General features: G+C 45.0%; 1 protein-coding gene across 1 annotated transcript; it reads right to left on the minus strand.

Annotated features, from left to right (window-relative positions):
* Positions 1-17,997: 17,997 nt before the first annotated feature.
* Positions 17,998-111,474, minus strand: LOC115458693. The gene is made up of 10 exons (XM_030188521.1): positions 111,444-111,474; positions 108,722-108,802; positions 93,335-93,413; positions 88,803-88,861; positions 66,420-66,487; positions 47,495-47,557; positions 47,145-47,198; positions 27,536-27,619; positions 26,628-26,683; positions 17,998-18,121 (listed from the first exon to the last, which is right to left on the minus strand). The coding sequence occupies exons 1-10, from the start codon at positions 111,472-111,474 to the stop codon at positions 17,998-18,000; spliced, it is 699 nt and encodes a 232-aa protein (XP_030044381.1).
* Positions 111,475-144,179: the final 32,705 nt, after the last annotated feature.

The raw sequence follows: 144,179 nt of genomic DNA on the forward strand, positions 1-144,179 counted from the left end.
GCAATGTCACTCACAAATATATTAAACAGAATCGGCCCCAGCACCGATCCCTGAGGCACTCCACTACTCACCTTTCCCTCCTCTGAGCGAACTCCATTCACCACCACCCTCTGGCGCCTGTCCGTCAACCAGTTCCTAATCCAGTTCACCACTTTGGGTCCTATCTTCAGCCCATCCAGTTTATTTAAGAGCCTCCTGTGGGGAACCGTGTCAAAAGCCTTGCTGAAATCTAAGTAGATTACGTCTATAGCACGTCCACGGTTCAATTCTCCGGTCACCAGCAGAAGAAAGAAGGTGTTGATGCCGCTGAACAAGTTGTTGGTGAGGCCCCACTTGGATGTAAAAAGACTTGAAGTGGTTCAGAGAAAAGTGACGAAAATGGTATGGGGTTTACATAGCAAGACATACATGGAGAGACTTGCTGACCTAAACATGTATACCTTGCAGGAAAGGAGAATGATACAGATATTCAAATATTTGAAACGTATTAATCTGCAAACAAATATTTTCCAGAGAAGGGAAGGTGGTAGAACTAGAGGACATGAATTGAAGTTGAAAGGGGGCCAACTCAGGAATAATGCAGGAAGTATTTTTTCACGGAGGGGGTTGTAGATACCTGGAATGCCCTCCTGCGGGAGGTGGTAGAGATGCAAACAGTAACGGAATTCAAAAATGTGTGGGACAAGCACAAAGGAATCCTGTTTAGAAGAAATGGATCCAAAGAAGCTTAGTGGAGAATAGGTAGGAAAGCCGGTGTGGTCTGTGCCCTGATCGAGGCTGAATAGATTTGGATGGGCTGGAGTGGAGCTTTTCAGGGGCTTTGACAACTTCAGAAATTTTAGAACAAGGCCAGTGCCGGGCAGACTTCTACAGTCTATTCCCTAAACATGGCAAGGATAAATCAAGATCAGGTGTACGCATGATGTATCACATCATACCATATGAAATGAGTTTATCTGTTGGGCAGTCTAGATGGACCGTATAGGTCTTTATCTGCCGTCATCTACTGTGTTATGCTACTATGTTATGTTAAGATCACAAGGAGCAGCAGCAGGATTTGAACTTAGCTTCCCTGGTTGTCAGCCAGGTCCTGCATGTAGGCCAAATTCAAGGAACCACAAGCTTATGCTTTTACCAACAGGGATAATGAGCAGTTTTCAAATAACTTATTTACCTGGTTGAATGGCTTATGGAAATTGCCCTTGAGGGAGCTAATTTGATAACAGGGCGCCTGTGTTTGGACTAGGGCCAACACAAGGCTATCTGACACTGTAGACCAGAGGTGTCCAACCTTGGTCCTTGAGGGCCACAACCCAGTTGGGTTTTCAGGATTTCCCTAATGAATATGCATGATAACTGTTTGCATGCACTGCCTCCCTTGTATGCAAATACTTAGTGTACCTGAATGTAACTCATCTTGAGCTGCTACTGAAAAGGGTGTGAGAAAATTCTAAATAAATAATCTCAAACATATTCATTGATCCTGAAACCTGACTAGGTTCTGGCCTCAAGGGCTGAGGATGGATGCTGTGCTCTAAACTGATCTTCAGCCATGCACCTTCACTACCACAAAGGGGTGGCTTAAAGCCCTCTCACCACCATGACCAGCATCTTTCTCCTTCCCTTCTTTCCCCCTCATGGTGTCTGACATGGCTCTCTCCTCCTCCCTGCAAATGTCCAGCATCTCTCCACCTCTATCCGCTTCTCCTCCCCCCCCCTGATGTGTCCAGCAACTCTCCCCCCCCCCCCCCCCCCCCCCCCCGAACAATGTTCCTCAGCTTCCCTTCCCTTTCTTACTCCCTCTGGGACAGCACTCATGAGTCTATAGAAGACTTATTGTGGTTGTGCAGGGCCTTGAAAATAGCCAGACAATGACAGATTTTAACTGCATGATGCTAGAGTCAAAATGAAAGTTTCAACTGAAGCAGAATCAAGGTTCTTAGAACAGATATTGTTGCTCATTCTTTGTTCAGTGGAAACTAGCCACCTGGCAAGGTTTCATTTTATGCGTAGTGTATTTCCAATATTCTGATACAATTGTTACAGATGGATCATTTTTACTTACGTCCCTTTAAGACTCCTGATGCAGGTCTACTTGGCTAAAACACGGCCCATGTTTAGTCTTGGATGTTAATAAACAGTTGATATCTCTCATTGTCTGTTTTCTAGTCACCTTCGTTCTATTTATGTTTGTCTGATTGACTGCGAGGGTTTGTTCTTCTGTTTTACATCAGCTTGTACAGGGCCTTGATCATGTTTAAGGTCTCATCTGATCTCCCTGCTTCAAAACAGGAAGTTCAAAGAGGACAGTTCCTGGCAGGCCTTGAGCTCAGGGCCCCATGCAAATCACCATGAGTGATGCATAGACATGCTGGTTGCCACCCCCAAAGCGTGCCACCCTAGGCAGACTCCTATTCCTCGTAAGTATTTTGGGCCAGACGTGGTATGGATGCATGTTATAAGTGTTGTTTTTACATAGTGCAACTTGAGGGGGTGCACTTTGCAAAATTGGATTAAACTGCCCACCAGGACGTAGAGTCACAGACAGCTCTGGTGACAAATATGACATCTCTAAGCTTGTGTGTGATCTGTGTCCATCTCATGCTCAAGGTTAATTGAGCCTGTCATATTTTGAGATGTTCTAGGGGAGTTGTGTGTGCCATTGAAGCCATGCAGTCCAGCATCCTCAACATGTTCCATGCTGAGGTCTTTCTTTGGATATCTTCAACTATGGACACTTGCTCAGTGATCTTTTATTGTGGCAGATAATTACAGATAATAAGATATATAAAGAAAAAGATCAATTTCAAGGCTACAATATGGGGATAAATGCTACCTAAATGCCACTTAATTAGACCATAAAAGTGATGACAGGATAAATTCATTTAAAGATTCCCTACATCCTTATCAGCTAGAAACATCAAAAAATTCTAAATTCTCAATTAGTTTGCATACCAGTTTTATTCTAAAGAAACTTATCCAAATGAATTGATTCTAAAAATAGATATTCCCAAAAGTTGCCAAGCATTTACAAGTGTTAAACTATAATCTTGGTGCTTGTCTGAGTTTGAACATACAAATCACTAAATAGAACAAGCGAACTATCTCTGTTACCTAGATAACCTTTTAATTAGTGGAGGAAAAGACTTCAGAAACTCTACAACAGCTGATCCAACGTATAACAGGACTGCTGATTGCTCTGTTCTGCATGGCCAATTATTCGACTCACGCTGGCGAGAATCCTCATCAGTCCAAATCCTCTCTCACTAGCACTAGTAGTAATATATTTTTTTCACATTTTTTAAAATTTTTATACATGCTGTGCAGTGTAAAAAAGAACAAATACTTAGCTGGCTGGTGACTTGTGAAAGTGCTGTGAAAACATGTAAAGTCCGGCCCCTTAGAAGCATTCAGCGAAACAGGAGCTCACATTCGCTACCATTCCAGCACAGCCACAGCTAAGTATTTGTTCTTTTTTACACTGCACAGCATGTATAAACATTTTTTAAAATGTGAAAAAAATATATTACTGCTAGTGCTAGTGAGAGAGGATTTGGACAGATGAGGATTCTCGCCAGCGTGAGTCGAATAATTGGCCACGCAGAGCAGAGCAATCAGCAGTCCTGTTATAAGTTGGATCAGCTGTTGTAGAGTTTCTGAAGTCTTTTCCTCCACTAATTAAAAGGTTATCTAGGTAACAGAGATTGTTCGCTTGTTCTATTTAGTGATTTGTATGTTCAAGCATTTACAAGGAAATCTAAGAAAAAACATCCCTACTGCTTCGATTAAAATGTTTTAATCAGAATTAATCAAACAATTAAAGATATTTTATTTATTCCCCACTGCAGCTCCTTGTGATTCTGGGCAAGTCACTAACTTTCCATTGCTCCACATACAAAATAAAGTACCAGTATATAAAGTAAACCCCCTGGTGGCAGAGCAAGGTATTACAAGGATGGTACCAAATATGTCACAGTGTTTCCCCGAAATGACTCAACACCAACCAGGGAGTTTAACAATAAAAAGAAAATATTTTTTTATTAGTGAATTATATTTAAATGCTAATGAAATTTTATCAACTTGCAAATTTAACATATGTATTCCAATTACAGGTTAGCAACACAAATCAGTTTAGTCTCTAGAAACATTGAGAGCATCCTCAGATAAGTATAAATATTAGTTACACAAATCATTTAAGTACATTCAATTCCACAAAACACCAGACTCTTCAAAGTCTCCCATCTCCTGTCCCTCAGACCCCTGGAGACCCCCAAGGATCCCAACATGTAAGTTTTCCTCTACTCTTTTTTTCTTCTTTTAGTTATCTCTCACTTATTGTTCAGGTTTCCTTTACTTTTTTCTCTTATGTGCACTTTTTTAAATAGTTTCAGTCACTTAGCTGCTCTCTTTGTTTTCTCTCTCTGGCTCTCTTGAACGGTGGGCGCCTTTTCTTTCAGGTGATGATCTCCAGCATCAACTTTCTTCCAGTCTTTCCCTAGTAACATGTTCTCACCAATAGAGCTCTCTCCCAACTGCCAGCCTGAGCTGTTTGTCACTCTCCTGAGAGTTCCATCAGCATGCGGAACACTCAGCGCATGCACACAGATCACTCAGTTTCACTGCACTGCTCACTGTCTCCACACCAGATCCAGAATGAGCCAGGAAATCTTTTAACATTTAACCCATAGGGTTACATTCGGGCTGACAAAATAAAAAAAAAAATGTATATAATACATTTATTTCCAAACACCACCCCAAAACCAACACCCCTTAGACAATCCATATATATACACACCATATATATATACACACACACTATTCCATCTACATTTGTCTAATGAATACATCTTCAATTATCCCCAACATTACAATTTCCATGCACTTTACCCACATATACATTTAATTTTTACATGCCACCCTTTTTAACTTCAGGTTTTTTTCACAATTTTTTAATGTGGTGAATATGTTTCAATATACTTTCCTTTTACCACAAGCACAATAATTAATTACTTGTTTCCTCATGTTTGCACAGTCTCTAGCATAAACTGACAAGGTTGTTTCTGGGTAACCCCCAGTCCTTCTCTCAGATCAGAGTCACCTCTCAGTCACAAAATGTCTCTTCTTTTTCCTCTTCTTGAAATCATAGGTCTTTCTTTCCTTGGGTCTTCTTACATGCTTCTCCGCCTTACACTTTTTGGCTGGATCTCTCTGACTGAAGTCCAATTCTCCATCTGTACCTTTTCGTCTCACAGGCCAGGAAAACAGTTGCAGTTCTTGCCCCGCAACAGACTCTAGCTGCATCTCTGTCCATTTATTCTGGCCCCTTTCTTCTCTTTGCTTTATTTCTTTAGTGTCTTTCTTGATCACAATTTTCTTCAATTTGTTCTTGTATTTATTTCCAGATTCTGGTAACTTTTTCTTCAGTACCATTTCTTTTCTTACTGAACTGACTGTCCATTCAATCTCTTCTGAATTTGCTGATTCATTTATTTCCGACCTTACTAAATTTTCAGGACAATCGCTCTCAGGATTTTTTTTCTTTACCTTATCAACATCTTCCTGGAGTTCTCTGTTTTCCACAAGGGGTTCCAAAATTTCCTGGAGCTCCAACATCTCCTCCTCCAGAGAATTCTCCACCTGGAGCTCTTCCTCTTGCACAGGTTCCTTGTGTGGTTGTATAACTGGAGGATCCTCATTTACCACTTCTCCTTCTGGCAGCTCGACTTCTTCAGAGTGAGAGAACAATATTGCATTAGGAAGTGATTCCACTAACTCAGGAACTGAGGCTTCTTCATTTCCATTCCCCTCTGCCACTGACCGCTCTTCTTCAAACACCAGAACTTGTGACTCCATGTCCTGCTGAACACCCGAATTTTCTACAACTTCCTCTTTTTTCCTTCTTTCTTCCTCAACCAACTTTTCAAACGCCCTCTCAATCTTATCTGATTTCTCTTCCATTAGTTCTAGTAGCTGAGCTTTCTTCTGTCTTTGAACCAACTCCTCAGACGAGAGGGTCAGGACCTCAGTGGTCTGATAGACCTGGTACCACTGTGTTGGACTAGACCGGGTTGCTGGACCCTTTCAACTTCAGGGCTTGACTCATATTCCCACAGGCCTAGGTTGCTGCTTCTGGTTGCCATGGACCTCTGCATCCTGTCATGATGGAGGTCTTCCACTGCCCACTCAGCTCGGCAGTGTCGCCAGACATGACCTGCTTGACCACACTTGTGACATATGAGAGGCCTCCGGTCCCTGCTTCTGGTTGCCATGGACCTCGGCATCCTCTCATGATGAAGGTCTTCCACTGCCCACTCAGCTCGGCAGTGTTGCCAGACATGACCTGCTTGACCACACTTGTGACATATGAGAGGCCTCCGGTCCTCTTGAAATGAGAACCTCCCAGCATTCTCACACCTCTGTCCATGATGCCAACCTGCATTTTTTCTACAGTATTCTTCTTCTTCCCAGTAATCTTCTCTATTATAATCTGCTCCTCGATCCCAAAATCTTCTCTGTTTCTCCATTCTGTGGCCGGGAGTGAACTCAGACCCTCGGGGGGACCTAAACATTAGCCAGAAAGAACCCACTGATACACATTCCACAATACATTTTAAATTTACAGGCAAGGTCACCCCCAGGCCTGTCCGTGACACCAATTGTAAACCCCCTGGTGGCAGAGCAAGGTATTACAATGATGGTACCAAATATGTCACAGTGTTTCCCCGAAATGACTCAACACCAACCAGGGAGTTTAACAATAAAAAGAAAATATTTGTTATTAGTGAATTATATTTAAATGATAATGAAATTTTATCAACTTGCAAATTTAACATATGTATTCCAATTACAGGTTAGCAACACAAATCAGTTTAGTCTCTAGAAACATCGAGAGCATCCTCAGATAAGTATAAATATTAGTTACATAAATCATTTAGGTACATTCAATTCCGCAAAACACCAGACTCTTCAAGGTCTCCCCTCTCCTGTCCCTCAGATCCCCCGGAGACCCCCAAGAATCCCAACATGTAAGTTTTCCTCTACTCTTTTTTTCTTCTTTCAGTTATCTCTCACGTATTGTTCAGGTTTCCTTTACTATTTTCTCTTATGTGCACTTTTTTAAATAGTTTCAGTCACTTAGCTGCTCTCTTTGTTTTCTCTCTCTGGCTCTCTTGAACGGTGGGCGCCTTTTCTTTCAGGTGATGATCTCCAGCATCAACTTTCTTCCAGTCTTTCCCTAGTAACATGTTCTCACCAATAGAGCTCTCTCCCAACTGCCAGCCTGAGCTGTTTGTCACTCTCCTGAGAGTTCCATCAGCATGCGGAACACTCAGCGCATGCACACAGATCACTCAGTTTCACTGCACTGCTCACTGTCTCCACACCAGATCCAGAATGAGCCAGGAAATCTTTTAACATTTAACCCATAGGGTTACAATAATATGTAAACTTCTTTGATTGTAACCACAGAAAGGCGGTATATCAAATCCCATCTCCTTTCTTTTCCCTAAAGAACTGATAATCACCCTGCCTCCCATCCCCAAATCCAGCATCTCTCCCTTTCTCTTCCTTCCAGGTCCATCATCTCTCTCTCTTCCCTTCCTCTTTCCCTCCCCTCCACCCCTTGAGCAGCAGCACAAACTTGGTGGCGAGCAAGACCAAGCTCTTCTCATGGCTGCTGGAGCTTACCACCTCAGGCATAGCTTCCACCAGTGGCCCCTCCAGTTCTGCTTGTGGGTCTGCAGCTCACTCCCCTTCACCCACCCAAGGTTTGGCATCTTCCCTCTTGATCCCCCCACCCTGCCGGTCTACCTTAAAGGTGGTCTTCTGTTGGTCCCCAGCAGCAGCAGCAGCTTTGCACACCCGCAGCCTTCTTCAAAGCATTCCCTCTGGTCCTTCCCACCTTCTCTGACATCACTTTCTGTGTCTGCATGGGCGGGTCTGGTCTGATGGAAAGCTTTAGAGGAGGCTGAAAGCAGCATATGTGCAACACTTGCTGCCAGGAGACAGCAGAAAGCCAACTGGGGGGGGGGGGTGTTGATGTTGAATTGCGGGGGGGGGGGGGAGATGCCAGATCACGCTGAGAATGGGGGTTGGGAGTGGAATTGAGCAGAAGAAATGTCTGGAAGAGACAGAAGATGCTGCAATATGATTTTTACATTTGTGATTAAGAATTAAAACAATCACAAAGTTAACTTGCAGCCCTAATAAAATGGTACTAAAAATCAAACAGTGATAGTGATGTCTTAAAAAAACATTAAACATCAAAAATACAGATTTTTCCAGACTTTTCCAAGGATACCCAGAGAAGAAGAAAAGTTTTCCTGTTGTTAAAAGAAAGAGTTCTCCGTTTAGGTGGAACCTTTCAATTGAGGTTTCCCTGTAAATGTCTTATTAACATTAATTCCATATCATATATTTTCTTTGACCCAGAAAAATTACAAGAATTTATTTCCTCTAAAGAATAATGTTGTAATAGGCACTGTATTAGGCGCTATTCGGCTGCAATTTACCGTCACCTCTCTCTGTTCACTTAAATTGACTACTCTTTGATTTTACAGTTATTTTCCTAGATCTTGGATCATAATTTGTGGTCGATATAATGTTGGATAATTTCCGCTTTGAACTGAATTTTTTTTTTCTACTTTTGTCTTGATCGATTTATGTTGTATTGCATAAATGTAAATTTGAATAAAGCATAAATAAAAAAAAAAAAAAAAAAAACATTAAACAGGTTTGTTGCGGTCATGAACACAGGTATGAACACTGTCAGCAAATGGCATACGAAAAAACATCAGCCATGCTCCTGGTGTGGTCGTGAGCCCTTGTATAAAAAGTGTCAGCAAAGTGTGACCATAATATGCTGTTTACTGATTTTTTTACGACATCATGACCACTGTTTGACTGATTTTTTTAGTATCATTTAATTCAGATCCCTGATGCAGGCTCTGGCCAAAACACGGTCCATGTTGGGTCACTATTTTAATATAAGTGGTGAGAAATCTTCCATCTGAATCCTGTGGTCTTTTCCCTTGGTATCCTGTGGCCAACTCCTTGTTTATTCCCTGTGATCTTTCTCTTGGTGTTTTCTTCTCTATTTGGATTGGCTATTCTGGTAAGCAAATCGTTCCTGAAGTAGGGGGTATAAATCCTGGCTATTTAAAAATAGTAATTCCATTTCAAGTAAGGGGCAATTATTGACATTACCTTCAACGTAAGGCAGGACTTGCTAGGCAAAGCAACCAGTTCTCTGGGCTCACTCAATGATGTGGCTGCTATGGATTAAATCATTTAATTGAAAGAGTAGTTCTCAAATTGTTTCCACCAATACTACCTCCAGGCTGTGAGCAACATCTTTGCTCATGAGCCCCACTTTTCAGTCTCACTGATTTACATGGGAAGATTTGATTGTGGGGTGCTGAACAATGTGGTTCCAACAATAGGATATTTATGATGGAGCGGAGTGTGTGTGTATGGGTGGATAATTGAGTGGTGTTCAGGAGGGTTGAAGGTGGAATTATAGAATGGGGTGTTGGTGGTACTGATACTGATACACTCTTGTATTCCACAGCTACCTTACAGTTCAGTACAGATAACATATAGTAAAAGAGTTCAGACGGTATCTGAAGATTCAAACATCAATCCTAAAATGAATGCGATTTTCTAACGTCTTGCTACTGAATAATATCATTCTGCCCAGCTACAAAACATTTGTTAAAATGATATGTTTTTAATAAAAAAAAAAACATATTACCTGAAATTATTTGAATTCTGACTGGAAGAGAATTCCATATTTATGCTGAACACAATCCTCTGGGGCTAGGAAATAGCAACAGTATAGGATTTCTGGTAGTGGTATTCTTGAGTGTGACAAAAGGCTAATAAAATCTTTCATATATATGGGAGCCTTACCATAAAGTATTTTAAAAACAAAGGTACACAATTTAAAATGATGTTGAGCTTCCACTGGTAGCCAATGAATCCTAATTAGCAATGGTGAAACCCTATCAAATTTATGGGCTGAGAATATAAGGCGAGCAGCAGTATTCTGGATCGTTTGAATCCTTTTCAGCAAAGAGCAGCCCAGATAGATGCTATCACAATAGTCTATCTGACCTATTATAAAACTTTGCACAATTAGCTTAAAAGCTAATCAAATCAAATTAATTTCTTACCCTTCTTAACTTTTTCCATTACATATATATTTTTTAACCAAGGCTTGAACCTGTAAATCTGGATTTACTAGTAGTACTAGTCAGGATTCACTCCTAATATTTTCAGACTAGATTTGAATTTGAATTGAGTATTAGCTACTCTTAAAATATGGTCATTCCATAAGTTTGACCTATTAGAAGAATTTTGGTTTTATCTTTTTTTTTTTTTTCTTCACTTTAAACGTTTTTATTGAGGAAGCTTGAAAACAGTTACACCACAATGTATGTGAAACAACATCTGCTCATAATTTGACACAATACAAACCAATCTGTTCTATATTATATCACCAACATTACAACAATAGAAAACTAGGCGAGCAAATTTGAGTCCCCATGTACTCTGTGCACTGGAAAGGGCAATCCTCCCCCCCTCCCTTTCCAGATAAGACCCCCATCCATACCTTTACTGCCCCTTATACCCCTCCCCTCCCTTTCCTCCCTATCCTACCCCCCTCCCTCCCTCCCTCCCCCTCCCAAATCCTATTATGACCGTATTGTCTCCACCCACTTTTGTAGCTGAGCCCAACCCCTCCTACGCTAGGGTTACCATACGTCCGGATTTCCCCGGACATGTCCTCTTTTTGAGGGCATGTCCGGGGCGTCCGGCGGATTTTGCCCGCGCCCACGTTTGTCCGGATTTCTGGACAAACGTGGGCGCGGGTGCGGGCAGGCGCGTGCGTGCGGTGGGCGCGCGATCGGCGCCGTGGGTCGTGACCTGGTCTCCCATCCCCTCCCCTTCCTTACCATGTTCCCTGGTGGTCTAGTGACGTCTTCGGGGCAGGAAAGAGCCCCCTCTTTCCTGCCCGGAGCGCTGCCTCCCCTGTCTATCATCCTTCTCGGTCTGGCTGGGGATTCAAAATGGCCGCCGAGATTTGAACTCTCGCGAGGCCGCTTCAACTCTCGGTGGCCATTTTGAATCCCCAGCCATACCGAGGCGGATGCAGCAGGCAAGGGCAGGCAGCGCTCCGGGCAGGAAAGAGGGGGCTCTTTCCTGCCCCGAAGAGAAGACGCTACTAGACCACCAGGGCTAGATAGTAAGTGAGGGGGGGGGGTATGTGATGGGGGGGAGGGGACTATGTGACGGGGGGGGCATGGCGGAACCCGACCTGAAGGGGGCGTGGCATGAGGCGTGGCGGGGGCGGGGTAGGGGGCGTGACATGTGTCCTCTTTTTCAGAGGACACAAAATGGTAACCCTATCCTACGCCTCAGCTCTCCATCTCTGCGATATGCCGTGAGTCTCTCCAGCATTATGAGTTGTTCAAGTTTCCCCCTCCACTCGCCCATGGACGGGGGATTGATGTCTCTCCACTTCTGAGCTACCAAGCACTTTGCCGCAGCCAGGCCCCAACGTAATAATTTACTCCGTTCCCAAGACTCTCTTTCATTATGCATCCCAAGCAAACACACCTGCGGGCTACACACCATAGAGTCCCCAGTCATTTTTACCATCGCTGTTATCACCGCTATCCAGAAGGGCTGCAGTCTTGAGCAGGACCACCAAATGTGTATAAAGGTACCCCTATCCTGTCCACACCTCCAGCACCGGTCAGAAGCAGTAGGGTACATATTCTTGATCCTCTCAGGAGTGTAATACCACCGTGAGAGTATCTTATATGCATTTTCCTGCACTAAGGCACATGTGGATGCCTTCTGGACCTCGCTACATATCTTTTCCCATTCCTGATCATTGAATTTACAATTTAAATCTGATTCCCACGCACCCTTAAAGCGAAATGGAGTTGGATCACTACCTCTAATAAATCTATAAAGCACTGAAATGGACCTGGGTACCCTCTGTAGTATTCCCCACAAATTCTCCAAGCTCTCCTTTTCTTGTATCCCACTCCCCCTCCAACCCATTGCACCCATAAATAACTTTACCTGAGCATAGGAAAAAAAATCTCCCTCCGGGAGACCATACTGTTGCCTCAATTCTTCGAAGTTTTTAATCTGGTCCCCCTGAAGCAGGTCCCGAAAGCTCGAGAGACCCAAGCGGTCCCACCTCCGAAAGACTCCATTGTCTTTCCCTGCTCCAAATCTCGGCTCCCAGCAAATACCCGCTCTAGTAGAGACCCCCTCTCCCTGTCCCCATTTTCCCCTAAACTCTTCCCAGACCTGCAGCAGATGCCTAAAGAATGGGTTATCTACCCCCGCTAACCTATCCCCCATTCCCTCTGTAGTCCATAGTAGCGATTTTAACCGCCGCCCTGGAAAGCTCTCCTGTTCCACCTGGCCCGCTGGCTTTAAGTGTTCCCGTTCCCACTCCAAAATCATTTTAACCTGCGCCGCCTGATAGTACCATTCCAACCGCGGTACTGCTCTTCCCCCTCTTTCCACTTCCCCCCATAATACTTTCCCTGCTAACCGGGGATGCTTACCCTCCCAAACAAATTGGAGAATCTGATGTTGTAGCCGACGCAGTATCCCCTTGGGCACCGCCACCGGCAGGCACTGGAACAAAAACAATAGCCTAGGTAGGGTATTCATTTTAATGACCGCCATCCTCCCCCACCAGGACAACCACATTCCCTTCCATTGAGACAATTCCATCTGAATGCGGTCTACTATTTTCCCATAATTAAGAACAAAAAGTTGATTCAAATCTTTGGGAATAAGAACCCCCAAGTATCTAATGGAATTCTTGGACCATTTAAAAGCAAACCTACTTTTCAAACTAGTTTCCTCTTCCTGTGAAACTGAAATGCCCAGAACTTCACATTTATCCATATTGACTAGCAAACCAGCATACCTTCCAAACTCCCTCAATGTCTCCTCCACCACCTCAAGCGTCTTTCCTGGGTGAGTCACATAAAGTAGCAGATCATCTGCATACAGAGCCAAGCGATGTTCCTTCTTTCCCACTCGAATGCCCCTGAACTCGGGATGTCTACGTATCATCTCAGCCAAAGGCTCTATATAAATGGCAAATAATAGTGGAGACAGGGGGCAACCCTGCCTGGTTCCCCTTCCTATCTTGAAAAATGGTGTATACCGGCCATTGATCTGCACACAGGCTGCTGGGGCTCTATAGAGAGCTGTTATCCACCTACTAAAGTTTTCTCCAATACCCATGCGCCGCATCACCTCCCTCAGAAACTCCCATTCCACCCTATCAAACGCCTTTTCAGCGTCTATCGCCAGCATCAGGGCTCCCGGGAGCCGCTGTTGTGCTTCCCACTGTAAATGCAGGGTACGGCGTACATTATCCCCCACCTGTCGGCCTGGGATAAACCCCGACTGATCCTCCCCTATGAGACCCGGCAAAACCCGCCCCAACCTGTTTGCTAATACTTTGGCCACAATCTTTACGTCCACATTCAGTAAGGAAATAGGACGATATGATCCACAATTAGTGGGGTCCTTACCTGGTTTCAATATCAGAGAGATCCCTGCCTCCATCATTGAGTTCGCCAACTCCTTTCCCTCCAATACTCCATTCCCCAGGCGAACCAGCTGTGGCCCTAGTTCTTCAGCATAACACTTAAAGAACCGCGCGGTGAAGCCATCCAGCCCCGGAGCCTTCCCATTAGGGAGATTCTTAATTACCCCCTTCACCTCCCCCCATCGGATCGGCTCCCCCAATCGCGCTTGTTCCGCTACATCAAGATGGCGCAACTGCATCCGGTCGAGAAAGAGCCCCATCCCTTCCCTATCTATTTCCCTCCCAGCCATATATAATTGTTCGTAATACAGCCTGAAGCTTTCTGCTATATCTGTATCTTCATAATGCCAACCCCCTTTACCGTCTTTTAATTTTTGGATAAGTGTCTTAACCCTCCTAGCCCGTAACCTGCGCGCCAGAAGTGCACTAGATTTATTTGCAAATTCAAAGGTTCTCTGTTTCAACTTAGTTTGCATATACTCAATATCTATCATTTGCAGCTGTGCCAGTGCCCCCCGCACCTGTTTGAGCTCCTCCCCCAGCTTATTGGAGGGTTGTCTTTTGTGTTGTTTCTCCAACTGCCCCAGGCGTGTAAGTAACTCCATGGATTTTCGCCCCCTCTCTCTTTTTTTCCGAGCCCCCCATTTAATAAAGACTCCCCTCACCACAGCTTTCATAGCGTCCCATAGGCACCCATCTGCAACCTCACCATTATCATTAAACCGGTAAAATTCCTTTATAGCCCCCCGGACCTCTTCTCTCACTGTTTCATCTCCCAGTAGTGTTTCATTTAGTTTCCAGAGCCCCCCCCCCCCTCCTTCTACCTTCCAGCCCCTTAAGCCTTATCCAAACCGCCGCATGATCAGAAACCTGGCATGGCTCTATCTCCGCCTCTTCTAACAGATGCCAGTTATTGCGATGTACCCATATACTATCTAATCGAGCATATGACTGGGCGGCGTGTGAGTAATGTGTATAATTTCTTTGAGCCCCATGCAGCAATCTCCATCCATCCACCACTTCACACCCCTTCAAGAAAGACAACAATGCCTTGCGCCCCGATCCCCCTGCACCACTTCTCCCCTTGGAGTGATCCAAATCCGCATCCGGGGCTATGTTAAAGTCACCCCCTATTATCACTTGACCTTTGAGGAAGCCTTGAATTTCTCCCTTCAACAAATCAAAAAACTGCTTCTGACCGTCATTTGGAGCATAAATATTGAGAACTGTAATTTCTTTATCTTGTAGTAGCCCCCTAAAACCCAGACAGCGACCACTCGAATCTCGAAACTCCTCCTGTATGCGCAGCCCACAGGTGTGCCGCACCAAAATAGCCACTCCCCCAGCCCTTCTAGGTTCCCGTCCCTGGTGCGTCAGAACGCTCCGATAGGACCTATGTCGCAGCAAGTGCACATCCCTCGGTCTCAGATGCGTCTCTTGCAACATTGTCACATCCCATTTTAGCCTATTCAGTTCTTTGAATACTCGGCATCGCTTCCCTTGATGGTTGAGACCATTTACATTCCACGACCCCACTACTAACCCTGCCCTCTCCCGACCCACCCTCCCTTCCCCCCCTCCCATTGCTGATCCCTGAGTCGAAAGACCAGCCACGGTAGGAAATTGAACGTACTAAATCAGAGCTTCGGTCTCCAATATCCTTCCAAAACTCCCCCCTCTCCCCATCCCTCCCGGGTCACACACACTCCCTCCAACCCCCCCAACCCCCCAAATCCTCATCTTGCCCTGCCCCACTCCTAAAGGAAGAGGCACCCTTCTACCCTCCCAACTACTGCCCTCTTCTTTACAACAACATTAAACATTTTATAAGGTCTTTAACCCAGCCTGGACCTCCATCAGAGCTTGATGGCCTTCTCTTTTCCAGTCCACGCCTTCTGCCTTGATACACCAGTTCTCCCGCAGCCACCTCTCCGACCACCACTCTGTCATTGGGTCCAGTTCTAATCTTTAACAGTTAACCCAGGGATTGATCTGATGATACATCTCCGTCTCCACCACAGATTTACCAATCCTCATATGTCAAATATCCAAACTGGCTTCTCAGCCCCATACAGCAAACCAGAATTTCCCAGGCGATCATGAGGTCTGCAGCAATGGCCATTTTAGGACGCCTGTTTATCCTTATTCTTTCCTCTCCCGACCGCTACCTGCCAGGCAGAATCCCGCCTAGGAGCAGCCGGAGTCCGCAGGTCCTGATTCTGTAATGGGACGTCTTTGCAGCCCAAGGCCCTCAACGCCAACCACGCTTCCTCAGGCGTTATGACCTTTCGTGACTTCCCATCCACTGTAATCCACACCGCGAAGGGAAACAACCATCTATACCGAATCTCCTTGGAGCGCATAAACCTGGTCACATCCTTAAATGTTCCACGTTTCAGCAATGTAGCGCGAGCCAAATCTTGGAAGACTTCTATTTTATAGTTTTTCCAGGTGATCTCCTTGCTCGCTCTGGCCTGACGCAGGATCTGTTCCTTTATAGGGAAATCAAGGAAGCATGCAACCATATCTCGGGGCTGAAGGTCTCTGCGTGGTCCCAGCGCTCTGTGCGCGCGTTGTAGATGTATTTCAGGGGGGTGGGCTTCCGAACCAAGCATCAGGATATGCTGACAGAGCTCCTTTATTACAGCTTCACAGTTGGCAAAAATGTCCAGCTCAGGAATGCCTTTAAATCTGAGGTTGTTACGCCTAGACCTATTTTCCAGGTCTTCAACTTGGTCCCTGAGCTGGCTCAGTTCCCCATGATCCTCAGTCCCTTTCCTCCTCATAGTGTCCACCTCGGACTGCAGGGCCACCAACCCCTCCTCCACTTCTCCCACGCGTGATCCTAACTCATGAATCTCTGCTCTTATTTCTTTAAGAGCATTCTGCACGTCCAGTCTAATCCCAGCAAAGTCCGCTTTTAAGTCTTGCAATATCCCCGCTACATCAGATTGCAGCATGCTAGCAGCCACAGCCTCCTCTTCGCCCCTTACCGCTGATTCTGGCAGGGCGCGATCAGCCGCCATCTTAGCTCCTCGCAGCTCCGGTCCCGCTTTAACTTCGCTCGCTTTTTCGCGGCGCTCCGGAGTGAAGCGGAAGCGCTCCAGCGTCTTTTTAGGTGGCATAACCCAGGGAGACGCCCTCCCTCACTCCCGATCTGCCTCTCGGTGCCGGGGTAAGTTTTTAAGCGCCGTTTCTTATCAGCTCCGGCGGAGCTCCTCAATTAGACCTCCACTTTGGTGCGTGACGTCATTTCCTCTCAGAATTTTGGTTTTATCTTTGTTCATTTTTAGAAGAGGAGAAGAAATCCATTCCTCCAAAAGACGAATACAAATCTTGTATGAAATATCTGTTTCTTTCAAACAGCTTGGAATAAGCACCGTGATGTCATCTGCATATATGTATAATTCGAAACCTGCTTGACTTAAAACGGAACCCAAAGAAATGCAAAACATATTAAACAATAAAGATGACAACGGTGAGCCTTGAGGGATGCCACAGATGGGATTCCATTCATCTGATTCCTGATTTTGGGCCCAGGATGGGGCTGGGGATGTGAGTGAGGGAGATTGAAGGTATAGTGGTGGAGTGATTTGCTTGCATTATGAAAATGCATTATGACGTTATGAAAATGCATGGTTTGTTATTGATAAAAGTGAAAAAAGTTTTTTTGTTTTTTAAAGAGAACAACTGAAGGAGGGGGGGGGGGGGGTAGATGGTGAAGAGAACAAGAGAGAGAGAGAGAGACTGGTGGGGTTCCAGACCATGATGACAGGTGAAGCAAAGAGGCGAGTGCTTTTTTGCTTCACCTATTAAGGTGGAAGGGAGACTGTTGGCTTGGGCTAATGATTGCAGAAGCACTTTAACAGACTGATTTATTAAAGTTTCTTTGCCCATACACATACAGAATAGGAAAAAAAGCATTAGTAATCAGTTTTTAGAAGAGCTGCTGCTAATCTCAGAGGAAGGGGTGTGTGGGGGGAACGAGAAAGGTCTGAGTCACTGGCTCCTAAGTTTTTGGGCTGGGTCCTACACATAATGAAAAAATTTCAGGCCTTCACTAGTGTATACTGCTTGACTTCACCCCCTTTGCTCTATTAGGCATCAGGAGTTATGCTACTGTAGGACTTTTGCCTGTTCCAAGCTTAAGGAATGGGAGCCTATGTCAAAATATTGAACCCTAGTTGCTTGCATGGTGGTGGGGTTGAGAGTAAACTTTCATATTTAACCATGCTTCCTATTTGTCCTTGCATGTGTAGAGAGGAGCTGTGGGAACTGCAGAGGAGACGTTTCCTAGTGACGGGTGCCCTCAGCATTAAAATAACCATATGTATTTCACATTGTGATGGCATTATCAGCAAAGAGACTAAGAATCACAGAGCCTGAATACTAAAATCCCCTTTTCACCTTTTACATTGCTCCCTCCAAAGCAGGGAGCTTTCATCAGGAGTGGTTTGCTGTTCCTGCTCTGTACAGAAATCAAAGAGTCCAGCATCCTGTGTTGTCACTCTGACCATTTCAGCAAGGCTACAGTCACCAGAAATGTTAGAGACATTACAAAAAACCATACAACCTTTATTAGAGACTAATGTAAATTACAAAGGAAAATTTATTGTAATTTTTATTACTTTTAAACTTGATTGAAGAAGATTAGCATCTGAAATAGAAAAAGAGAAGAGAATATGTTAGAGACCGGTGCTATCTGCTTGCTGCCCTGCTCTCCAGAGTACATTCAACATGTTAGCTGGACTGTTACACTGTTCACCCCTTTTCATACCTGATCCAGATTAATGTTAGTCTCAAGGTCAGTCTAGCAAACCTTGGCAGGGGAAGCTCAGCTATGGGCACTGTGATGGCCACATTGATTTTGTTTTCATCACTGGGGAATAAAGCCTGCAAATCAATCTCTGTTAGTGTTTGGCCTCCCCTATTGCTCATTCTATATAATTGCTCATAAAGCACTCCAATCATTTCTTAGTTCAGGTCCAGTATATCCAGACTCAAGGAAACATCCTTTCATCTGCCATGTCAGAGCCGTGTTTTCTCTTCATGCGTCGGATTAACCTGGACCACAGGAAACATGACCTAAAATAGCCACTAGTGATTCAATGGTTCTCATTTCCAACAGTCCTCTGATTTCTACTCTGTTCAAAAGAGCCACCATTGTTTTTAGGACTTTGGTTCACCTATAATTTCCCAAGGTTTCCCTCTAATTCATTGTTCAACTCATTTTCTCATTTGCCCACTGTCTAACTCATTAAAACAGCAATTTTAGGGAAGAAAACTGAGATACTGCTGTTCAGTAATTTCAGAGCTTCTGTTTAGCTGTCACACCATTCTGAATAGGAAGGTGAGAATGTCTTTAAATGAAGTTTGTTGAACAAAATGCCAACGATAGGAAGTCACCAATCTGAATGAACAAACCTCCTTTAAAGACAAACTGGTCAGAATTAGGCCTCGATATTCAATACCAAGCCATGTCTGGGGCCATACAGGCCATGTGCTGACCACCAGATTTTATGTGGATCCCAGCATAAGGAAAGCAGTTGCCCTCGCTCTCTCCAAATCTCCCCTCCCTCCCCCTTATTCTAATCTAAAAGATAAGAAGTCCCTGACCAGGCCCCCACCGCTCAACCCCACCATCTGTTGGACTCCACATGCCTATGTTTGCTAGCCCTGATAGTCTAGGGGGCCCAATCGCTCCTGCCCTTCACAGCTCTGGCCCCAAATGCCCACCATGACCTCTAACGAAAGTCTTGTGGTACTGATGTTAAAAGTTATGGCAGACATTTTGAGGCTAGAACCGCAATGGAAAGGAGTGGGCATTGCTCCTGTCCTTAGGACTCCCTACTAGGGGATATCAAAGGATGGCCCAGGGTGGCCTACAGAGGGTGGAGGGGTGGGGGCCTGGTTGGGTGTGTTGTCTTCAGGGGGGAGAGGGGAGGTGGGCGCCAGAAACCCTTTATGCCACTACCCGGAAATTAACCAGCACCAATCCATATTCAGACCAGTGCCAGGTTAGCTCAGTGGCTACAGTTAGGACAGTCTTTTTGCTGTCCCAATTTTAGCCTCTTACTTATCTGGTTTTGTAAGTACCAGCTCTGCTCAGGCACTACCCACGTTCCACCCATAGACCGCCTGACACTAACCATGCAGTTAGTACTTATATTCAGCGGCATTTGTCTGGTTAGGTGAATATTGGGCCAAATGTTCAATGATGACAAAATCTGTCGTGGATCCACTGGAAAACCACTGTGAACTCAATATTCAAAATATTTATGTGGTTCAAATCAATTTTTAATTACAGAAATCAATATAAATGGTTATATCACCTGTGTCCACACAAGTGGCTGTCCTAAATCTAACTGTGCAAATTTGTGTGATTATAATGGGGTGCCTATTTAATAAACATATGTGCCTATGTGCCTGTATAAAATAAGCCCCCAGAACCAGCAGGTGTAAATGTGTACGTGGACTCCTGTGTTTTATAAAATATGCAGGGATGTGGCAACCGTGCCCCTGCTGTGTCCAGACTATAATTGCTGGAATATCTAATATAATAATTTGCTCCTCCAACGTTCCAATGTGTCTCACTGGGATCGTAACCATCTCCTGTCATCAGCCAGCCAGCGTTCCATTCCCCCTCACTGCCCCACCCTCCCGTCAAAATGCAATGACGTCAGAGGGCGGGGCAATGAGAAGGAAGGGAACGCTGGAGGCTGGCTGACTTGAGGAGATGTTACGAACGGAAGCCAGCCAGAGCTTTCAGGTACAAATCAGCAAGTTGACTCCCGCTTCCTCCTCCCAGGCATTTTGCTGTCAAGAGCTGCCTTACCCCGTGCCGCAGTCCACCACACAAGCTGGCAGCCTACCCACCATCGTAGCCGTGTCCTCCTTCTCCTGCCAGCAGAACACGACAAACGCACACAATGAGACTGCGGAAGGCATTCCCCCCTTTCCCAGCAACAGCGCTATCTAACCATTCAAAGGCGGAACCGCAGCCTTGGAGCTCTCCCGGCCTGCCAAATTTCCACTTCCGCGCCGACACACAAGGCGGAGGAAGAGAGAGGGAGGACCGAAGGACAAGCTGGCCACGCACTTGCTCCCCGCCCAAAGCAATCGACGGCCGCTATCACCTGTCAATCACGCCATGCCTCAGCGAACTCCGCCCCTTCCCTGCACAGCTGAGTGAGCTGCGCCGCTACTAGAGGAGTGGAGGAGGGAAGAAAAAGGTTTACTGGTTTAATGACTGCGTGGTGCGCGAGCCATGAGAGGATGAGATTTGTTTAAAGACTTATTTTATCATTACTCTCTCTCTGACACACAAACACTCTCTTTTTCTGACTCACTCACACACACACTCTGTCTCTTACACAGACTGTTTCTCTCACACACACAGACACTGTCTCTCTCAAACACACACACAGATTGTGTCTCTCTTTCACACACACAAACAATGTGTCTTGGTCTCACACACTGTCTAAGGGGAGGTCATCCCCGATTCCCTCCAGTGGTCATCTGGTCATTTAGGGCACATTTTTGTGGCTTGGTCATAAGGAAAAAAGGACCAGGTAAAGTCATTCAAGAGTTCATCAGGGATGCCCTTCTTTTTTCCATTATCAGTCAAGGACGCCCAGGGCCGTGCCTAGGGTCTCTGGCGCCCCCCTGCAGACTATCAGTTGGCGCCCCCCCCCCCTGTGAAAATGATCCCCCCCCCCCCCCCCCCCCGGTGAAAATGATCGCTCACCACTTGCCACACTGACAGGAATTGTCAGCAATATTCTTAGAAACAAATTGCTATACATTGCAAAATAAGATAGCAGATGTAAATTCTCAAAGTGGACATATTCCAAACGCTAAAATGAAAATAAAATGATTTTTTTCTACCTTTGTTGTCTGGTGACTTTCTTTTTCCGATCATGCTGGCCCAGTATCTGAGTCTGCTGCTATCTGTCCTCTTAACTCCATTTCCAGGGCTTCCTTTCCATTTATTTCTTTACTTTCCTCCTTTCTTCTTCATTTCTTGCTCTATATTCATTTCCAGCAATTTCTTCTCTCTCCCTGGGTCCCGACCTCCCATCCATGTCCATCCTTGTCCCTCTCTGCCCTTCCCTCCTCCATCCATAGCCAGCAATCCTCCTCTCTCCCCTCCCCTTCCAGCAATTTGTCCTCTCCCTGGGCCCTGCTGCTGCCCTCCCATCCATGCCTCTCTGCCCTCCCATCCATGCCTGTCTCTCTGCCCTCCCATCCATGCCTCCATAGGCGGTCGGTGGCCCAACTGTTTGGGGAGGCTAAAGGGGGCGGGGTTAGGGGTGGGCCAGGGGCGGAGCTTACCTCCATAAGTGTTTGACAACACACAGAAAAAAAATAAGTAAAAATAAAAGTCACAGTTAATACCTTTTATTAAATTTAGATATTAGATATGTATCATATGTCAAAGAATAAAGTGGTTGCTCAAAGCATATACTAAACACAATCGCTCAACTGCAAAACACTATGCACAACTTTGTGCAAAAACACACTCAGAACCTTACTGTACCATAAATATTACACTGGAAAGACCCTAATACACCAATATACCACCATACGGAACATGCAGACCGTCAACAATATGAAACAAGGGATCATAATATCATGATACGTGTAGAGCCAAAAAGCACCCTTTTAGGGTGGCTAGTGTTCACAATGTAGATCTTTCAAGAGGTAGTGTGTCATGATTTACGCTGTACACCCTTTCTGGTGTTTTGGTGCCACCTCAGTAAGGCCAACACACAATCTCTCCACTGCAAAACACTAAATACAAACTTGTGCAAAACACACTCATTGCCTTACCAAACCATAACAGCACTAATTCCAAGGACAGGACGAGCTACAACCTTTATGTGTGGAAAGGCAGCACTATAATTACACCGGGCTCTAAAACACCAGTACACAACCTAGTGAAACCAAAATAAAACAAAAAGGGCTGCAAATACTTTACGCTAGCAGAATACTGCATCTTGATCACACATGAAAAACACATGGCTTAACAGATATGAAGGCAAAATACAAGAAGTCGGACTCAGCATGCAGCAATACTAGAAACATTGAAACTTACAAGCAAAATATCACAGATGTACATTTCCAAAAGCTGACATATTCCAATTAATAAATTTTGAATAAAAAATGTTTTCTACCTTTGCTGTCAGAGCATTTAGTTTTTCTATTAGCTTTGGTCCCAGTGTCTTCTTTCCATTTGATATTTTTTTCTCTCACCATGTCCACCATCTTTCTGTGTCCTTATGCGTCCTGTCTACCACCCTATCCTTTCTCCAGTTTCAACATCTGCCCTCAAAGTGTTCCAATCCAGCCTTTAAATTCAGCAATTTTCCCTCCATCCATATAAAGCATTTCTCCTCACTCCCCTCCCCTCCATCCATGTGCATCTACAACCTTTGTCTTCTCTCCCCTCCATCCATGTCCAGCATTTCTCCTCTCTCCCGTCCACTCCATCCGTGTGCATCTCCTTCCTTTATATTTCCTTCCCCCCCCCATCCTTGTCCAACATTTCTCCTCTCTTCCCTGCCCTCCACTCCATCCATGTCCAGCATTTCTCCTCTCTTCCCTCCCCTCCATCCATGTGCATCTCCTTCCTGACGTCCCTCCCCTCCATCCATCCATGTCCAACAACTCTCCATTCTCCCCTTCCCTCTCCTCCATCCATCCACCCATATCCTGCAAATTTCCTCTCTCCCCTGTCCCCATTCATCCATCCATGTCCAGAATTCTCCTCTCTCCCTTGCCCTCCCCTCCATCTATCCATCCATGTCCAGGAACTCTCCGTTCTCCCCTGCCCTCTCCTCCATCCATCTCCAGAAAATTTCCTCTCTCCCCTGTCCCCATTCATCCATCCATGTCCAGAATTCTCCTCTCTCCCTTGCCCTCCCCTCCATCCATCCATCCATGTCCAGGAACTCTCCGTTCTCCCCTGCCCTCTCCTCCATCTATCTCCAGATAATTTCCTCTCTCCCCTGTCCCCTCGATCTATGCCCAGCAATTCTCCTCTCTTCCCTGCCCTCCCCTCCATCCATGTCAGCAATTCTCTCCCCTGCTCTGCCCTCTCCCCTCCTGTCCAGTGATTTCTTCTCTCTCCCTGCCCTGCATCCATACATGGCCAACAATTCTCCTCTCCCCTGCCCTCCCCCCTACATGTGGCAGGCTGCAGCGTTTTTGCGAGGCAGCTCTGGCTCTCCCTCCTTCCTTCCTTGGTTCCCGCTCTGGCTCCCCGATCAGCAGCCCCCCCCCCCCCCCGCGTGTTTTAACCTTTACTCTCCGACGTGGCAGCGATGTCAATCAATGAAGAACGCACAACAGACTCGCTTCCAGCTTCTCTCTTCACACAGTGTCCCGCCCTCGCGGGAACAGGAAATGTATCATCGCTGACCCTGTGAGAAGGACGCCCATCATGCGATGTGTGTCGAAAGATGGGCGCCCTTCTCTTTCGAAAACAAGACTGACAATCAAACAGTTACACAAATTATAGATCACTACAGAATCCTGAGAAGAGGAGATTATCAGGCTCATTTTCAAAAGAGAAAAATGTCCAAAAAGTGGACATTTTTCTCACAAAAATGTCCAAATCAGCATTTTCATAACCTATTTTTAGACGTTTTTCTCTGAAGTCCATCAGAAGTGCATCCAAATCTCAAGGGGAGTGCCGGGGCGTGTTCAGGGCGGAACTTGGGCATTCTTAAGACTTAGATGTTTTTCAGTCATAATGGAACAAAACAAAAACGTCCAGGACTAAGATGTTCTGAGCTAGACCTGTTTTTATAATAAATAAGGCACAAAAAGGTGCCCTAAATAACCAGATGACCACTGGAGGGAATCAGGAATGACCTCCCCTTATTCCCCAAGTGGTCACTAACCCCCTCCCACCCCCAAAAAAGTGATGAAAAACATTACTTGACAGCCTCTGTGCCACCCTCAGATGTTATACTCAGGTCCATCAGAATAGCATGCAGATCTCTGAAGTAGTCTAGTGGTGGGTGCAGTGCACTGCAGGCAGGTGGACCCAGGCTCCTACCTCCCCTTACCTGTTACACTTGTGGAGGAAACTGTGAGCCCTCCAAAACTCACCAGAAACCCACTGTACCCGTAAGGGCTATGATAGTGGTGTACAGTTGGGGGTAGTGGGTTTTGGGGGGGCTTAGCAGACAAGGTAAGGGAGCAATGGTCAGATGTGTACCTGGGAGCATTTTATGAAGTCCAGTACCCCCCTAGGATGCCCTATTGCTTTCCTGGGATGTCACTTTTCCATTATTCTACCTGATGCCATACAGGAGCCCAGTGAAATTTCCACCCCCAAGGTGAAGGTTGACCTGGGCAACATCTACAACCAAACCAGGACCCCCAGGGTGCACCATTTCCAGCGCTACAAAAATATTTTCTATTTTTGTAATGCCGGTGCTTAGTTGGCAGTAATTGAGCAGTGCCGCACGCTGCCTGGTTACGGCCGGATCCCTTATTGCAGTAAGTGCTCCCCCCCCCCCCCTAAAATGGTCGTGTGGCAAGTGGTTCACTTCCTGCATGGCCATTTCTTTTTGAGAAAAAAAGACAGCATTTTACCCGCTGGGGTAAAAGGGGGCCTCAGTGTGTGTCAACAACGTGCTGATGTTAGCACAGGCCCCCCTATTTACCACAGTTTAGTAAAAGGATCCCTTAGTGCTCCTTTTAGAAAGCTATGCTACCAATTAGTGGCACACTAAATGCGAAGAAGCCTATTTGAATTCAGCGCACTGCTAATGGTAGTGCAGCTTTGTAAAAGGAGCCTTTTAGAATCTATTTACTACACTGCAATAACACATTTGCACACGGTAAATGCGGATTTAGGAGTTTTAACCTGCTTTAAGAACACATTGTTACAATGCTATTAAGGAATGATTTGTGAAGTTTGCAGTTATTGTAAATGTTCGCCCATCAATCCCTTCCACAAACACAATTCAGGCTGAATGCAGGCATGGTAATTAGCTGTGCTGCATGCAAAGCAGCTTTCTACCATGCAACCCAACGATACAGCTCTTGAAAGCTCTACACACTGTGCTACTCTGGAAAAAGTGAACTAAACGTCAAGAGATGTACCTAATGTTACCCTGAAAGCATCAGCAGGCTAAGGTGCCTGATTCTAAGAGGCCGCAATCCCCTATGGCATCTCCTCCACTCCAGAATATTCCTGGTGGCCCATGGTGCCACTGAATTGGCCTAGTTCCTCTTCTACCGACCCAGCACATGCCCTCCCCCAAAGTATACTCTCCCGCATTCTCAAAATTCCACTCCCAGTCTTAACTTAGACCGAAGCCTCCTCCCAGGTTGTCCCAGTTGACCTCAGGCTCCCCTTTGCCTCATCCCAGCCTGGGGTCATGCAGCACCATTTTGGAGTTGTAACTGCAGCTTAGTAATATAGGGTCCTTAATCATCTAAATCTAGGCAAATGAATTGCAAACCTACATTTAGGAAACAAAGTTTGACAGAAAATTTCTTAAATTTAGATGCCTAAAACTTAAGATATTCAGTTAAGCATGTAGAATCTTTTGAAAACTGACCCCTAAATATATTTCTCTGGTGCCCTTTGCACACTTTTTGGGTTATTACATCTTCATTGTGTATTTTCACTCGTTATACTTTTTCAGAACATTTTCAAAGCCATTTAACTGGGTAAAAGTGGCTTAGCTGAAAATTACCCTCTGCTAAAAGTATACGTGGCTATCTCTAGGGTTCGTAATTCAAGTAAGGTTGAAAAGAGGCAAGAGCAAGGGTGTGTTCAGGTCATGAGAAGAAAATGTGGGATTCTCAAAGGTACTCTTTGCTTGGGCTCCCCGCACAAATAGCAAAATAGCAGGTGAGCACTTTTAACTTGTGTACCCTGTGGCTGCTAATTTTGAAAGGGAAACAATGCATGTAGTTTCCCTTTAAAAATCTAATGCATCACACATGTGATCTCAAACTGCCCTGTATATTGCAAACCACCTGGAGATATCCAGAATTTCATACCCACCTCTCTCTTTGTGAGATCATCCCCTCTTCTTCTTCTTCTTCTGATATCTCTTCTACCTGCAATCCCATCCCAAATGTTTACAAAATTAATTTTCTTTTCACAGGGACAAAACATTATTTTTTTTCTGCGTTCATATTCCTTTCTGCTTTCCTCATATTTCCCGATTCTATATAAAGTGACCAAAATTGCGAACGCAAATCCGGTTGTATTCTGGATTTGCGCATGCAATTTAATTACTTAGCAAACCAATCAGCACTAATAATTGCCACTTAAGCAATTATTGATATTAATTGGCATTAATTAGAATTTACGCCCACAACTTGCAAGGTGCATTCTGTAAAGTGGTGCACATAAATCCTAGTGCATGCTGCCAAAAAGGGGTGAGGCCATGAGCACGGAATGGGCAGACCATGGGCATTCCAAAAATCTACGCGCACAGTTATAGAATATGTCTGCTCTGCACCTAACTTAGGTGCCGGCATTTACACCCAAGTTTTACTTGGTGTAAATGGATGCGCCTAGAGTTAGGTGCAGGCATGGCCACTAACTAGGTGTAGTCTATAAACTGGCTAGACGTATTCTATAAACCAGGTGACATATATAGAATCTAGCCCATTATGGGTATTCTTACTTTCAGGTTCTTTTGTTTGTGTCCTGTATAACATTTCTAGAAGATTCCTAGAGAACTGAGATATCCACCTATGGTAGCAGCTGAAAATGGTATTTAGAAGTCACAAATTCTGACATTTTTAAGACTTTCCTTGACTTCCTTTGGAGCAGGAAGATTGGCAAGAGAGTTACAATTGACAATGTAGGGCAGGCATTACATACTTTGGCAGCCATGCAATATGGAGCAAATCAAGTCATTTATTGGTGTGTATAATGCTCTTTGTGTAACTTCTGCCAACCTGGCTTCCTTCAGGAGAACTGGATGGCTCAGGGAACTGGCACAGCCTTTCACCTTCAGGACACTGGTCCAAATCTGGATCAAACTAGTAGAAACCAAATTCATTATCATCTGAAAGTTATTCAGTGGCTTCTGTGAAATACTTGGTAACTTCAATCCAGTTCCTAGTGGACTGGTGCATACCTTACTCAAAAAAACTGTCATACCAATTTGGCATGAATGGCTACCCTCACTGGCATTCTGAGCAATGAGGACAGAGACTGAATTCTTTTCTTGCTCTTATAACTTTTCCTTCCAGAAAAGAGCCAGGACACATTAGTATGACTCTCTGAGGAAACGTTTATCTCTCATAGTATACTTGTTCTGACTAGATAGAGGCATAACATTTTTAATGTTGTTAATATAGCACTTTCACAGCACTAAAATTCAGGGGGTGGGAAAGATAAATACAAACTATAGCTACTTACAGAAAACACTCTTGACAAATTCAAATACATAACCAGATGTACTAAGAGGTTTCACATATTTTATGTCTATATGTCTACGAGAAAAATGCTTAGTGCATCTGGGTGGAAAACAAAAACAAATTTGTGTGACTCCTGTCCCCTATGGAGATTCCAGCTCAGTCAGAACTGGCCTCAGTTGGATTATAACAACAAAGGTTGCCCCCCACCCACTTGTCAACCTTAACATTCCTCATATTTTTAGCCCAGTTATGGCTGAACCTCTGGGAGCAGCTTTGCTGGTATGAGAGTCAGACGTTACCCCATAGTCACTTGGATCTGACTGACTGTGATGTTCCAAATGACACAGTGCACGAACCACAGAATGCATTCCATAATAAGTCATCTGTATCACTGTTGTGAACATAGCTGCTCCCAGGGGCTACAACAGAAGGCAGGAAAAGAAAACCCTATGAAGTATCCAAAAAAATGCCAGGAAGAGGAGTAGGGAGTGACTCAATGACTTCCGCACCTTTGGCAGCAGTGTTTTGTTTGGTTTCAGCTGTTCGCTGAGAAAGTCTTGTAATCAACACAATCTGCATTATAATCAGCACCATAAAGTTTGTATGAGCAACAGTCTTCTGAAGTTTATTGCACCATTGCTGTTACACTGGTACTCTATACATTGTTTTTGACCCCTGAGGCAGGTAGTTTTATCTGCTGAAACACAGTCCAGTGTCAGGTCCCTTGTTGGTGCTTGCTTAATAAAGACTGTATTTGACATTGTAAGAAAAAAAGACAAGAACAAAGACAAGAAACAGACCTTGATGAAGAAAATGCAGTCTTTAATAAATTGTGTTGACGCTCCTAGGGTTCACACTCAAAAAATGCTCGATATGGCCATGTTTCGCCAAGAGTACAGGCTGCGTCAGGGGCATAAAGTACCAGTTGGTGGAAACCTAAACACTCCACTAACATAGGTCAATGTTTATCTTCCTGGGTCTGTTTTTCTGTTACTGTTCCAAAAGGTGAAACATGACCATGTCGGCCATTTGAGTGTGACCCCTGGGAGCATCAATACAATGTATTAAAGACTGCATTTTCTTCATCAAGGTCTGCTTCTTGTCTTTTGTGTTTGACATTGTACTGCCCACTGGAAATCATTGTCACTCCCTACTCCTCTTCTTGCTCCCAGGGGCTCACATGAATTGCAGGGAAGCAGTTTAAGGAACTTCAGAAACAGCAGACCTGCCAAGTCTCCCGCATTTAGAGGGAGACTCCCGCTTTGGCGGGTCATCTCCCGCACTCCCGCCAAAGCGGGAAAGTCTTGCGCTGTGACACCATGGCGGTAAAACAACTCCTGCCTCCTGCTTGGCTCCCCCTTCCACCTGGTATTCATTTCCTGGCCGCTGCTGCCCAACGGCTGTGACAAAAAACAAACGAAAGCAAGCACGGGGCCGCAGCAGCCTTCAGGCATGCGCTGTCGGCTCTGCTGCTCCTCTCCTCTCTCTACCCCTGGAGCAGGAAGTTGATGTCTTCCTGCTCCGGGGGCGGAGAGATAAGCAGCAGAGCCGACAGCCCATACCTGAAGGCTGCTGCGGCCCCGTGCTTGCTTTTTTTGTTTTTTGCGGCCGCTGCTGCCCAACAGGAGAAGCAGCAGTGACCAGGAAATGGATATCGGGTGGAAGGTGCAATAGGAGGCAGCAGGAGGTTGAATGGAGAGAGTGGAAAGATGGGGAGCAGAGAGGACACGAAAAAGGGCTGGAGAGAAGGATGGGGAGAAAGGTTGGATCCTGGCTGAGAGCATAAAAAGGGAACATGCTGGAAGGAAGGGTAGGGAGAGAAACAGGAGTGACATTGAAGGATGGGGAAAGAGAGATGACATGATGAATGGAAAAGGGTAGAGAGAGAGAGAGACAGTGGATGGAAAGAAGGGGATAGAGAGAGACACTGGATAGGGATCAAGAGGGGGTAGGCGTTGGATGGAAGGATTGGGAGAGGGGGTAAACAGATGGAAGGATGGGGAGAGAAAGAGGGAAAACAGATGGAAGGAAGGATACGGAAAGAAAGAGGGAAGATGCTGGATAGAAGGATAGGGAGAGAAAGAGGGGAGATGGATGAAAGGATGCAGAGAGAAATGGGGAGAGACTGGAAGGATGTGGAGAGAGAGAGGGGACACTGACAGAAAAGAGTAGAGCGATAGAGAGACACTGGGTAGAAGGAGGGGGAGACAGAGAGACACTAGCTGGATCAGGAGAGAGGGTAGATGGTGGAAGGATAGGGATAGAAAGAGGGAAGACGCTGGATGGAAGGGTAGGGAGAAAAAGAAACACTGGATGGAAGAATGCAGAAAGAAAGAGGGGAGACACTGGAAGGATGGGGAGAGAGAGGGGAGCTGCTGGATGGAAAGGGGGAGAGGACAGAGTAGTGAAAGACTGGAGAATAAGAGGAAGGGGCATGGGGAGAACAAGGGTGAGGAAAAGATGAAAAGCCATAGGTACATGAAGTAAAAAGAAGGAAATTAAAGAATGGGTAGTAAGAATGAATTAAATTTGGACAGAGAGAGAGGCAGAAAAAAATTGAAGAAAACAAAGAAAAAGGAGAGAAAATGACAAATGGACAGAAACCCTGGCAAGAGAGTTAAGAGATGACAAAGGAAAGCAGAATTAAGAGACTGGGAGCAATGCAATTAGAAACAGTAAATGGCTAGACAACAAAGGTACAGAAAACAATTTTATTTTTAATTTAGTATAAAGTAATGTCGTAGCTGTATTAATAAAGGTTAATAAATGCAAATAAAACACAAAATAGAAAATAAGGTGATACCTTCACTAATTTTAAAACATTTTTGATTAGCTTTCAGAGACTTGCACTTCCTTCCTCAGGTCAGGAGGAGATACCATAACACCATTATACTGACCTGACCTGAGGTTGCCCTTCTTCATCAGATCGGAAATAAGCAAATGTTGGTAGATGACAGTATATATAAGTGAAATATCGAAGCATTTCAGTGACAGTCTAACAGGATGGGGGTGGATAGGTGAGAGACAGGAAGAGTTGGGTGGATGAGGGACAGGGAGATATGCATGGAGATAGGAGGGTGACAAAGCAGTACAAATTTTATGGTTTATAAATGAATGCTTTGATGTTTCACTTATATATACTGTCATCTACCAACATTTGGTTATTTCTGATCTGACGAAGAAGGGCAACCTTCGAAAGCTAATCAAGAAATGTATTAAGTTATGTCCAATAAAAAAGGTATCATCTAATTTTCTTTTCCATGTTTTATTTTGTTTTATTTCTATTGATTACCTTTAAAAGTGGACTAACACGGCTACCACACCTCTCTACTCATTTTTCCAGATATTACCCGACCTCTCATCCCCTGTTATCTACATTCTGTCGGGTAAGTTCTTGGATATGGACTTTGAGAGCACAACTGTTGGTTGGATTTTTGCTCTTTCTTCTTCTTTTAAAGCCTCTTCTCGACCATTTTCTACCAGCAATAAAGCTCATAATCCCTCGCATCATAAGGGTCTCTTCCTTTTATGGCACCAAATGTGCCATGCAGAACACATTTGCCATAAACAATGGCGTTCCTACCCTCGATGACACCTGGGGCGGATCGCTGATGCGCCTCCCCCGCGGGTGTAGCGCCCCCCCCCCCCCCCGTGAAATGACACCCCCCCGGGTGCACGTCGCTGGGGGGGGGGTGCTGTGGCGCGCGCCTGTGGGCTCCGAGTTCGCTACGCTAACTTCGCTGGTTCGCAGCAGCTCCCTCTGCCCTGGAACAGGAAGTAACCTGTTCCGGGGCAGAGGGAGGGAGCTGCAGCGAACCAGCGAAGTTAGCGTAGCGAACTCGGAACCCACAGGCACGCACCATGGCACCCCCCAGCGGCGTGCACCCGGGGTGGACCGCCCCCACCGCGGTACGCCACTGGCCATAAATTTCATCCTCCCCCCCCCCCCCCAATCTCTGACAGTGTATAAGTCCGCTTGTTCCTATTATTCATCTCAAGTTAAACCTGCAAAAAAATCATACTTCTCCAAGCAACTGGTCAAATTTAATAACTGTACTAGGTCTTTGTTTTCTATTGTGTCACGACTTACTAGCTCTGGTTCTCCAGCACAGTCCTTGACTTCGTCTGATGCAGACCGATTAGCCTCTTATTTTTCTGATAAAGTTTCCACCCTTTGGGCCTCAACTCTCTCAGCCTCTAATTTCTGTCTCTTCGCATTGCTCCCCTTGTGTACCCGTAACCAATACCTGGTCTTTCTTCTCTCACTACTACTACAAATCATTTCTATAGTGCTACCAGTCGTACGCAGCGCTTCTCAACTGAACATGAAGAAAAGACAGTCCCTGCTCAAAAGAGCTTACAATCTAAATCAGGACAGACAGACAGGACAAATAAGGGATAAGGGTAGGACAGACAGATAGGACACATAGGGAAAAGGGACTATTGAAGAGAGGAAGACAAGAAAGGTTACGAGCAGGTGACAAGTTAGGAATTAAAAGCAGCATCAAACAAGTAGGCCTTTAGCCCGGATTTGAAGGCGGCCAGGGATGGAGCTTGGCATAATGGCTCAGGAAGTCTATTTCAGGCATAAGATGCGGCGAGATAAAAGGAACGGAGTCTGGAGTTAGCGATGGAGGAGAAGGGTGCAATTAGGAGAGATTTGCCTAGTGAACGGAGTTCCTGGGAAGGAGTGTAGGGAGAGATGAGGGTGGAGAGGTAGTGAGGGGCAGCAGAGTGAATGCACTTATAGGTTAATAAGAGCAGCTTGAACTGTATACGGAAACGGATAGGGAGCTATGCATCTTACCACTTCTCTACTTGATCCTTTTCCATCGTCTTGGATTAAGATCGATTAGGCATGGCCTTCTTCTGCTGATCTTACATTTGGTTAACCTTAGTTTTTCTTCTGGTCTGGTCTATTCACTGTGCAAAAAAGCAGTTGTTAAGCCTATCCTAAAAATTCTACACTTGATCCTTCACTTCCTGAACACTACAACCTATTTCTAACAGTAATGTTCTTTCTAAAATCACAGAGATAGTGGTTTTTACTCTGTTGCTACAGTTTACCGATCAGCATTGGGTTCTTCATCCCAGACAGACAGAGTTCCATGCTAAACGAAGCACTGAAACCATAGTAATAGCTTTGAATAGTGAGCTCCACTCATTTCCGGATACTGGGATGGTTGTCCTTCTAGTATCTCTTGATTTTTCTGTGACATTCGATCTTGTGGATCATTCTCTTCTTTTGTCTCAGCCGAGAAGAGGACTTTGGCTGGCGGGGATTGGGGTCCCCCACCAGCACAGGTACGCGACGGTGGCAGGGGAGGGTTGGCGGCGGGAAGGGGGGCTCGAGAGGGTCGTGGCAGGGGGGTCCAGGGATCAGGAACTCCAAGGGGGGGTCTGAAAATCGGATGGAGGGGGGTCTTTGCAAATCGGAGGGAGAGAGGGAGTTGGGTTCTTGAACTGGCAGCTGCGGGTGGCAAGGGGGTTGATGTGCTTGGGGGGGAGGGGCTTGGGTGGTGCCCGGGGGGGGGTATTGATGTGTTGGGGGAGGGGCTTGGGTGATGCGCCGAGGGGGGGGGGTTGTCTGTGGTGCCGCACTTGTGTCGCAGGGAGCGGCGCACTCACAGCTGATTCCCAGGCAGGGGGAGGAGTAGGGAAACACGCTACTCCTCCCCCTGCCTGGGAATCAGCTGTGAGTGACGTCAGCCTGGCTACTGAGCCTAGCTCAGGAGCCACGGACACAGGCAGCTACTTTAGAACATTGATGGTGAGAATTATTATATAGGAATTTTCTCTGGCTTTTCTTATCAAGATCAGAATGTCAAATTTTTCATATATACAGATGATATTCTTTTGATCTTTCCTGCTTGCCTCTTCACCTGACTTATCTCATTTGCAATCCTATCTTTTTGTTCTCTCCAATTGGCTTTCTCTTCACAAGATGGTCCTTAATCCCACAAAGACAACGGTATGGGTGGGCACTATATACTGTATATATCAAACTTGATCAGATATGTCTACTATAATGGCAAATATGTCAACACACATAGCAGTATAATTACAGCAATGGCATATATTTTGCTTATAACAAATGTAAATGCCAGATTAAGCAAAACAGGAAGAAAACCTTTCAAGACTTTTCCCCTTCCTTTGGCTCTACTGCTTTCTCTCTATTCTGATGCTGACAAAATAAAATTGCCACAGTTTGGCACATATCCTTCAACTTTGCTTTATAAGAAACTTATATCAAAGGACAGAACGAATCACAGATGAAGAACAAACCAAAATACTTTACTGAAAATGATCCAACACGTTTCGCCGGAAGGCTATGTCAGGGGCATTTGTAAAAAAAAAAAAAAAAGTTTAAAATAAAAACAAGAACAAAGCCATCTCTTACTTATCAAATGTAGGAAGTGCAGGTGTGGTTACATGCACTCAAGAATTGTAACTATTTAAAAAGAACAGTGCAGTGTGCTTTAATACAAAAACAGTAAGTGCATAATATGGAATGCATATTGTGTTGTGGGACAAAACACATTTTTTACATTTGTGTTTGGTGTAGTGAGACAAAGAAAAAAAATCAAATACAGTTTAAATAAAGAGCACATGTCTAATAGGGATTGACAAAAGGTACCGTATTTTTCGGACTATAAGACGCACTTTTTTCCCCCAAAATTTGGGAGGAAAATGGGGGGTGCGTCTTATAGTCCGAAGGTAGCGTTTTTGGACCGCCGTCCCGTACTTACATGATTCCATGTGCCCTGGTGGTCTAGTGACGTCGGGGCAGGAAAGAGCCCCCTCTTTCCTGCCCATCGCGCTGCTCTCCGTGCTCCTCAATGCTTTCTGACGGTCTCGGCGAGATTCAAAATGGCCGCCGAGATTCTCGGCGGCCATTTTGAATCTCGCCGAGACCGTCAGAAAGCATTGAGGAGCACGGAGAGCAGCGCGATGGGCAGGAAAGAGGGGGCTCTTTCCTGCCCCGACGTCACTAGACCACCAGGGCACATGGAATCGTGTAAGTACGGGACGGAGGTCCAAAACTCGGACAAGACGCACCGGAGCACCTAGGTTTTAGAGGAGGGAAAAAGGAAAATTTTTTTTTTCCTATTTCCCTCCTCTAAAACCTAGGTGCGTCTTATGGTCCGGTGCGTCTTATAGTCCGAAAAATACGGTATATCCTCTATAGTCAGCTAGGCTTTCTCAAAGGCTAAGAGCCTCTCTGTATATAGGCTTATAAAAGTACCTCGAGGGCAGCACTAGTGATGTTTTAGATAAAGTAAATTGGAATTTGGCGCTAATGTACAATTCCAAAGCTGTATAATAGTATCTAGCAAATTAAGTTGAGAAACTATGCTCACTAAAGAATGAGGTTTTGGTGTTGAATATATCAATAATTCTGTCATAGTCCAATGAATCATACAGTTCTCTTTCAAATGATAACAGTGACAGATTATGGAGGCGACTGGTGAGCATTGAGGCTCTTGATGCCGTTTTGATCCTGTTTACAGTTGAAAACAATCGTTCCACAGTGCAAGTTGACATCAGCAGAGTGATAAGTACTCTTAAAAGTGCATTGACATTTGGGAAAATGTCCACATTGCAGTTGGTCTAGTACTTCGATTAAAGATGGAAAATGTATACCTTCTGCTACTTTGCGTTTTAGATACTGAACACTGTTAATTCAGCTTCCTCTATGGTAATGCCACATAAAGTGCACGGGGGCAGTAGACTCTCTCTTCGGCCAAAGGCCTCAGATGTTGGCATACAGGCAGCAGAAGCAGTCATCATTCCATAAGCATCATCTTGAAAACGATTATTCAGTTCACTTAGCTGGCAGTCAATTATCTCATTCTACAGATGTCTCAAATCTTCATTGCTTTGAATAGAAGAAGATTTACCCAAAGTGGAAAAAAACAATGAATCACCAAACTTTATAGGTATCTTTGTCTTTCGCGAGGAAGAAACATCCCACTTTTCAATAGCATATTTCTCCATGAGATCCTCTGTTAACTTGAGAACTTTATCAAAGTCATTTGATATGTTCTCCCTAAACTGAACAAAAGCTTCTTTTAGACACTCTATAAGATTAATGCAATCTGTAACAGACAACATGGCACTCTGCAGTTCTTTCGTTGCAAAATCACTTCTTTCAAATAATTTCCCAAATGTAACTGCCAGCAATAAGAATTTCTTTGTCTCTATCTGATGTAGAAGAGATAGGGAATCTAGTTTTGTCTGTCCAGCAGCATTTGAAAATGCAGCAAGTACTTCAAGAATAACATAAAAAAGTGAAGTGCTTACCCCACCCAGAATCCCACCATCACCAGCCAGCATTTTGAGTACAAAAAAATAAAAAAACCTAAATGATGATGTTAAAAAAAGAAAACGTATTTCAAATTTTATTACCTGCAGTGCTGGGCAGCTGCTTGCAGTAAAGTTGCAACTACCACGTGGTGCAGGACACCCTGGCTCCTGTAGCTGACTCAGGCAGAGTGTGTTGTGGCCCACCGTGGGGCACTACTGGGACGCTGGGGAATGCTACTGCACTAAGGCACAATGTAAGAGAGCTAAGAAACCGCGCCTGTTGCTACCCACCCAGGCGGCACCAGGCTTTCCATCTGTGGTCCGGGCCCGGGGGGGGGGGGGGGAGGAGCAGTCAGTGCTGCATGGTCCCAATTCCCGGCGCCTGCATCTGAGCATGCAGCTATCTTTTAGCCTGTTGAGAAGATGACGAGCCGTGAGAACGAGGTTGAGCGTGCAGCGTGGGATGGAACATGAGTCATCAGCACACAGGGGGCTGAGAAGGAAGAGGACGGTAAGCATGCTGTAGGTCACCACGAAGTCAAGAGATGCGACCATATTTATTCAGTGTGGTTGACTCACTGCCGTGCCAAGTCTGCCCAAAAGGTAGGTGGGACTGGGAGATCAGCTGAGTAAGCAGCAGTGCGACAACAGTAGATATGAATTAGTGGAAGGTTGCTGCTTTGGCTTTGCTCTGTGTGTTTTAATTCAACCACGCTTAAAACTAGGTGGGCAGGCCTGGGCCCGCCCGTAGCTATGCCCCTGTTTCTCAGATTATCAAAAAATGTTTTTACTGGCTTTATCGAATTTGCTCAATTAGAAGGTTTCTTGACTTCCCTGCACTTCATACACTTATTCACACTTTTGTCATTACCCATGTAGACTACTGTAATACTGTTTATTGTGGGATACATCCTTACCTTCTTCACCGTCTTCAGACCCTTCACAATTCGGCTGCTAGTTTTCTCTGTCATGCTAAACATTTGGATCACCCTTCCCCACTTCTTATTCAATTACACTAGTTGCCTATCCATTACAGATGTTGGTTTAAGGTTCTATGCTTGGCTCACAGATTGGTGCATTTGGGTTCCCCTCTATATCTTTGTTCTGTCACCATTCCTTACACTCCCTCGCATTCACTGCATTCCTTAGATTCCCATTGCCTGGTACTTCCATCTCCTAGGAAGCTACTCACAGTTCAGCTTATTTCTTTTTAGCTCTCTTTCTCTGTGATCAGAATTATCTTTTCCTAAATTTAAATCTGTCCTTAAAGCCCACTTGTTTGAATTGGCATTGGGATTCAATTAAACACATCCACAGCAAGGCCAGTTGGGTCTCCATTGCCTCAGCAGTCAAGAGAATGTAGGATTTAGTCCTTAGCTCTTGTTTTAGTTTTAGCCTTAGAATATGTGTTGTATGGTTGTGTACTCTGTCTTATTTATTATGGCGTTCCTTTCTTTTACATTGTTTTTATTGGATCGTAAACCACTGAAACTTGTTTCAGAATTGGTGGGTTATCAAATATCTGTCACACACACACACTCACACATTCACTCTCTTTCTCACACAGTCACTCTCACACACACTCTCTCAAACATACACAGGGCCGCCGAGAGACTGGGCCAGGCCCGGGACAAGGCCCCCCCGGGCCCCCCCAAGGTAGCCACCGCTCCCCCACCACCCCTCCCCCCTCCGCGCACCAGCGGGCCCCTGCATTGAAATCACAGTGCCTCTCACCTCCATGTGAAGGCACTGCAGGCAGCAGCAGATTGCCTCCCTCCTTCGGGCCTCCTTCCCTCCCTGTGTCCCGCCCTCATCTGATGTAACTTCCGTGAGGGCGGGACACAGTGAGGGAAGGAAGCCCGAAGGGAGGCGATCTGCTGCTGCCTGCAGCGCTTTCACACGGAGGTGAGAGGCGCTGTGATTTCAGTGCAGGGGGCCCGGCCTGGTGGCAGACGGTCGACGACGGACAGGGCCAGTCTTAGCAACTGCAGGGAGCTGTGCAGACCAGTTCTCAGAGCCACTCACCCCTCCCCAGTATACCCAAAATGACAGAAACCAAATTAGCATACAGATTCTGCATGCCGCACAATACCAGAAAAACAGAACATTGCTATACATTGCAAAATAAGACAGCAGATGTAAATTCTCAAATTGGACATATTCCAAACACTAAAATGAAAATAAAATGATTTTTTTCTACCTTTGTTGTCTTGTGACTGTATTTCAGATCATGTTGGTCCCAGTCTCTGATTCTGTTGCTATCTGCTCCCTTAACTCCACTTCCAGGGTTTCCATTCCATTTATTTCTTTACTTTCTTCCTTTCTTCTTCATTTCTTGCCCTACATCCATAGGTAAAAGCTGGGTCCTCCGCGGACTTGACTGGAAGAGGTATAGAGTGGATCCAGCTTTTGCCTATTTTCTCCAGCCATGTGCAGTTTTTCTCCTCTTTTCCCTTTCCCTCATCTCCGTCAGGATGCATCTCCTTCCTCTCTCTTCCCTCTCCTCCATCCATGTCCAGCATTTATCCTCTCTCGCCTCCCCTCTATCCATGTTCATCTCATGTCCTCTCTTCCCTCCCCTGCATCCATATCCAGCATTTCAATTCTCCCCTCTCCTCCATCCATATCCAGAATTTCTCCTCTCCCCTCCATCCATGTGCATCTCCTTCCTGTCTTCCCTCACTTCCATGTCCAGCATTTCTCCTCCCCTCCCCTCCATCCATCGCAACTCTCCTTGCTCCCCTGCCCTCCCTACTCATCCCCAGTGATTCTCCTTTGCTCCCTGTCCTCCCTCCCTTCCCCTCCATGTCCAGTGACTTGCCCCAACTTACCCCCCTTTTCACCCCCCCTCCCCCAAGTTTCAGTTCCCAGCCCCAGCTGTGCCCTCAGGTTTCCAGCACATAAGTGTCATAAGTAAATAAATAAGCAGATAAAAACTCTTAAGTGTTGAGCACCTGAATCTCATAAATGATGTCTGTTTTAGTGACCCTTTACCAGGAGAAAAAAAATGCCTGCACGAATACAACACCTAGAGAGTCCCTATAAACAGCCCCTCCAAATGACACATTACTACAAAAAGTTGTTCCGTTATTATACTTCCTCTGTATACATTCCTATGCTGCACAAGCCGGCACGTTTGAAAATATAAGTGAGAATAAATAAAAATGCTACCCACAAATGAAGACAACGAAGGACAGCCCTTCCTTCCTTCCAGGCCAGCCGCCCTGCATTTAAAAAGGTGCAGCGGCGGCAAAAACACAGGCTCGCCTCTTCTTTAAGCCCTTCCCCTTCTCTCTCAGCGTGCACTGTGCCGCCTTCGCGGAAACCGGAAATTGCATCAGTGCATGCTGAAAGAGAAGGGGAAGGGCTTAAAGAAGAGGCGAGCCTGCGTTTTCGCCGCTGCAACTTGTTACATGCAGGGCGGCTGGGAAAAATGAAGATGAGAGCGTCGCAACGAGGAAGGGAGCGCCAGGAAGCGCCGCAGGGCCCCAGGAGGTGCGAGGTCCTGATGACAGAGGGCGGAGTGGGACTCCGGGGCCGGGCCCCCCTGGAGGCCCGGGCCCGGGGAATTTTGTCCCCCCTGTCCCCCCCTCTCGGCGGCCCTCAACATACACACTCCGAGGAAAACCTTGTTAGCGCCCATTTCATAGGTTTCAGAAACGGGCCTTTTTGACTAGTAAACATATAAAGGAAAGTAAGCACCTGCTTTCATTGGCGTATTTATTCCAGATGCGTATGTTGCATACACATCCCTGCCCGTAACTTAAAATCATCTTCCCCCAGTCTTTGCCCAGGCAGCGGCACTCATAGGCTGCCTATGGCTTGCACCGGGATTTTCTCTGTGAACGGTCCCGCCCCTTCTGGCATAACTTCCTGTTTTGTGAAGGGCAGGACAGTTCACAGAGAAAGCCCAAGTGCAGGCTGCAGGCAGTCTATGAGTGCCACTGCTGCTGCCCGGGTGGAGTGGAGCGAGGTGATTTTAAGGTACCCCCTTAAACTTTTCTGCCTATGCTACTTTCCTTTATAGAATAGTCATCTAAATATAGGCACGCTGTTATAGAACAGCTCTCTATATGGGTTTATTGTTCACATAAAACTGCCACCACAGAGGGCTGGTTCTGAATTTAGTCATCCTATTCCCTATCAACCCAAAAAAAGCCAATATTCTAATTTGCCTAGCTATGATATACCATATCTGCAACGTTCATCACTTCATTTATTTTCACTGTAGGCTTTCTGCAGACAGGGTCCCTTCCTCCAGTTATACCATTTTAAGAATGATCAGCCTGCCAGGGCCAGCTACTCTGCACCCAAATCACACAGGGCCTGGGTTAGATAACGCCCACCAAACTGGAAATTGATTGAAATGGAATCCGAGTAATATGACTAGTTGAAAAAAAAAAAAGCAACAGAGAAGATGAAAGTACACAGCACCAGTAGTCTAAAAAGAAGCACAGAGGGCTCTCAAGAATGGAACAAGTACTCTTTTATTGATGACCTGACAGGGGCCGTGTTTCAGCATAACTTAACTCCTGCCTCAGAGGTCAATTCAACAAAGCAATGCTAAAACTTGAGTAGTTGCTCACATTGCAGTAAATCATCAAATTAATAATCCAAACTTACTGAAAGCGGAAACAATTCCTAGTGCAAAGCTGGACACCAAGAAAACATGCCAAAAGTATTTAGTGTTGCTCTGTTGCATTGATCCATAAGGCAAGCATTAGGTTACGCCGAAATACGGCCCATGTTGGGTCATCAATAAAAGAGTACTTGTTCCATTCTTGAGAGCCCTTTGTGTTTCTTTTTGGACTAGTTGAAAAGAAATGAAAATTTATGACAACAACAGTATTTTAAGCACGTGTCAGAATTCAGTAGCCATGGTAAAATTATGTATCATACCTGATAATTTTCTTTCCATTAATCATAGCTGATCAATCCATAGACTGGTGGGTTGTGTCCATTTACCACCAGGTAGAGATAGAGAGCAATCCTTTTGCCTCCCTATATGTGGTCATGTGCTGCCGGAAACTCCTCAGTATGTCGATATCAAAGCTCCATCCGCAGGACTCAGCACTTAGAGAATTACACCCACAAAGGGACACTCTGCCCAGCTCACCACCGCCGAAACGGGGGAGGGGAATCAACCCAGCTCATCCCCACACAAGTGGGGGAGGGGAATCCGTCCAGCTCATCCCCGCGGAGCGGGGGAGGGACACCACACCCGCCGATGCGGGGGGATCTGGCTTATCCTGCAACCGCAACCGCGGGAGGAGCTGACTGACCCTAACACCGCCGAAGCGGGAGGGGTACAAAGCTGCCCTACAGCCACACGAAGCGGAAGGGAGCGCCGGCAGAATTTAGGTCTCAATCCAGCCCCGTAAAACGGAGGGGAGAGGAATGCAGCAGCTCACTGTAACACAAAATCGTCTCAACTCCTGAAGAATCCAATTGAAAAAAACTTGAACACAAAGTCCTCCTGAACAGGAACTGAAGACTAAACTTGAACCTGAAATGCAACCAGAATATAAACAGTACAGATATCTGGGAGGGGCTATGGATTGATCAGCTATGATTAATGGAAAGAAAATTATCAGGTATGATACATAAGTTTACCTTCCATATCATCATGCTGATCAATCCATAGATTGGTGGGATGTACCGAAGCAGTACTCACCCAGGGCGGGACACAGAAATCCCTGACCGCAACACTGAAGCTCCAAACCGGGCCTCCGCCCGAGCAGCCACAGTTAAGCGGTAATGTCTGGAGAAGGTATGAGCCGATGCCCAAGTTGCAGCCCTACAAATCTCTTCCAAGGAGACGGACTCGGCCTCTGCCATCGAGGCCGCCTGTGCTCTAGTGGAGTGAGCCTTCAGCTGGATAGGCGGCACCTTCCCTGCGGCCACATAAGCCGCTGCAATGGGTTCCTTGACCCATCGTGCCACTGTAGGCTTGGCAGCCTGCAGACCCTTACGAGGACCTGCGAACAGCACAAACAGATGATCCGACTTCCGGAATCATTGGTCACTTCCAAGTATCTGATGATGACTCGTCTCACATCTAAATATTTGAGAGCAGAGTACTCCTCTGGGTAGTCGTCCCTACGAAAGGAGGGTAGACAGAGCTGCTGATTCACATGGAAGCGAGGACCAATCTTGGGCAGGAAGGAAGGCACTGTGCGAATAGACACTCCTGCCTCAGTGAACTGCAGAAAGGGCTCTCGACATGATAGCGCCTGGAGCTCGGAAACTCTTCTGGCTGAAGTGATAGCCACCAAAAGACTGCTTTCAACGTCAATTCTTTCAGAGATGCCCTCGACAGGGGTTCACAAGGCGGCTTCTGCAAGGCTCTTAGCACCAGATTGAGATTCCACGCAGGTACCACTGCATGCAGAGGAGGGCGCAGGAGAATAACTCTCTTGAGAAAGCACACCACATCTAGCTGCAATGCCAGGGAAACACCCTTCAGGTGACCCCTGAAGCAAGCAAGAGCCGCTACCTGGACCTTAAGGGAACTGAGCGCCAGGCCTTTTTCCAGACCTTCTTGCAGGAACGCCAACACTGATGAAATTGGAGCAGTGAAGGGAGAAAGTGAGCCTGCCTCACACCACGATGCAAAGGTACGCCAAACCCTGGCATAATCAGTAGAAGTAGAGCGCTTCCTCGCTTTCAGCATAGTGGCGATGACCTTGTCTGAGAAGCTCTGCTTGCTCCGACACTGCCGCTCAATAGCCAGGCCATAAGACCAAAGGGGGAGGGATCCTCCATCACCACAGGACCCTGATGCAACAGGCCCCACTCCGCTGGCAGCTGCAGAGGTCCGTCCACTGAGAGCCTGATCAAGTCCGCATACCAGGGACGTCTGGGCCAATCCGGACTCACCAGGATTATCCGGCCCAGATGCTTTGCCACCCGGCCTAGCACCCTGCCCAACATGTGCCAAGGCGGGAACACAAAGAGGAGCTCCTGTGTCGGCCACTGTGGGAGAAGAGCATCTACTCCCAAAGATCGAGAGTCCCGTCCTCTGCTGAAAAAGCGCGGCACTTGGCAATTGGCTGAAGACGCCATCAAGTCTAGGCTCGGCTGGCCCCAGCGCTTCGTGATGTCCAAGAACGCCTGAGCAATATTCATGACTCCCGCAACGTGGGCCGCCGACAGCTGTTCCAGGTTTGCTTCCGCCCGCAGGCATAGCTTCTTGGCCTCCTTGGCTAGAGGGGCACTCCTGGTACCTCCCAGGCGATTGACATAGGCCACATCCGTGGCATTGTCCGACAGGACCCGTACTGGCTTCAGCGCCAGGCCCGGGAGAAACTCCAAAGGCGCCAACCGAATGGCTCTGAGTTCCGGGAGGTTGATAGACCACTCTGCCTCTGCAGGTGACCAGAGCCCCTGCGCTGTCCTTCCCAAGCAGTGGGCTCCCCAGCCCCACAAAGAGGCATCCGCCGTGACGAAAACCCACTCCGGGGTCACAAGAGGAATTCCTGCGGACGGCTTGTCTGGCCTCAGCCACTAGCTCAGCGCCTTGCGCACCGCTGGATCCAAGGGAAGGCGCACAGCGTAATCCTCCGAAACTGGAGTCCATCGCTGCAGCAGAGAGAGCTGTATAGGTCTCATATGGGCCCTGACCCAGGGCACTACTTCCATCGTGGCCAACATAGAGCCCAACAGCTGCCCATAGTCCCGAGCCCGAAGAGAAGAGGCTGTTAGGAACTTGTCCACCTGAGCCTAAAGCTTGACAATCCGATTGTCTGGCAGGAACACTCTGCCCACTTGGGGGTCGAATCGAACTCCCAGATACTCCAGGGACTGAGTCGGGCGCAGCTGGCTTTTCTCCCAGTTGATGATCCACCTCAGGGAGCTCAAAAGAGCAATCACCCGGTCTGAAGCTCTGCCGCACTCTGCATAAGAGGGGGTTCGGATCAACCCGTCGTCCAGATAAAGATGGACTTGTACTCCTTTCTTGCGTAGGAAGGCCGTGATGACCACCATAACTTGGAGAAGGTCCGCGGAGCTGTAGCCAACCCGAAAGGGAGGGCTCTGAACTGGGAGTGTCCTCAGAACTGCAAAATGCGGAAAGCGTTGATGAGGAGGCCAGATGGGAATATGCAAGTAAGCTTCCTTGATGTCCAAGGATGCCAGGAACTCCCCTGCCTGCACTGCCGCTATAACAGAGCGGAGAGTCTCCATCCGGAAGTGCCGAACTTCCAAGGCCAAATTGACCCCTTTGAGGTCGAGGATAGGCCGGACAAAACCTCCTTTCTTAGGTACCACAAAGTAAATGGAGTAACGTCCCTTGCCAGGGTGACCTTCTGGCACCGGAACAACCGCACCCAGGCGGATCAGATTGTCCAAAGTCTGCTGCACTGCCACAGCTTGACTGGAGACTTGCAGGGAGAGTGCACAAACCCGATTCTTAAGGGTCGGCAGAACTCTAGCTTGTAGCCGTCTCTGATGACTTCCAGCACTCAAGCGTCTGAAGTTACCCTGGTCCACTCTCCCAGAAACGAGGATAGGCGTCCTCCAATCTGCTCTGGGCCATGGACCAGCACCCCGTCATTGGGTACGAGACCCTGGGGGAGGACCGGAGGAGGAACCTCCGGGATGGTGGTCTCTGCGAAAGGAATGCTGCTTGGGGGAGAAATTCCTTTTGATGGAAGAGGGGGCAGAGGAGCTCGACTTGCCCGGGCAGTACCGACGGGCTTCCTGAAACCGTCCTTTGAAGGAACCGGGGCGGGTACCATTGGCCCGAGCCCTGACCTCCGGTAACCTCTTGCCCTTAGACGTGCCAAGATCGGTCACAATCTTGTCCAGCTAGACCCCAAAGAGCAGCTTGCCTTTAAAAGGCAACTTAGCCAGGCGAGACTTAGAGGCGTGGTCAGCAGACCAATGCTTCAGCCAAAGCCACCGCCGTGCAGAGACTGTCTGAGCCATACCTTTAGCCGAGGCTCTCAAGACATCATACAGCCAGCCTGCCAAGTAGGCCAAGCCCGATTCCAGGGCTGGCCAATCAGCCCTCAAGGAAGGATCCGAAGGGGAAGCCCGCTGCGCAAGCGTCAGGCACGCCCTGGCCACATAGGAGCCACAAATTGAGGCCTGTAAACTTAAAGCAGCCGCCTCGAAGGACGACTTTAAAGCTGCCTCCAAACTCCTGTCTTGGGCGTCCTTTAGGGCCGTGCCACCTTCCACCGGCAACGCCGTTTTCTTAGTCACCGCAGTGATTAAAGAATCCACGGTAGGCCCAAGAAAGGCTTCCCATTCACCTTCAGGCAGAGGATAGAGGCGGGACATAGCCCTAGCCACTTTAAGGCTCGCTTCTGGGAAATCCCATTGAGCCGAAATCAAGGTGTGCATGGCTTCATGCACGTGGAAGGTTCTAGGCAGGCGCTTAGTCCCCCGCATAATGGCAGAGCCAACAGAGGCTGAGGGAGAGACGTCCTCCGGAGAGGAAATCTTCAAAATGCTCATGGCCTGCATTAACAGGTTGGGCAAATCCTCTGAGCGAAAGATCCGTGCTGCAGAGGGGTCATCCGCTCCATCCGAGCGGGAATCCGTCTCCTCCAAGGAATCCCCAAAGGACCATTGGGAGAACTCAGATACGCTGCCCTCATCTACATCAGAGGAGACCGAGTCCTCTAGGGCCTGGAAGTCCACCCGAGGGCATTTGCTTCCGGAGGCCTCAGCCCCTTGATCAGAGGGGGGAGCCGGGGCAGCGTTTATCATAAGAAAAGCCTGATGCAGCAGCAAAATGAACTCAGGGGAGAAACCCCCCTAGACTGTGCACTTCTGCCGCCTGGGTCACGGCCCTAGACGCACCCTCAACCGGCGCTCGCAAGAGCGGGGGAGAAACATGCTGCGCATCCAAAATGGTGTCCGGCGCGAAACTCCGAGAAGGAGCCGCGCGGAAAGAACGGCGCTTAACTTTGGCCGCTTTCTTGCTGTCGCCCGAATCAAGGGCGACCATAGCATTAACGTCTCCCAGCTTGAGAGCGGCCCAAGAAGAAGCCGTCCGAGCAGAGTGGCCGGCCAACATAGAGTGGGCGAGCAGCGGAGGATGGGCGCTTATGGCGGGGAAAACCGCCACACCGGAGGAAGAACTGGGACACTGACCGGACTCCAAACTGATGCCCAACAAAGGCGATTCAGGCTTTGAAACCCCCGCATCCCCGCTAGACGCACACACGCGGTCCGGGGAGCGAATCCTCGCGCCCTCGCCCTCCGACGCCATAAGCCACGTGGAGACCGAACGGGCAACCCCCTGCCGCTATAAAAAGGTAAAATTACCTGCTTATCGCTCCGAGCTGTAATGAACTGGTGTCCCAGTGAGCAGCTGCAATAAACGCTGATATAAACGTTGAAATAAACGCCCTTAAAGGACGTCCAAAAAAAATTTATTTTTTTTTTTTACGGAGCCAGCGGGAGGGGGGAGAAAAGGAGGGACCTGGCACCATCAGGTTTGCACTTGCTCAAGATGAGCCCTTAACCCCAGGTACTCAACAAAAGCTAAGAATTAGGCTTGGAGACCTAGCCAGAGCTGCTGCTGTGTGTGACCACCACCTGCTGAGATAGAGAACATACTGAGGGTTTTCCGGCAGCACATGACCACATATAGGGAGGCAAAAGGATTGCTCTCTATCTCCACCTGCTGGTAGATGGACACAACCCACCAGTCTATGGATTGATCAGCATGATGATATGGAAACATTGTTGGCTACTCTGTTGGAAACTTATGCCCACCCACGTAATTAAATTCCATAGATTGCACTGGCTATTCCAAGACATTTTCAACAGTACACCTGAGGGATGATTCATTTTGTTTAAAACTTTTTCAAGCACAACTCACTGTTCGGTGATTCAGCAATGCCATCACCCCTCTGATCATTTCTCGGAGCTTCCTCTACAAGGAAAGGAGGCAAAGGGACAGTGTGACAGGAGAAATACACAGACTATCAGGGAGGCTGATAGGAGGGGGCTAGACAGATGGGATAAAAATAGCCTATAGAATTGCTTAGAAGACTGCCTGTGATTTTCTCAGAGTGAAAACTAAGCAAATAGAAGACTGCGAAAAAACTTTATTTAGAGAAATGGAATTACAAATCCCAGAAAGCTCTGGTATATCAGCAGGACTGAACAAATCTGCACCAAAGGGAGAAGGGGAGAGGGGACTGGGACACTCTCTTCCTCTATCCTTACCTCAATCATCCGATTCCTTCGCTCAATCATCTTTTTCTCACAGTCCACTTTTTTAAGATGTTTCTGCAAAGGAAGAAAAGGGCAAGGAGAGAAAAAAATAGTTAAACATGACCTGACCAGTGACATTCTGCAATGGATCTCCTATATCCAGTCCATGATGTCATCATCAGTACATTTATTCCTTTTGAAACCATAGAAGTCAACTTTTCAAAATTATTGGGGTGCTAAACCCAATGGAAACTACTACTTCCTGGATACAGTCAAGGAGTGTTTCAATATTGGAGATGCTCAAGCACCCACAGAGCTGTTGGTGGTGTTGGGAGCTCTAGAGAAGAAGGGAATTTACAGTATTTGAAATCACCTACAAACCATAAAAATGACAAGGTCCAAGGAAAGAGTGTTAAACTGCAATCTTGGAGAACTACGAACAAGTCATGTTTTCAGGATTTTCCTAATGAATATTCAGCTTATTTGATTAATCATAAATGTAAATTCTAACACCATAAACGTCACAATGCAAATCTTTATTGATACAAAAGTAAATACATGAAATGAAAACAATTGTTCTAAGCTGTTCCCTGTTTCACTGACATAACACAAACTCGGTGTATCACATATTTGAGTAACTGCATCATTCAATCAACAGTCCAATAAATCTTCAACTCTGTGGATACTAGACTGGTCGAGGATACATCCAAAATTCCATTATAGGCTTCTATACATATAAATATAATCACTCACAGCAGGAGTCCTGCTTTCTCTTAAAGTCTTCCCCTTCATCAAATTGAAGCATTCCAGTATCTTTTTATAAAATAATCATCTAATAGCTGACTGATAGCTTGCATTCGTGGACAAATCCCCACAGTCTTGTTATGGTGCTCTTGCACAATGATCATATGACTCACACAACCAAAGGGAAACAAGAAAAGTGGAAGTAATATATTCCAAGAAAAATCAGTCAAAAAATGAAGCCCAAGTTTCTAAGAATCAATTTATTCTTCAATGGTTGTTCAAATAAATGTACAATCTTGACCCACAGGCGTAAGTGAACCTCACCCAACACGGGCCATGTTTCGGCATAAAGCCTTCCTTAGGGGTCTATTGTGGAAGCTTTGTGTCCCCCCTTTTTCTGCTGCCTCACACAACCAAAGCCCAACTCAGAGACACAGAGAATCCATTGTCAAAAGGCTTCAAATTTAATCTCTTAGTCTCAACACAAGCTCATGTTTCACTCCATTAGCCACTTCAGGAGACGAACTAGGATAAATCCCAATGAACATCCAATCACTCAAACCATGAATTAATACCCAAACTCATTAAAAACAATAATAACAATATTTTACCAATAAATGTAACAAAAACACTTCCACTGTATCCACCGGGCTAGCGACTCCAACCCCAGGGTGCCAAACCAAGCACCCCAAGCTACTGTGGGACTGAGAGCGGAGATGATGCAATATATACTGAATGCAAACATCACACATGTGCCCATTCAACCTCCTTATTAAGTCCACGAGGTTCTATGGTATTCCACCTAAAAATAAGTTGCTGCTCACTCTGTAAGAGGACCACTGAAATATCTCCCCCTTGTTTCAAAAGTATTTATCGCAAAACCACAAATTGTAAATCTTTGGTATCATGGCCTAAATGTGCCCAATGATCAATGAGGGGAGCTTCATTCCTGCCTACCCTAAGGTGTTGTGCGATCCTTTATTTAACAGCTATGAGCCTTCAGTAGGGCCATAACTAGAGAGAAGGAATAACCTTTTCTACTCAGTCACTGCCTCTCAAGGGCCAGATCAAAAGCTAAAAGGGAATCCAGGTCATCTATCAGAACTGGGCCTTGCTGCAACAGGGAGCGAGGACTCCACTACTAGATTCATTGGATTTATATTCCAAGGCAACCTGGGCCATTCTGAGGCCACCAGCAGGACCAGAGAGGGATGACTATCTTCCCAAGGATCTGCCCGATCAGAGGCTAAAGTGGAAAGATGTAGAAGAGACCCTGGTGAAACAGGCCTGGAAGAAAGCTTTGACCTGCAGGACTTTTGCTTCCTCCACTGACTGAAGAAATGGGGATCTTAGTGTTCTCATGTATCACTATCAAGTCTATCACTGAAATGTGGTGTACCCCATCATTCTTGATGAGCTGGAAGTCCTCAGCACTCAGCTTCCATTCACCTGGGTCCAGCAACTTCCTGCTGAGAAACCCAGCTGAATGTTCTCCATGCTGACTATGTGGGCTGCCAAAATTGCCTTCGGGTGTTACTCTACCCACCAGAACAGAAGGTCTATCTTCTGTGCCACACTACAGAACTTGTGCCTCCCTGATTGTTGATATAGGTCATCACTGTTATGTTGCTTCCTTAAGCAAACAGCAGGGAGGGAAATAAGCCGTCTCTATGGCTCTGGCCTCTGCCCCCTCACATTCAGTATCTCATCCTCTTTCTCTGCCAGTCCTGCCCTCTGATGTGCATTTCCTGCTGCTGAAGGGATGGGACCAATGAAGTCTTGCAGAGTGCTTCAACGCAAGGCTCTGTGTTTCATTCTGCTTCATTTTACTGTAGATACTTGTGACCGCAACAAGAGTAAATGAGGTTTGAGGGAGGGAGTGAACTAGGGGAAGGCAAGAGGGGGAGAAGAAGAGAGAGACAGCAGAGTTTGGAATACTGGGGGAGGGTGAGGAGAGGAAAAATGCTGGACCATATGGAAACATGAGACTCACAAACAACGCCAACTCCCTTGAGGTGAAGGATGGATCTGAATGAACTGTCCCTCTCTGGAACCACAAAATAGAAGTAGTATCCCTGGCCCTGCTCCTCCCTTGGAATGGGGGCCACTGCCGCCAGCTAAAGAAACCTTGTAAATATCACCTCCACTACTTGGCACTTGAGCGCCGGGCCACAAGGGGGCACTAAAGTACACTCCAGGGAATAGCCTTTGCAGATTACTCCATGGATACCAAGCTGGAGAAAACAAATGGAGGATCCCTCTCCACCATGGGTATTGCCCAGCATGAACCTGCTGTATCTCATTGGAATATATGGGCTCCTCCTCAAATAGGAATCCCACCATTCCTTATCTTCTTAGATCCATGAAAGGGTTGAGCCTTTCTCCCAGAATCAACCAGACTGAAAGGAAGGCTGGTACAGTTGTTGCTTTCTTGGCTTACATGATCATGTGTTTTTAAGATTAGACTGCTGTTTGATCTGTTGATCTGGTCCTGTCTTCAGGCAGCCACTAAAGGTTAGCCTCCTCTGGATCCTTGACAAGCTTTTCTAGATCTTTGCCAAACAAAATCTTCCCCTTAAATGGGAGCTTGCTGAGAGGGGATTTTGAACTGGTGGCTGCTGCCCAAGAATGCAGCCACAACTAATGCCTTACTACCACCATTGAGGCCACGAACCATAATGACAAACACAGCAGATCATATGGTGTATCTAACAGGAAGGTGATAACCTACTCCAAATGTGTAACCTCTGGACTTCTGGAAGCTGCTGAACCCACGGCAATAATCTGACATAGCCCCCCCCCCCCCCAACAGATACCTGGATGCCAACAGCACACAAAGCAGAGGATTGCTTTAGAAGATTTCCACCTTCTTGTCTTGAATGACCTTGAGGCTGCTCTATTTTTAACAAGAATTGTTGTCCTTTGAGTCTCAGCTGTGTCCAAGGCATCCACTTTGTCAAGCCTGAACAGACTCTCTACAGAAAGGGATAAAGCTTGGCCATGATCGTAGGAGTCTTAAGCACTGCTTCTGGAGGTTCCTACTCCACAAGGACCATCTTTGAGAGGACTTGGTGAAGTGAAGGGTCATCTAATGCCCTTGAAGATTGGCACTGGGGGACTCAATTTCTCAGGTGCAATTCATTTCCCTCAGTGGGAATAGTTGCTCTTCCTCTGGAGTCAGGCTACCCAAAGAGCTGTCAACATATAGGTCCTCCTCATCAGGCAGGTCATCCATCAGAGGGAATAGGAACTGTAGATCCCTGGCCCAGTCTGAAACCTTCCCCTCCCAATGTCCTCTTGGGATTTAAGGGGCCAAGAAGTTTCCAGGCCCCAGCACACTCCTCTAGCTCCCTGCCTCAAGTCATGAACAGAACAGGAAGGCTAAGTAGTCCAGGTGGGGGAAAGAGGATGCCATGGGAGAAGCCTACTTGATACTAGGGTCTTTTCTAAATACAGAGAGCAGACGAAGGAAAAGGTGCAGCAAAGGGCGACTAAAATGATAGCGGGGATGGGACGACTTCCCTATGAAGAAGTCTAAGGAGGCTAGGGCATTTCAGCTTGGAGAAGAGACGGCTGAGTGGAGACTTGATAGAGGTATATAAAATAATGAGTGGAGTGGAACAGGTGGATGTGAAGCGTCTGTTCACGCTTTCCAAAAATACTAGGACTAGGGGGCATGCGATGAAACTACAGTATAGTAAATTTAAAACAAATCGGAGAAAATGTTTCTTCACCCAACGCGTAATTAAACTCTGGAATTCATTGCCAGAGAACATGGTGAAGGCGGTTAGCTTGGCAGAGTTTAAAAAGGGGTTAAACAGTTTCCTAAAGAACAAGTCCATAAACCACTACTAAATGGACTTGGGTTGAGCCCCCAGGTTCGGACGGCCAATGGGATTTGGAGGAGGAGGAGCAGAGAGACCAGTAGGCAAGGCAGGGGCGTAGCCACGGGTGGGCCTGGACGGGCCCAGGCCCACACATTTTCCCTCCAGGCTCGCCCATCCGCATTGCTGTCTCTATCCCTTTTGTCCCACGGAGGCAGCGTTTCCTTCCTGCCCTGTCTTCTCCCGAAGCTCCGCTGCATCGGTCCCTCCCTGCAAGTAGAATCCTCCTTCGCCGGTCGCGCTGCGCTGCCATGCAATTGCACACGCAGCTACGCTCCTCCCCCTGCCGCGTCTATCTGGCCCTCTGTGATGCACTTCCTGTTTAGGGCCGGATGAACGCGGCAGGGGGAGGAGCGAAGCTCCATGTGCATGGCAGCGCAGCGCAACCGGCGAAGGAGGATTCTACTTGCAGGGAGGGACTGATGCAGCGGAGCTTCGGGAGAAGACAGGGCAGGAAGGAAGCGCTGCCTCCGTGAGACAAAAGGGATAGAGACAGCGTGAAGGATGCGGATGGGCGGACCAGGAGGAAAAATGGCTGAGCTGCTGGGACATGGGAGGGAGAGGAGGAAGGGGCTGGAGGGAAGGGAGAGAGTTGCTGGGACATGGGAGGGAGAGGAAGAAGGGACTGGAAGGAAGGGAGAGAGCTACTGGATATGGGAGGGAGAGGAAGAAGGGACTGGAGGGAAGGGAGAGAGCTACTGGATATGGGAGGGAGAGGAAGAAGGGACTGGAGGGAAGGGAGAGAGCTACTGGATATGGGAGGGAGAGGAAGAAGGGACTGGAGGGAAGGGAGAGAGCTGCTGGGACATGGGAGGGAGAGGAAGAAGGGACTGGAGGGAAGGGAGAGAGCTTCTGGGACATGGGAGGGAGAGGAAGAAGGGACTGGAGGGAAGGGAGAGAGCCGCTGGGACATGGGAGGGAGAGGAAGAAGGGACTGGAGGGAAGGGAGAGAGCTGCTGGGACATGGGAGGGAGAGGAGGAAGGGGCTGGAGGGAAGGGAGAGAGTTGCTGGGACATGGGAGGGAGAGGAAGAAGGGACTGGAAGGAAGGGAGAGAGTTGCTGGGACATGGGAGGGAGAGGGACTGGAAGGAAGGGAGAGAGCTACTGGATATGGGAGGGAGAGGAAGAAGGGACTGGAGGGAAGGGAGAGAGCTACTGGATATGGGAGGGAGAGGAAGAAGGGACTGGAGGGAAGGGAGAGAGCTGCTGGGACATGGGAGGGAGAGGAAGAAGGGACTGGAGGGAAGGGAGAGAGCCACTGGGACATGGGAGGGAGAGGAAGAAGGGACTGGAGGGAAGGGAGAGAGCCGCTGGGACATGGGAGGGAGAGGAGGAAGGGGCTGGAGGGAAGGGAGAGAGTTGCTGGGACATGGGAGGGAGAGGAAGAAGGGACTGGAAGGGAGAGAGTTGCTGGGACATGGGAGGGAGAGGAAGAAGGGACTGGAAGGAAGGGAGAGAGCTACTGGATATGGGAGGGAGAGGAAGAAGGGACTGGAAGGAAGGGAGAGAGCTACTGGATATGGGAGGGAGAGGAAGAAGGGACTGAGGGAAGGGAGAGAGCTACTGGATATGGGAGGGAGAGGAAGAAGGGACTTGAGGGAAGGGAGAGAGCTACTGGATATGGGAGGGAGAGGAAGAAGGGACTGGAGGGAAGGGAGAGAGCTTCTGGGACATGGGAGGGAGAGGAAGAAGGGACTGGAGGGAAGGGAGAGAGCCGCTGGGACATGGGAGGGAGAGGAAGAAGGGACTGGAGGGAAGGGAGAGAGCCGCTGGGACATGGGAGGGAGAGGAAGAAGAGGCTGGAGGGAAGGGAGAGAGCCGCTGGGACATGGGAGGGAGAGGAAGAAGGGACTGGAGGGAAGGGAGAGAGCTGCTGGGACATGGGAGGGAGAGGAAGAAGGGACAGGAGGGAAGGGAGAGAGCCGCTGGACATGGGAGGATAGGGAGGGAAAGAGGGGAGATGGATGGAAGGATGCAGAGAGAAAGGGGAGAGACTGGAAGGATGTGGAGAGAGAGAGAGAGAGGGGAGACTGAACAGAAAAGGGTAGAGAAATAGAGACACTAGATGGAAGGATCAGGAGAGAGGGTAGATGGGTGGAAGGATGAGGAGAGAAAGAGGGAAGACACTGGATGGAAGGGTAGGGAGAAAAAGGAGACGCTGGATGCAAAAGAAAGAGGGGAGCTGCTGGATGGAAAGAGGGAGAGGACAGAGTAGGGAAAGACTGGAGAATAAGAGGAAGGGGCATGTGGAGAACAATGGTGAGGAAAAGATGAAAAGCCATAGGTGGTGAATGGACAGGAAACCCTGGCAAGAGAAAGACGAAGGAAAGCAGAATCTAGAGACTGGGAGCAACACAATGAGAAAAAGTAAATGGCCATACAACAAAGGTAAAGAAAATAATTTTATTTTAATTTAGGATAAAGTAATATGGTACCTGTGTTAATAAAGTTTCAGAGACCAATACTTCCTTCCTTAGGTCAGGAGAGGATACCATAACAGCGTTATGCTGACCTGAGGCAGGAGGTTTTGGCCTCTGAAAGCTCATTGAAAAGGGTGTTAGGCTTTTAAATAAATTTTCTGAAACCTGATGCACTGAAAAGCAGCACTTTACCCCTATGTGACAAATGCATCTGATTAGTGTGACTAAATTTTGCTGGGGAAGGGGGAATAGAGAGAAAATTTTGTGCCCACCCACTTTAGGTTCAGGCCCATCCAAAATTGGCAGTCTGGCTACGCCACTGAGGCAAGGGCTGAGGCATGGGAAGTAGAGCTGAATAAGGAGTGGATGAAGTGAGTCACACTATCTACTGAGCAGGATAAGGATGATGCCCAGGCAGGGTCCAAAGCAGAGAATAGGATAGGTCAGTTTTGGTATCCAGGAAGATCCAAGGTGGGCAGAAAGGCAGGCCTGTATCAGTATCCAGTCAAGGTTCAAGGTGGGCAGCAAAGCAGGTCAGCACCGGTATCCAATCAAGGTCCAAGGAGGGCATCAAAGCAGGTCAACGTTGGTATCCACTCAGTTAAGATAGCACACCTACTATAACTACCTTAATCATTCCTTTCCTTCCTCTTTCTACCCTTATTTAACCTCTGCACAATATTAAATGTATCTGTCACCCTGTAATGACAATGTTAACAAAACTATGTACGCCACATTGAGCCTGCAAATAGGTGGGATAATGTGGGATACAAATGCAATAAATAAATAAATATCCGGTCAAGGTCCAAGGCGGGTAGCAGGGCAGGTCAGCGTTGGTGTCCAGTCAAGGTTCAAGTCAAGTAGTAAGGCAGATGGAGAACAGTGCACTAGGAACTACAGAGATGGGTAGTAGCTGAAGCTCTGGGCAATGCGCCAAGGCCACAGATAAGGTTGAGGGCGTCTGACATCATCCAGTACAGTGGCAGACAGCACGGTTTGGGCTAGCGTGAAGAGCACGCTTGCAATACGTCAAGAGCTGCCCAATCTGCAGGAGGAAAGCGTGGGTGCACCACTCATGGCTGGGATGGCATCACGGCTCGCGCTGCTCTGTTAAAGTGCCATGACAATAGCCAATAGAGTGGATACCCCAGAGGGAGCAGAAATAAGGAAATCGCAGCGGAGTTCAGGCGATTTTATGAATCACTGTAGAAATCAGAAAATGAAACCACCCAGTCTATGATCGATGCTTATTTAGACAAGATGTCCTTGTTGACTATCTCAGAGCAGGATCAACTATGGCTTTAACAGGAATATAGATTCCCAGGAAGTTGCGACAACTATAAAGTATCTAAAAACAGGGAAGACTGCAGAGGAGGATGGATTTCCATCAGAATTTTAAAAGGGCATAGTGGATTAAGTTGCCCCCTTTTTAGCCTGTTTGTTTATTGACCTCCTCCAAGATAGTTCTTTACCTGTTAGTATATATAGAGTGCATGTGATGGTTCTTCCCAAACCAGGGAAAGATCCATTGCTCTTTGCTAGTTACAGGCCAATTGCATTACTAAACACTGCATGAAAATCTTTGCCAAGGTATTGGTGACAAAGCTGGAAATTTTGCTTCCGAAAATTGTACATTGGGATCAAACAGGGTTTGTGAAGCGAGGATATTGGGAGCCAATATAAGAAGAGAGATTAGATCAAATCCAGAGGGATAAAACAAAAGTTAAGTGTGTTGCAATCAATGCTGAAAAAGCATTCAATAGGGTGGAATGTTTAGAAGATGGAAATCTGAGTTTAAGGACATCATGGCAATTATGAAGCCCACCTTGAGCTAAGAAATGAACCTGATAATATAATGGCTGGGAACAGTCGGCCGAGTGTGTGCAGAGATTACCGGATGCATATTTGCACGACCCCTCCAGAGGATTGAAAGAAATGTGGGAGAGACTGATATGGCAGTCCAGGAGCTATCCAACAGGCATTGATGAAGAGAATAAGGGATTTCCTAAAGGTCACAAATAAAGATAATTACTAGTTACAGGGATTAGAAAATCTCCTCCAGAAACTAGAAGCACTCAAAGCTGAGCCGAACCTTCCTGGCCTGTACTACTTAGATACAGCTTCGGGCATCAGTGAGATTATATCAAAGCAGCTGTATGACATAAGAGAAAAATGGTCATTAGTAGGTGCCAAGTATTAAGAGGGCCACCAAAAGAAGTTTTCTCCCTTCACAGTCTTTGTGAAATTTATTTGAAATTTGGCCAAGAGGAGAAATGACCCTAGCTTCATGTTTGATGTACCTGAAGCGGGCAAGACAGGCTACTTCCTGAATGAAAGGTCAGTCAAGAAGTATTGCAAAATACCAGGAAGCCTTTAGCTGTACACATGACAGATGTGTCACCAACAACCACCCCACCAACTGATCGTTCTCCTACTACAGAGAAAGTAGAGGATCCAGACAACAGTGTCGTATATATAAGAAACTTCATCCTCTCAAGGAATGGCAAAGGTTTAGAGAGAAACCCTTGAGAGAACATAAAGAACTGTTGAGAAAGAACAGAATTTGTTACAAATGTTGCTCTTCACCCAAGCATTTGGCTAAAGACTATAAAGAAGCCATCAAGTGTAGGGAGTGCAATAGTGACCACTATATCAGTGCCTTACATCCTGACAAGAATAAGCCTACTTCTACGTGGGAGAAGAAGGAAGAAAAGCTTCACCACCGAATGTTACTCCAAACTGTACACAGGTGTGTGGAGGAGGCTGCAGTGGACAGTTATGCACCAAGATATGTGTAGCTAAAGTATATCCAAAGGAGCAACCAGAAAAGGTAGTAAAGATATATGTCATCATAGATGAGCAGAGTAATCAGTCAACAGAATTCTTTGACTTATTCAACATCTATGGAAATTGCTATCCCTACCACCTTCAGACCTGTACAGGGATGACAAAGAGGACAGGAAGAAGAGCAAGTGGATACGTGAAAGAAGTGATGGATACCAGCAGCAAGACCCATCTATCGACTCTTACTGAGTGTAATCAAATACCTGATAACAAGGAGGAAATTCCCACACCAGAGACTGCACAACACCATCATCATTTGCAACCTATAGCTGAGTATCTGCAGCCATTGGACCCAAATACAAAGATCTTACTCTTGTTGGGAAGAGACGCACCAACATTGATCAGAGTTTGTGGGTCACATGCAGGTCCACCTGATGCCCCATATTCCTACCAAAATGCCATTGGGTAGGTGATAGTAGGTGACGTCTGATGGGGGGCAGCATATCAGCATGGGGTTGGGAGCAGCATCTCAACCTGGGGGGAGGGGCGGCATCCTAGCTCAGGCGGCATCTTGCCTTGGGCTGGCCCTGGAACTAGAGGACGTGTTAGGTTGGGGGGAGGGGTGTCGACTTAGGAATAATATCAGGAAGTACTTTTTCATGGAGAGGGTGGTAGATACCTGGAATTCCCTCCCATGGGAGGTGGTAGAGATGAAAAGAGTAATGGAATTAAAAAATGCATGGGGTAAACACAAAGGAATCCTGTATAGAAGGCATGGAACCAAAGAAGATTAGCAATGATTAGATAGCAACACCAAAGCCAGTGCTGGGCAGACTTCTATGGTCTGTGCCCTGATTGTGGTTGGACAGCTTCAGCTTCAGTAGCTGGAGAACAAGGCCAGTACTGGGCAGACTTCTACAGTCTGTGCCCTGATCGTGGCTATACAGATTTGGATGGGCTTGAGTAGGCCTTCGATTACAATTTCCAAAGTTGGAGAACAAGGCCAGTGCCAGGCAGACTTCTATGGTATGTGCCCTGAAAATGGCAAGGACAAATCAAGATCAAGTATACATACAGTATGTAGTATCACATCATACCTTATGCTATTAGTTTATCTTGGGCTGTCATGTCCCCTAAACGGCGTCCTCGGGCTGCGTGGGGTTGCGTCGACAAGCACACTTGTTACGATTCTGCCCATGTTTCAGGCTCTCAGTCATCTCGCCACCTGGTGGCCAGACCTGGTGGCTGCAATGGACTGTCTGGTTACTATCACCCGTTCCAGATTTCAGCCCAGTCCGGTCCGGATCTTCCAGACTGCCAGACTTGCTCTTTTGTTTGAACCTGCACAGCTCCCGTAGTTGCCTGGTGATTGCTGCAGCTAAGCCTCAGCTGCTGCTGGGCTTATTAGCCATTCTGATATCTTTCTGCTTTGCCTTCGCATCGCCTAAGGCCCTGAGGTTTGTCGGTGTGCTGTGTGCACGTCTGCCTGGTCTGGTTTTATTGTATTGATTCTTGCCTGAGATTCTTGTCTGCTCTAGTTAGTCTGTGTGTAGTTTAGATTAGGTAGTTGCTTGTTCTCTAGTCCTGTCTCTGGGTTGTAGTTTTGTGTCTAGTCCTTGTCCGTTTGTGTCTTTAGTGGCTGTTCTGCAGCTTTCAGTTCTGTGTCTTGTTTATCAGTGTTTTGTTCCCTGTTCTAGTGGCTGCTTGCAGCTTTCAGTCTTGTCCTTTAGCTTTTCCCTTCCTTGCCCTGCTGCCTCTGTATGTTCCTTTCCCCTCTGACCCTCAGTCCTGGTTCAGCCTAGTGGGTATCCGGTCCTGCCTTGCCCAGTAAGTCCTGCCGGCCACTTGCAGCCAGCGGCTCAACTCTTGGAGAAAGGTGGCCATGTGCAGGTGAAGTCTCACTGTTTGTCAGAGTTCTGCCTTGCCTCTGGTGTGAGGTGGTTTTGCCTGCCGCTGCCGTTCCTCGGCAGTGGCCCAAGGTCTCACAAACTTAGTTTCAGCTTTGAAAATGTAACAACACTTGACTGGCACAGCCCTGAGCCATGTGTGTGTAGGCTCCTTGATTGGTTTGCTTCCATGCACCTGGGTCTGCTCTCTCTCTGCCTGGCTTCCCTTGCTTCTCTCCTATTGGTCTTCTGGTTCCTCCTTCCCCTGCTCTTGTCCTATGGCTGTGCTCCTTCTCCCTGCTGGTCCCTGCTGATGTCAGATGCCAGCACTTTATCACCTGAGCTCTTCCTGGACTCCATGCTTCGGCTTCTACTTTGGTAGGTGTTACTTGCTCAGTAGTGTACTTCTTCTCTACTTTGTCCCTCATTGCTGACTTTGCCTGTGCCTGGATTATTCTCTTACCTGCTGTCTGCCTACTGACCTTGCCTGTACTTGGATTACTCTCTTGACCTGCTGACTGCCTACTGACTTTGCCTGTACCTGGATTACTCTCTTGCCTGCTGCCTGCCTACTAACTTTGCCTGTACCTGGATTTCTCTCTTGACCTGCTGCCTGCCTATTGACTTTCCCTGTACCTGGTTCACTCTCTTGCCTGCTGCCTGTCTGGCCATTACGTTCACCACCCCGCTCCCTGCTCCATCTCGTAAGTCCTGCAGGCCGCCCACACCTAGGGGCTCAACCTCTAGGGAACGGCGGTCAGCGCAAGTGAAACCCGGGGTTGTCCGGCCGCCAAGCAGAACCTGGTCCGAGTACCGGACTCAGCAGCGCTCTACTTGGTACAAGAACTCACAACATGGGCAGACTGGATGGACCGTACAGATCTTTATCTGCCGTCATCTGCTATGTTACTATTAATATGTTTCTATGTAAGTCTCTCTTTGCCTTCCTTATCATTGCTTTGCATTTGACTTGCTATTCCTTATACTGTTTCCTATTATTTTCAGTTGGAGCCTTCTTCCATTTTCTGAAGGATTTTCTTTTAGCTCTAATAGCTTCCTTCACCTCACTTTTTAACCATGCTGTCGTTTGGCCTTTCGTCCTCCTTTTTTAATACATGGAATATATCTAGTCTGGGCTTCCAGGATGGTATTTTGGAATGGCATCTATGTCTGATTTTTGACCTTTGAAGCAGCAACTTTGTTGACCTTTCTCCTCATTTTATCATAGTCTCCTTTTAGAAAGTTAAATGCTAACAAATTGGATTTCCTGTGATTATTTACTCCAGAGATTATATCAAATCTCATCATGTTATGATCACTGTTGTCAAGTGGCCCCAACACCATTACCTCCTGCACCAGATCATGTGCTCCATTAAAGACTAGGTCTAAAACTATTCCGCCTCTTGGTTCCTGAACCAGCTGCTCCATAAAACAGTCCTTGATTTCATCAAAGAATTTTACCTCCCTAGCATGTCTTGATGTTAAATTTATCCAGTCAATATCGGGGTAATTTATATCACCCATTATTATCGTGTTACCCGATTTGTTAGCCTTCCTAATTTCTGATAGCATTTCTGCATCTATCTGTTCATCCTGGCTTGGTGCATGGTAGTTCACTCCTATTACTATCATTTTCCCCTTTTCTTGAGGAATTTCTAGTCAGAGCCCGCAGGAGGGTGTCAGCCTGGAAGTTTGTCACCAAGCACTGGATGAGGTAGAGGCAGTGCAGATTGCGCTGAAGGCTCCTAGGGTGGTTACTCTGGACGCCATCTGGGTTCTTCAGCAGCTTCAACCTGTAGTTTCCAAGTCCTCAGCAGAGGTAACATCTTTGGTTGTGTAAGTAGATCAGTTATCTAAAGATGTGGAAGAATTTAGAAAGACTTCTCTGCTCTGAATTTAGTAGATAGCATTCTCTGCTCAGAATTTAGTAGATAGCACTGTTAATGATTTCCAGGAATTTAAAGTATTGTTGCATGTGATAAAATGGCAGTGCATAGATTAGAACAAATAGAAAATTTCAATAGAAGGTTTAATCTGCAAATTTTGAATTTTCCAAAATTGTCTGGTGTTTTACCTATGGAACTTTTTAAGAAATATCTGGTTGAGATGTTAGGTTATTTCTCAACATGTTCCTCCTGTTAATAAGATATATTATTTGCCAGTTGCCACTGAGAAAACCCAGGGAGAGATGGATTTAAATGCAGCTCAAGAATCTTCTATGGATTTAAGGACTATTTCAGCAATTTTGGAGGAGTCTACCATGGAAGTCTCCTATAGAGCAACTTTACTGGTGTTGTATGTTTTTGAGCAAGACCTGAATGCAACACTGAGACTTTATTTTAGATAGGAAAATTTTTGTGGTCAAAAATTGTGTTTTTTTTCCTGCTGTAACCAAAATTACTCAGGATCGGAGGAAAGAAAAAGGAGGTTAAATATTTGGGAACTACTTTCCTTTTGTCATATCCCTATAAACGTGTTATGAGACTTGGCAGAACAAAATATGTATTTTTTCTTCCTGAGCAGTTGCATTCATTCTTAGATGTGAAGAAGATTGTCTAACTTTAATTGTGTGGCTAATTGGGAAACAGAGATAGGTCTTCCTGTTATTGCCTTTTCTTATTATTTGATTATTCCTTTGTTTTCCTGTAATATCTAGTCTCCACACCTCTATTATGGTGGTCTAAGGAAGATTCTAATATTTCTTGATGCATAATATGTATTTATGCTTTTATTATTTGCCTTCTGTGTTTCTTGTTCAAGAGTTTATCTTGTAAATTGTATTGAAATTCATAAGTAAATGATTTTTAAAAATCTGTCTGCTCTTTATTTAAACATTCAAACTATAAAAGACCGTTTGTCTAGAAAAAACACAAAATATTGCTATAACCCCCAAAATAGAGAAAATTGTTTCACAGATTAATTTAATATGAACATAGTAACATAGTAGATGATGGCAGAAAAAGACCTGCATGGTCCATCCAGTCTGCCCAACAAGATAAATTCATATGTGTATACCTTACTTTGATTTGTACCTGTCTTTTCAGGGCACAGACCGTATAAGTCTGCCCTCCACTATCCTCGCCTCCCAACCACCAACCCCTCTTCCCCCCACCTGCTCCGCCACCCAATCTCTGCTAAGCTTCTGAGGATCCATTCCTTCTGCACAGGATTCCTTTATGTATATCCCACGCATGTTTGAATTCCGTTACCGTTTTCATCTCCACCACCTCCCGCGGGAGGGCATTCCAAGCATCCACCACCCTCTCTGTGAAAAAATACTTCCTGACATCTTTCCTGAGTCTGCCCCCCTTCAATCTCATTTCATGTTTTAACATCCTTCGCAAGGTACGGCCTCCAAAACTGAACACAATACTCCAGGTGGGGCCTCACCAACTACTTGTACAGGGGCATCAACACTTCCTTTCTTCTGCTGATCACACCTCTCTCTATACAGCCTAGCAACCTTCTCGCTACGGCCACCGCCTTGTCACACTGTTTCGTCGCCTTCAGATCCTCGGATACTATCACCCCAAGATCCCTCTCCCCCTCAGTACCTATCAGACTCTCACCGCCTAACACATAAGTCTCTCGTGGGTTTCTACTCCCTAAGTGCATCACTTTGCATTTCTTCGCATTGAATTTTAATTGCCAAGGAGGAAAAAGCCTCAGATATCACTGGCAATTTTTATCTCACACCCCACCAATTTTCAGGTGGATTTTAGCAGCCATTTAATCATTGGCAAAAAAAACTCCTGTAGCATCAAACAAAAACGTTTCCCTCGTGAATTAATGTCCATGTTAAGGCAGTGACTATTTGAAGCAATCAATAACTCAAATTTTACTAATGTGTCGCAATCATCTCTACTCATGGCACAGAAATAGTGGGCAAAGAGGAGTGACACTCATCTTTGCAAAAGATCCTGACAGGCACCTGTTTCACCATAACTTCGTCAGGAGATTTTCTGACCAGTTCAGTATTTGCAGTGTAAGTGCTGTACACTGCCTTGGGTGAATCTCTTTATAATGGCAGTTAATAAATCCCAATACATAAATAAAAGGGATAAGAGGGCACCCCTAAACATGAATGCACCAATGCCAACATTATGCCTGTATTCTACAACAGAATTTTGGTGCCAAGATACTATTATAAGAATTGGAGCTAAGAGAATGGCATCAGGGTGCCTAAACTGTGTCCCCCCCCCCCCCCCCCTTGGCTCCCTGGAGCTCTCGGTACCATGCCTGGAAGGAGATCGACGATGATGCTTCTTCACCTTCGCTCGATGCCCGTCATCGAGACTCCTTGGTACCGATGAGGATGACGTGGAATCCACACACCCCCTCGGGGCCGGGTTCGATGAAGGTCGGTCCCGGGGGGCCTGCATAGCAGGAGGCCTTGAGATGGGTGAAGACCCACTCGATGCCTCACTGCTCCCAGCTTGATGCAGTCTCTTGGCAGCCATTACCCACGCTTCCGGTGTCGCTGCTTCCCTCAACGTCGACGCCGATGTCCTCAGTGCCAATGTTGATGTCGAAGGACCGGACCGCTCAGAAAAAAGTTTCTCACACTGAGCCTCTCGAGTCACTTGGGCCCACTTCTTCATCAACTTGCACAGCTTAGAAGAAGCTGGAAAATGGTCGGGCCCAAGACACTGAAGACACCACGCGTGGGGGTCGGTGCTTGAGATGGTCCGATTGCAGCGAGTACAATGCTTGAAGCCGCTGGGAGTCTTCGACGACATGGGCGGGAAAATAGCGTCCGCAAAATCAAAAGGCTCGATTGTGCCAATAAAGAAGGGCACAAAAATAGGGGAAAAGACCCAGCCGAGCGGCCTAAAGGCTAGCTGCGACGAAAAATAAAGGAAACTTGAAGGAATGAGGAAAACTAAAAAATAGAGGGAACACAAAACTTTTTTTTTAATATATATTAGTTAGAACAACTAAATTACACGAAAGTAAGAAAAAGTGATAAAATGCCAAAGGAACATCTCCTGAGCTGAAAACTGGGTGCGAAAAACACATCGACTGCCCAGAACCACGGAGAAAAAGAAACTGATCACTGCATGTTCGCGTCACGGGCGGGAAGCCGCCCGCGCGGCGGAACGTTCTGGAAGGTTCTTAAGCTTTTGAAGTTTTTTTTCTGTCTCCTGGGCCGTCGCAGACATCGAACCATTCGTAAGAATATTGAGCCTGCTTGTCCTCGGAGAAGGATATTATCATTGGCATCTCTTATGGCACAATATTATTGCGTACAGATCTAGATTTCAGGTATTGAGCTAGTAAGTGTCCTGCTTTGTTGTTTTCAGCATAATAGTGTGCAGATTTCATAAAATGTTCTTTGCTGGTGTGCTGGGCGTTATAACAGTGAATTGTAAGCAAAGCGAGCTTTGTGTAGCTTAGCTAGAACAGTTATATCTGACGGATCAGCCTGGTGGTTGGATTCAAGCTGTGAGATAAGCTTTTCTGCATTAGTTAAGGTAGCAAAACTAATGATTATGCCTCTAATGAATGCTTTAAAGGCATCCCATCTGGTAGCCCAGCTAGTGTCTTCTAATAAGGTGAAATGAAAGTATTCTTTTATGTCTTTAGACACATGCTAATGAAACACTGTATTATCCATGAGGCCAGCAATAAAGCTCCAAGGGCCCTTGTGGTGGAGTTGGCCAATATCTCTTTATCAGATCATGTGAGCATGGTCTGATAAAGAGATATTGCCAATACTGGAATGACATGATTTAGCCCAGTAGTGAGGGTGATATCAGAAAGTAATCAATATGGGAGTATGAGTTATGTAGAGGAGAATAAAAAGAAAAATCTTGATCATTCATTATACATGAGACACCACATAGGAGTGGCCTAGTGGTTAGGGTGGTGGACTTTGGTCCTGGGGAACTGAGGAACTGAGTTCGATTCCCACTTCAGGCACAGGCAGCTCCTTGTGACTCTGGGCAAGTCACTTAACTCTCCATTGCCCCATGTAAGCCGCTTTGAGCCTGCCATGAGTGGGAAAGCGCGGGGTACAAATGTAACAAAAAAATATATATCTTGCAGTCTTAATTGTGACATAATGTCCTGTAAGGCTTTGCTTTTTATGAAAGGATAGATTGATTTTCTGTCAGTATTTGGGTTTTGTACAAAATTAAAATCTCCTCCCAGTATTACTGGATTATCACCTTCAGATAGAATTTGGTCAGCAATTGAATGAAACAATTCAGGGTAGTCTGCATTGGAAGCATATATGTTAATCAGAGTTAAGGGGATACCATCAATATTTACCACAATTTTGACCCATCTACCTGAATGAGTGAAAAAATATTTCCAGCTATATGATCCAAAGCACCACACAAGGAGTCACCAGCCAAGAAAAAGATCTAAGTGTCGTCATTGATAATACGTTGAAACCCTCTGCTCAGCGTGTAGCGGTGGCTAAAAAAGCAAATAGAATGTTAGGAATTATTAGGAAAGGAATAGAAAACAAAACTGAGAATATTATAATGCCTTTGTATTGTTCCATGGTGCGACCTCACCTCGAATACTGTGTGCAATTCTGGTTGCCGCATATCAAAAAAGATATAGCAGAATTAGAAAAGGTACAGAGAAGGGTGACAAAAATGATAAAGGGAATGGGACAATTTTCCTATCAGGAAAGGCTAAAGCGACTAGGGCTGTTCAGCTTGAAGAAGAGATGGCTGAGGGAAGATAGGACAGAGGTCTATAAAATACTGAGTGGAATGGGTAGACGTAAATCACTTTTTTATTCTCTCTAAAAATACAAGGATTAGGGTACACGAAGCTACTAAATAGTAAATTTAAAACAAATATAAAAAATTATTTCTTCACTCGCTGTGTAATTAAAATCTGGAATTTGTTGCCAGAGAATGTGGTGAAAGAAGTTAGCTTTGCAGGGTTTAAAAAAGGTTTGGATAATTTCCTAAAAGTCTATAAGCCATTATTAACATGGATTTGGGAAAATGCACTGCTTATTTTTAGGATAAGCAACATAACATTTGTTTTATTCTTTTGGGATAAGCAGCATAACATTTGTTTTACTCTTTTGGGATCTTGCCAGGTAGTTGTGGCCTGTAATGGCCACTGTTTGAAACAGGATACTGGGCTTGATGGACCTTCGATCTGTCCCAGTATGGCATGTTATTATGTTCTTAAGCACCAGTGGTTTGAGTTTCCCCTCCTCAACATCCCAAAGATTTGTAAATCTAGTACCTGTAATGCCTGGACCTGCACCCTGTCTGACACTGTAAATGGTTTGAGCCAGAAGATATAGAATACACCTGGAGAGAGAAAAAATAAGGAGGATCCAGCCATCAGTATCTGTACAACAGGAAGGCTTATTTACCAGCAGCTTCCAAGCAGTATCAAGTATAGATATATACAGGCAGAGCATGCTGATTCATGGAATATTTCAGTGTTTTAGAATGACTTTGGGTCATGCAGTTTTCTTTGGGCATCCGACTCAATTGGAACATGCTCCAAGTAAGATTACAGTAAATGAGTCTTCATTTACAGCAATCTAAACAATTTCATATATCTCTCATCCAACCCAACCATGGCAGTGACAATCTTCAGTTAAAGGCCAAAGAACTCAGTGCTTTTCAGAACTTAGAATATATGTACCCTATGGCCATTACTGTAAAAACATATCCATGTGTAAACAACAGTATTCAATCTAGAAAATTTAGGAGATTCAAAATAATATGCATCAAAAGGTCTGACTGAAAAACAGAGGAAAAGGCCTCGAGAAGCCCCCAGCGTATCTACAAGCTTCGAGGGCTGGGCTTCTTCATCATTGGCCAGAAAAACCTCTGTATGTGTGTTACTAATTTCTTATATTTTTTCAATTATATTCTTTACTTTTATCTTTCGTTTACAACTGTACATCAGATACATATGCATATACACATTGTAGAGCTGCTATTTACATGTAGAGATTACATCATGAGGAGATTTCAAGAGTGCATGGTTTGTGCTAGACTAAAACCTACAGTGTATTCTCCATTTTACAAAGAAAATACACATGTATAAGAAAAAATTTCCACATAGGATTTTACACCAGCTCAGAAGCACATAACCCCCCCCCCCCCCCCCCCCCGGATTCTACATAGATCACTCAAATGAGGGCACACAAATTAATTAGTTAACAAGCCAATTAAAACTAATTATTGGCATTACTTGGTACTAATTTGGACTTATACACTCATTTGCCTATGCACTGTTCTATGATGCAGAAAACAACAGGGTAATCAATCAACAAGTTCCAAAATGATGGTAAAAAGTAAGCAGTCCAAAATAGGAAAGGTCAAACCAAAGTTTATTAAAACCACAGATTCACACTGCCCCACACAGGCCGTGTTTCGTCGCATCAGGAGCTCTAAAATTACAAAAAAACAAGTATTACTATACATAAAATATATCTTCAAGAATGTTGAATAAATGTATACAAACATAAATCATAAAATAATATAGAGGAACACACACAGTTATAGCTCAATATACTGACACATCACAAGTGATCCATATAACTGTGATCTAATACTGAAACTGCAAACTAAAAATCCACTTTCCGGCACAGAGTGTTCTTTAATCAGTGCTTTAAAGACAGATCAATACCGTTCACTAAATTGTATACAAACATAGAACCCACACTGATATGATGGAACAGCATAGCTATAGCTTAATAAGCTATAAAAAAAACCCCCACAAACGTGACCCATATGACTCTAATCCAATAGTGAAACAGCATGCTAGAGAACCACTATCCAGCACCGAGTGTACTTTTAATTAATATTGAAAGAACGGATCTATACCTTTCACTAGAGTCAAACATGCTTTATTAAAACCAGAAATCAATATAGAGACAGATCTCTGAAAGAATATATATTTCTCAGAATTGGGACACATACCTAAAAAATGACACCAAATTATACCATAACAGTTTGACTGTAAAACATAAATTTTTAAAAATGCAATTATATACCAAATTTAACAAAAAAGTAGTCTAATAACATTAAAACAAATGCTTCTCAGAAAAGATACTCACCAAACTTAGCCCGAAGACTACAGCATGAGCATATAAGATTCAGCTTCTACACAAACAGCATTACATGACAATATGGAAGACGCTCATACTTAAAGTCTGATGTCAGTGGTTAATTTGAAAAATGTCCACAAAAGAGCAGGAAAACCTAACTACTTCTTTAAAAAATTATATATATAGCTATATATACCATCAAATATGATTCACTAACCAAAAACAGTGATTAGACCTTTAAAAAAAAAAAAAAAAATATATATATCTTATTGCATGGATTAATGGCGTTACTAATAGTATGCAGTATGGTCCAGTGACGTCTTTATGCATTCTATCCATTAATAGTATGCGATGGGTTTCAGTGATATCAGAAAATCTATGCAATACGTATCAATGACAACCTTACAAAAGGTCATAAATTTGATGATTATAAATTTTGTGTTCTTGCTGTGTTCAAAATATCTTGGACAGGTAGCCCAGTAGATATGCAACTGCTGAGAATGAAACAGAGGTTTATTTTTGATTTAGGCACTCTACTGGGAGGACTTAATATGGAGACAGATTTATCTGTGTTTTTATAAAACATGTAATTTTTATGGGACACTATTTATTTATTATTATTATTTCTATTAAAAATTATATTTGTTCTGGTTTTTTTCTTCTCAAAAGAAAAGTCTTAGTAATGTTGATTGTTTTTAAGGTACATGATAGTGTTGATTTATAATGATGGTAAGGACATCAGTAACATTTTGTTTTTATAATTCTGATGTCATTAACTAATATGGATGATTTTAGTTCGATGTGAATGTGTAGATGTTTCAACCAGGCTGTTGATCTCAGATGGATTTTAAGGTGATGGTTTAGAGCTGGCAGTCAGGTTTTTGCAAAACACTTGATCATCATTGAAGGTTGATGTCGCGTTCTCGAGGACCTTGGCATACTGTCAGGCTTCTTCCCCGGGAGCACTGGGTCTGTGAGTCCTTGGACCACTACTGTGGAGCGGCAGTGGCAGGCAAGGTCACCTTCAAGGTAGAGACGAGGCAAGACTGGACTGGAACCCCGGACTGGAGTTCTGCACAGGAATACACAGGACTGGAATGCACCGGACTGGAACCCACTGGACTGGTACACACTGGAGTGGAGCCCGCTGGACTGGAACACACCGGGGTGGAGCCCACTGGACTGGAACCCACGGGACCGGTACCTGTTGGACAGGAACACACTGGACCTAGGCTTCACCTACGCTTAGCCACTGTTCCCCGAGGGTTGAGCCCTCAGGTTCGGGCAGCTGGCAGGGCTTACAGGAAAATCGGAACTGGAACTAGCAGGCAGAAACAACAGGAGTCAGGATACAGAAGTGCCCCCAGGCACCTAGGCGAAAGCAAGGCAGACAGGCAGGGAATGTCCGGGTTCCGGCAATAGTCAGGTCTGACTGCAGGCAGAGAATATCCGGGTCCAGGCAGTAGGCAGGTCAAACAGCGGGCAGAGAGTAGTCAGATTCAGGCAATGGTCAGGTCAAGGAGCAAGCAGAGAATATCTGGGTACAGGCAGTGGTCAGGTCAGACAGCGGGCAGAGAGTAGTCAGATTCAGGCAATGGTCAGGTCAAGGAGCAAGACTACGGATGGAGCTCCAGTAACAAGGAGTACTGGCAACAGACAGAACTAGGGCTGAAGCTCCAGAAGCAAATGAAAACACACATGGGAAAACCAGAAAGCTAAACACAAGAAGACTAGTAAAGCTGTACACAAGCTAACAGGAAAGCTATGCCCAAGCTAACCAATCATACGCTAGAAACTCACACTAAGCAAACACAGGAGAACTAGTAAAGCTGTACACAGGCTAACAAGCAAAGCTGTGCCCAAGCTAACTAGTCATACGCTAGGAACTCACACTAAGCAAACACAGGAGAACTAGTAAAGCTGTACACAAGCCAACCACAAAGGCTATGCCCAAGCTACTAGTAACAAGCTAGAACTCACACTGAACTGGACAATGTAGCAGTGCACAGAGCACTCTAACATACCAGGGACCTTAGACGATGCAAAGGCCAAGGCTGCAGTCTCCAAGTGTTTAATAAAGCCCTTCAACACCAGAGGCGCAGCTGCATCAATCTCTAAGTAACTATGGAGGCTGTTCAGGCACAAACCAAGGAGCAGGCAGAAAGCACAGTGAAACACAGAGAGGGTTCCCACACCCAGGTGTAGTGTAGTGAAGCAATTAGAGTCATGCTGCTAATGCAGCCAGCACAGACAGCCAGAGCTAGCTCAGAAAGGACAGACAGAAGAAACAGGAGCCAGCTAGGAAGCTGACCCCCAGGAACAAGGTAAGTCTGAGGGTGGTCACGGCCACAGACGTGACAGTTGATTTGTGTTAGATTTTATAATCTAAATAACTCCATTTCATTTTGATGTTGCTGGTTATTATAACATTTTTATTTAATACTATTGTGAAGCATTGTGCTGCCATTTAAAAGATTTTGTGTGAAATTGCATGTAATAACTAATATTTGCACTGACATCATTGATCTGCAATGCATATTATAGTATGGAGTATATAAGGATGCTATTGGCTAGCACTGTATATCATCATTAATCTATATAATGTTTCTATTTTAAATCACTATATATTGTTTTTGGATGATATGGGCATGATATTGATGAGCATTCATATGGTAGTACAAGTATTTTATGTGGATGGGTATCATAATAATTTTTGATCTAGATGCTTTAGGGTGTTGGCTTAGAGTTGATATATAGTGCATTATTATAACTATTGACAACCCCGAATGGTATGTAATACAAGAAGGACAGCATTTATGCAAAGCCCTGGATTTCTTTTGAAGTGCTGGGTAGTTATTAATATATTTTAATTTAAATTGACATTTCAAATGTTACATTATTTAGGGTTATGATTATCTATACTTTGGGTGAACCGATGTTATTTTTCTGTCTCACATACTTAGAATGAATGCATAAGGTTGTCATTAATACGCATTGCATAGATTTTCTGATATCATTGAAACCCATTGCATACTATTAATGGAATGGAATGCATAAAGACATCACTGGACCGCACTGCATACTATTACTGACGTACTGTCATGTAATGCTGTTTGTGTAGAAGCTGAATCTTATATGCTGATGCTGTAGTCTTCGGGCTAAATTTGGTGCATGTCTTTTCTGAGAAGCATTTGTTTTAATGTTATTAGACTACTTTTTTGTTAAATTTGGCATATAATTGCATTTTAAAAATTCATGTTTTTCAGTCAAACCGCTATGGTATAATTTGGTGTCACTTTTTAGGTATCAGGCTCATTTTCGAAAGAGAAGGACGCCCATCTTTCGATACAAATTGGAAGATGGACGACCTTCTTCCAGGGTCGTCCAAATCAGTATAATCGAAAGCCAATTTTGGACGTCCCCAACTGCTTTCCATCGCAGGGATGGCCAAAGTTCAAGGGGGCGTATTGGAAGTGTAGTGAAGGCGTTGGGCGTGCCTAACATATGGATGTCCTCAATCCATAATGGAAAAAAAAGGGCGTCCCTGACGAGCACTTGGACGACTTTACCTGGTCGTGTTTTTCTTACGACCAAGGCACAAAAAGGTGCCCAAAATGACCAGATGACCACCAGAGAGAATCGGGGATGACCTCCCGTTACTTCCCCAGTGGTCACTAACCCACTCCCACCCTCAAAAAATTTCTTTCAAAATATTTTTTGCCAGCCTCTATGCCAGCCTCAGATGTCATACTCAGGTCCATCAAAGCAGTTTTAGTGGGTGCAGTGCACTTCAGACAGGCGGACCCAGGCCCATCCCCCCCATATCTGTTATGTTTGTGGAAGAAACAGCGAGCCCTCCAAAACCCACCAGAAACCCACTGTACTCACATCTAGGTGCCCCCCTTCACCTGTAAGGGCTATGGTAGTGGTGTACAGTTGTGGGTAGTGGGTTTTAGGGGAGGTTTCGGGGGGCTCAGAAGACAAGGTAAGGGAGCTATGTTCCTGGGAGCAATTTCTGAAGTCCACTGCAGTGCCCCCTAGGGTGCCCAGTTGGTGTCCTGGCATGTCAGGGGGACCAGTGCACTAGAAATGATGGCTCCTCCCACGACCAAAGGGCTTGCATTTGGTTGTTTCTGAGATGGACGTCCTTGGTTTCCATTATAGCCGAAAATCATAAATGACCAAGTCTAGGGACAACCATCTCTAAGGACGACCAAAATTTCAAGATTTGGACGTCCACGACCGTATTATCGAAACGAAAGATGGACGTCGATCTTATTTCGATAATGCGGGTTTCCCCTCCCCTCCTTCGGGACGTTTTGCGAGGACGTCCTCAACAAAACTTGGACGTCCCTTTCAATTTATGCCTCTCTATCCTGCTTATAATTGAAAGAGAAAAACGCCTATATTGCGACCTAAATCGGGAGATGGGCATCTTTCTTCCGTGGGCGCCCAAATCGGTATAATTGAAATCTGATTTTGGGCGTTTCCAACTGCAATCCGTCGCGGAAACGGGTAAAGTTGACGGGGGCGTGTCGGAGGCGTGGTGAAGGCGGAACTGGGGCGTGGTTATCGGCAGAGGAAAGATGGTCGTCTTTAGCTGATAATCGAAAAAAATGCGTTTTTACCGCGATTTTGGGTCACTTTTTGTGGACCCTTTTTTTTCACGAACAAGTCCCAAAAAAGTGCCCCAACTGCCCAGATGACCACTGGAGGGAATCGGGGATGACCTCCCCAGACTCCCCCAGTGGTCACTAACCCCCTCCCACCAAAAAAACCCCACTTTAAAAACTTTTTTTCCAGCCTCTATGCCAGCCTCAAATGCCCTACCCACCTCCATGACAGCAGAATGTGCTCTATCCTGTGACAGCCTTTCCCTGGTTATGATGTGGCTCTCGGGTGAGTGTGACACCTTTTCTGTTATGCGCACTGCAGAGTCACAACAGCAATGCATTGTGGTGGGTGTAGGGTATTGGGCTCCGTGATTCCACTAGCTTGTGGCAAATGCTCACGATGTTGGTAGTTGGTAGGCTCTACTCCCATGGTGCTTTTCCCCCTGCTTACTGGGTCAGAGTGTGCCCTGTTTTGTTTCCGGTAGTCCATGAGGTAGTGGCCATTTTTGTAAGCCAGCTTTAGATCCCTTTCATGTGTTAGCCACGTTACAGAACTTAGTTCTTACCTTGAATGTGGCTGAAAGAGGGCATTGTACACCATTCTGCCAGCTCTGACCTACTGCTAATCTCAGTACCAGGGAGACTCGTTGCCAGTGGGGCACAACCTCTGATCTGCAGTTAACTGTGAGAAAGCGTGCTTATTCCAATAAAGGATGTTTTTGGAGAGATTAGTCTTCAGGTGTCAACTGGTGTGCCAATGTTATATAGTAGCAACAAGTACTAGAGGCCTGCGTGTATGCAGGTCCCTGGAGCACTTTAGTGGGTACCGCAGTGCACTTCAACCAGGTGGACCCAGGCCCATCCCCCCTACCTGTAACACTTGTGCTGGTAAATGGGAGGTCTGAAAAACCCACTGTACCCACATGTAGGTGCCCCCTTCACCCCTAAGAGCTATGGTAGTGTTGTACATTTGTGGGTAGTGGGTTTTGGGGGAGGAGAGTTGGGTGCTCAGCACCCATGGTAAGGGAGCTATGCATGTGGGAGTGTTGTCTGAAGTCCACCGCACGGACCTCTAGGGTGCCCAGTTGGTGTCCTGGCATGTCAGGGGGGCGAGTGTACTACGAATTGTGGCCCCTCCCACGACCAAATGGCTCGGATTAGGACGTTTTTGAGCTGGGCATTTTTAGTTTCCATTATCGCTAAAAAAAACAAACGCCCAGCTGAAAAACGTCCATTTTTTCGAAAATACGGTCTGTCCCGCCTCTTCACGTACCCATTTTCGGACATAGACGCCCATGGAGATAAGCGTTCGCATTCGATTATGCCCCTCTATGTGTCCCAATTCTGAGAAATAGTTATGCTTTCTGAGATCTGTCTCTATATTGATTTCTGGTTTTAATGAAGCATGTTTGAATCTAGTGAAAGGTATAGATCTATTCTTTCAATATTAATTAAAAGTACACTCGGTGCTGGATAGTGGTTCTCTAGCATGCTGTTTCACTATTGGGTTAGTCATATGGTCACCTGTATGTGCTTTTTTTAAATTTATTAAGCTATATCTGTGATGTTCCACTATATCAGTGTGGGTTCTATGTTTGCATACAATTTAGTGAACAGTATTGATCTGTCTTTCAAACAATTAAATAACACTCTGTGCTGGAAAGTGGCTTTTAAGTTTGCAGTTTCACTATTGGGTTGTAGTTATATGGATTACTTGTGATGCATGAGTACATTGAACTATAACTGTGCTACTTCTCTATATTATTTTATGATTTATGTCTGCATACATTTATTCCACATTCTTTAAGATATATTTTATGCATAGCAATTTTTTTTTTGTAATTTTAGAGCCCCTGATGCAGCCCTGATTTGGGCAAAACATGGCCTGTGTCAGGCAGTGTGAATCTATGTGGTTTTAATAAACTTTGGGTTGACCTTTCTGTTTTAGTCCGCTTACTTTTTACCATCATTTTGCGCTATTCTATGACACTGTGTGCCCAAAGTGTCTCGGCTGTAACCCAAAAGGGAGTGTGGCCATGGTAGGGGCAAGGGCGGGTCAGGGGCATTCCAAAGGTTTAGGCGCAGTGTTCTAGAATTCTGAGGTTGCGTGCCCAATTTATGCACCAGTGTTTATACCAGGTTTCAGCAGGTCTAAGTTGTATATAATTGGCAATACAAAATGGAGAGAAAGAAAAGAAAATGGTTGCTGGAAAAGCAAGCTACAATTATAACTGACCTTGTACAGAAGGTGCAGGGCATGCAGAATGAACATGTGAGCATGACTCATAAGGAAAAAATTAGATTGGCAAGAGAACTAAACGTGTGGTTGAAACTTTAGCAGATAAGGAAAAAAGGAATGAAAGGAAAGTAGACGCCAGATGGCTTTTGTAAGATTCATGATTCCCATAAAGAATAAAGCATTGTGTGCAAAGAAGGAGAGGAGGAAAAGAAAAAAAAAAAGGTGTATATAAGCTAGAGGAGAAATGTATTAGTAAGCAACTTCATCTCTGTACTGGATGAGATGGTTCCTGTATACTTGCTTCCTATGTAACATTATTACATAGCTCTGCCATGGCATTGGCAGTTGAATAAAAAGAAAAAATTCTACAATTTATGTTTCTCTGTATATACATTTATTGGGATTTGTAACTTTATTGGGACTGATTTGCTGGATAATTTCAACATTGGTGCCCCGTGTGAGGAGCCAGCGGCAGGACCGCTGACAAGTTATCTGTTTTCGGTTGATTGATCAACGGCGCATCGGTCTTACGATACTGGCCAGCTCGTGAGAGGTGCTCTGCAATCTTCTGATTCGTAGACGGGGACTGCTTGGTTTTTGTGAGTATTATTTTTGTTTTTGTTTGACGTCATTCACTCTTCTGTATTATATTTCATTACGCTGCTTGCAATCCTTCTTTTTTATTTTTTATTTTTTCTTGCACTTTTTGTTCTTTGCTATTATTTGCAATACTATTGTACTATATGTAAAATGGCTAATATTAATATTGATATTGAGGTTCCTGTCTCGGAAAATGCTACCGATTCTAAATATACATTGTATGTAGATAGTACAAGTTCATTGACTCCTCTTGAGCATGTATGCACTGCTTTTCCTTTTCAAAAGGATCAAATTCGTAAGATTCACACCAAATGGATAAAATATGCGTCTAAGGACGCCTTTTTAGGGTGGCCAGATAATGGCTCTTTTGATCGTTCTTTACTTTTACAAATGATACACTACATACAGAAAAATAAGAAAGGTAAATCGTTGGACAAACATTTACATATTTGTGGGTTGCCTCACTTTGTTTCTCTTTTATTACATTAGATTTAATATTTGTATCTTATAGCTCCATGCTGCACTTGGGTTCAAAGCACGGTGCATCTGTTGTAATTTACTGTGAGGTTTATGGTATCGTGTTCATTTACTGGCCATAGTCCCTAAAGAATGTAAAGAAAACCACAGAAGGTATCCCACACCCCAAAAGCTAAAACATTGGATTTTAAAACTCAGATTTGTAGCTTATGTCAAAGTTACCGAGAGAGCTTGTTTCCTCCCCGCTTCTGCACAGATACATTCAGTTTAAACAAACCCTGCATTCAGGAAAAAAAAAAAAAAAAAGGGGGTCCAGTTTGTGCTTTTCTTCAGGGACATATCAGCTGCCTGTAGCCATGAGCATTTGCCTTTTATGCAAGCCTTATGAGTCTCGTAGGCAGTGCAAATCACAGCTGCTTAATTGTATTGCACTAAATTTGTTTTCCTCCACTGCAGAGGAGGGATGCAAATTCCTAAGTTATTCATGAGACTTGCAGACTATTTCTTGCCTATTCTCTGTACCTACCTCAGTAGGATTTGTACAATAAATGTTTGTCTAGTGAAATATCCCACGTGTATGTTCTGTACCCCAGGTAATTGAGATTTCAGAGAGATAAGTTTTAGGTTTCATGTGGATTTTCGTTGTTTCAGTGTTCAGTTGTTTGCTTATGATGTCACTCTTCTTTCTTTTATTGATGACTTGCTCCCTCTGCTGATCTTTGTGTGTATTACATGCACAAGTTGCTTTGGGAAAGAAAGAAAGAAAGAAAGAAGAAAAAAGAGACAGTCCCTGCCCAAAGGAGCTTGCGGTCTAAACTAGGGCAGACAGACAAGACTCACAATTACAGACTTTTGTTTTAATAATGTGATTTATGCAAGGAACCGTTTATCTACTAAACTACTTAATGTGTTTAATTCATCATGCTTGTGATAAATATATATCTGTGTTACTTTACCTTGGGCAATTGGGACTCCAGAGATATTGCCCCCTCCAGGGTAAAGGAATTTAGCTGAATGCTCAGATTAAGAAGTTGTTAATGTACCTTGAATGAGAATGCTTTGTGCTGCTATAGAACATTTCTAGGCACCTGCCTACTTTGCTGACATCAACCTTGTTCTAACTTTTCTCCATAAATCATATGTCTCATGATTTTAGCTGGACGCTTAAACCAGGTTGTCCAGAGAGGTGAGGTGTACCATGATAAAGATCTAAATGTAAGTTTTAAATCATAGGGAATCACATTGTGAAGAAGATGGAAGCAAGTTCCCAGTCATTGAAAGGTTACTGAGATGTTTGAAGCTTGTAAAAGATATACTGCCAATGTGCAAGTTGTGTGAATAGTGTGAATAACCACATGGCAGGAGTACATGATTATGTGCTATGAAAGTACACTTGTAAGTTAGATAGAAGGGTTGTGGAAGTGGATATATGTGGAAGTGTTTCAACAGGACTATACTGTTTGGGGATAGGCCACAGAATAGCAATTCATTTTATTCTGTATTACCTATCAAAAGAAGCATGAAATTTGAGTATAGAATTAAGCTAATGGCATTTTGTTAAGGGTTTGACCAGATATTGAGTGAATTATTATCATTTATGCCCTGAGGCCTACATAGAGGCCCTGTTCTGATTAATTGATTTATCGTTTGGAGTCCTCTTTCTTGTTTTTCAGGTTCATCAAATTGTCCTCTCACCTTAGTTGGCAGGCAGGACGTGACATCATTTGACTGTGATCACTGATGGCACCAGTCTGTGTTAAGGCCTGCTGTCTACCATTCCTGAAACAGACCTGGCCACCGCATTCTCCTCTGTTCTCAGGGTTGTTGCCTATTACTGCAATGAACTTTTTAGAATTGTAACCTTTATATCCCAAAACAACTTCTTCCCTGTGTGTGTGCAGGAAAAACTAAATGGATACACCCGAGTGGAAAGATATGTATTTCTACTTCTGAATTGATAAATAATTTTTATAATTGGCATGTGACATTACATTTACCAGCTTCTGACATGAGTAAGGCTATGGAGGTATCGTTTTGGCATCCTAATATGCTTTCTTATGCCACAAGAATTGTACTAAACTGTTTAGTTTGCTCCAAAAATATAGTACATCGAGGACCAGTTATTTCTCCTGGATCCATTCCTATTCCAACAGGACCTGGAGTAGAATGGCATGTGGATTTCACGGATATGGTAACACTGGTAAAAGGTAAAAGGTATCTTTTAGTGTGGGTTGACGCATTTACAAAATGGGTGGAAGCATTTCCGTGTTCAAAGGAAACTGCTCAGGTGGTAATAGACACCTTTTGAAATATATATTACCAGCCCATGGATGTCCACAAAAATTGGTAACGGACAATGGAAGTCATTTTGTAAACTCACTGGTCAAGGATATGACTGATTTATGTGAAATACTGCATAGACGGGTGGCAGTCTATCGCCCTACTTCTAATGGCCTAGTGGAACGCTATAATGGCCTATTAAAAACAAGACTTAGAGTCTTACTAGCCTCATTAAATCAAGGTTCAAAAAGGAAATATACCTGGTTGGACTTATTGCCCATGGCTGTGCTACAGTTAAGGTGTCATCCAAGTACAAAGTTGCAGATAACACCTTTTCAATTACATACAGGACGAGACCCTAGAGGGGTACCTGTAAAAGAAATTGATACCGGCTTTGACGGTATAACTAATTATTGGAAACAAATAAATCCAATAATAAATTTAACCAGAGACATGGCAATTTGTAAATCAAAGGAAGTTCCTAATATGACTTTTTCTTCATCTTTTTCAGTGGGTCAAAAGGTCCTTCGAAAGAACTTCACACATAAGACCTGGAAGGACCCAATTTACGTGGGACCATTTGAAATAAAAGAGCTAACTCGCACAGCAGCAAAATTGTCAGACCATAGCACCTGGATACATCTATCTGATTTACGCAAGGCTCCTGATCCAGGACCACCTGAAACTACCATTGTACCCCCAGAAGGCGTTGATTAGCAACATCATCAGTGCAAAAGAATTATGAAGGTTTTTGTAATTTGTTTGCTGGTAGGACTTACTTATGGACTCAATACATATGTTGAGAGAATTCAACATGCCTCAAAGACTCTTAATCTGACTAACTGTATTGTTTGCACTCCACTTCTCACTTCTGTAACTACCATTCCAGCACATGTTCATCCTTATTCTATGATTAAGCTGCAAGGTATTCATAACTGTTTCAGTAATGGTACCTGTTATTTGGGTCTGGATCATGAGCACAGGCAATATTGGACCAATGTTACTGCTCAACGCCTACCTTCTTTGTTTGCTCATACTATTCCTGCACTGAACTATTGGTGTCTGATAAATTCTAGTTCACTTCAGGGTAAGATACCTAATGTTTTATGTAATTATACTTATGACATACAATCCCGAAATTGGACTGTGTTACAGGGATCCTATGTCATAAATCAGACTGCAACATCTATAGCCTGTGCTAACAAAATAACTTGTAACCGGACACTGACAACCTCTTATGTGACCTCTACTAACCTTACTCTCACAAATTTGACTTTCTTCTTTTCATTATGTCAATTTAATGCCTCTTCTATACAAGCCATTACTGCTGTGCCTACTGCTTGTTCTTCAGTTAAGGAATCAAATAACCCTATTTTTCCTTTTTCTCAAACCTATGCTTTATATCATAACCTAACTTCTCTACAGTCTTTACGGTTAGGGGATTATTTGTTATGTGATAATATCCTGTACACTTATCTTCTATCATGTTATAAGTTCTGCACTCTTGTTCAACTAAATTTATTTGATTTGATCATTCCATTAAATGACACATCACATAGTTCTAATAGTCAGAGACGACGTAAAAGAGATGTTTCAAGTACCTCCTTTAGTACTTTAACAGGAGATGATCAAGCTTTACAATTAGCATTAGATTATATTAACAGTACTTATCCTATGACCAAGAAACGTTTAGATGCCTTGTCAGCCACTGGATGGATTCCATTTGCAGGATCTGCCATTGCAGCTGAAATGGGTATGTCAATCAGACGCTTACAATCACTATTACATGTTGTAACACATGAATTAGACATAGCTATAGCAGCACTTCAAGAGGAAATTGATGATACAGCGAGATATGCAATGCACACACGCATGGCAGTTGATTTTATGTCGGCCTAATCTGGAGGAGTATGCGGCATAGTGAATGATACATCGTGTTGTTCAGTTATTAGAAATCAATCAATAATTGTAAGAAATGCAATGAAACGTATTGTTGACTTAGCAAAATTATCAAGTCAAGATTATGAAGGTATTTTGGATACCTCATGGTGGGAATCAGTAAAAGGATGGTTTGGAGGCTTAGGCCCATGGTTAAAGGGTCTTGTAACATTTGCAATTGTATTTATAGTAGTATTATTGCTACTGGCTTGTCTAGTTCCTTGCTGTATGAAAATGTGTGGTAATATATTGACAAAAGTAACAACCACAACCATGATCTCACAAAAACAAAATGTAAACATAACCCAGATCAATCAGGATTTGATTGAGACAAAAGAAATACACAATGTGTATGCTAGAGTATCTCTAGTGAAAAAACAGCACTTGACAGAAACTGTTTCCTAGTGACGACGGCCTTGTGAAAAAGAGTAATGTGACATTATACATCTTAAACAAGCTCAAACATGCTAGAGAAACTATTGGTGCATAATATTGTGAACACTGTCAACAGTGTTCAAGGGAGGTTTGTATATAATTGGCAATACAAAATGGAGAGAAAGAAAAGAAAATGGTTGCTGGAAAAGCAAGCTACAATTATAACTGACCTTGTACAGAAGGTGCAGGGCATGCAGAATGAACATGTGAGCATGACTCATAAGGAAAAAATTAGATTGGCAAGAGAACTAAACGTGTGGTTGAAACTTTAGCAGATAAGGAAAAAAGGAGTGAAAGGAAAGTAGACGCCAGATGGCTTTTGTAAGATTCATGATTCCCATAAAGAATAAAGCATTGTGTGCAAAGAAGGAGAGGAGGAAAAGAAAAAAAAAAGGTGTATATAAGCTAGAGGAGAAATGTATTAGTAAGCAACTTCATCTCTGTACTGGATGAGATGGTTCCTGTATACTTGCTTCCTATGTAACATTATTACATAGCTCTGCCATGGCATTGGCAGTTGAATAAAAAGAAAAAATTCTACAATTTATGTTTCTCTGTATATACATTTATTGGGATTTGTAACTTTATTGGGACTGATTTGCTGGATAATTTCAACAAAGTCCTTGTGCTCAAAGCTGGGCACCAGAATCAGCACTAAGAGCTGTTCTGTAAAGGGCGCTTGGTACGGAATGCACTTTATAGAATACTAGTTTTGCATGGATCTTTCCAGTGCTTACATTTGGGCACCATTTACTGAATCCAGCCCATACTGTAGGTTTAAATAAGGTGTTGATTTCAGCAAGGGCTTTACACCACGGATTTCAGGAATCATTCTCCTTAAGCCCATGTAGTTCATTTCCACCTCCAAACTGAAACCAAATTAAAATTGTGACCTTACTACTTACTTGGTTGCACTTACACATGTAGGTTTGTTAAATGGGGCACCACTTCCACATATATGTGCAACAATGGCGTAGCCAGGAATTGTTAACAGGGAGTGCACCCCCCTTATACCCCCCCCCCCCCAGTACCTTAAAATCACCTCTGCTCTGTTCCAGTCTTCGCCCAGGCAGCATCAGCAGCACTTATAGGCTGCCTGCAGCCTGCACCAGGACTTTCTCTCTGAATGGTCCTGCCCATTACAAAACAGGAAATTGTGTCAGAAGCGACGGGACCGTTCAGAGAGAAAGTCCTGGTGCAGGCTGCAGGCAGCCTATAAGTGCCGCTGCCACTGCCCGAGCATAAACTGGAGGAAGATGATTTTAAGGCACAGAGGGTTGGGGGGGGGGGGGGTCTGACAGGGAGTACGTGTGCAACACATGCACTTGGAATAAATACATTACTGAAGTGTGACACCTCTGTGTGGAAGCTGCTGGGTTTAAGCCATTCATTTTTATCATGTGTATATTTCTAAAAAGGCTGGTTCTGCTGCATGTGCTGGCACAATGAAGATACATACCTGTAGCAGGTATTCTCTGAGGATAGCAGGCTCCACATTCTCATGTGTGGGTCATCGTCTGCGACGGCCCAGGAGACCGGAACTTTTCTTCAGAAAAAAAAACAGAAGTTTTGAGAGGCCTGAATGCACCGCGCATGCGCGAGCCACTTCCCGCCCGCAACGCGAGCGTGACTGAACTAGTTATATAGAAAGCAAACAAGATAAAAGCAGACAACTCCAACGGGGAGGAGGGAGGGTTGTAAGAATATGGAGCCTGCTGCACTCGGAGAATACCTGCTGCAGGTATGTATCTTCATTTTCTCCGAGGACAAGCAGGCTCCATATTCTTACGTGTGGGGTATCCCTAGCACCCAGGCTCACTCAAAACAATGAACATTGGTCAATTGAGCCCCGCAACAGCGAGGACATAACCGAGATTGACCTGAAAACAAACACAACTAAGTCAGAGTGCAGCCTGGAACAGAACAGAAATGGGGTGGAGTTGGATTCTAAACCCCAAACAGATTCTGTAACACCGACTGCCCAAACCAACTATCGTGTTGGGTATCCTGCTGCAGGCAGTAATGAGATGTGAATGTGTGGACCAATGACCATGTTGCAGCTTTGCAAATTTCTTCAATGGAGGCTGACTTTAAGTGAGCCACTGACACAGCCATGGCCCGAACATTGTGAGCCGTGACATGGCCCTCCAAAGTCAGCTCAGCTTGGGCATAAGTGAAGGAAATGCAATCTGCCAGCCAATTGGAGATGGTGCGTTTTCCGATGGCAACTCCAATCTTGTTGGGATCAAAAGAAACAAACAACTGGGCGGACTGTCGATAGGGCTTTGTCCACTCCACGTAAAAGGCCAATGCTCTCTTACAGTCCAAGGTGTGCAACTTGTCCTCACCAGGGCAGGTGTGTGGACGGGGAAAAAATGTTGGCAAGACAATTGACTGGTTCAGATGGAACTCCAACACCACCTTCGGCAAGAACTTAGGATGAGTGCGGAGGACTACTCTGTTATGATGAAATTTAATATAAGGCGCATGGGCTACCAGGGCTTGGAGCTCACTGACTATACGAGCTGAAGTAACAGCCACCAAGAAAATGGCCTTCCAGGTCAAATACATCAGATGGCAGGAATTCAGTGGCTGAAAAGGAGCTTTCATCAGCTGGGTGAGAACGACGTTGAGGTCCCAGGACACTGGTGGAGGTTTGACAGGGGGCTTTGACAAAAGCAAACCTCTCATAAAGCGAACAACAAAGGCTGTCCAGAGATAGGCTGATGATGATAAGCACTGATTGCACTAAGATGGACCCTTACTGAGTTAGTCTTAAGACCAGACTCTGATAAGTGTAGAAGGTATTCAAGCAGGGTTCGTGTAGGACAAGAAAAAGGATCTAGGGCCTTACTGTCACACCAGACGGCAAACCTCCTCCATTTAAAAGAATAACTCTTTTTCGTGCAATCTTTCCTGGAAGCAAGCAAGACTCGAGAGACACCCTCTGACAGACCTAAAGAGGCAACCTCTAAGTTCTCAACATCCAGGCCGTGAGAGCCAGAGACTGGAGGTTGGGATGTAGAAGCGACCCCTCGTTCTGAGTGATGAGGGTTGGAAAATACTCCAATCTCCACGGTTCTTCGGAGGACAAGTCCAGAAGAAGAGGGAACCATATCTGACGGGGCCAGAAAGGTGCTATCAGAATCATGGTTCCGCGGTCTTGCCTGAGTTTCAGCAAAGTCTTCCCTACTAAAGGTATGGGAGGATACACATACAGAAGGCCTGTCCCACAATGTAGGAGAAAGGCATCTGATGCTAGTCTGTCGTGGGCCTGAAGCCTGGAATAGAATTGAAGTACCTTGTGATTGGTCTGAGTGGCAAAAAGATCCACCGAGGGGGTGCCCCACGCTCGGAAGATCTTTTGGACAACGTCCATGTTCTACGACCACTCGTGAGGTTGCATTATCCTGCTCAACTTGTCAGCCAGACTGTTGTTTACGCCAGACAGATACGTGGCTTGGAGAATCATGCTGTGCTGATGCGCCCAAAGCCACATCCGGACGGCTTCCTGACACAGAGGGCGAGATCCGGTGCCCCCCTGCTTGTTGGTGTAATACATCGCAACCTGATTGTCTGTCTGAATTAGGATAATTTGGTTGGACAGCCGGTCCCTGAAAGCCTTTAGAGCGTTCCAGATCGTTTGCAATTCCAGGAGGTTGATCTGAAGACCTTTTTCCTGGAAGGACCAAGCTCCTTGAGTGTGAAGCCCATCTACATGAGCTCCCCACCCCAGGAGGGATGCATCCGTCGTCAGCACTTTTTGTGGCTGAGGAATTTGGAATGGACGTCCCAAGGTCAGATTGGAGCGAATGGTCCACCACTGTAGGGAATTGCAAAAATCGGTGGAAAGATGGATGACATCCTCTAGATCCCCTGTAGCCTGACACCACTGGGAAGCTAGGGTCCATTGAGCTGATCTCATATGTAGACATGCCATGGGAGTCACATGAACTGTGGAGGCCATGTGGCCGAGAAACCTCAACATTTGCCGAACTGTGATCTGTTGAGATGTTCAAGCCGAGGACACTAAGGCTAGAAGATTGTCCGCCCTTGCCTGGGGGAGATAAGCTCGAGACGTCCTTGTGTTCAATAGAGCTCCTATGAATTCCAATTTCTGAACTGGAACTAGGTGGGACTTGGGATAATTTATTACAAACCCCAGCAGTTCGAGCAGTTGAATAGTAATCTGCATGGATTGTAGAACTCCTGCCTCCGTGATGTTCTTTACCAGCCAATTGTTGAGATAAGGGAATACATGCATTCCCAGTCTGTGTAGCGATGCTGCGACAACTGCCAAGCCCTTTGTAAAGACCCTGGGCGCAGATGCTAGACCAAAGGGCAGCGCGCAGTACTGAAAGTGCTGAGTTCCCAGACGAAATCGAAGGTACTTCCTGTGAGCTGGAAGATCTGAGATGTGAGTATAGGCGTCCTTTAAGTCCAGAGAGCATAGCCAATCGTTTTCCTGAATCATGGGAAGAAGGGTGCCCAGGGAAAGCATCCTGAATTTTTCTCGGACTAGATATTTGTTCAGGGCCCTTAGGTATAGGATGGGAAGCATCCCCCCGGTTTTCTTTTGCACAAGGAAGTACCTGGAATAGAATCCCAGCCCTTCTTCCCCTGGTGGAATGGGTTTGACCGCATTGGCCTTTAGAAGGGCGGAGAGGTCCTCTGCAAATACCTGCTTGTGCTGGGAGCTGAAGGATTGAGCTCCTGGTGGGCAATTTGGAGGTTTTGATTCCAGATTGAGAGCGTATCCTAAACGGACTATTTGAAGAACCCACCTGTCGGAGGTTAGAAGAGGCCACCTTTGGTGAAAAAATATCAACCTCCCCCCAACAGGCAGACCGTCCGGCACGGATACTCTTACCTCAGCTATGGTGCTCTGGAGCCAGTCAAAAACCCGTTCCTTGTTTTTGCTGGGGAACTGGAGGGGCCTTCGGCGCACGCCGCTGACGAGAGCGAGCCTGCTGGGAGCAAGCCTGAACAGGCTGTTGAGAGGCAGGAGTGTACCTACGCCTATTATAGGAATAGGGAGCACTCCTCCTCCCTCCAAAAAACCTCCTAGAGGAGGAGGTAGTAGCAGAAGGCGTCCGGCGGGAGAGAGAATCCATAGCATCATATGCTTCTTGAGGGTATCGACCATATCCTCAACCTTCTCTCCAAAAAGGTTATCCCCCCAGCAAGGAACATCCGCCATTCGCTGCTGGGTCTTCTGATCCAGGTCCGAGACACGCAGCCATGAGAGTCTGCACATCATGATACCCTGAGCAGCTACTCAGGATGCGGTATCAAAAATGTTGTAAGCCCCCCTGGCCAGGAATTTGCGACACGCCTTCTGCTGTCTGGCCACCTAGTGAAAAGGTTCAGCAAGCTCTGGAGGAAGAGCTTCAACTAAACTGGACAGTTGCTTAACCGAGTTCCGTAAGTGAATGCTGGTGTACAGTTGGTATGTTTGGATCTTGGCGGCGAGCATTCCAGCCTGATACATACGCCTCCCAAAAGAATCCAAGGTCCTATACTCTCTGCCCGGGGGGCACCGATGCATAGTCTCTAGTACTCTTGGCTCTCCTGAGAGCAGAGTCCACCACCATAGAATCGTGAGGCAGTTGGGCCTTCACCATCACAGGCTCACCATGGACTCTGTACTGGGATTCGGACTTCTTGTTGACAACTGAATTAGAGAGAGGGCAAGACCAATTCCGCAACATCACTTCCCTGAGTGTATTGTGCAGGGGGGCCGTTGCAACCTCTGCAGGCGAAGGATAATCCAGGACCTTGAACATCTCAGCCCATGGAATGTCCTTAGACATTTCCCACACAGAAGATGAAAAAGAAAGGCTCTCAGGTGGAGACTGTCTAACTTCAATAGGCAGAGTAGGATCAGAAGGAAGCCCCTGGGAGTCTTCTTCCGAAAAATACCTGGGGTCTTCCTCCTCTCCCCATGAATGCTCCTCTTTGATGTTGGACAAAAGCTCTCGAAGAGCAGCCCGAACCCGAGCCTGTCTTGACTTCAAGGACCGATGTCCTCACGGGGGATGTCAAGAAGTCGACTCCTGCCTGGACTCCGGCGAAGCTTCCTCCACCGAAGTCGAAGGAGAGTCAACCCGGGTGGTAACCGGCTCCGGTACCGCAAGCGGTACCAAAGGTGGGGACCTCCTCACAGGAGATGGGCCAGATCCCGTCTCAGCAGTAGGTACGGGAGGCGCAAGCACCTCCGGTACCGAAGCAGACTGACGGAGCAGTCCTTCCAGAAGCTCTGGAAGAATGGCCCAAAGACGCTCATTGAGAGCTGCCATCGGAAAAGGCTGCAGGGCCGGTGCAGGAGTCGGTGCCAGAATCTGAAGGGGCTCGAGAGCCGGTACCAGGCTGCCGGACGACCGACGCATAGGCACCTCCTGAATGGAGGGTTAGCGGTCCTTCCGGCACCGACACTTCTCGGGTGCCGACTCCCTCGGCTCCCCGAAGCTCGGTACCGTAAGGAGGAGATCAATGACAGTGCTTCTTCGCCTTAGCTCGACGCCCGTCACTGACATTCCTCGGTACCGATGAGGAGGACTTGGAATCCTCACGCCTCCTCGGGGCCGGGTCCGACGAAGGTCAGTCTCGGGGGGCCTGCATAGCAGTAGGCCTCGAGACAGGTGGAGACCCGCTCGATGCCTCGCTGCTCCCAGCTCGAAGTAGTCTTTCAGCAGCCATTACCTGGACTCTCGGTGCTGCTTCCCTCGACGTCGACGCTGCCAACCTTGGTACCGATGTCAATGCCAACGTCGAAGGACCGGCCCAATCTGGGAAAAGCCGCTCACGCTGAGTCTCTTGAGCTATCTGGGTCCGCTTTTTCATCAACTTGCACAGCTTACAAGCAGCCGGAAGATGATCGGGCCCAAGACAGTGAAGGCACCATGCGTGGGTGTTGGTACTCGAGATGGTCCGGTTGCAGCAAATACAGCGCTTGAAGCCGCTGGGAGTCCTCGATGTCATGGACGGAAAAATAGCATCCGCGAAATTAAACGGCTCAATTGTGCCAAAGGAAAAGGCACAGGAAAAAAAGGGAAAAACACGACTGAGCGGCCTGAGGGCGGCCGCAAACGGAAAAAGAAAGGAAACTTCCAACCGGGCAGAAAACTAAAAAATAAAGGAACAACTTTTTTTTTTAGTTTTTATTTTGAAGGAGAAAAAAGAAAAAAGAAGAAAAGGGCACGTAAAACGCAAAAAAATCACGGTCTCCTGAGCGAAAAACGAAGGAGAGCAGTCCGAAAACAACTCTCCTCAATCGCGGAAAAAAAGAAACTAGTTCAGTCACGCTCACATCGCGGGCGGGAAGCGGCTCGCGCATGCACTGTGCGTTTGGGCCCGCGCTGGCGAGCCTCTCAAAACTTCTCTTTTTTTCTGAAGAAAAGTTCCGGTCTCCTGGGCCATCGCGGATGACAACCCACACGTAAAAATATGGAGCCTTCTTGTCCTCGGAGAAATACAAGTACACTCCTGCAGGCATTTTAGAAAGGGCTCTGTGTCGGAAGAGCCTTTTCTAAAATACCATCAGAACTGAGCACATCCTGAGCACATCCCGACATGGGCATTTCAGTTCTAATCTCTACATTCTATGTAAAATGAGGCTGTAAACCTGACTAGCAGACGTTTGCTATTGTAGGATGGGTTAGATATTATAATCTCTAAGGAGCTGTAGAATAGACTACTATTATTATACAAGAAAACTGCTTTAAACTGCCCCCTGAACTCATGGTCTTCTCAGTGCCTCAAAAAACGGGAAAAAGTAGGGTTGGAGGATGGATCTTTCATCGTAGGACACTGGATGCCGATACACTGTTTAGTTCTCACAAACAGTGTTTACTGGCCAAATAGCTGGGATCTTCTCAGTGCCTGCCAGCTTATTTAACTATGTCGCAACCTCCATATGTGACCCTTGTATCCTGCTACTGGCCAAGGGACAACATTTTATAATGAAATAGACCTACCAAAAAGGACTGAGGTTGTCAGGAGAATCAAAATCAGCCGCTTGTGTTGATACATTTTCCTGTAAATAAGTAAAAAGAAAAAGTTTGAGAAAAGAAAGCATCCTAATTGACCCTTTCAGGTTGAGGGGTGGAGGGGTAGCATTGTATATTAACGAGAGCCTTGAATCAAATAGATTGAAAATTCTGCAGGAAACAAAACACTCCTTGGAATCACTGTGGATTGAAATTCCATGTGCAAAGGGGAAAAGGATAGTGATAGGAGTGTACTACCGTCCGCCTGGCCAGGACGAACAGACGGATGCGGAAATGTTAAAGGAAATCAGGGACGCAAACAAACTGGGCAACACAATAATAATGGGGGATTTCAATTACCCGCATATAGACTGGGTTAATGTAACATCTGTACACGCAAGGGACATAAGATTTCTTGATGAAATCAAGGACAGCTTCATGGAACAGCTAGTTCAGGAGCCGACAAGAGAAGGAAAAACACTAGACTTAGTCCTTAGTGGTGCTCATGATCTAGTGCAGGGGGTAACGATACGAGGGCCGCTTGATAACAGTGATCATAATATGATCGGTTTTGATATTGGCATTGAAGGAAGTGAATCTAGGAAATCAAGTACGCTAGCGTTTAACTATAGAAAAGGTGATTACGACAAAATGAGAAAAATGGTGAAAAAAAGACTGAAAGGAGCAGCTCGCAGAGTAAAAAACTTGCATCAGGTGTGGATGCTGTTTAAAAACACCATCCTGGAGGTTCAGGACAAATATATTCCACGTATTAGAAAAAAGGGAAAAAAGACTAAACGTCAGCCGGCGTGGCTAAACAGTAAGATAAAGGAAATCATTAGAGCCAAAAAACAATCCTTCAGAAAGTGGAGAAGAGAACCAACTGAAAGTAACAGGATAGATCATAAGGAATGCCAAGCCAAATGCAAAGCGGAGATAAGGAGGGCAAAAAAGGACTTTGAGAAGAAATTAGCGTTGGAAGCAAAAATACATAGTAAAAATTTTTTTAGATACATTAAAAGCAGGAAACCGGCCAAAGAGTCGGTTGGGCCGCTGGACGAAAATGGTGTTAAAGGGGCGATCAAGGAGGACAAAGCCGTAGCGGAGAAATTAAATGAATTCTTTGCTTCGGTCTTCACCGAGGAGGATTTGGGGGGGACACCGGTGCCGGAAAGAATATTTGAAGCGGGGGAGTCGGAGAAACTAAACAAATTCTCTGTAACCTTGGAGGATGTAATGGGTCAGTTCAGCAAGCTGAAGAGTAGTAAATCACCGGGACCTGATGGTATTCATCCCAGAGTATTAATAGAACTAAAAAATGAACTTGCGGAGCTACTGTTAGAAATATGCAATCTGTCCCTAAAATCAAGTGTAGTACCGGAAGACTGGAGGGTAGCCAATGTTACTCCGATTTTTAAGAAGGGTTCCAGAGGAGATCCGGGAAATTATAGACCGGTGAGTCTGACGTCGGTGCCGGGCAAGATGGTGGAGGCTATTATTAAGAATAAAATTGCAGAGCATATACAAAAACATGGACTGATGAGACAAAGTCAGCACGGATTTAGTGAAGGGAAGTCTTGCCTCACCAATCTAATGCATTTTTTTGAGGGGGTAAGCAAACATGTGGACAATGGGGAGCCGGTTGATATTGTATATCTGGATTTTCAGAAGGCGTTTGACAAAGTGCCGCACGAAAGACTCCTGAAGAAATTGCAGAGTCATGGAATCGGAGGTAGGGTATTATTATGGATTAAGAACTGGTTGAAAGATAGGAAGCAGAGAGTAGGATTGCGTGGCCAGTATTCTCAGTGGAGGAGGGTAGTTAGTGGGGTCCCGCAGGGGTCTGTGCTGGGTCCGTTGCTTTTTAATGTATTTATAAATGACCTAGAGATGGGAATAACTAGTGAGGTAATTAAATTCGCCGATGACACAAAATTATTCAGGGTCGTCAAGTCGCAGGAGGAATGTGAACGATTACAGGAGGACCTTGCGAGACTGGGAGAATGGGCGTGCAAGTGGCAGATGAAGTTCAATGTTGACAAGTGCAAAGTGATGCATGTGGGTAAGAGGAACCCGAATTATAGCTACGTCTTGCAAGGTTCCACGTTAGGAGTTACGGATCAAGAAAGGGATCTGGGTGTCGTCGTCGATGATACGCTGAAACCTTCTGCTCAGTGTGCTGCTGCGGCTAGGAAAGCGAATAGAATGTTGGGTGTTATTAGGAAGGGTATGGAGTCCAGGTGTGCGGATGTTATAATGCCGTTGTATCGCTCCATGGTGCGACCGCACCTGGAGTATTGTGTTCAGTACTGGTCTCCGTATCTCAAAAAAGATATAGTAGAATTGGAAAAGGTACAGCGAAGGGCGACGAAAATGATAGTGGGGATGGGACGACTTTCCTATGAAGAGAGGCTGAGAAGGCTAGGGCTTTTCAGCTTGGAGAAGAGACGGCTGAGGGGAGATATGATAGAAGTGTATAAAATAATGAGTGGAATGGATCGGGTGGATGTGAAGCGACTGTTCACGCTATCCAAAAATACTAGGACTAGAGGGCATGAGTTGAAGCTACAGTGTGGTAAATTTAAAACGAATCGGAGAAAATGTTTCTTCACCCAACGTGTAATTAGACTCTGGAATTCGTTGCCGGAGAACGTGGTACGGGCGGTTAGCTTGACGGAGTTTAAAAAGGGGTTAGATAGATTCCTAAAGGACAAGTCCATAGACCGCTATTAAATGGACTTGGAAAAATTCCGCATTTTTAGGTATAACTTGTCTGGAATGTTTTTACGTTTGGGGAGCGTGCCAGGTGCCCTTGACCTGGATTGGCCACTGTCGGTGACAGGATGCTGGGCTAGATGGACCTTTGGTCTTTCCCAGTATGGCACTACTTATGTACTTATGTACTTATGAGGGAAGGGACTGAAACAAATATTTGGCGTAAAAGTTACTGTCATGTTTACACTTTTTAAACAAGTCATAAAGGCAGTCCAGCCCAGTGAAGGTCAATGAGGACATGAAACATGGCCAATAATATATATATTTAAATAACCTTTATCAGAGTTTTCAGGAGCTATTTCCAACACCGGTGACATCTGTCTACAGACGGCAGCTTTGTCAATGCATGAATAAGCAGTACAATCTTTTTTCTAAGAGGCAAACAGATGTTGTTGCCACTAATATACAGAGTGCAGTATATATCCAGGCCTATCACAAGGGGGAGGGGGGGGCTCAAGCAGGGCAATCATCATGGGCACCCTCTGCTCTTTTAAGTCAGTTTGGAGTCTGCACACACACCAGCCCTGAAGGTAAAAGGGCACCAAATGCAATCCAGACCCAGGGCGCCATTTTGCTCAACGAGTAAGTGCCAGCCATGGGACATTTTGACAGGGCATCGTGATTTGCAAAGTTCTCAGAGTCTTCACCATTATAAATTATTTATGCTTTCACCCTTTGCAGAAAAGCATGTGCCACACAAGCCCATAAAGGACAGGTACTGTTTTGTCCAGTGACTGCCCTGAACATGTGCCTTCATTTTTCATACTACAACTTTGGCCCTGAATACACTCTCATAGGCTCTTTTCAATGCAAATGGCTTTTTCCTGCTCTTAGCTCCAGAAAGCATTCAGGCTTAAGCAAATCAGGTCATGCTCCATCTACAAATCACTGACTCTGTCATATTGTAAGTCATAACTAGGCAGATGTACAATTTAAGTAGTGAAGGGAGTTGTTTTTTTCTTACATTTGTACCCCGCGCTTTCCCACTCAAAGCAGGTTCAATGCGGCTTACATATTATATACAGGTACTTATTTGTACCTGGGGCAATGGAGGGTTAAGTGACTTGCCCAGAGTCACAAGGAGCTGCCTGTGCCTGCAGTGGGAATCGAACCCAGTTCCCCAGGACCAAAGTTCACCACTCTAACCACTAGGCCAGTCCTCCACAATCAAATCATTCTCACTATACTCAACTTTTTTTTGTTGTTGTTACATTTGTACCCCGCGCTTTTCCACTCATGGCAGGCTCAATGCGGCTTACATGGGGCAACTTCAGAAAAAGCACATCCTTGTTATATCACGGTGGTCTAAATGATCAAAGTGCTTTAATAGGATCCTCAGATCAGCGTACCTGCCTCTATAATGGCTAATGGTTTTTATGAGCCAAGCATATTTCAAGAGGCAGTGCCACAATCCTCATCAATCCAAATTTTCGATTACTTATTTCTACATTATAATATGCTTGGCTCATAAAAACCATTAGCCATTATAGAGGCAGGTACGCTGATCTGAGGATCCTATTAAAATGCTTTGATCATTTAGACCGCCGTGACATAACAAGGATGTGCTTTTTATGAAGTTGAGTATAGTGAGAATGATGTTGTAAGTCACAGCAGCCTTGCACTACACAGAGATCCCTAAATGTTTAAGTAAATGGGTATAAAATGCAGTGGGAACTATTTTGCTTTGTATAAGTGAATAATCATTCTAGGTCCTTTCAATGAGTAGTGAGTGGTTCCTCCAGTACCTCTTTAACAGTAGTGCTGTAACAACCAGTAGAGTGAGGGACAGGCTTGGCATTCCAGATCCAGAGACGTACATCAGGCCTGTAGAGGACATGCATGATGCCAAGAATTAGTGTAACTTCCAACCAGACCAGCAGACCACCCCACAAGCTCACTCCCATGGGTTCTACTACACACAGACAGTGCCTTGTACATTTTTCACATTCTACTGTCTAAAAAATACAATTCAAAATGCATTGAAGTTGGAGTTTCCCTGATCTACAAATCTTAGTCTACACTTTCAATGTGAAAGAAGAATCAAACCGACTCACCTGCAAATGCGCAGTACAGACTTCCCTCTCTGTCCCGCCCTCGCGTCAAGACGTGATGACGTCAGAGGGCGGAAGAGAGAGGGAAACAGAGTCAGACTGTCGGATGCTGCCGCTGGAGTCTGGAAATGAACATCGCGCGCACCAACCTCCACCCTCCCCCCCATCCCCGCCGCCGCTCCTGCCCCCCTCCGTATCGGGCCCCCTGCACTGACCTGACAGCGCCTCTCACCTCCGTCTGGAAGCGCTGCAGGCAGCAGCAGAGCGATCTGCTGCTGCCTGTAGCATTTTCACACGGATGTGAGAGGCGCTGTCAGGTCAGTGCCGGGGGCCCGGCATAGAAGGGGGAGGGAGCGGTGGCGAGTAGGGTAGCTGGACATGGGGGGAGGGCAGGGGGAGAGGGCATGGTTGCTGGACATGGGGTGAGAGCAGGGCAGAGAGGAGGGTTGCTGGACATGGGGGGAGGGCAGGGTTGGTGGACGGGGGAGGGGAGGAGGCCAAGGGAAACAGGAGGATTGCTGGATATGGGGGGAGGATCGGTGGACGGAGTGAGGCCAGGGGACAGAGGAGGGCTGCTGGACATGGGGGGAGGGCAGGGGAGAGAGGATGGTTGCTGGAAGGGGGGGAGGCCAGGGATACAGGATGGCTGCTGGACATGGGGGGAGGGCGGGGAGACAGCAGGGTTACTGGACATGGATCGGGGGAGGGGAGGGCAGGGGAGAGAGGAGGTTTGCTGCACATGGATGGATGGAGGTGAGAATTATTACATTTTGCAAAACACAAATCTCGCCCGTTTTAACGGGCTTAACGGCTAGTTATACGTATATTTAAAGAGATCACGTGATGAGCTGAGTGGAGCAGACACATAGTAGCTCCTCTCTTGAGCCCTGCCTTTCCCCCGGCACAAAAACATAGTTTTGCAGGTGGGTGAGAACCAAGAAAATAGCGAAAAGGGACTGTGCGCTTATATGGGTCTCTCTATAGTCGATGACCTAATGTATGTTACAATCCAACTTGTTACTCAGGAACCTTCATGCAATACCATAATTTATTCTTCTTTGTCATGTATGTATACACATGGTGTATATATATACCATGATCTGTTCCATTTATGTTATGTTCCATGTTTGGTACCATGTATGTATGCACCTTAACGCATTACCATTTGTAATTCTGTTATCCAGAAATGGCAACCACCATTACGGCAAATGTAAGCCACATTGAGTCTGCAAATTGGTGGGAAAATGTGGGATACAAATGCTACAAATAAATAAATACGGACCCTTTTGTTGTGAAATTAGAAGCGGTGATGCCGGCGAAAAGCGCAAAGAAAGAAGCGGACAAACCGCGGGGGATGGATCCCAAAATGGCGCAGAGTCCCGCGCCAAACCCAACACCCACAACATTTACTGCGCAGCAGCTACTCCAGCTAACAGAAGCAGTGAAATCGGCACTAGACCCCCCAGCTACAACATTTGTCTACTCAGCTCAATACTTTAGAAACACTTTTGGAAGATACAACAAGGCGCACGGGTGAGCTGGAACTCATAGTGTCGGTAATGGAAGAGGGGGAGGTCGGAAAAAACAAGCAGCTGGAAGAACTACAAAAATTAGTGCAATCACAACAAATCGATGAACTGGAGAACCGTTCGAGGCGGGATAACCTGTGGATCGTAGGTATCCCAGAAACAGTTCCAGAACATATGCTGCAAACGGTGCTAGAAAAATGGCTGATGAAGGAAATGGCGCTTTCCGACAGCACAGAATCCTTACGCTTGGAATGGGCCCACAGATTAGGGCGCAAGCCGGATCAAAATCCGAGGCCCAGTGATCATAACAAAAGTGCATAATTTTGTGCATAAGGTGGAAATCTTGAGAGGGGCCCGGATGAAGCGTGATAAGCTGTTTTACAATGGGAACCCCAATAAAATATTCCAAGACTTTTCTTTGAGCTTACAAGAGAAGAGACGGGCATTCCAACCTATTTGCAAAACCCTGGCAGACGCCCAAAAGAAATTTGCACTGATCTACCCGGCGACACTAAAAATCCATCATCAAGAAAAATGGCATTTATTTAAAACGCCACAAGAAGCCAAAAACTTCCTTACGGGGTTAAACCCGGCATGAGCAACTGGAACAGTTTGTGTGGCTTCCAAAGAAGCGGAAGGTGACCAAAAAGACTTTAGATCCAAAAGGAAAGAGTGAGTGAGTGCTTGGGGGGAGGGGAGGTTCGGTGTCGCATGATCTCTATTAGCTTGTTAGTAGGATGAGGTTTAGGTTTAAGGGACTAAAAAGGCGGGGGAAGGGGGGTAAAGAGGAAGGGGGAAAGGGATGGGAGTTAGCGACATCATGAGATAGATGGGGGGAACTCGAAAGACATCTGTGTAAGCATCAGTGTAAATGTGGCAAGGGCAGAAGAAGTGCTGGAGGTGATCAGAACAATGATAATAAATGCTTTGCAAGGACAAATGAGATCTTGTGGGACCCTCGGGTGAGGCTGGGCACCCGAGGTGTTATTAGACGTGGATAAATATTAGAATTGCCATAATAAGTAGAGGATTAGAACTTTAAGGTTTGCTACGTGGAATGTGGGTGGGATAGTAACCCCGGTGAAATGAGCAAAAATCTTGACAGCCCTGAAGAGACATAAGGTAGACATTGGATGCCTTCAAGAAACTAGATTATCCCCAGAAGAACATTTAAAACTAAAAATTAGATGGGTGGGAGAAATCCATTTTGCCTCTGCCGGAGGTCGGAAAAGTGGGGTTGCTATACTAATACGTAAGGGGCTGGTGGCTAAATCTGAATTGGTGCAGGCTGATCCTAAGGGCAATTATGTAGTGGTTCGGCTGTGGATACAAAACACAGAATTTCTGGTGTTGGGATTATACGGACCTAATACATATGATGAAAAATTTTACTCCGAACTAATTAATATATGTATGCCCTATAAAACTTCCCAGCTCATGGTGATGGGGGACTTTAATCTGGTCTCAGACCTTCAGTTAGACTGTTCAGAACCTAATGTGGCACATTGCGGAGGGCCTAAAGCGCAGGCAATGAGATTTTTCATGCGCTCGCTAGGCCTTGTGGACACATGGAGGGCGCTGCACTCGGGGGAGCGTGATTTCACTCACATCTCTCGTGCGCACGGCACACTCGCTAGACTGGACTATATATTGATTAGTCAAACAGCATTCTCCTGGGTAGTCAAAGTGGATGTAGGCCCAGGGGAGATATCTGACCACTCCATGGTGTGGATGGATGTGGAGACTACAAAATTTTATCAGACATCGGTGGGTTGGAGGTTCCTGACCTATCTTTATCAAAATAAGGATTTTCAGTCCTTCATTCATCAGAAATGGGAAGATTACGTGCAGTATAACAAAGGTCATATGGCACAGCCAACACTATTCTGGTCAGCAGCGAAAGCTGTATTAAGAGGAGATGTGATAGCATATGTCCATGCTAGAAACAAAAAACATTCAATAGCAATCTTGAGGTTAGAAGCCAGCCTTAAGAAGGCGAAAGCACGTTATATACGAAGCCCAAGTGCCACAACAAAAGAGCAACTGCAGGCAATGCAAGTGGCACTTAATTCTTTGTTGCATGTGCAGAGCATTAGCTTATCAAAAATTTAAAGTACAAAGATTTGGAAACAGGTCGGGATCGATGTTAATGAGACTGATTAGGGCCTGGGGACCTCGAAAACCAATAATGACCCTTAGAGATGAGAAAGTAACATTGTGTAATAAAAGTGAGGAAATAGCTCAAATTTTTACAAGATATTTTAAAGCTATGTATACTGCTTCCCAAAAGCCAGATCTCAGAGAAATTAAAAAATTCTTGACACAAGTGGGACTTCCCCAGTTAACAGAAACCGAAATCAAAGAGCTTGAAAGTCCGTTACAGGGGAAAGAGATCCAAGAAGTGATTAAGTCCCTGCCGTTGGGATCGGCGCCAGGCCCCAACGGGTACACAGGAGAATTTTATAAATTATTACCAGGCTCCTTTATAGGACCTATTCATGATTATTATACTCAGGTCATAAAAAAAGGTAAATTCCCGCAGCATTCTAATATAGCGCTGATTTCCTTACTTCCTAAACCCGGGCGGCCAGAAGATCAGGCAGCATCATATAGGCCAATATCATTTATAAATGTTGATATCAAAATTCTAGCCAAAATATTAGCCAATCGGCTGGCCAAAATATTACCTAGACTAATTGGACAGGAGCAGGTTTGTTTTGTTAGATCTAGACAAGCAGTAGGGAATGTACGTCGATTATTACTGGCAATGGCATCGAGTCAGCAGATGGAGATACCGACCTGCCTATATAGTGTAGACGCAGAAAAAGCCTTCGATAAGGTGGGATGGGATTACTTGTTCACAACACTTGAGTATTTGGGAATTCAAGGCTGGTTCTACCGGGCCATAGCAGCTCTATACAAAGACCCAGAGGCCTCTATATTGGTCAATGGAGTTAAAGCGAGCCCATTTGGGATCAAGAGAGGCACAAGACAGGGGTGTCCCCTCTCACCTTTACTTTTTGTCTTGGCTATAGAGCCATTGCTGCGGGCTTTGAAATCTGCGCAGGAGATACCGGGAGTGAAGGGAGTGACCATCAACTAATAACCTTCACACTTAAACTTCCTCCCGCCCAATCCCGTCCAATCTTAACCAATTTATCTAGGAATCTCCAGGCCATTGACCCTAATACCATATCCTCCAATGTCTCGAACCTCTTCTCTACCACTACACCATCCAGATCTGTCAATGATGCCGTCTCTTCCTACAATACTATTCTATCCTCTCCCTTAGACACTCTTGCACCTCTCATGCCCCGTCCTATTAGATGTACCAAACCCCAGCCCCGGCTAACCGCTAAAATCCGCTACCTACGTTCTTGTACCCGTTCCGCTGAACTCCTCTGGCTGAAATCTCATGCCCTTGCTGACTTCTCACAAATTCATGTTGACCTCCTTCCAATCTGCTCTCTTGCTTGCCAAACAGGACTACTACATCCAACTGACTAATTCTCTTGGCTCAAACCCTCGACTTCTCTTCGCCACACTAAACTCTCTCCTCAAGGTGCCTCCACCCCCAATTCCCTCCTCAATATCTCCCCAGACCCTAGCTGAGTTCTTCCACGACAAGGTTCAGAAGATAAACCTCGAATTCTCTACCAAACCACCCCCACTTCTCCCTCCCCTTGCCCGTTCCCCTAATTCCTCAACCCCTCTGTCCTTTTCCTCCTTTCCTGAGGTCACTGATGAAGAAACATCACATCTTCTCTCCTCCTCAAAACGAACTACCTGTTCCTCTGATCCCATTCCTACCCACCTTCTTAACACCATCTCTCCTACTCTCACCCCTTTTATTCGTCATATCCTCAATCTCTCTCTTTCCTCTGCGATCGTTCCTGATGCCTTCAAACATGCTGTGGTCACACCGCTCCTGAAGAAGCCTTCACTTGACCCTACCTGTCCTTCCAACTAGCGACCCATCTCCCTCCTCCCCTTCCTTTCCAAGTTACTTGAACGCGCCGTTCACCGCTGCTGTCTTGACTTTCTCCCATCTCATACTGTTCTTGACCCACTCCAATCTGGCTTTCGCCCTCTTCATTCAACTGAAACTGCACTTACAAAAGTTTCCAACGACCTGTTCCTGGCCAAATCCAAACGTCTCTATTCTATCCTCATCCTTCTCGATCTATCCGCCGCTTTTGATACTGTTGATCACAGCCTACTCCTTGATACGCTGTCTTCATTTGGATTCCAGGGCTCTGTTCTTTCCTGGTTCTCCTCCTACCTCTCGCTTCGCACCTTTACTGTACACTCTGGTGGATCCTCTTCCACTTCTATCCCTCTACCAATCGGTGTACCTCAGGGTTCTGTTCTCGGTCCTCTCCTGTTCTCCATCTATACTTCTTCCCTTGGCTCTCTGATATCATCCCATGGCTTTCAATACCATCTCTATGCTGATGACTCCCAAATCTACCTCTCTACCCCCAAAATCTCAACCAGCACCCAGACCAAAGTTTCAGCCTGTCTGTCTGATATAGCTGCCAGGATGTCTCAATGACATCTCAAACTTAACATGGCTAAAACTGAGCTTCTCATCTTCCCTCCAAAACCTACTTCTCCTCTCCCCCCTTTCTCTATTTTGGTGGATGGCACTCTCATTCTCTCTGTCTCATCAGCTCGTAACCTTGGGGTCATCTTTGACTCCTCTTTCTCCTTCTCTGCTCACATTCAGCAGATTGCCAAAACCTGTCGTTTCTTTCTCTATAACATCAGTAAAATCCGTCCCCTCATCTCTGAGCACTCTACCAGAACCCTTATCCACTCTCTTATCACCTCTCGTCTTGATTATTGTAACCTACTTCTCACCGGCCTCCCTCTTTGCCATCTCGCTCCTCTTCAATCAATCCAAAACTCTGCTGCGCGACTCATTTTCCGCCAAAGTCGCTATGCCCACATTAGTCCTCTCCTTAAGTCACTTCACTGGCTCCCTATCCGTTTCCATATTCAATTCAAACTTCTCCTATTGACTTATAAGTGCATTCACTCTGCCGCTCCCCAGTACCTCTCCACTCGTCTCCCCCTACGTCCCCCCTCGAGTACTCCGTTCTGTAGATAAATCTCTCTTATCTGTTCCTTTCTCCTCTACTGCTAATTCAAGACTCCGCTCCTTTTATCTCGCTGCACCTCACGCCTGGAATAGACTTCCCGAGCCTGTATGTCTAGCCCCGTCTTTGGCCGTTTTCAAGTCTAAACTCAAAACCCACCTCTTTACCACTGCTTTTGACTCCTAACTCACTTGCCCTGTCCTTTACCCTCACTGCTTTATTCCCATACCCTTAATTGTTCTGTCTTAAGTGTACTGTCTTATCTAGATTGTAAGCTGTTTGAGCAGGGACTGTCTGTGTATGGTGTACAGCGCTGTGTATGCCTTGTAGCGCTATAGAAATGATAAGTAGTAGTAATAGTAGGAGGGTTGGTTAAAGAACTAGCACCTGGCTGTGATCACATCTAGCCCTCGTGATGCTTTAGAGGTAATGTTAAAAATAATTAAGGAATATGGGGACATGTCAGGTTTTTCTCTTAACCTACAGAAGTCAAAGGGATTGGTGGTATATGCAGGGACTGGGTATCTAGGGCTGGGAGAAGAGGGCTTAACATGGGAGAGAGAAAAAATTAAGTATCTGGGTACATACCGTCCACAAGATTTGACTACACTATATTGATATATAGTGTAGTCAAATATATATATATCAATAATGTGACACCATTACTTACCCAGACGTGTATGCAGTTGCGAATGTGGCATGACTACCCACTATCAATAATGGGTAGGATAGCACTATATAATATGGTGATCGTGCCCAAGTGGCTATATATATTCCAGACCCTGCCACTGTTTCTCAGGTTGGAAGATGAACAGAAACTGAACAAGCAGTTGCAACGCTTTTTGTGGAGAGGGCAGAAGGCCCGAATATCTCTTAAAACGCTCCAGATACCGGTGGAATACGGGGGTCTGGGACTTTTGAGCATACGGTATCTCACAGTAGCATGTGGAATGAGACATATCACAGACCGGTTCCGAAATACATCGGAGTTCTCAGCTACTGAATTAGAGACATTAACAACAGATACACATTTCAGCTGCCTATTGCAAACTGGAGGGGGCCGGATTCCGCCGATACTTCGGGAATCACACATATTGCCCACGGCGAAAGCGGTGTGGGGATGGGTTTGTCGTTTGCACCAATTTTCTCCACGGACTACCCCATACTTGGCAATTTGTGATAATCCAGGGTTTCCTCCAGGAAAGATTTATAATATATTTTGGCGATGGCAAAGTAAAGGATTAACATATATATCACAGATATTGACTGAAGAGGGACAAATCCAATCGTTTGAGCAGTTGAAGACCAGATTTTCCTGCCAACAATCAGAATACTTTCACTATATACAGCTGAAACATTACATAGCCACTCTGCCATGGCAAGAATTGACAGAAAATGTACAGGAGGAACTATCGGATGCGTTCTCTCTGCAATCACAAAATAAAGTCCCGTTAAGGATGCATCATAGACATATTAGAGATGTGATACCGGAGCCAAACTATGCAAAACTATCGCAGGCTTGGGGCCTGGACTTGGGAATTGAAATTTCAAGCCAAATAATTAAGGCGGTAGAACGAGAGGACATGAAATGAGATTGAAGGGGGGCAGACTTAAGAAAAATGTCAGGAAGTATTTTTTCATGGAGAGAGTGGTGGATACTTGGAATGCCCTCCCACGGGAGGTGGTGGAGAGGAAAATAGTAACGGAATTCAAACATGCGTGGGATAAACATAAAGGAATCCTGTTCAGAAGGAATGGATCCTAAGGAGCTTAGCCGAGATTGGGTGGCAGAGCCGGTGGCGGGGATGGTGATGGGCAGACTTATACGGTCTGTGCCAGAGCCAGTGGTGGGAGGCGGGACTGGTGGTTGGGAAGTGGGGATGGTGCTGGGCAGACTTATACGGTCTGTGCCAGAACCGGTGGTGGGAGGCGGGGCTGGTGGTTGGGAGGCGGGGATAGTGCTGGGCAGACTTATACGGTCTGTGCCCTGAAAAAGACAGGTACAAATTAAGGTAAGGTATACACAAAAAATGACATGTGAGTTTATCTTGTTGGGCAGACTGGGTGGACCGTGCAGGTCTTTTTCTGCCATCATCTACTATGTTACTATGTTACATGTTTTGTCGCTACGGGACTCTTGCAAAACGATAGCACACTGGGAACTGCAATATAAGTTTATTATGAGGTCATATATCTCACCAAGAAGGGCCTTTCACATGGGAGCATCCTCGGACGGGGCGTGCCCAAAATGCGGAGCACAAGGGGTACTCTTGGGACACATGTTTTGGCAATGTGCAAGAATAGCTATACAAATGCTAATAATAATAATAATAATAGTGCATTTCTGGAAGATCTTACTAAAACATATATCGACTACATGGCATGCCAAATGGAGGAATGATCCGTATGTGTTGTTTGGCAACCCGGGGCTAACGTCTCCGGCAGGATATTGAGGCTTTGCGCTCCGGGCAGTCATTATAGCAAAGAAAGTAATACTCAAGGAATGGATTACAAATAAATCACCAACAATTTGTGGAGATGCCAGATGGTTTGTCTCATGAGATTTGAGAGAAGAGTGGTGGATCAGAATGCAAGTTTTAAAGAATCAGACTATTGTAAGATCTGGACTCCGTTTTGGTTGACATTACCACCAGCGGCAAAAGGCCCCATGCTAAATATATAAGCATGTAAACATGTAAAATAAGAGATTAATGCACAGATGTTGGAGTAACGCTAATTGTAGGGGGGGGGGAGGGAACGGGGAGGGGGGAGAGGTTAATAGTTGGTAGGATTAAGTAAAAGGATGATGTGGCAGTTTTCACAGTGTATCTGACTCTATCCAGATTAATGTACCCATGGTTACTGTGAAAGTATGATTGAGAGGTGTTACCATCATCAATAAAAATGTATTAAAAATAAATACATATATTTAAAAAGCAATTAAGAATAAGAAAACAAAAGATTTGTATTGCATAAGACTTCAAACTCCGTTGTAATAGCAAACCCAAGTTAGCTTGGTTCCAAAAAATGTCTTAACAAGGCCCATAGTAAGTTAAATAGATCCCACTTGTGTCCAATTATAGTAGCTGATTTCATTTAAATATTCTTGGCTGAAGAATTAAGCTGTTTGCATTAAAGACCTGGCTAGTTATTTTGCTGTTTTACAACAGAGAAAGCTTTTTTAGCTTCATGGGATTACATTTGTGAAAATCCATGTAATCAGACAACTCCGAGACCTGCCGGTAAGCCTCACTTCAATTATTGGAAAAGTAATGGAAGCCATGCTGAAGGAAAGGATAGTGAATTTCCTGGAAGCAAATAAGTTGCAAGATCCGAGACAACATGGTTTTACCAAAGGGAAATCGTGCCAAACGAAGCTCATTGAATTCTTTGACTGGGTGACTGAAGAATTAAATCAAGGACGTGCTATGGACGTAATCTACTTAGATTTCAGCAAAGCTTTTGACACTATGTTACTATATGTTACTATATTTGCACTCTAGTTACACATTCAAGAGTCTGTCTTTTTATGGTTGGGTAATTTCACCCATACTAGACCTTTGTGGCTGTCAGAAACATGTTGGGTTTGGGGTCTTTGGATGAACAATTTTAATTGTATATATTTGCAAGTTGTTTTTTGTGTTTCTACCGTCATTTTAAACATTATTTGGATTAAAAGCTATTTATACCAAGCTGGTTCATTATATTGCCTTATTTATTGACTATATGTTTCTTTGTTTGTGGATTTTGTTTTTCTAGATCTGCCTCTGTCCTTTATTATCGGTTTTCCCAAGACTACATGCCACTTATTTATTTATTTTATAACTTTGATATCACTAATTGCAAAGTGTATACTGCCTAGCTGCAATAATAATGACATAAGGAACAGAGGAATGGAGAAAGAAAAGAAAAAAGGTAGGAGATACAATTATAAGGACTGAGGAGCAAGGTCAGAAGAGTGGATAAGGGGACTGGATCTACAAGTTGATCCAGGTTTTGATTAATTTTTTGAATTGAGGTTAAGACGGTTCAAGGTGGAGGGCGAGAGGTAGATAATTCCACAGTTTAGGACCACCATAACAGAAAGCAAAGTCGAGTGAGATAGCCAGCCTAAGATGAGAGGGTGGCAGTAAAGAGAGAAGGGCTTCTTACAAACAGGAAAGTGAATGTGTGGGTAAATAGGGGATCAAAAGATTATTTTGCTAATCAGGGGGATATAGATGACCAAAATAAGAAGCTTAAACTTAATGCAGGCAGACACAGGCAGCTAATGCTTGGCAATCAATAAGGAAGAAACAAAACAGGAGACAACCTGCTGCAGTATCCAAGTAGTTAGTACAAACAGCATCAGAGATCCAGGGAAGGATGAGACAGCAAAAGTTCACTCAAATGTAAGTTTAATGGAAACCAGACCCAACCTGGCCAAGTTTCGGATAACCTTAATCAAGAATTGCGCTAAAGAAGAATCCAAATGCTGAGAGGCAAGGACAGCATAATAAGGAAGAAACATGATTGAAGTGACAGGCATTATGGAGTAATTGGACAGCTGTGGATTGAATAAGTTGGAGATGTTTTAAGGCGGAAAGAGTTAGACCAGCAGAAAGGGTAATCTATATGACTATTGACCAGGCAGAGAATAACTCAAATAAGATACAAAGGTAGAAATGGCTTCACAGACTGAATTCTATGTGAAGTGAAATATGAGGACTGAAGGACAGAGTCAATTTGTTTCTTAAAAGACAGTTTTGAGTCAAAAGTGACACCAAAAGAGCAGCGATTGACCATCAATAATTGGAGGGGAAGGTGAGGAAGCATTAGGATTTGAGAAGTCAATTTGGCTGGTTTGAGAAAGAGTAATGTCACCTTTGTGACTTTTTTCCCTTGGGTTGTGCTCCTCTCGCCCTCTGGTGGCCAGAACCATTGGCTGCCATAGACTTTCCAGACTCTTTTCATTCTGGTCCAGATATTTTAGCCTTCCAGTCTTGTGTGAAAGTTTGGCAGCTAGCCTCACCCATAGCTGCCTTGAGATTGTTGCAGCTGAGCTTAGTGTGTTGAGCTTATTAGCCACCTGGGAACTTGCTGCCTTTGCCTTTGCAACATTTTGCTTTAGGTCCAGGTTAGTGTTGGTGCAGTGTGCACTTTTGACTTATGTGTTTAGCTTCCCTGCTTTTTCCTTGTGGCTCCCCTGCTTTCCCTTTTGGTGCTGTTAGAAGCACTTCTGTTTTGCTGTTAGAAGTACTTCTGGTTTTGGTGCTGTTAGAAGCACTTCTGTTAGTGGAGTGCTTAGGAGCACTCCAATTAGTTTAGTGCTTAGGATCACTTCTGTTAGTTTAGTGCTTAGGAGCACTTCTGTTAGTGGAGTGCTTAGGAGCACCTTTGTTAGTTTAGTGCTGTGGAGCACTGTTGTAGCTTGGTGCTTAGGAGCACCTTTGTTAGTTTATGTGTTTAGCTTCCCTACTTTCTCCTTGTGGCTCACCTGCTTCCCCTTCTGTTGGTTTAGTGCTTAGGAGCACTCCTGTTAGTATAGTGCTTAGGAGCACTTCAGTTAGTGTAGTGCTTAGGAGCACTTCTGTGGTTAGGTGCTTAGGAGCACTTCAGTCTGGTTATGCTGTAGGAACACTTCTGAGTTGCTGGGTTTCCCTGCTTTCCCCTGTGGGCTTCCTTGCCTTTCCCTTTGGTGCTTGGGAGCACTTTTGTCTTGTCTTGGCCCTGTGTTCCTGGTTTGTGCAAGCTTACGTGGTATTCCAAGGTCTGAGGAGATAGGCTTAGCAGGGGTTGGTTCTTTTACAACATGTGATGAATGAGGAAGGGAAATTGCTTAGCTGGGCCCAAATGCAGGCTAAAACAGGAATGGAAGCTAGAGATGTGCTAGCATACCTACAATTACAACATTATCATCAGTCTTTAGATAGGAGGGGGTTGGCTTTCAACTTAGGTAATCACTTAGAAGAATTCTTTGGCCAGTTTAGAGAGGGGGGATTGTCGGTTGCATTACTGCTTCTAGATAAATATGAACAATTTGGTGTGTGCAAGCGGGAGATAGTACTCTTCACGCGGAAAGCGGTAGCCCTAGGGAAGAGAATCATATTGAGAGAATGGATAGGTGATGGGAAGCCATCTTACTGGGCATGGAGAACTCGCCTACATGCTTTGATGCTACTGGAAAAGCGTGGGGCCTATGGTTCCCCGAAGCAAAAGAAGCTGTTTTTAGCAGTGTGGGATGCTTATATACAGTCCCTTCCACATAGAGTAAGGAGCTTGATTCTAAACAGTCTGTAGATACTGACGCCGTTGATGAGGATAGTTGATATTATGGGGTTGCTATTGGGGTAGGGTTTTCCTACCTGCTGCACACGCCAGAACTTGATGTGGAGTTTTATTTATTTATTTATTTTTTAGTTCTCACGACTATCAGAGATGAGGGAAGGGGAGGGAGGGGAGAGGGGGGTATATAGGAGTTGAGTCAGGACACTTTTCATCCATTGTCGAGTGGGGTCATCAGAGCCCAGACTTCGCGGGGCACGGATGAGGGGGGGAATGTAATAGAGAGAGCGGGTAGTTTATAGTTGGGATAGACTAATATGTAATGGAATGTACCGGCGATATATTTAGGTGGGGTTAAGGTTTAACTTTAGTGGGCCAGAAGTCTTATTTCGGATTCATATGGAGTGGACTATTAGAAGCAAAAGGGGGGGGGGGGCAGGGGAAAGGGAAAATTAGGGCATAGGGGAGAAAATGTTCAGCAAAAAATTTTGGATGATATTCATAACTGGATCATATTTATTCAGCATGATATGCCCATGGAATATATTCAGTGAATTGTAACATGGTGATTTAACATGCTGAAATCGTAATAAAAATCATTTAAACATAAAAAGTAAAAGCGGAAAGGAGATATAAATGACGATTCTTCAGTAAACCAAATGAAACAGCAAAACTGGGAACAGGATTTTGCTATTGCAAATCTTGTCACACGAACAGTGGATCATCTCAATTTAAATTTTGCTGTTCAGTGAATATAACCTATAAGAACAGTGGAGTTGCCTGTGTTTGTTGAACTGGTTACTGGCCTCCAGCCAAACAGAACAGTGATGAGTTGGGTCACTTTAAAGTGGAGATGAAGCTGGTAGCAACAGACTGCTTGTCATCCCATGGGAAAGTTTACATTGGGTAACTGTCCAGTGGATTGATAAGAGTCATTAGGGAGGAAATCTGCTTTGCCTGGCCTTACAACTGAAGGGTTCCCACACATTTGACGTTCTTGCATCAGTTCTTGAACATATTCAAACAGACTTTGCCATCAGATGAAAAATTGTTAAAACAACAACAGACAATGATTCAGACTTTGTGAAAACCTTCTTTGTAATTGAACAGCATGATGGTGATAATGAAGATAAAAATGAAGATGCAAGTGATGAATTAGCACCATTTATACTGCAGATGATAATGACAATTATGATGATAAACTACTCTTTGCTATATGGAAGTCAAGTGTTTCAGAGCATCTCTCTCCTTCCCTTCTACTCCCCCTGTATGTGGTGTCCAGCATCCCATCCAGTCCATGGTCTCCAGCATCTCTCTCCTTCCCTCCCCCTCAACAAGCCCACAGTCTCCAGCATCTATTCTCCTCCTCTCTTCAACATCTCTCTCCTTCCCTCCCCCTTCAGCATTTCTCTCCTTTACTTCTCCCCCTACCTGTGAAATCCAAATTCTATCCGTCATGTTCTCCAGCATCCTCTCTTTCCCTTCTCCCTCCCTTACCTGTGGTGTCCAGCATTCCACCACTCTCCATAATCTCCAGCATCTCTCTTCTTCCCTCCCTCTCTACCCCCTATGGTCTCCAGCATCTCTCCCCTCCCCTGCCTTCCTCCTCCTCTGCCTTCCCCCTCCTCTCTTCAGCATCTTCTCTCCCCCCCCCCCCCCTGCCTGCTGTGTCTATTATTCAACCCCCTATGGTGTTCATTCCACCACTTCCCATGGTCTCCATCATCTCTCCCTTTCCCTCACCTTCTCTCACTATATTCAGCATCTCTCTCCTTCCCTTCCCCTTCAGAATCTCTCTTCTCCCCCCTCTGCTTGTGGTGTCCATCATTCAAACATCCCCCCCTCCCGCCAACTTCAGCATTTCTCTTCTTCCCTGCTGTGTCCGCAAGGTATTTATTGTCTTACCATGCTCCTCTGGGATGGCAATTCTATAAGCTACATTGGAGACATCGCATGGCTGGCCCAATGCAGGGCCTTCAGGTGCTCAAGGCCTGCCTGCTCCCGCCTCCTCTGAACCTGTTTCAGAGGGGATGGAAGCTGGCCAGCCAACCTTGAGTATGCAAGGAATGAGAAGAAAGGCCTCATGGGGAGAGAGGAAGGGAAGCAAAATTTGGGGGGTGTCATGGCAGCTGTGGTTCCCCTATGGAGCTATAACCCTACACCAGAGACCAATGTTTGAGTCATACCTGGGGATCCATTTGCTGAGTAGAGTTCAGAGTCTGAGCTACTGGAATCATTTGAATTTTGAGAGCAGGGTGCTGTCCCATCTGTCAGAAAAAATTAACATTGTACTGAATTTACAAGTTACTCTGGGACAGATGTACTTGAGTTCTTTTCTTCTCCATTTTGTGGCTTTGGGAGAATGCTTACAACATCTGGCCCTTTGTGAGCTAAAGGAGTATTCCTCCTAGCTGACATTAATACAATGGTACTTTTAACATGGGTATACAACTGTATTCCTCATCTTAGACACACGTCTAATATCTCCCCCTGGGCATCACATACAACTTGCATGTTCATAGAATGAAATGCCTTCCTATTTCTGTAGGTGGCTTCGTGTGGCCGGGGGGGTCTGAGGGCTACGTGTGTGCAGTCTATCACACCGATGACCGAGGGGAATCTAGCAAGAGCATAGAAGGCGGCCATGTTGTTGTGCAGGGCCTGGGGGGTGGTGGGGAAAGTGATGTAGTGTGAGGTGTGAGTGATAAAGGCATCCAGGAACTGGGTGAGACAGTGTGAAATAGAAGCCTGGGTGAGGCCTGTGTTAGCAGCTAATACGGATTGAAAACTGCCAGTGGCCAGGACAGAGAGAGCGGAAGTGATTTTGAGGTGGGCAGGGATGGGGTTATTCCTACGTGTCTGGGGCTGAAGGAGGGGTTTCAGCTGCTCACAAAGCTGACGAATGGTGGCCCTATCAAACCTGAACCTTGTTAGACACTGCTGGTCAGTGAGTTGTAGGAAGGTGGTGCGGGGCCTAAACACTCGGGGCCGTGAATACCTCCTGCGGTGGGTGGCCTCTTCGTGTAGCATGCATGCCACAAGTGCATTAAGTGCATCCATATCCCCACCACCAGTGCAAGTATTAGGACTAGTAGTCAAACAGCAACACACACAGATCTTTCACTTCCAGCCACCACGCCCTCTGGCCACTCACTCGCCAAACAGTACAGGAACACAGAGACAAACGGAGGTCAGGGAATAGAGTATACACGTGGGAGGAGTGAATGGGGAGGGATAGGGGGAGGGGAAGGGGGCGATGGAGCAAAGGAGTAGGAGTAAGGAACGGTCAAAGGGTAAGACACAAAAAGAGGCAGGGCACACAGACGACCGTCACAGGTACTCAACACGCTCGGCTTTCTCTCTGCAACCACCACTTCAGCTCTTCCACCAACAATATCGCCACTCTCCAACTACACACAATCGCTAATGGGTCTAAAGACGCTTTCCCCCTTGCTCTGGTCGCTTTTATTTCGGGTCCATCATATTACGCCCATCTTCCCGCTCAACCAGAGCCATTTCGCTATTCGTTATACGTTGTACCCGTCCACGTCGTATCACCGCCCCTAACATGCCCCCGACACGCCTCTTATTTGGACGTTTTTACGTGAACGTACGAGCGACATGGACGCACTGAAACATTGCTTTCGATTATATGGATTTACTCGTTTTTGTGAGATAAACGTCCATCTCCCGATTTAGGTCGGAACTTGGGCGTTTTTCTCGTTCGATTATAAGCAGGATTGTGTTTCTTGTTGGTAGGTCTATGAGGTCTGTCATGTATCCTGGGGCTTCGCCGTAGATGATTTTGTGGACCAGGGTGCAGATTTTGAAAGCAATACGTTCTTTGATATGGTAATAATGGCCAGGCGCTAAGTTATAAATTAGTGTCTGGCCATTTACCGCATCAGCTCTTACTGCCTCCTAGTCCTATTTAGGAGAAGGTAAGGGCTCATGTGCTAACTCAGAGGTAGAAAATAGGCGCCTGGGAGTGCCTGGCAGTAATGCTGTTTTGGCGCATGCTACCCACATGGTAGCCCTACCGCGCCTTCATGAAAGGGCCCCTAAATCTGCATTATCCAGTTAGCAATTTGCTAATGTGAACAAGCTGGCTGAATAACGCTTCCACATCCATTCTCCGTTCATGGTATGTTTCCTGCAGTGGCATAACCACAGGTGGGCTTGGGTGGACCGGGACCCACCCACTTAGGGCTCAGACCCACCCAACAGTAGCACACATTTAGCGGTAGCTGGTGGGGAGCCCAAGTTCCACCAGCTGAAGACTTCCCCCTGATGGTAACAAAAACGCTATTCTCTGTGATACCGGCACCTCCACATGCTAAGTTTTCAGCGCATGCCTGCTGCAGACTGCCAAGGTGGAAAGAAGCGTTTTCCCACCAGCTGAGATATTTTTTGGTGGTGGGGAGGGTGGAGAACACTTGGGGCCCACCCAAAATCTGTTTTCTGGCTACGCCTCTGGTTTCCTATTAAGAACATGTACTGCGCATGCTAGTGCACGCAAATAGGCAAACTACCAGAAAACACACTAACATTTTTTTTTTCGGTAAGCCTTTTCTCGCGTGTTAACCCACATTAGGGTTTAGCACACTTTAGTAAAAGGGTCCCTGAGCTAGGTAAATATAATAATGTAGGCAACTCATATAGCTGAGTCTTTCTGGCAGGCTACACAAAGGGCCTAGGAGACCAGATGCTTGTACACTGACCAGGCTAATATTGCTGGCTGTTTAGATTACAGAAGTTTGTGGTTAAACACTAGAAAGGTGGGATTTGGGAGGGAAATAAAAGAAGATCTTGGATGCTTGTCCGCCCAAAATGGTTGTGTATCCAGAGGACAAAAAAAGGTTAACCTGGATAAGGAAAAAATATCTTGTAGCTAGGATGTATTCTTACTGTGGACAAAATAACTGGGTCTCTTTGCCATCGTCTACTGTTTCTATATTACCTTTTAATATGGCACATTCGTATTCTTGATTCTCTTTTCTCATCCCCATCTATATATCAATAATATACAAAGTTTCGATTCCAACTGCAGCTAATTGTGACTCTGGGCAAGTCACTTAACTCTCCATTGCCCCAGACACAATACTAAGCCCACTAGGGACAGAGAAAGTACCTGCATATAATGTAAATCGATTTGAATATACCACAGAAAAGCGGTATATCAAAAATCCCATTACCCTTACTCTTAGGTATATTACCTTCCTATCCTCCAGTGATGATTCTCACCCTTCCCGGCTCACCATTGGTTGGGGGTGGGGGGAGCTTCCTCTATTCCCACAGCGCTGTAAACAGTCGGGATTATTGGAAAATTAAATACAGAACGGGAGACTGAAAGAGTTAAATGGGAACAACATGAAATGGCAGAGGAGTAATAGAACTAGAAAAGAAGGAGGTTCTGGAAGGCAGATAATGTGAACATGGAAGGGGGAGTAAGGGAAGAGGAAGCTAGACGAGAGGAGGCATTGTGAGGGAGAAAGAAGGGTGATAGACGGCTGAAGAGATGGAAAGAACAATTAGAGAGATAACCGAGAGAAGAAAAGATGTTACGGAAGTAGCCTCCCCCTCCCCCCGAATTTCTGCTAAAAATGGGCTGATCGATCAGGTGTTCTTCCCAAACGCCTTCCTTTGCTCCTGTTCAACACCACACTGGCAACAAACATTGCTGGTTTAATTTTAACGTATGCCTCAACTGGATTTACTTCATTTATCAGCTTGAACCATAAATTTATTTTAACATTTTGCTCTTCCCATTCCATTTTTCTCAGTGGTTCAGCAACACTATATTGTAGAGCAAGTCCCGATGTTAAGGTTCATCATAACAGTGCACTTTTCCCTTACTGATGCAGAACGTTCCTGAATTTAACCATCTCCTAGAAAGCAGGGCATACACAAGCCCAGAGGAGAAGACGAAGGTAAAGACCAATAGAAACAGAGCTTGTCAAGAGTGGTTGCATTACCATAAACTACACTACACACAATGCCTAGCTCACATGACCTAGCAGTGAAATAATAACAAACATTAACCCATTCCAGGGTTCCACTGTAACTTAGGCAAGGCTGTCAAAAGACAGAACAGCCAGTAGGAAAAAGAAGGTAAAGATGCCCCTGTATAAGACTCTGGTGAGACCTCATTTAGAATATTGTATGCAAGTCTGGAGACTGCACCTTCAAAAAGATATAAATAGGATGGAGCTGGTCCAGTGGTCTTCGTCGTAAAGCATATGGGACAGACTTAAAGATCTCAATATGTGTACTGTGGAAGAAAGGTGGGAGAGGGGAGATATGATCGAGACATTGAAATACCTATGTGGCATAAATGCACAGGAGGTGAGTCTCTGTCAACTGAAAAGAAGCTCTGGAAAGAGAGGGCATAGGATGAAGGTGAAAGGGGATAGACTCAGAAGTAACCTGAGGAAATATTTCTTCATGGAAGGGGTGGTATATTTGTGGAACAGCCTCCCAGAGAAAGTGGTGGAGAGGAACACAGTATCTGAATTCAAGAGAGCTTAGAAAAGTACATAGAATGTCTAAGGAAGTAATAGGGAGAATAGATGGCATGGATGGGCAGACTGGATATGCCATATGGTCTTTATCGGCATACACTTTTCTCTGTTTCTATTGTGATGCTGTTAGCTTTCAGTGTGGGGCAGGTAACTTCCATGGCTCTGTCCTCTTGGGCCTGAGCTTCTCTCTTTCACACATAAGCCTTTCAGCTATCCAAAAAAGAAAAATATAACTACAGTCCATTCTAGAGTCTCCTTGAGAAGGAAAAGGCTTTCAGTCCTTTTCTTTATCAACACAGTTCAAGTCTCTTTAAGCACAGTCTATCACAAGAAAAATCAAGCAAGAAAAAGAGAGAAAAAAAAAACAGAATCACCTGCTCTCTCAATACTGTCTTTCTCAGAGTACTGCAGGCTGGGCAGCTCACCTCCCTCTTCACAGCAACTTCCCTCTGTGTCCGCCCTGCTGCCTCTCCTTTATACTTGCAAATGTCAGACATTTGTATTCTCATAGCCCATAGCAGTGGCGTAGCTACGTGGGGCCTGAGGGGGCCGGGGCCCCCGCAGATTCACCCCAGGACCCCCCTCCCGGCGAACCCGCCCCCGCCGCCGCCTACCTTTACTTTTGCTGGCGGGGGATCCCACTCCCCGCCAGCCGACGTCTTCTCAGTCCTTCCTGCTCTTCAATTTGTTTGCTGACGTCCTGCACGTAATTGTACGTGCAGGACGTCAGCAAACAAATTGAAGAGCAGGAAGCGACTGAGAAGAAGACGTCGGCTGGTGGCGGGGAGGTGGGATCCCCCGCCAGCAAAAGTAAAGGTAGGATGCAGCGGCGGCGGGTTCGCGGAGGGAGGGGGGCGGCAATGTCAGCGGTGGGGGGGGGCGGCGCCGGGGGGAGGGCTAAAATGTGCCCCCTCCCCCCGGGCTCTGGACCCCTCCCCCACGGAAGGCTGGCTATGCCCCTGGCCCATAGGTACTTGCTCCTCCAAACTGTTCTCCACTACAGGTAAATCAGGTCCCTCTTCAATGCCTTCCATCCAATCAGGTGCGTCTCCACCCTTCTCACCCAATTCCTCCCTCTCATCAGCTGGCCTGTACCTTCTCTCTCCTTCTCCCCAGGTGGGTGGAATCTTATATTGATTTCTTAACCATGGAAATGGAGTTTTAGCATTGCTGCTCCCCCTACTGGCCACGCTCTGGTATAACTGTTTTTTCCCCGGTGTCCTTCCCTTCCTTCCTAGGGAAGGATTCCATGTCGGGGTCTCTAGGTTGCCTTCCCTTCCTTCTCCCTCCTGGCATTTTGGGTAGGATAGTTCTATATCCCCTAGATCTGCAGTGTGCCTAAGTTGGCCTTCCTCACTACATACCCCCTCCCTCAAATAATTGCGGCTCTCCACTTTTTTTTTTGCTACCTTCTGGGGAGTCCGCAATTCGAGATAAGGCATCAGCATTGCTATGTAGTTTACCTGCCCTATGTTGTACCTCAAATGAAAAAGCTTGCAGGGCTAAGTACCATCGAGTAAGCCGTGCATTTTGGCCCTGCATTTGTTGCAACCACCGCAGTGGGGCATGGTCTGTGACGAGTGTAAAGGGATTCCCTAGTAGATAAAACTTTAGGGCGTCCATAGCCCACTTTATGGCCAAACACTCTTTCTCGATCACGGCATAATTGTGTTCGGCGGAATTTAACTTCCGACTCAGAAAGAGAACTGGGTGCTCCTCTCCCCTGAACTCCTGAGAGAAGACTGCCCCCAATCCTGTCTCCGAGGCATCCGTTTGTAATATGAAAGGTTTTTCAAAATCTATTCCCTTGAGGACTGGCTCCCTACACAGGAGATCTTTTAGAACCTGAAATTTGCATCTTCCCTTCTCAGACCAATCTAGGACATTGGGGTGCGTCTTCCTTAACATATCAGTCAAGGTGCTCGACTTCTCCGCAAAGTGGGGAATGAAACGATGATAATAACCTATGAGGCCCAGAAATCCCCTCAGCTGTTTCTTTGTATGGGGAGGGGGAAAATCTTTTATCCCTTGCACTTTATCGGTCATAGGTTTAATAACCCCACCCCCTACCATATATCCTAAATATCTTACCTCCTTACTGGCAAAAATACACTTTTTAGGATTAACAGTAAGGCCTGCCTGTCTCAGGGTGTCTAGGACTGCCCTAACCTTTTGCAAGTGTGACTCCCAATCTGAACTAAAAATGACAATGTCATCCATATATGCTGCCGCATAATCAGAATGCCAGCGGAGTAGCTGATCGGCCAACCTTTGACAGCAAGCAGCCGCCCCATTCAGCCCAAACGGCATTCTCCTGAATTGGAACAGACCAATTGGAGTGCTGAATGCAGATTTGGGTTTAGCTCCCGCCGTCAAAGGGATTTGCCAATACCCTATTGTGAGATCTAACGTAGTTAAGTACTCAGCCCGCCCCAGTTTATCTAGCAAGTCATCTATGCGGGGCATGGGGTAGGCATCAAATTGCGATATGGCATTAACCCATCTAAAATCTATACAAAATCTTTGTGATCCATCCGACTTTGGTACCAATACAACAGGACTGGAGCATGGACTATTCGATTCTTCTATGATCCCTAACTCTACCATCTCCTGCACCTGCTGAACAATCTCTTTTCTCCTCATTTCGGGCACTCTATATGGCCTCTGCCTCACAATCTTACCCTGCTCGGTGAGGATATTATGGGAGACTAAATGGATCTTCCCTGGTAGGGAATTAATGACATCTCAAAACTCCTGAATTAGACCTTCCACCTGTTCTCTCTGTCCTGGGGTTAGGGCCAGGCCTATTGTGGGTTTCCCCCCTTCTCGCACCTCACTGAGCTGAGGCTCCAAATCCTCCTCAATGGTAGTGACAAGGCCCTTCCGCTCAACCCACGGTTTCAAAAAGTTGATATGGTAGGTTTGAATTCCTCCCTTCTCACGTTGTACTCGGTACGTCCACGGTCCTGCAGATGTGCGTTGTCATCTGCACTCATGTAGCTCCCTTCCAGATGTGCACACAATAGCAAGCAGGCAAAATTCCAATCAATTGATATTATTTCACAGTGAACTAATGGTCCTTGGACTTTTATTCACATGCTGCATTGGCCCTCATTCGTTTCCTTCAATTTACGTTTCTCTTCAAACCAAAAATGAAGTTGAGATACCTAATTGATACAGAAAAAATAGAAAGTATTTCAATAAGAGGCATAGCTAGGAAAGTAAGAAAGGTTCTTTCCTGCCAGAAGGATAGCTAAGCCTTACCCCTGGCCTGCTTGCTAATGCGCAAAGGTACTCAACTCACTGCTGTGCTTGTAAAGGGGCAGTAGGCCCTAGGTATGACCCCTTACACCCAAAAACATTTCCCCTACACTTAGGAAATGGTCTTGTGGTCCCCTCTCCATGATATAGCTCCTCCATCATAATACAGTTAAGCCTTGTGCAGGAGTTCAGCCTTACTGAGTGTTACTAATGAGGCCCATTGTCTCTGAATTACTGCTGCACTGAACTTTTTTTGAAATTTGTTTATTCACAAGCAGCAAATAGCCAACAATGCTCAAAAGGCACCAGAACAAGATAATGCAGAAGTTGAAACAAAACGCAAGCCCTTTCACAAAATAGTACATCATACGATACATGTCAAACTGTACTACTAAGCTAAAGACAAGATGCGTCAGTAGAAAAGAAAGCAATGAAAACAACAATCTTAGCAAATCACTTCTTACCAACACAGCAAGAAGTGAGACTAAACAAGAAACTACACAAAAGATAAAAATTCCACTGAAATGTACATGGAAAGCGATGACCACAAATGCTCACAGTCTAAGCAATAAAGTTCATGATCTTCAAGCCCTGATGTTGGAGGCAGACTTAGACATTGTTGCAATCACAGAGACGTGGCTCAATGGTTCCCATGAATGGAATGCAAACATACCAGGCTATAATCTGTTTAGGAAGGATAGAGAGAGTCGTAAAGGTGGAGGAGGAGTAGCTCTGTAAATGAGAAATGATATCGCAGTGACCGAAATGACAGGGACCTGGGGAAAGGAAGAAGCAATATGGATCACCTTAAAAAGAGATGATAGAATCTCTGTCCACGTAGGTGTTGTCTACAAACCTCCAACAAAATTGGAGGAACTAGATAAAGATCTGATCGCGGATATTCAAAAGTTGGGAAAGAAGAGAGAGGTGCTGTTGCTGGGAGATTTCAATCTGCCAGATGTACATTGGAAGGTTCCATCTGCGGAATCGGAAAGAAGTAGAAAGATCGAGGATGCTTTTCAAAGTGCTCTGCTCAGTCAAATGGTGACGGAACCCACGAAGGAGGGAGCGACGCTGGATCTGGTGCTTACAAATGGGGATGGTGTGTCAAATGTCCGAGTGGGTGCCCACCTGGGCAGCACTGGCCATCAAACAGTCTGGTTTGATATGACAGCTGAAGTGGAGGGCGGCACTCAAAACTCAGTCCTGGATTTCAAGCATGCTGACTTTAGGAAAATGGGGGAATACCTAAGGAAGGAGCTGATGGGCTGGGAGGACGTACGGGAAGTGGAAGGACAGTGGTCCAGGCTGAAAGAAGCTATAAATATGGCCACAAACCTTCATGTAAGGAGAGTAAATAAAAGCAAAAGAAAAAGGAAACCGATATGGTTCTCCAAACAAGTGACTGAGAAAATAAAGGCTAAAGAGTTGGCGTTCATGAAATACAGAAAAACTCAAGAAGAGGAACAAGGAGAGGAATACCGGATGAAACTGAAAAAAGCCAAGAGAGAGATACGTCTGGCGAAAGCGCAAGTGGAAGAACAAATGGCTAGAAATGTAAGGAGGGGTGACAAAAATTTCTTCATGTATATTAGTGAAAGGAGGAAGAATAAAAAGGGAATTATGAGACTGAAATATGCTGGGAACCGCTATGTAGATAATGATGAAGAAAAACCAAATTTGCTAAATAGATACTTTTGTTCTGTTTTCACAGAAGAAAATCCTGGAGAAGGACCACGATTGACTGGCAAAAGCACATATGAGAATGGAGTGGATATAGCACCGTTCACGGAAGAGAGTGTGTATGAACAACTTGAAATTCTAAAGGTGGACAAAGCCATGGGATAGGACGGGATCCACCCCAGGATATTGAGGGAGCTCAGAGAGATTCTGGCTGGTCCTCTTAAAGATTTGTTTAATAAATCCTTGGAGACGGGAGAGGTTCCGTGGGATTGGAGAACAGCGGATGTGGTCCCTCTTCACAAAAGTGGTGATATGGAAGAAACTGGAAACTACAAGCCGGTAAGCCTCATTTCGGTTATTGGAAAAGTAATGAAAGCGATACTGAAGGAAAGGTTAGTGAATTTCCTGGAAGCCAATAAGTTGCAAGATCCGAGACAACATGGTTTTACCAAAGGTAAATCGTGCCAGACGAATCTCATTAAATTCTTTGACTGGGTGACCGGAGAATTGAATCATGGACATGCTATAGACGTAATCTACTTAGATTTCAGCAAAGCTTTTGACACGGTTCCCCACAGGAGGCTCTTAAATAAACTAGACAGACTGAAGATAGGAATCGGCGTGGTGAACTGGATTAGGAACTGGTTGACGGACAGACGCCAGAGGGTGGTGATAAATGGAATTCGATCGGATGAGGGAAAGGTGAGTAGTGGAGTGCCTCAGGGATCGGTGCTGAGGCTGATTCTGTTCAATATATTTGTGAGTGACATTGCCGAAGGGTTAGAAGGTAAAGTTTGCCTTTTTGCGGACGATACTAAGATTTATAACAGAGTTGACACCCGGGTGGGAGTGGAAAACATGAAAAAGGATCTGCGGAAGCTAGAAGAATGGTCTAAGGTTTGGCACTTAAAATTCAATGCGAAGAAATGCAAAGTGATGCACTTAGGGAGCAGAAATCCACGGGAGACGTATGTGTTAAGTGGTGAGAGTCTGATATGTACGGACGGGGAGAGGGATCTTAGGGTGATAATATCTGAGGATATGAAGGTGACGAAACAGTGTGACAAGGTGGTGGCCGTAGCAAGAAGGTTGATGGGCTGTATAGAGAGAGGTGTGACCAGCAGAAGAAAGGGGGTGTTGATGCCCCTGTATAAGTCGTTGGTGAGGCCCCACCTGGAGTATTGTGTTCAGTTTTGGAGGCCGTATCTTGCGAAGGATGTAAAAAAAAATTGAAGCGGTGCAAAGGAAAGCAACAAAAATGGTATGGGATTTGCGTTACAAGATGTATGAGAGACTTGCTGACCTGAACATGTATACCCTGGAGGAAAGGAGAAACAGGGGTGATATGATACAGACGTTCAAATACTTGAAAGGTATTAATCCGCAAACAAACCTTTTCCGGAGATGGGAAAGCGGTAGAACTAGAGGGCATGAAATGAGATTGAAGGAGGGCAGACTCAAGAAAAATGTCAGGAAGTATTTTTTCACGGAGAGAGTGGTGGATACTTGGAATGCCCTCCCGCAGGAGGTGGTGGAGATGAAAACGGTAACGGAATTTAAAAATGTGTGGGATAAACATAAAGGAATCCTGTTCAGAAGCAATGGATCCACAGAAGCTTAGCGGAAATTGGGTTACAGAGCCGGTGGTGGGAGGCGGGGCTAGTGGTTGGGAGGCGGTGCTGGGCAGACTTCTACGGTCTGTGCCCTGAAAATGGCAGATACAAATCAAGGTCAGGTATACAATAAAGTAGCACATATGAGTTATCTTGTTGGGAAGACTGGATGGACCGTGCGGGTGTTTCTCTGCCGTCATCTACTATGTTACTATCCAGCTCATTTTCGAAAGAGATCGCCGGCCATCTTCCGACACAAATCGGGAGATGGCCGACGATCTCTCTAATCTGGCCAAATCGGTATAATCGAAACCGATTTTGGCCGGTTTCAAATGCACTTCGTCGCAGGGGACGTGTCGGCGCCGTAGCGAAGGCATGACATGGGCGGGCATGGGCGTGGCTTACAGATGGCCGGCTTCAGCGCATAATGGAAAAAAGAAAGCCAGCCCTAATGAACATTTTGCCGGCGAGACTTGGTCCTTTTATTTTCACGACCAAGCGTCAAAAAGGTGCCCCAACTGACCAGATAAGGGAATCGGGGATCACCTCCCCATACTCCCCCAGTGGTCACCAACCCCCTCCCACACTAAAAATAAAATTTTTTTTTTTATTTTTTTTATTTTTTTATTTTCTTTATTTATAAATTTCAAATTTTACAAGCATCAAACTTGATATAAGAAAAATGATTTTAGAGGTTACAAATTTTCCAAGCAAAATTATTTTCTATATAATTTTCCTCTAATCAATATAAGTCCACACTTATGGGAGTTCAAAGTGAGAGAAAAACGTTGAAGGAAAAAAAAAAAGGAAAGAAAAAATAAAGAAGAGAGTGGAAAAACAACTCTAACCGTTATTACAATACTATTGAACAATAATACTAGTGGGAGCATTAGTTCCAACTATCCTTCTAGATGTTATAAAGTTCTCAAGTTGAATAGGATCAAAAAACGTAAATTTTTCGTTTTGGTAGGTGACTAAACATTTGCAAGGGAATTTAAGGAAAAACGATACCCCCAAAGTAAGCACTTCTCCTTTCTTCTGTAGAAATTTCTTCCGACGTAATTGTGTTTCTCTTGAAACATCTGGAAAGATGCTGATCTTTAAACCTTTGAAGAGTTTTGCTGAATTCTTATAAAATAATCTTAGTATCCAAGCTTTATCCGGAGATAAAACTACCGTTATTATCAGTGTAGCAGGCAATACTTGTTCAGTGTCAGAAAGTTCTAGTAGGGCGGATACATCCAAAGGTTGATTTTCTATTTGCTGTAAATTTCTAGATGGAATATAATAAACCTGTGCCAAAGGAGGAATATCTTCTTCTTTTATTTGGAGGATTTCTTTAAAATATAATTTTAACATCTCTTTAGGAGCCATAGTATTTAAGAAAGGAAAATTTAAGAAACGAAGATTATTACTTCTAGAAAAATTTTCCATTATTTCTGCCTTTCTTCTTAGATTACTTAAGTCCTTAATGACTACATTTTGCACTTCCTGTAGAGATTGAATATCTTTGGCTTGTTGTCCCACTTGTAAATTTAAGGATTGAACTTTCTCTTCCAGTTTTTCAACATCCTGTTTAACCGTTTGTATTTGAGGCACTAAAGCTTTACCTAAGTCCATGATAAGTTTCCAAAGGGATTCAAGAGTCACTTCAGGGGGTTTAACTTGTGTTGAATCAAATGTAAAGACTCCTACCTCCATCTGTACGTTTTCCACTCGACTTGAGAAAATACCCTCCTCCATCGATGTTCCGTTCGGCCCAGCTTTCTCCTGATCTTTAATCGTCCCCAGCGCTCTTACTTCTACATCTCCTTCCGGAGTTCGAGTCGATAGCGCCGCCAAAAAAGGAGATTGCTCGCGAAGCATAGGAGGAGGAGGAGGTGTTCATGCGTCCGGGCTCAGTGAGACTTCCAGCTCATGTATTCCCGTCACGCCTCCAACTGCTGCGGGAGATATCAGCGAGCCGCCCGTCGGCGTGCTAGCGGTTTGAGCCCGCAGTAGGAACGAGTCTATTGTATTGCTTCGAGTCGGGGTCCCAAGTCGCTGGGGGGCGATAGCCGCGGCTTTCCCCCTTCTTTTCGGCATAGTGAGGAAATATTTAAGGAAAAACCGAAGTTTTTCCAAAATTCAAAAGGTAAGTTCCTCGGGAGCTACAAGAGTATGTCTTTCCCTCTCGGCAGCCTAAAAATAAAAATTTAAAACATATTTTGCCAGCCTCTATGCCAGCCTCAAATGTCATACCCCGCTCCATGACAGTAGTATGCAAGTCCCTGGAGCAGTTTTAGTGGGTGCAGTGCACTTCAGCCAGGCGGACCCAGGCCCATCCCCCCCTACCTGTTACACTTGTGGTGGTAAATGGGAGCCCTCCAAAACCCACCCAAAACCCACTGTACCCACATGTAGGTGTCCCCTTTCACCCATAAGGGCTATGGTAGTGGTGTACTGTGGTGGGTAGTGGGTTTTGGGGAGGATTTGGGGGGCTCAGTACCCAAGGGAAAGGAGCTATGTACCTGGGAGCAATTATTGAAGTCCACTGCAGTGCCCCTAGGGGGCCCGGTTGGTGTCCTGGCATGTGAGGGGGACCAGTGCACTACAAATGCTGGCTTCTCCCACGCCCAAATGCCTTACGTTTCGCCGGGTTTGAGATGGCCGGCCCCGGTTTCCATTATGGCTGAAAATCGGAGCTGGCCATCTCATGTAAGCCCGGCGATCCTGCTCTAAATCCGGCGAACGATTTGGCCGGTGCCAAGCGTATTTCAAAAATACGCTTGGCTCCACCCTCTCGCGGATCCGGCCCCGAAGATGGCCGGCCATCGATTTGGCTGGCGCTGTTCAATTATGTCCCTCTATGTTACTATCCACCTTATAATCGAAAGAGAAAAATGCCCAAATTCCGACCCAAATCAGGAGATGGGCGTTCTTCTCCCGATTGCGGCCAAATCGGTATAATCGAAAGCTGATTTTGGGCATTTTCAACTGCAGTTCATCGCGGGGACGAACACATTGCAAGGGGGCGTGTCAGCAGAGTAGTGAAGGCAGGATGGGGCGTGGTTACGAGATGGGCGTCTTTAGCTGATAATGGAAAAAAGAAGGGCGCTTTTTATTTGGACCTTTTTTTTCCACAAACAAGTCCCAAAAAAGTGCCCCAACTGACCAGATGACCAGCGGAGGGAATTGGGAATGGCTTCCCCTGACTCCCCCAGTGGTCACTAACCCCCTCCCACCAAAAAAAAAACAATTTACAAACTTTTTTTCCAGCCTGTATGCCACCCTCAAATGTCATACCCAGCTCTATGACAGCAGTATGCAAGTCCCTGGAGCAGTTTTGGTGGGTGCAGTGCACTTCAGTCAGGCAGACCCAGGCCCATCCCCCCCTCACTGTTACACTTGTGGTGGAAAATGGGAGCCCTCCAAAATCCACCCGAAACCCACTGTACCCACATGTAGGTGCCCCCCTTCACCCATAAGGGCTATGGTAGTGGTGGATAGGTGTGGGGTGTGGGTTTTGGGGGGGCTCAGCACCCAAGGGAAGGGAGCTATGTACCTGGGAGCAATTTAAGAAGTCCACTGCAGTGCCCCCTAGGGTGCCCTGGCATGTCAGGGGGACCAGTGCACTAGAATGCTGGCCCCTCCTACTACCAAATCCAAGGCATTTGGGTCGTTTTGGAGATGGGCGTTCTCAGTTTCCATTATCGCTGAAAAGCAAGTTCGTCCATCTGCATGATCGACCTACATGTTCGGATTTGGGCAGCCCAAACCGTATTATCGAAATGAAAGATGGACGCCCATCTTTTTCGAAAATACGGTTTGCTCCGCCTCTTCCCTAAAACGTCACCGGAGATGGACGCCTTAGCAGATGGGCGTCCCTTTCGATTATGCCCCCTCTATGTGAATGATTTTCCACACCACCTTGAGACAGAATCATAAAGTGGGTTCCACTCCCTCGCTGGCTGTCCTTTCCCAGTTAGTTGAGCATTTTACCACCAGGCTGGGTGGGAAGGATTAGGAGAGGACAACAACAATAATCTCTTGTATTGCAAGTTGAGTCAATAAGGCTTTAAAGTGAAGAAAAAGAGCACTTTAAATTGGTGAATCAGCAAAAGTGTAATCTTTGGCTAAGACAGATCACAATACCTTGAAAAAATCTTTACATCCTTATACATTTTCCTGTCCAATAATACAATTCAAAATGTATTAAAAAGGATAAGTTTATTTCACCGATCTACACAAACTATACCCTTTCAATATGTAACAATTATTGAAATATCCAACATGTACTGACATATCATATTTCTGTTATATCGATGTCTTAATGTGCTGTTTTAATGTGTATGAGACTGATACTGCATTATTACTGTTACTACAAATCTAATTGGCTTATACCCAAGTTTATCTCACTGTTTTAATTGCACTTTATGCAGACATTTGGTCACTTTATTGGAATTATTGCTGTTACTACAGTGTAAGTTGCCTTTGTCCAGCTACATCTGCTGTACACTGCCTTGAGTCAATCTCTTCATAAAGACACTTAATAAGTCATAAGTAATTAAGAATCAGAAATCAACAAGTCATGGTTGCATAAGTTTTCACACTTTTTCTTATGGGGAAACCCAAATTAGTTCCATTTCCGAAAACTGCCTTAAGAAAGCCCTAATAAATTAAGTAGAGCCCAACTATATCCAATCACAGTAAGTGATTTGATTTAAATACTCCTGGATGAAAAATCAAGCTGTTTGTTTTGTAAAGTGAATTTGAAGTAAAGATCTAAGCATGATGACTAAGAAGCTGCCTAAACAACTCCCCAATAAAGTAATCCAAAGGTAGCGATTGGGAGAAAGCTATTACAAATGTCATTGTGTTGCGGAATTCAAGCATGCGTGGGATAAACATAAAGGAATCCAGTGCAGAAGGAATGGATCCTCAGAAGCTTAGCAGAGATTGGGAGGCGGGGCTGGTTTTTGGGTGGTGGGGCTAGTTCTGGGCAAGACTTCTATGGTCTGTGTCCTGAAAATGGGGCTAGTTCTGGGCAAGACTTCTACGGTCTGAGAGGCAGATGCACTAAACCTTAATGAGCATTTAACGACCCTCCAAGGAGGAAATTTTGATCCGTTGCATGCATCAAAGGGCTTTTACTGAGGAAGTTAGCAGCTAACAAAAACGGAATGCAGATGAGCAATTTGTGTACAAACCCCATTGAAACGAGATGCACTAACCTTTTCCGATTGCCTTTACACAGGAAAAAGGCAGGAAATCTAACGAGAGGTCTGTACCTCTCGTTAGGACAGCTCTGTGCCAGGAAAAATCGTAAAGTGAAAAAACAAACAAACTGTGAGCCAATCCCAGCGCATTAGCAGAGCTAAAAGCGCTGTGATTGGTCAAAAGGACGTAGCATTACATATGTCCAAAAGAGCTGTGTTTAAGCTTAAAGAAAACGTGTCATAAACCACTTCAATGTAGTGTTTGCGTATCCAGAGCATGTTTGAGCCTTACCCAACAAAAATCAAAAAAATAATCGGGAGGGGGCAAAGGCGCTCGTGAGGAGCGTCCTGTATGGCCGTCCTTGCCCCCCCCCCCGCCCGAAGTCGCCGTTCCCCGCCCCCCCCCCGCTTCCCCCTGCATTATAAATTAAAAAGCAAAACATACCTTTAGCAGCCCCGGCCCCCCTCCCTTCCTCACTATTCTGTCTCCCCTCAGCTCCGCCTCCCGACATCAGCCGCCCTGTGCCCCGCTACTGACATCAGACGGGGGCGGGCCCAGGAGGAGAGAGACGCGCGACCGAAGCTGGGTGAAGACAGGCATCAGCTTTTCTTCTTGCCCGTGCAGCGCCTTCGGACAGAGGAGAGAGGTGCTGCACGGGCCCGGTAAGAGGGAGGGGGGCCCGGTGGAGGGGGGAATGGCGGCAACGACCCCAAGAGGGGACGAGGCACAGGGCGGAGGATGTCAGGAGGCGGAGCTGAGGGGAGACAGAGTAGTGAGGAAGGGAGGGGGGCCGGGGCTGCTAAAGGTATGTTTTGCTTTTTAATTTATAATGCAGGGAGAAGCGGGGGGGGGGGGGGGGGACGGCGACCTCGGGCGGGGGGGGGCAAGGACGGCCATACAGGATGCTCCTCACGAGCGCCCTTGCCCCTTCCCTACCCTTTTTAAATTTTTGTTTTGATTTGGGAGCCACGTGCTTGTGTTTTGACTGTTTGTGGCATGCGCAGAGCACCTAACATAACGCTTGGCTGCTCTGCGCATGCTTTAGGGGCCGGTTACCGACGTGGATTACGATTCTTTGATACATTGTACTTTTCAATACCGATCCGAGCATGTGTGACTTGTTTTTTTGGTGCATTCTTCGTTTTTTAAAAATCGTTAGGGACTTTAACGATTTAAATTTTTTAACGTTTGCTTGATGCATCTGCCTCTGAGTCCTGAAAATGGCAGATACAAATCAAGGTAAGGTATACACAAGAAGTAGCACATATGAGTTTATCTTGTTGGGCAGACTAGATGGACCGTGCAGGTCTTTTTCTGCTGTCATCTACTATGTTACTATGTAAATGTCATTGTGTTAACATATTCCTTGGTGCATTGTCAGGTCAATTATTTTAAAGTAGAAACACTTTGGAACTACCAACACATTGCCTCAGTTGGGCTGTCCCTCCAAAACCAGTACCTGTACATTAAGGAAACTACTGAAGAAGATCACTGTAAAAACGTACAAATTACTTCAAAAGAACTACAGAGGTCCCTGGCTAAGTGAGACTGAGGAATATATTGACTATTCAACAGTTTCAAGATTATTTTACAACTGGCCTCAACAAATTGTGTTAAATCTAGGAGCCAGCAGAGGAAACCTCTCTCGCTTCTCCTCCACTCCTCCAAACCTGTCCACAGTGACATTTATTTTTTGTAGGGGAGGAGAGAGGGAGGCAGGGAAGGAAGGGGGGGGGGGGGGGGCGAGAATCCCATCCTAGATCAGCAGTAGTTCTTCTAGAAACTGATTTACTAAGGTTGTTTTCCTATTCTGTGTCATGAGCAAAGAATCTTTAGTAAATCAGTTCCTTAAGGTACCTCTGAAAATTCTCTTTCCAAATCATGTTGTCAGATGTGTGACATCACCAACTTGATAGGTGAAACTAAGAGGCCTCTTTGTTCACATATCACCATAGCTTAGATCCCCACCAGTCTCTCTCTCTCTCTCTCTCTCTCTCTCTCTCTCTCTCTCTCTCTCTCTCTCATGTACCCCCTCCTCCAGCCTTTTATCTAGTCTCTCTTATGCAGTGATATTTTAATTCAGCATAATATTTTAGTTTTAGCTCTTATTCAGTTACAAAATATATAAATTTATTCTATTTTATTCTAGTTCTGACAATCTTAATTCTAGTTTCAATTGTCTTCTTCTGAAAATGTTACTTTTTATTCCGTTCACAAACTCATGACAAATAATTTCAGTTCTTGCAAAATAGACACATTAATTCTAGTTGTTATTCAGTCCTCTTCTGAAACTTTTAGTGCTTATTCAGTTCTTCAGTTCATGCATATATATATATATATGTGTGTGTGTGTATGTAAAGTTTTTATTCCTCTTAAGCCATTTTCATTAAGAAAAATTATTATTTATAGTTTTAATTCTATTCAGAAAAGTATATTTTTTAATTCCTATTCAGCTTTTGTTTTGAAAAAAAAACATGGGGCTCCTTTCACAAAACACCCTCTCCCATGGCCGCACCCTGTTTTTGGAGCCACTCATAAATATGCATGTTTAAATTTAAATTAAGTGTGGTGTTTATCGATTTAAAATAAATGTAGTTAATTGCCTATGAAGTTATAGAGATTATTCCTCACCAGCAGGTTGATATAATAGTAGGTTTTTTTGGCCAATGATGAAAGCAGGGTCTATGGACCCGTTATAGCTTCAACAGATCGATTCAGGACCTGGAAGCTCTTTGAGGCTTTTTTTTCCTGCTGGTCATAATACAGCTTGAGCTGTAGACAGTTTTATGTCATTTGCTGACAGCAGATCCTTTTTTTGTGTATTTGTATATTGTAGTCGATCTGCATCCGAACAATACTAGAGTGTAATAAATTTAAATTAATCCCAATTAGCACTAACAATTATTACGGTCCAATTATCATCACTACTTGGCTCATTATTCAATTTGCACACGTAATTCTGAGGGCCATATATAGAATTTGGGAGATTCTGTGCTACATAGTATTTGCAAAGCAACGCTTAGAAGACACTGCATGCACGTGGGAGGTTTTGTGGTAAAGAATGGTAGTGGCAGCGTTATATTGTGAGGATATTTTGCAGCGGTGAGGACAGTGGGGCTTGTGGATTTTAAGGGAAAGAATGTTGGTAGAAAGAATAGGTAGATCCTGGAGGAAAAGCTGTTTCAGTCTGTCACAGACCTAGAAATGGGGATAAGATTCATTTTTCAGCAGAAGAATGATGGAAAGCACAAAGCAAAATCAACAAGGGAGTTGATCGAGAAGAAGAAAGTGAATGTCCCTGAGTGGACCAGTCAAAACCCAGTCTTGAATTCAATAGAAAATCTCTGGCAAGACTGGAAGAGTGCAGTGTACAAATGATTCCCAGTGAATCTGAAAGCGCGTCAGTTATTCTGCTAAGAATGGCCAAAAATGCGCCATCTCACTGTGGCAATTCAAAAAAGGTTGCTCTAAGTGCCAATTCAATAATAGAAATTATATGAATAACAGAAAAAGTCATCATTTTCACACCTAACTTTAGGCACAAGCACTAAATGCCAGCTGAATGGTTGGTGTAAATGCGCACGAATAGTGCATGTACTGTAAGTGATAGTATTATATAACATACATATGCAACTGCAAGACATGCCCCTGACCTGCTCATATGCACACCCCTGTTGCAATTGTGTGCTTTGGGGGTCGTTTACTAAAAGCCGAGATGGCCATTATATTCCTATGGGCATCTCTGTGTTTACTGCCAACTGATTTCTACCATGAGCAAATCAATAGAAATAAAACATGAAAAAGAAAATAAGGTGATACTTTTTTTATTGGACATAACTTAATACATTTCTTGATTAGCTTTTGAAGGTTGCCCTTCTTCATCAGATCGGAAATAAGCAAATCTTGGTAGATGACAGTATATACAAGTGAGACATCAAAGCATTACAGTGACAATCTGACAGGGTGGGGATGGAGGTGGATAGGTGAGACAGAGGGATATGCATGGAGACAGGAGGGTGACAAACAAAGCAGTGCAATTTACAATTTTATGGCCTGTATTGGGCTAGAAAACCCAGATCTTTGAAGTCCTGTCTGGTGGGTGTCAAAATGCTTAATCATTCTGACTCCAAAGGTCTTACGTTCCTGTATTGTTTTCAATAGAAATCAAACAAAATAAAACATGGAAAAGAAAATAAGATGATACCTTTTTTATTGGACATAACTTAAGACATTTCTTGATTAGCTTTCGAAGGTTGCCCTTCTTCATCAGATCGGAAATAAGCAAACGTGGTAGATGATAGTATATATAAGAGAAACATCAAAGCATTACTTTGACAGTCTGACAGAGTGGGAGGGTGGGGATATGCATGGGGACATCAAAGCATTTCATTGATATTCTAACAGGATGGATATGGATAGGTGAGAGGAGGGTGATATACAGAGAAATAAACAGAGAAATACAACTTTACGGTTTATAATGGGCTAGAAAACCCAGATCCTTATTAAGTCCTGTCTGTTGGGTGTCAAAATATTCAATCATTCTGACTGTATTGTTTTAAAATTACCTTTCAGGATTCTTACTATGAAGTCACTGGTACAGTGTCCTGGTTTTGTAAGGTGCTGCCCCACAGGCGTGGCATCTTGGCTGGCACTGGCATTTTTAATGTGATGTCTATGTAAGTTAAATCTTGTCTTTAGCATTTGGCTGGTTTCTCCAATATAGCATCCTTGGTCACATTTCTTACACTGGATGATGTATACCACATTGGAAGATGAGCATGTAAAGGATTCCTTTATGTTGAATATTTTTCCTTTGTGAATGACTGTGGGGTCCTGTGAGATGTGTGGGCATAGTTTGCAGCTGGATATATTGCAAGGATGTGTGCCCTTCTCTTCTTTTTGAGTCTGTGTTGGGAGCTTACTTCTAATTAGCTTGTGTTTTAAGTTGGGTGGCTGTCTGAAAGCTAGCACTGGTGGGGATGGGAATATCTCTTTCAGTAATTCATCTTCCTGGAGTAGAGGCTGTAGCTCTTTTATGATTTTTCTCAATTTTTCCAGCTCTGGATTGTATGTCACTATAAGGAGGATTCTGTCTGTGGCTTTTTTTTCTTTGTACTGTAGTAGATTTTCCCTGGGTATTTTGAGGGAGGAGGCAATATTCTTGGAAATTATTTTGGGGTTGTAGCCTTTATGTTTGAAGGATGCAGTCAGGAATTCAAGGTGTCTGTCTCTGTCCTCTGTGTCAGAGCAGATACGGTGATATCATGTGGCTTGGCTGTAAATAATGGATTTTTTTTGTATGTGAAGGGTGGAAGCTGGAGTGTATATAGATGTTTGTATATTGCCATCACTGACTGAGACTATGGTGTCCAAGAAATTGACTTTTTCTGGGGAGTAGTCAATTTTGAATCTGATTGTAGGATGGTATGTATTGAAGGAATTTGTCTTCCCCCTCAGTCCAAATCATAAAAATGTCATCAATGTACCACAGTATGCATTTTGAAAGGTGATTGAAGCCCAGCCCAGTAGCCCATCTGTGATGTAATAAATACTCATTCATTGACACGTGTATTATGAATGCACTGCTGGACCAATCAGATTACTTCACAGGGTATTTTCTGATGAACTTCATAAATCAGCTTCCATTCAGCTAGAGCTGTCTGGAGGAGACAGGTAAATATATTCCCTGTCCTTAGCTGTATCTGCCCATCGCTCTGGCCTGCTGCTATCCAGGTTCAGGATCCCTTATACAGCAGCCTCCTTCCTTCTCTTTTGCCTATTGAAAATTCATGATTTCCCCTCTTCATGCAGACTTTTCTTTCTCCTCCCTCCCAAATATCTACTTCCCTCCTAATCTTCTCTCAATTTCCCAATACCTTCTACACTGTGCTGTTCTGCCTTTTCAGAAAGAAGTGAGCAGTACTTCATGCTGTCTGCCTCTGCCCACTGGCTTCAGTCTGCAGTTTGAATGTATGGGGCCCCATATTCCTGCAGGACCTGCTGACACCAAGCATTCAAACTGGCAGAATGAAGCCAGCCAGAGGAGGAGAAGATGTGGGAAATAAACTGTGTGTGTGTGTGTGTGTGTGTGTGTGTGTGTGTGTGTGTGTGTGGAAGTGGGGGGGGGGGCAAGGAATCAGGGGAGAGAAGGAATCGTGAATTGGGGAAAGAAAGTTGTGGCACAGAGAGAGAGAGAAAAGATCATGTTGAGTGTGGAGGTGGGATAAGGATAGAGTGAAAATGAAATGTGCATTTGCTTCTAGCGAAGGATCTGGTTTCACTGTCTCCTTGAAGGGGAAGTTGGTGGTGCTTCCCTTAGATTTGCTTAGAGGTGTATGATATTAATTAATTTGTTTGTTTATTTATTTATTAGGTTTTATTTGCCGCCTTTTTGAAAAATAATCACCCAACCTTCCCTCTCTTTACTCTGTTGGTCATCAGGTTCCATTAGAAGAATGGATCATAGAAACTTCAGGGTTACTGTGGAAATAAAAATCAACAAACAAATTTTAAAAGATTTCAGGTATGTCATTATAGATTTTCTAACAGTTACCTCCAATAACCTTTCTCTAAATTCATCTGATATTCTGACTGTATTCTTCAGTGAATTTTAAGGTTAGGTTTGAACTGATGTTTGGATTCTGTGCTTGTGTTTTAAGGGAATAGGTGATCGGTGCTGAGGGTTGGCCTGAGGAACTCATCATTTTCAGGGGGGGTTTAGAGTTGTTCTTGAAGGGTTTATGGGTTTATTCTTTTAGGGTTTCTGTACTCTTTTGAAATGTTCTTGCTTTATTAATGGGGTTATAGAGCTTCTATTGATAAAATCCTGTTTAATTTTCTGTTTCACAGATCAGTTTTTACATATAGTTTTGTTCCTGAACTCAGCTTATCTGCATTGAACTCAGTTTCTTCTGAAATCCTTGTTGGATTAAGCTTTCAGAGCCATAGACCTCTGAAGATCTGAAAAGATGGCCTTTTCACGTGGCACATTTACAGACTCTGTGCAGGTGAATGAAATACCTTCTACTACTGACGGCTACCCTGAGTCTGATGAATGGGGGACTCAGGCAAGCACCTCCAACACTGCCACTAGAATGGCTCAAGAGTTTACAGAAAATGGACTGGTATCCCAGGAAGATTCAGCGCTCCAGTCTAGAGATGCAGTTACTGACAGCCCAGTGGAGAATGTACACAATCAAAACCAGCACCAGTGTTTACACCTTTGCTCCCTAATACATTTCCAGTTCCAGAATGTAACCGAAGAGGATGACTTCCATTGTCTAATATTGGAGCCATTGTTACCAAGAGACTCCACAGAGCATGAGATTGCTGTATCCAGTGTGTCTGATGTAGGCTGCACATGTGCTGAACCTGAGATCATTGAAATCGGAGAATCTCTGGTTCAGAAGAGCATCCAGCCATGCAGTGAGGATTCTATTGAATCTGCTGGAACCTCATCAACTGTCCTCTCAGGAAGAAGGAGACACAAAAAGCAGAAGCCCTAAAAAGAAAGTCACAGATGCCTAGTGAGTACAGAACAGGAGAGGGTTTGGATGAATTTAACAATTAGGATTTTTAGGTGTATGTTTGGTGAGAAGGTAGAACTATAACTAAGCATGTTAACCTCCAAGGCAGGCAAGAATACTTGTGCCCCACGTTTCTCACTCTGCTCTCATCCCCTTTTTCTTTAACTCCCTCCACTCTAATGCTCTGTCCTTTTTGTTCTGTCCTCTTCCCCACAACCTGAATGTTAAGAAGAGAACTGTATTCATCCTAGCTTTTCATCTGCTGCCTGTCTACACTAGCATTTCAGTTTGTTTCCCATCCTCAATGGGCTTTGCACCCTGGATGGCTGCCCCTCTCTCTCATCCACCCCTAATTATGGCCCTGTGAAAAGAGGAAGCAATAGGGGAAGTCAGGTATAGAACACAGAAACCTGGAAGAAAGTTAGAAAGATAAAAATGTGTCTCAAGACCTTTTCCTTGAAAGAACCCATTATCCCATCAAGTTCAAACCTCCGCATTCTTTTTACTTTGTTTTTCAGAAATTATAGAACAAATAAGCTTGTGTGATTTTTTTTAATTCTGCACAACTGGAAATCAGATTTAACACTACAATTATGATGTGATAAAATAATGGGGAAAACTGTACTAACAAATAAACTGAAATAAGGAATCTGTTTTACACTGTATCTCCCTTTCCAATTTGCCCATTTATAAATTTTCAACACAGCTTAAAGAATTTGACAGCGGCCATTCCAGTACAATGGATACTGCAAAGTTGAGATCGTAAGACGCTAGCAGGAAGTATGGGGGGGGGGGGGGGAATGAGAATTGTGTACATCAGAATGGAAATTTTTGCCAGTAAGTGTAGGACAACTAATATATTCCCATCAGGGGCGTAGCTACAGGTGGACCTGGATGGGCCCAGGCCCGACCAATCTCGGATCAGGCCCACCCAGTCTCTAACCCGCCAATCGGTGCCTGTCTTCTCAGGTGCTGGTTAGGCTGCACACAGTGCACAGCAGCATTTCAGCCATGTGCAAATCTGAGTACAGCAGCAGCCGTCCTAACCTGCTTTATTGTTGCTGCACGCACAGTGCTTGGAAAAAGGGCCGTGTTTAAACCCATTAGTCTTTCTACCAAATACAAAGTTATCTAAACGGCACTCAAAATTTCACTGTACTTTTTAAAGCTCATAAGAAAATGAGCTTTGGTACAGGAAACTACGGATTCACCCAGTCGCACAGTAGAAAACAAAGTGAGACCCTAGAGTTTAAAATAATCTGCCAAAAACCTTGATAAACAGAGTGAACGATCCATAGGAAAACCAATCTTTGTTATAACATCTACTTTTACGATCTTCTAATCCTATTACGTCCCCATGGGGCAATGTGCTTAGCAAATGAGGATGATTATCTATGTGTTATAGAAGCACATAGGTGACAGATCAGCCACCCCACATGGCAGGAAGTATAGCGTTAACATCCTACAAACGAGTAGTTCTGATTTCTTTTGTGTCCAAAATGCAGCCTGTGCACACTTGTCTGCTCAGGTCGCCCCTGCAGTGCATCAGACAGACACAGTGTGTGACTGTGCCCTGCCAGCACTGAAAGCATCTGGGACCCGGATTCCTTAAGCCTATGGCAAAGTTGGGATCATGAGTGGAGGATCCAGAATAATTTCCCCAGCAGGGCCAGCACTGATCAACAGGCACTGCAAGCTTGGGCCTCCAGCAGCACAGACTACACACCCATCAGGTGCTCAGGAGCAGTAGACCTTTACCTCAGTCTGTAAGAAGCTCAAGCCCAGGTTAAAAAAAGAGAGAGAGAGAGAAAAAAGAAAAAAATGTTTAAATTTATGTGATGGGGGTGGGCTCTGTACTACCCAGGCAAAATGCTGGTGGGTATTTCGGTGGGGATGCTTTTACGGTGCCCAGATAATAAAATGTTTTATGCTTAATGTTGGTGGATTTCTGGGTGAGGGCAGGCTCTGCCCAGGATGTAAAAAAGAAAAAGGTTTTATATTTAATGATGGTAAGCATTAGGGTGTGTGTGTGTGTGGTGGGGGGGGGGGGGGGGGGGGAAGATTGGGAAGGGCAAGAGAGATGGGCAGACTGGATGGACCATGCAGGTCTTTTTCTGCCGTCATCTACTATGTTACTATATGTTACTATGTTACTATGACTATGGGGGACATGTAAAGGGTAAGGCAGGACTGATGTCAGGCTACAGGTAGGGATGGGGGGGGGGATAGGGAAGGTTATGGTTGATTCTGGGCTAATAGAGATGGATTGGGGGGGTAGGGAAGGGTAGGATAGGGCAGGGCTGATGCCGTGTACAGGACAATTTCAAATTTTTGGTCCTTTATTCTGTAATTGATGAGGGTTGCATGCGACTGAGGTGAGAGATTCTGCTGGTATGGCATGTAGTTTGTAAGGGGGATCTAGGAGTTTGACTTGTCTAGCTTTTCCAATGGGACACATATTGCTGTTGTGTATATTCACTGCTACCTTTTTAAAGGTACTGTTATTGGTATTCATGTTCAGAATTGGTGATAAGGTTTGTAATATAGGCTCTGAGAAGCTTCTTTGCAGGATTTAGTGTTGCTTCACAAAGTATCTGACAGTGAAGGAATTTTGTGTTGCTATTACTGAGGTGCTCCCAGAATTTGAATACATTTTTTTTAATGGAAAGCTGTAAGAGGAAACATTCTAGTTATATTCTGTATGCTACAGTAGGTGGAAAAAAATCTTAATGTTGACAATATAATTTTGCATATGTTTATCATTAAGAATTCTTGAACTTTCCTTCATGTGGTTTTTGATATGTTAACATTTGTGAAAAAGTTTAATGTATTAATTTGTGTAAATGAATGATTATTGAATTGAGAGTTTTATATTTTCCTTGCAACCTTATTTTTTTTTAAACTAAATAATATTTGGGCTCTTATTTGGTTCTGTCACAGACTGCAGTGTTCAGTGTGTCGCCTAAATGAACATATCTGTTGAGTGTGTCCCAGCCAGCCACTGATCTAGATTGTGGGGTTTGGGGCTGCAAAGCTTTAGAAAGAAGGTTACTTTATTATACTTCTGCTACCCACATTTATGGAAGAGGTTTATGTTGATGCAGGACAGCTGTTTCCGTGGGCAATAGGTGCAATTTGCAGCTACCACCACTTAGTAAAAGAGCCCCCAAGTGCACGTTAATTTATTCTACTCATAGCTATATACATAGTGACCACCCATATTAGCTCTGGGCCCACCCAAAATGTCAAGTCTGGCTACGCCACTGATTCCCATTGCTGTCAAGGCCTGACTCATAAATTGAGGCAGAGGGTGAGAAAGAAAGAGCAAAGCTTGAAGTCAAACTAGGATCAGCTGCATGACTAAGAGGGCCTGTGGTTGTCCAGTCCGCATGGACTGCCTCTCCGGTGCTGCATCTGCCAGAGCTGGGTCACACCCAGAGATGAATTTAAGGGGGGGGGGGGGGGTTTATCTGATAGGTAGTTCTTTGGAAGAGAATTTAGTAGGATTTAGTGTTGTGATGTTGGAGTGTGGTTATAGCTGGTACAGTTGCTCAAATTTTGAGATAGTATTTTTTATTTATTGTGAGGGATTGGTATAGTCTTATGGTTAAGCACCCTCCTTTCTGCCTTAGAGGGAAATGTTTGTTATATAATTCAAATTTAGTGAAAGTTTGATAGTTGCAAAAAGTTTTATTGTAAATATCTTTATGTATTTTAAATTTTTATTAAATGTGGATATGCTCATTTTATTTATTTTGCTTTTTTTAATTAACTAATGCTATAAGTATTTTCTTTTGACATTATGGCCCTTATTTTAGAAGCTTTATTCTTGTTTTGGACATCTGAAAATTGGCATTTAGACATTCATATTGCATGGACATCCAAATCTCGTTTTTACAAAGCCTGGATATGGAAGTCTAGAATTGCAGTATGTGTTGTCATCCTATAATTTACATTTTATATTTTATGTAAGTGTTTCCTTTACATGCATTTAGTTTAATGTATGTTTTCTGCATTCAAAGTTATGCCTCTCAACATGTTTCGGTTTATCATCATTTTATCATTATTTTATTATTTTTTGACATACCATTTATATTAGCATGGTAATTATCTTTGGTTATTGTCTTACATCTGTTTTCTAGCGTTTTTATCATCATTTTATCATCTTTTGACATACCATTTATATTAGTATTTATATCAACATGGTATAGTTTATGATATTCTATATTTTAAATGTCCTTTTTCATCGAACTTTATTTCAATGTACATCTTATTCATGTATTTATTTATTATTTTTTGTTTATAGACTCCTGATGTAGGCCATCTGGCCGAAACACAATGTTGTGTCGAGTCATTTTTAATGTGGAATTATTTTATTATTATTTGCTTGAAAATTAATAAATATTGTTTATTTTTTAAAACTTGACTTTGGGTCCAGTTATTGGATAGTCTGGCTCACATTCCCACCTTTTTGTTTACATTTTACATTTCGTGGGATCTATTGAGTTCTCCACGCACATGGATTCTCTTTAGACAAATCAAAACCATCCAGGACTAAAAACTAATGTGGTTTTGAGCTAGACCTGTTTTTATAACGAATAAAGCACAAAAAGGTGTCCTAAATGACCAGATGACCACTGGTGGGAATCAAGGATGACCTCCCTTTACTCCACCAGTGGTCACTGACCCCCTTCCACCCCCCAAAAATGTGATTACTTGCTAAGCCTCAGATGTTGTACTCGGGTTCATTAGAGTGGCCTATGCAGGTCCCTGGAGTAGTCTACTGGGTGGGTGCACTGCATTGACAGGTGGACCCAGGCCCATACCTCCCTCTACCTGTTACACTTGTGGTAGAAACTGTGAGCCCTCGAAAACTCACCAGCCCAATGGCTTGATTTTCTATATTTTTCACTTGGACGTTTTTTTTTTTTCTTTCAAAAATTAAAAAAACATGCACAAAGAACAAAACCTTGTTTGAAAGAGTATTTTTAAAAAATGTTTTCCTTTTTTGAAAATGATCTTCTTTCCTATTTGCATTTTGGACGTTTTGTGCGAAACGTCCAAAGTTAGACTAAGACGTCATATCGAAAATGCCCCTCCATGTCTTACCTTTTGTACATTTGTGATGTCTTACAAACATTTCATGGAGTTACTGACTTTTCATATAAGACTGTGCAACCATTTAATCTCTGTTTTAACTCAAAAGGATTTGGGGAGGCAAGCAAATCTTTACAAGCCAATGGGCTCTTATTTCGTTCACTAGTTCTGCTCCTTCTGCATTTCAAAACAGTCTTTAAATTTCTCGTTCCCTCCATTGACCCCACTTCTCCAAAGAGTGTTCTTTAAATGTGCCTTTAATTAATTTTACACATTGATCACTAGGAGTAACTGTAATAGATTACTATGTTCTTAATTTGTGCATCTCTCTTTTTCTCACTCAGACTTTCTTGCTCTTTTCTAGGTTGCCTGATTTACTCCTTCGTGATTCTTTCTTTTTTTTTTTTTTTTACTTCCCTGTTATGACGACCTCCTCTTGATTTCTTACAAAGTAGTAAATGATAGCAGATAAAGACAAGTAAAATGTTTAGGATTATAATACCAATCTGTGCAGGTTACCCCCTTCCCTGCCTTTGTTTACAGTTTTAACTGCTACTCTGTGCTGGATATCCTCCCATTCTTTCTGTTTGAGGTAACATAGTAAATGACAGCACATAAATACTTGAATGGTCTATCTAGTATGCCCAGGAAGGGAAGGGAATGGGACTTATATACTGCCTTTTTGTGGTTTTTCCAACTACATTCAAAGCAGATTACATATTATATACAGGTACTTATTTGTACCTAGGACAATGGAGGGTTAAGTGGCTTGCCCAGAGTCACAAGGAGCTGCAGTGGGAACTGAACCCAGTTCCCCAGGATCAGAGTCCGCTGCACTAACCACTAGGCTACTCCTCCACTCTTCCCTTAGAAATGGTTAGAGTTATACTTGTCACTCCTTGTAGGGCATTCTATCTGCCACTCCACACAGGTTACACACATCTCTATGCCTTTGTTTAGTGTTGTACCTGCTCAGGGCCGGTCTTAGGCAGAGGCGACCGAGGGGGCCCCGCGCCTCGCCTCTGCCTCGCCTCTCCGACCACGCTCGGCAGCCCTCCACCCATGTCCCGCCACGCGAGTCTCCTCATTCCCCTGCTGCTTCCCCTCCTTCCAGCCACCTGAGACCTCTCCCGTCTGAGCCCCACTCCCCGACCCGCCAAATGACCCTCTTCTGCCACCCAACCCGCCCGCACCTCACCTGACCCAGCATTTTTAAAAAACCTCCAAGCGGCGGTGCCTCGCGTCTGAGAGAAGAAAACTCGCTTCGTCGTTGGCCGGCCTTCCCTCAAGTCCCACCCACCCTTGCGAAAGTTACATCAGAGGGCGGGACTTGAGGGAAGGCCGGCCAACGACGAAGTGAGTTTTCTTCTCTCAGATGCGAGACACCGCCGCTTGGAGGTTTTTAAAAAATGCTGGGTCAGGTGAGGTGCGGGCGGGTCGGGTGGCAGAAGAGGGTCGTTTGGCAGGTCAGGGAAGGGGGGTTCAGATGGGAGGGGTCTCAGGTGGCTGGAGGGAGGGGGAGCAGCAGGGGAACGAGGAGACTCGTGTGGAGGGCAGGGGGGACGGGGGGTTACTGGATATAGGTGGAGGGCAGTTGGCAGGGCGGACAGGAGGAGGGTCACTGGACATGGGGTGGATGGAGGGGAGGGGGGCTTCTGGACATAGGTGGATGGCAGGGGAGGGCACAGGGGACAGGGGGGTTGCTGGACATGGATGGCAGGGGGGACAGGAGGGTCGCTGGACATGGGTGGATGGCAGGGGAGGGGGGTTTCTGGACATAGGTGGAGGGCAGGGGGTACAGGAGGGTCACTGGACATGGGTGGATGGCAGGGGAGGGGGGTTTCTGGACATAGGTGGAGGGCAGGGGGCACAGGAGGGTCGCTGGACATGGGTGGATGGCAGGGGAGGGGGGTTTCTGGACATAGGTGGAGGGCAGGGGGTACAGGAGGGTCACTGGACATGGGTGGATGGCAGGGGAGGGGGGTTTCTGGACATAGGTGGAGGGCAGGGGGCACAGGAGGGTCACTGGACATGGGTGGATGGAGGGGAGGGGGTCTCTGGACATAGGTGGATGGCAGGGGAGGGCAGAGGGGACAGGGGGGTTGCTGGACATAGATGGATGGCAGGGGGGACAGGAGGGTCACTGGGCATGGGTGGATGAAGGAGAGAGAAGAAATGCTGAACATGGATGGAGGCGAGGGAAGAGTGAGGAAGGAGATGAGGTGAGGGAAAAGGAAGAGAGAAGGAAAAGTGCACATGGATATAGAAAATAGGCAGAAGCTGCATCCACTGGACAGTCAAGTCTGCGGAGGACCCAGCTTTTACTTACGGATGTAGGGCAAGAAATGAAGAAGAAAGGCGGAAAGTAAAGAAATAAATGGAAAGGAAGCCCTGGAAACGGAGTTAAGAGGACAGATAGCAGCACAATCGGATACTGAGCCAGCATGATCAGAAAAACAAATTACCAGACAACAAAGGTAGAAAAAACTATTTTATTCAGGATTTATTAATTGGAATATGTCAGTTTTTGGAAATGTGCATCTGTGATATTTTTCATGTAAGTTTTAATTTTTGTAGTATTGCTGCATGCTGAGCCTGACTTCTTGAGGTAACTTTCCAGTTCAGTATTTTGCATTTATGTGTTTTTCAGGTGTGATCAAGGAAGGTGCAGTATTCTGCTAGCGTATAGTTTGCAGCCCTTTTTGTTTTTTTTTCACTAGGTTGTGCACTGGTGTTTTAGAGCCCGGTGTAATTACAGTTGCCTTTCCACGCCACGCATAAGGTTGTATCTCGTCCTGTCCTTGGAATTAGTGCTGTTTATGGTTTGTTAAGGTTATGAGTGTGTTTTTGCACACGTTTGTGTATAGTGTTTTGCAGTGGAGAGATTGTGTGTTTGCCTTACTAAGGTGGCACCAAACATCGGAAAGGGTGTAGAGCCTAAATCATGACACACTATCTCTAAAAGGGTGTTTTGTGGCTCTACATGAGAATTGTGATATTATGATCCCTTGCTAGCTTCATATTGTTGATAATCTGCATTTTCCGTATGGCTGGTACATTGGTGTATAAGGTATTAATTGTGACTTTTTTTTTTACTTATTTTTTTTCTGTGTGTTGTCAGACAATTATGGATGACAGAGTCGGAGTCTTCTTGAGTCAGAGAGTTGTGGTATATATTTTAAAGCAATTTTAATACCTTGGTGGTCTATATGTTTTTATATTGTACATTATATTTTACATATCACTTTATTTTATTGTATATCTTTTCATTTCATTTTTATTTTATTGCATATATGGGTTACAGAGTAATAGGGGAATTTGAAAGTACTGAATCTTTTCTTAATATTTTTCCTTTATTCTCCTTTGTTATGAGAATTGGAACTACTAATTGTAGTGGACTTGAACTGAATAATTTCTGGGGAGGGGAGGTTTCATGATAGCATTGTGCTTATTATTTCAATCAGTTTTTTTGTACAAGTTTAGCTTCATTTGTCTTTATTTGAAATTTCATAAATACAAAAATGTTCTAAAATGGAATAATCGTATCAATGGGTGGAGCTAGGGTGCAGGACGGGGCTACGGTGGGGGCGGGGCTATGGTGGGGCCCCACCAAATTGGTCTGCATAGGGCCCCGCACTTGCTAAGACCGGCCCTGTACCTGCTGCCCTGTGCGTTGTTAAAAGTGTAAAGGTCATTAAAGTTTTGCTTTGATTTCATTCTCTTTCTAGATACAAATACTCTGTTATCCCACACTTTTGTGAATTCTGTCATTAGGTTCACTGGTCTGTTCAGGAGACTAAGCTTCACATCAGTCTCCTGGAGCTATGGACAGTCTGGAACACATAAAAGCTTTCAGAGGTCAGCTATATGTTAGTGTGTACGCTGCCACCTTCTGGAGAACGTTTCGATAGATGTATATGTGCACAGCTTTGTCTTCAATAGTAATGGTGCCTTTCCTCAAGAGGTGTTTTGCCCCTGACACAGCCCTTATGTGGGCAAACACAGCCTGTATTGGGCATTTTTTTGGTTTGTGTATCAACCAATAAAGATTCGTTTGTATCTTCTACTTTTTTTTTTCTACAATTTTTATTGATGACACATCAAAATAAACAAAATCAACAAGGAATGAACACAGATTCCAAGATCCCAACATATCTCATAAAATGTAACAATACAGCCGGACATCAAGCTTTTAGTAATTTTGTCCCCCCACCCCCCCAACTCACCATTACTAAAACTGTACATTTAAATGTTACTATTATTATTGATGACGTCCTCAACCAACCCACCAGAAGAGTCAAAATTCACACCTGCTGTACATATGTAACAGATGTCCCCTAAGCTATCCCTCATCCTGAGTTTCCCCCCTCCTTCTCCCCCTCAATTAGTCTAAAATCCATTCCTCAACAGTATCAATAAACCAAAATAAAATCCCACCCCTTTGCATAAGTCAACAAAATATCCATATAGGCCACATCCCCCGCCATCCCTCACGCCCCCTCTCACCTAAGAAAAATTCCCCAATCTAACCCCTAGAATCTTTCTCATCCCTTCCCCCTCCTATACTACAAATCCCCTATGAAATACCCCCCCCATCTGTGATCTGTAACAAATATCAAACCTACCCTCCCCCCCCCCCCCCCCGAATCAAAGGGAATTAACAACCATACTTCTATTCCGAGTGTGCAACGATTGAATATATGGGCCCCAAATGCCCAGAAATTCCTTCCTCCTTTTAGGGGAACCTCTTACTGCCCTTCGCTCAAAAACATCAACTCATGTAATCTATTTCTCCAGTGCCAGAATCGCCCACCCAACGTATAAACTTGAAGGATAGGGGAGAGGAGAGCTGCCGGCAGTCCGGGAGCGGAGGCAGAGATGCCAAACTGGGATGTGGGCAGGGGAGGGTTAATCATTAATCACAATTAATTTTTAAAATCTCACTTAATGATTAGCACATTCATCGCTGCGTTAATCACAATTAACAAAATTTAATAAAATTTTAAAATACAAAGAAACAAAAAAAAACAAACCCACCCTGCCGGGGATGGGTGGAATATTCTTGTAATCCGTTGGGTTGGTCGTGAGCCCTTGAGCCCTGGCTGAGGCCAGAAGAGCGCCGACCCAGGCCAAGGGGAGACCGACCCACCACTGCACACCCCAGTTATGCAATACCCCTAACCTACCCTCCCCCGCAGCACCTCAGGAAGAAAGGGAAATAGGCATAAAGGCGGGCCTCGCAACCGAACTGGAACCCAGGCGCTCAGAGCCACTCGTGCGGGCCTCACGGCCGAACTGGAACCCAGACACACACAGGGAGGGGTGAAAGAGACCCAGGAGTTCCCCCGGGACCCCAAGGTGCCAGCCACGCGCTGAACACCAGCCACAAGGCAAAGGGAGCAACAAAGGAACCAGAGCAGGGCCACACCCTCCCAGGGGACCAGCGCAGGACAGGGGAACTAAATACAGGAAGCCTCTACAACCCAGAGACAGGAGCAGCAAAAAAAAGAAAAACCCTGGCCCCAGCCAAAAGCCATGGAAAAGACACAACAGAAGAGAAAGGAAATCTCTGACAGAACACCCAGAAGACAGAGGCAGAGCCACAGCACACAAAGGGTTAAACTTACTGAGCTAGCAGGCAGGCACAGAGGGGAGGGAGATCCTGAAAAAACTGTATAATTATACTACAGCAAGAGGCCCTCACTGGATGCCCACCGAAAGGGTGGAAGGCCAGATTTTAGGACTCAGGCTGTAAAAATACCAGCTAGGTTTAAAAATCTATGACTGGCTGAGCATGGACTTGCTTTTCCTGCAAGTTAATATGTGTTCTACCCTAAGATCTATCCACTGGAATAGTGGCAGGCCAAACTACATAGCTTTGTGCAGCTGAAAAGCACTGACTAGGCCAGGTACAAATTGAATGTAGCACTTATTAAAATGGAGTTTGTCTTTCTATAAGATGAAACTTAGATCATAAGATAATAGAAAAAGGGGAAGTGAAACTGATATGCTAAGAATAAGATGTTCTGGCAGAAGAGAAAAACATGTTGACAAAAGAGGAAATTGCGAAATAACTTGCAATAGCTGGAACGGAAAGAGTTGGGTACAGAACAACAGATGGCAGGACACGACAGTTTAACCACAGAAATTGAGAAATAGTTGAAAAAAAACAGGTCCCAAAATAGGTCCAGCCATAGACTTCTATTGAGAGAAGAGAGTATAAAAGAAGGGTGATTTGGGCTTAAGTTCGGAGTCGTCCCCAACACCTCTTAGACGGCAGAGCGCTGTGCCATTGAACCCAGAATCTGTCCGATGTCTGTACTACTTTGAAACTGTGGTAAGAATAAATGCCTTTTATCTGAAACCTATCTCTGTCTTCATTTTCAAGTATTCCTTACTTGTTACTTATTTTACTAACTAAACTAAACCCACACCAGACACTCATTTTGTGCACAAAATACTGATAGATTCAAATAGACTATATGTGGGAACATAAATGGCCCAGAATACACCTAGATCCAGAAAGGCAGAAAGCAGAGGTCATGGGGATCAGTTTTGAATTACGCCTTCTGATGCCTCCCCAGAACCAACCACCCTGGGATTGGAGGGAAACTATAAAGAATCTTCTGGATGAACTTAAGATGTTCCCCTCCCCATTTGGAAAAGTCCAGAAGGGGTCTAAAAGAGGTCAATTTAAAACAGTGGTGAGCCCCGGTCGCTGAGCGTACTCGCTGACCTTCCTCC

Source organism: Microcaecilia unicolor, unplaced genomic scaffold (assembly GCF_901765095.1).
Source record: "Microcaecilia unicolor unplaced genomic scaffold, aMicUni1.1, whole genome shotgun sequence".
Classification (NCBI taxonomy): domain Eukaryota; kingdom Metazoa; phylum Chordata; class Amphibia; order Gymnophiona; family Siphonopidae; genus Microcaecilia; species Microcaecilia unicolor.

What these genes read in the sequence shown, in the direction of transcription:
- LOC115458693 (XM_030188521.1), bottom strand. Translation starts at nt 111,474, where the DNA reads ATGGCAAAGAGACCCAGTTATTTTGTCCACA. An exon ending in CTCAGCAAATGGATCCCCAG is followed by an intron (nt 93,414 to 108,721) that starts GTATGACTCAAA and finishes TGTCCTCTACAG; the next exon opens with GCCTGATGTACGTCTCTGGA. An exon ending in GTTCTCCTGAAGGAAGCCAG is followed by an intron (nt 26,684 to 27,535) that starts GTTGGCAGAAGT and finishes ATGGGATTGCAG; the next exon opens with GTAGAAGAGATATCAGAAGA.